Genomic DNA, 144,179 nt, shown 5'->3' with positions numbered 1-144,179 from the left:
AATAATGTATTTTTCAGTATTATTTAACTTCAATCTTAAGAATTTTCTGCAGTCTAGTTTGCGTTATTTTATTCATAAGTCTCATATAAAAACAGTTATTCTTTATATGTCATTAGAAAATTAACCAAAAAGCAGCGACCACAATGTAATTGAGAAACAGTCCTTAGCCGTGAAAAGGTTGAAAGCCATTCGGTTATGACTATTATCTCACATACTCAGCTACTTCGCATACATGGAACATAGCATTCGAAATGAAAAACTCAATATTTACTACGAATTCATTCGTGTAACAAATATCTGTCTTTCTACACCTATGGCTTTTAAAAAAAAAATGTTATTTATCTTACAGTTTATCGTTAAGTAATACATTTTCATTGTACAAAATTGCATTCATTCGAAGAATTCAATTTGTATTTTCCTATGTATAAAACTGAATGTAGAGAAGTTAGATGTTTCCCTCCATGATTTTGTCAAGAGCAGGAGCAAGATTATCCCCTACTTTTCAGCCCCCCGGGAAAAAAGGGGTTCTAAATTTACGACCTGACCGCATATGGGTGTATTTCGCGCAAACTGTTCAATCAGGCCACAGCTGATAGGTGTTGGGTTACTTGCACGTGTTCCTTAAAAAAGGGTGGCTAAGAAACCACTTTTTTAATATGTAGCTCAAAATCCACGGCTAGAAGGCATAATCGTTTGCAAAAGTTAATATTCCATCATTCGACTATGAAATCGTAACTTCGTGACCTACTCCCAGTTCAGGCATAGGAGTCAGCAGAAAATAGGAAAAGTTCCTTTGCATTTCTTAGTCTCGTACCTGAAAATTATTAAAGGCGATTCCCTGAAGGAAAGGTTTCTCCCTTTGCAATCCCATCTCAAAAGGGAGTGGAAGTGGAAATTAATTGTAACTATTTATTAGAATGTAATTATTTTGTATATTAATTTATTTCTATATAATTCTTTATTATGATCAAATAATTAATAGACACATTTTCTAAGTATAAATAAAGAAGTAACTAGGCAGGATTCTGCTACTTAATTTCGAATGACCTTTGCAAGTTAAGAGGAAACGTGGTATATTATTTGCAGTTAGAAATTTTCGTAATGTGTCATTCCGAAGCGTTTAATTTTTTTCATATATTGAATCTGTTACTAGCACTTCCATTAAACCCGAATCCAAAAATCTGGACTAATATTAAGCTTGAAATTGAATTTATTAATGTGAATGATTGTTTACAGTTTAATATAACATGTATTGCGTTGGGTCACTATAAATGGCGTATCACTTTTCAAATTGTTGCCACCAAATAATTTCACCCTGTATTATTTTTAAAGAAATTAAATAAGGAAGAATCTGAATAAGTATATGTATGTTTCTCGCACTGTGACGAAACAATGTTACCTAGAATGTTTGAATGTATGGTTCTCACAATGTTAAAAACGACGGTGCAGTCGCACCAGGAGGCAAGGTATTGAGACGAAAAATTTTTGGATATAGAAGTATGGAACATTCCCAAAATGGCAAAGTTAAAAGCGGATCGATTTTTTTTTTTTTTTTCCTCTTTTTCAGACTAATAATCTGGAGGAGGAAATCATTCGTAAGTATCAATTTCTAACTCCAGAATTTATGCTTTTCTTTCTTAAGGACACAAAAATCAATTATCTAAGTTGACTTTGCCCCACCCACATGTCGAAATGGCGTCCTCGTCCAGGAAACGCAAAGAATTTATGACACCACATTTAGAAACAGAGATTTCCCGTTTCTTAAGGATCTTTGAATGAATTCAAGGTCAGAGAAAAAAGGGCCAAGTTTTATGCCACAGGCTAAGAACACAAAGTTTCATTCTGGTAGCTTAAACATTAAGCGGCAAATATTCCAGTTAATTTTGTTTTTCATTAAAATTTATTGAAATTCATGACTTCTTCTTCACTCATGGAAATGGAAATGGAATGGATGAATAGTTTTACTTGAAATAATAAGTAAATCAATATTTATCCAATTTTTCATATCAAAATTTTTGAAATATTATCACATTGCAGATAAAGTGCAGGTTAAGAATTCTTTAAAATTCCTAAATGAGAAGTAAATCTGAAGGCATAGAACTCCTAAAATATATCTTATTTACTAACATTTTTAAATGCTTGAGGATTTACATGATTTAATTTTAGGAAAGAGAATAGCTGTGGTATTTCTTAGCCTGTAAATTACCCATCTACCAAAAATTCACGCTAATCTGTTAAAGATAATTCTGAAGATATTAAATTTGTTTTGAAAGAAATATTTTAATTTCCCTTCATTTGAAAAAATACAATAAATTACAATTCATTTTAACAACGTGAAACATTTAATCGTAGAATTCAGTAATGCTCAATAATTTGTATATTATTTAAACAGAACTGAATTAAATTACTATATACTAATAAAGCACTCGAGGGATATTTGCCTAAGGGGAAGAACGCCTTCGTGGAGTACTTTCTAATTGTTATTTGAAATGAAAATTTAAAAATTACACTTTTGCTTTTAATTTATTTTAATTTTTATTCTGCTTTTACTTTCCATAACATTCAGAACTTGAAATCATCAGTAATAATATAATAATGATAATAAAAATAACATCATACAATTAAAAGTATATACTACTTCGTAAATTTCGATAAATTAATTACTGAAAATATTAAGCATATCAATGGCAGCGTTGACCTGATAGTTTTAAATTGCATTTCAACATCTGAAAGAACACGAATTACATTGCAATTTTCACTACACAGACGAAAAAAATATTTCAGAAAAGAATTCTCCTCCTTTATTGTAATATTTCAATAATTTCTATAATTAAAAAATTTAGTTAAAACGTTTTAGTAGTAAATGATGCGATTTTCACTCATAAAATCTCTTTTAGCATTATTCTACGCAGTGGTACCAAAATTCATTTTGGTACCACTGCGTAGCTTTTAGAAAAGCTAAATAGGTTCCGTTAATATATGTTCCCATACATTATATGTATTTTTCATATTTTTTTTGTTAATAAATTAATGTTTAAGATAAAAAATTATATGGCTTAATTTATAAGCAATGTAAAAACTGAAAATCTGAGGTCAATAATTTCTGAAACAGAAATAGTTGTTTAAAAGTAAAAAAGATTACAATAATCAAAAATATTAATGCTCCTAAAATATATCGTGATTTTTGCTTTTTGATCCACCTGGGGTTAAAAAAAAAAACTATTTTCATTAAATGGTGTTTTGCACATTTCTCTAAGAAGTGCGCAAAACTTGTTTCATACAACTTTATTTTTACTAATTATGAAGAAACTTTACACTTGTTTCCTAAACAAGTATTTATGTATACTAATTTTAGAATCTATGCAACAGAGTGTAAGTACTCATCTTCACATATACCTTAGTGTCAATAAGCTTAACTACAAATTATTAAACATTTCTGGGAACTTGAAACTTGGAAGGAAATCATCACATTCTGCTTCAGCGGGCATTTGAACTTAGATAAATCCTCATACAATAAGTATTTTGTGTTTAATTTTAAAATTTCCATTTCGTATTGCACAGTCATCTTCAAAGCTCTTTGGATACAGGTCAATAAAATTTGTTTCTACCTGTTTATTATTTCATCCTAACCTTGTGGAAGAATTTCCTAAAATTATTCGAATATCCATAATTTTGACTGTTAAATATTTAATAATTATACATTAACTGAAATACATTTATAGTACAGAGAAAATGCTAAAATATATTGCAGGTCATGTATTATGTATCATTGGAATATGACAATAATAATAGTAGAATTTGATTTAAAAAAAAAAAAAAAAAAAACAGATGTTTCAGCGTTTTAAAAAGGAAATTGGACATCTTTAATGAGTAAAATCTTAGATGAAAGTTTTACTGTGACTCAACTTGGGAAGACATTGGAAATTTATGGTGGAGGCAGGGTCCCTTTCTTTGTTAAACAGTTACATTGAAGTGTGAAATGCTATTTTCAGTATAATTGTAATTGGCTGATGACTCAGAACAGTAAACTGAACTTGCTCTTATTCTAATGACGTTTTTCTAGGAGGTGCAAATTTTAATAAAGAAAGATTTTTGTCTTTACGGTAAATTTTGGTCACCATTGTTATAATTACAGTTATTGAGGGGGAAAAACATTAGAGAAAGCAGAGCGGACTGAGGAAAATTAAAAGGAAACAGGAAAAAACTTTAGCATTCATATTTTTTGTAAAAATCCTGTATTCTAGTAGTCTAGTGTACCAAAACGTTTCTAAAAAGACAGGGGGAAAATCATTACCGTACATATTTTCTCCAAAAATTGTATGTTCAAATAGTTTTTTTATGAAATTATGGTAAATATATTTTATATTTAACAAATGTATCATTTACATTATAAAAGTTCTTATTTATTACTTGTATATTATTGCATAAGTCTTGTTCGTAAGCTGAGTAAATCACAAAGTACTATATATTAGTGTAATATCTTTTTTGTACGTTTATCTATTTTCTTTTTTTTTATATACTCTTATGCCGTGCTGTCGCTGTAGAGCACGCGACGTTGCCGGCTCAATGTCTAAGTATCCCGATGGGGCACAAGACGTTGAACAGTCTGGTCGGGCAGTGAGAAAGCGTCGGAAATGGATCTATTATCTTGTCCAAGTTCCAAGTTCCGCTGGATGCGTCGCTGATTAACTTGCAGGATTTACAAGTTTTGTTCCGGCTGTCTGAGTTAGTTGAAAATTAGTTGTCTGAGCGCTGAAAGTAGGAGAATGCATGAGTGAGACCAAAGTCAGGATAGCAGATGTTGAGAGGGCGTGACTACCTTGTCACGTGAGGTGTGAAGAAGTCGTTAATACGTTGCGAGATTTCAGGTTAAAAATACAGAAGAAAACATTAAATGTACAAATTAGCAGAAATAATTACATAAAAGGGAAATTTTTCTAGTTATCATCAGAGTAACAACATATGGAATAAACCAAATTTCATCACATAATACAGTCTAGCAGTCCTGTAAGTTGAAGTTCTGAGTCCATGATAACGTGATCGGGGTGGGACTATCTTGTCTGTCAGTTTCTTTATATATATAAGAGGCTTAAGTGTGTGTCGCCGATAGTTTATTGTTGCCACTCGGAAAAATGAGCGCGGAAATTCACATTTCTGCAGTTTTTAATTAATACCTCGGCCGATTAAAGTCATACGAAGATGAGAACGATATCGATGGATTCAGAGAATTTTTTTTGAATCCGAGGATAGGCGTCTCCAATTTCAACTTGGCGCCCTTCCGTAGATATTTGAGAAAAAAGAATTTGGCACGTAGCCAAATCCCTCTAATAGGGAAAACCCAAGAAAGAAAGTGGAAAATGTAGGAAGAAAAGTTTTTAATTAATATCTTGGCTAATTAAAGTCCCACGAAGACGCGAATGGTCAAAATGGCGTGCCACGGACCTGCGGAATCTAACGGTGTGCTTCGCTAAGCCCGGGAGCCAACCGTTTCGAAGGAGATAATGTTACTTCACCCCATATATATATATGCGGCTTAAGTGTCCGTTTGTCGCCGAAAGTCTATTAGTTGCTTCCGTAACTGTACTAGTTAATGGGGTTGCCAAGGCACAGGGTTGCAATTGAGACGTAGACAATTTCCTGTAACACTTGCCTTTGCTAGACCATCAATAAGTCTCAGAGCCAAACGCTCAAGCGCGTTGGCATTTTTATATCTGAGCCTGCATTTGGACACGGTCAACTTTATGTTGCCTGTTCAAGAGTTCGTGAAAGAACGGACGTAAAATTAAAAATAATTGATGGTCCTTTGCAAGGCGAGCTTAGAAAATGGAAAGATCTACACAAGAAATGTTGTGTACAAAGAGATCTTTGACATGCCATGCCAATGCCAATGATTATATGTTACGGAATGCCTATGGTTCAAAACCATGTACCTCCACATCAGAAAAATATCTAAGTAGTGAGCAGAAATAGGAAAATTGCATAATTGGTTATCATGATGCACACTAGAAAGAACTACAAAAGCTCGAGAAAGTTTAGGGATTAGAAAAATCAACTTTTGATTTTTTTTGGAAATTTTTATGATTTTAAACTTTTTTTTTTTTTTGTATTTTTTAATTTTATATATAATTTTTTGGTACATATATTTTTTTTTAATTTTGTAACACATAAATACAACACTAAAGCAAAAAGCGGAAAGGAAAGATTTTACAGATTATAGGCTTATTGGCATATGGTACTAATGATAGCGAAGTCAGTAAATGAATAAATATTTTCTGAATATATATTTACAGCAGGGATAAATAGAAAGGGCTAGCTCATTTCTTTGTTCGACTCCTCGCCGACGCGAGCCTAATGAGGAAAATTAACAGGCAGTAATCTGACGTCACTGTGATGCCACCTGTTCTGATTTCCCGCGTTTAAAACTGTAGTTTCATTCAGCTGCGAGACGATTTTCTAGAGGTTACATATCCCAAATTAACTTAATAATATAATAATATAATTAATCATATATATATCTGTTTTCTAATAATGTATATATTTAAAATAATTTATATATATATATATATAATTTTAGTCAGTTTTTATTTTAAATTTTATATTGTAAAGTACCATTTACGTAATATGGCTTTTTGCGCTGTAGTAACTTGCCGTAGCACTTACAGAAGTACGAAAGGATGAGATATTTTATTTCATGGGACCAAAGGATCCAAATGAGGTTTTGCTTTTGACGAAAGAATGGATACACAAATGTCAAAGACAAGATTCTATTAATGCGAAGAGCGGAAAAAACTGCAGCGAACATTTTCTATGCAGTGTTTATGAAGATGATATGAAAAATCGCTTGTTTGGATAGCCACAAAAAGAAACTGTTGAAATGGAATGCTGTGCCGAAAGTAAATTATGATGACAATAATAAATCGAAATTGATGATGACAATAGTAAATCAAATTTTAATGATTTTGAAATAAAACTCACAAATGAAAATATAGATATTCCTGAATGCCCTAAGTTTAAGGATAAACAAGAATGCATTGATAATTTGAAGAACAAAATAATATCCTTAGAAAATTGTATTAAAGTATTGAAAAATAGTGAAAAGAAAAATTTTAGAATGTTTGTTCAGCGACAAAGAAGGTGGACGACATCTAGACAGAAATTGGTATCAGAAATTAAAATCTCAAATAGCGAAATTTTTTTTTTTTGGGGGGGGGGAAGCACAAATCGGAGAATTTGAAAAAATGGCTAAAGCCTATTTTTATAAAGACGCAGATTAATGTATTACTGAAAAAGAAGGAAAAAATCAGGTGGACTAGTGAAGATATTTCACGTTGCATTGTCACAAGAGCTCTGTCATCTTAAGCTATGATTTTTGGAAAGAAAAAAAATTCAGAAAAAAACTGGAATATCTTTTCCTAGTATTAGCAAATTAAAGAAATGGTGCGCTAAATTTTAGTGTAGTCCAAGAATTCAAAGTGATGTTCTTACTCTAAAGAAGGAAAGAGGCAAATATTTGTATTCTGTAGAAAAAATATGCGTTCTCGGTTTCGACGAAATGCATATAGATTGAAAACTGCTATGACTCTAAACTGGACCAAGTTCTCGGTTCTTTTCAAAATGTGCAGTTTGTTTTAATCAGAGGTCTCATTTCGCGCTCTGCCTCAAATTACTGAGAAACCACGTTTTAGATAAAGGATTTGTTTTAGAAGATGGAACTGTTTTAAATTTTGTTATTATTAAAGAGGTTTTAAATAGAGATTGAGAAGAAATCAAATTATGTCACAAACTAAAACCGAATTATTTAATGGTCAAGGAAAACGAGAGACAAAAAGTCGCTCCAGAGAAAACATTATTTTCAAAAAGTACCACAAAAGGTATACTCCACCCCACAGGAAATCAAAAAGCATTTGACTTCTATGAGTTAATTGATAATATCTTCGGTATTATGAATAGTACCAACAAGAATAACAAGTATTTAACAAACTAATTTTGTTAAGTACTTGTTAAAGTTATTCTTATTGTATCCTTTGTAACTAATTATTGATTAGATTTTGTGCTAAATTAGCATTCTAGATAAAATATAATAGTATAAAACATTAAAGTAATTGGCATAAAAAGACTTGCTTCTTTTACTCACACTTTTGAAAAATTAAATAACTGTATTAGGTACTCTGAGTAAAGCTATTTTGTCAAAATTAAGGTAACAATCTTACATACATTTATTTAATTGTAATATAGATATAAGTATAAATTACAAAATTATTTAAAAAATTATTATATTGAATCGGAAGAGAATTATAACAATGTAAAATTTACAATTAGGCAAAAAATCAAACGTAAAGTAGCAGAAATGTTGCCATGTATGTCATATATGTTTAAAACTATGTCAATGTAAAATTGTTTTTTGAGTAAATTTAAATAGCTGCTACTATAGTTATCTTAGAAGCAGTATAGAAATTCTCTCAGTTCACATGCAGATAAAGAAATGATTAGAAATAAACGTTCATTAAATAAAAAATCTGCAAATAAAAATTGAAAAAAACCCACGGAACTTTATGTTAAAAGAGTAGCACATTTTATCTATTATTTTAAAATTGAGTAAGTATTATTAAATTTTTTAATGGTTCAGTCTAAAGTGCATAAAGCAGTAACATTGTCTCTTCCAAATTATAACTATCTTTCACACACAGGTCATTTCAAATGCTGGTTCAAAATCGCTAATTTTCAAGCTGTGAATTGCATCTGCGCACTCAGTGTCATCATGACTACGTCATCACTTCTCACTTTCCGCTTCAGAGGGAAAAGCTGTATGAGCTAGCCCTTCTAAGTCCTGTAGCGAAATAAAGATTAAATTTTCTCGACGAAATATCCAGGGCAGCGGGCATGATGTGATTAAATAGTGAAAGATTGATAAGAATGCAGAGGTGGCCACTTTTCAGCAATTTTGGAGTAGGAGAATGGTAGAGCAATTACATGGCTAAGTACGTCCTTCATGGGCCGGGCGCTGGAAATGAGAACAGAGGGGCGTGTCTACGCCTTTTAGCTGGAGGATAGATGCCGTATTCGAGTCTCATGATGCAGCGAGGTCTTTTCTGCGAGCTGCAAATAGGCCGGTAACTGTTGAAGTGCACGGTTATCAGTCTGTTCAGTTTTGAGGAATAAATTGTGACTAATTTTTTAATAACAACGTCTATGGGTTTAATGTTAAGATCCGAATAAATCACATCAGTACGGACATAATAGCCTGCATTAAGGACTAAACGTAGGGTCTTACTTTGGAAACCTTGAAATTTTTTTATGTGTGTTTTTGCAGCTGTACCCCACCCAGATGGTGCAAGCATACAAAAATATTGGGCGAATGATGGAAGTATAGAGAAGAGCTTTGTTTTTGATTGACAGAGAGCTCTTTCGGCCTAGAAGGGAGTAAAGTTGGGTTCTGACGGTCTTCGATTTATTGAGTGTATAACCAATACGAAGACGCCAGATTAATTTGGAATCAAGTATCACTCCTAGATACTTATATGAATTTGACCAGAGGATATAGTCATCGCAGAACGTCGTCGCAAGTAGGGTACGGGATTTGGGAGCGTGTGAATATCATGGCAGCACATTTAGCGACGTTAATTTTGATTTTCCAAGTTATGAGCCAGTGCTCAAGGCTATGGAGATAACTCTGAATATTGTGAACCAGAACATTCAAATGTTTGTGTTTTGTTAGGATGGCCGTTCATCTACACGGCCATCCTAAGTGTGCTAGGGTAACACAGTGGATGATTTTGGAATGTCGTTGATAAAGATGTTGAATATAGTCGGTCCAAGTAGACTACCTTGAGCTACGTTACTTAGGATTGGCCGGGGAGCCAAAATGATAGAATTAACTCGTACTGAGAAAGAACGATTAGTGAGATACGAGTTAATTATGTGAATAAGTTGAGCCGGAATACTAAGTCGCATGAGCTTGATAATAATACCCGTATGCCAAGTCCTATCAAATGCTTTGGCTATGTCAAGAAAAAGGGCGCCAATAAGCATTTTGCTACGAAAGCCTTCGTGAATGAACTCCACTGTCCTCAGAAGCTGGTGCGTTGTACAGTGTTTTGCTCGGAAACCAAATTGCTCGTCAATAAGAACTTTTTGGCTCCGGAGAAAATCATTCAGGCGTTTAAGTAGCACAAACTCGTAAATCTTTGATAACGAAGATAGGAGGCTAATAGGTCTATAATTTTGAGGATTTGAATGGCACTGGCCAGGTTTCGGAATAGGCACAATAAGTGCTCTCTTCCAGCTTTGAGGAAAATAGCAATGCAGTAACATACAATTTATGAGCATTGCTAAGAAAAATAGATAGCTGGTGGGTAGATTTTTAATCATGCGGTTAGAAATAGAGTCCAATCCAGGCGCTTTCTTAGGATTTAATTTGGCGATATATTCGCTAACTTCGTGCATGGTTGTCTCTCTGACATGAAGAGTTTAGAAATCTTTCAACGTCTAGTTGGAAGGAATTTGCGGTATGAGCAAAAATTCCTTCATTATGTGGTGTAAACACGGAGTATAAAGTGGTGTTTAAAGACTGTCAGTAATTAAAAAGCATACACTCATCGTTGCCAGTTCTAAAAAAATAAATTTTATTTTTCGATTCTCGTCGGTCTCAGACACAGACAGACAAACAGACAAAGTAGACAGATGTTTTGTTTTGCACCCGCTAAGTCTTTCTGCACCGATGGGCGAAAAATCAAGCATAGGTGCGAAGGAAAGGTATATAGAAAGGGGAGCAATTTCGTATTTGAGGAGAGTAAAATGGAACTTCGTACATTTTGTATGAGTTCAAAAGGCCAGAAAGAAAAGATGGGACAAAATAAATTTAAAATAAATGGTCCAAAAATAATAGAGGGAAAAAAAAGGGCCTATAGAAAGAAAAGGAAAAGAATTAGAAAATACCCTAAAATACGATTGTGTCCATGAGTGTAGTTAAGGAGTTCATCTGCAAAAATTCGTGTCTTTAAGAAGCAAACTTTAGCTAAGTTTAAAAAAAAAAATAATAAATGAATGAATGAATTCCTACATGGTAATGTGTATGCCCTTATCTTGAGACCTAACTAGAAAAGACATATATCATCACAGACATGTACACTGCTCAAAAAAAAAAAAAAAAAATGGGACAGTCCTATATCTCCCGATCTACTGGGCCGATTGACAAAATTCAAATTGCGTTCTTCATGTCTCGAAAGCGCGACTTAGGATATATATTAGATTTATATATAGCACTATTCTAACATAGGTATTTTGACACAAAATCGGACTTTTTCTGAAGTAACATACCAATTATTTTACATATTTCGATTCTACGACTCAAATTACGCCTAAATATGAAATTTTGTAAAATTTGGAGCAAAATTTACGGAGAAATTCACAAATTTATGTTGGCACTATTTTGTCAGTTTGCGCCAAGAATAGTTCACTTGGCGAACTTCTTAATATATGGCAACCTAGTTTCCTTTCCCGTGAGAGGAAAAAAAGTCACCATCGTTCCTTTTTTCCAAATAATATTCTTTATATTGTATTTTTAATTATAACTTATTATTTTAAGTAATTTTTTCTTTTTCGAATTTCATTTTAATTGTTTAAGTTGCATGGTTTTTTTTCGAATAACTGTTTTAAAAATTTCTATTTACCTATTCGAACTGCGTAAATAAAGGTGCAGCGTTTATTTTTTTTTTTTCAAATAGTTTTCTTTATATATATTTTTTGTCATAGTTAATATTTTAGGTCATTTTTAAATTTTTATACTTTTATTTTAATTGTTTGCGTTGCATTGTCTCTTCAGATAATTGTTTTAAAATTTTCTATTTATTCCTTCGAACTGAGCATTTTAAATATATTTATTAATATCAATTTTCCAGAATTTGATTTTATTTATTTGAACTGCGTTTTTTTCGGAAGAATACTTTGTAACCCAGACTACGATGCGTTTGAAAACTGCATACTATATTAAAAGAGAAAATACAGTAAAGCACAGTTTTACACGCCTTTCAATGTTCCGTTCAGAAAAAAATATATATAAATAAGAGAGATGTATAACCGATATTTTAACTTAGGATGACTTGCATACACTGCTTTAAACAGTTTTATCATTGTGCCCATTGCTTTACACAATTTTATCCTACATTTGGTTTCTTAAAATGTTATTCATATTTTAGTCAAATATTTTATTTTTGAAATCGCAAGAATCAAATATCATAAGATTGAAAAGTTTTAAATTTAAAAAAATACGAATACTAAATTTTACGAAAAAATTTATTTTTCTTCTCTGTTTCTTGAAGCATTCTGAAAGTATATTGAAAAGTATCCAACTTTTCGAAACATTTTGGGTATTTCTGACAATTATTTTAAATAAAGTTATCGACTTCCATTTCATAAAGGCCCACAAACGGCCGAGCGGTAAAGTTTCTGAACACTGGTAGTTCACTCCGGGGTTCGAACCCCGGTAAACGGGCTGGTTGCATGGACGTTTCCGTGGATTTTCTCATGTGTACCGCGTATGACAGCTGGTTTCTTTTAGAAAGTTCTTCACGAAGTATTTCGTCAGAGCCTTTATCACTCTTTAAAGGCTAAACATTTTGAAGCTGTGAGATGAAAGGAAAGACTGGTTTCATCAAAAGGTTTTGGTTTATTTTATTATGACAAAGCACACTACGGCTATCTGCCTAAGGGGAGGGATGCCTTCCTGGAGGACTTTCTAAGGGAAACTGTCTCGCATACACGTTACACATGGGGAAAACCACGAAAACGCCCATGCAGCCAGCCCGTTCGCGGGATTCGAACCTCGGACCGAACTACCAGTGTTCAGCGACTTTACCGCTCGGCCGCTGTTTCATCAGGAAGGGAAAAAAAACATCTTTAAGTGACATTCACATACATCACTGGATAAACTCCTGAATCTTCAAATAATTCGACTGAGGAAATCATGGGATTCACCATTTATGATACGATATGATGTTCTATAACGTAATTTACACAACCATATAGTTTAAAACCAGTTGCTCTTCACTTTAATCTGCAATGATATCGTTTTGTCTTTTCTGTTAACACAAGCTCAATTGATGGTATTTGCTGGTGTACTCGTCCAAGTGTTTTCTCTTTGAACACCTAAATTCTTTGAAGTATCCTGAAAATATATTAGAAAGCGTCCAACTTTTTGAACATCTTGGTACGTCTGACAGCCAAATTTCCCTGCAAATTTTTGCTTACTTTTCTCCCTAATTTTCTTCTTTCCTTCTACAGTTATTTTCAGTGCTCACACAAGAAAATTAAGATTTTTCGACTGCTAGACTTCCATACATTTTGCATTCTTGTCAATTTTTTAAAATATCAATTATATGAATTGCGTTTCAGCTAAAGACAGCTTTTCATTTTCTAGTCATTTTAGCTATAAATAAAGTTTAAAGCGAAGTCCAAAGGATAAATATTTTAATTAAAAGATTTTTGCTAAATGTCAAAGAAATAAAACAGTCCAGCAGGGTTTATTCTGTACCACAGAGTAACCCGATTCTTATATCGGCTGAAACAATCTAAATCATATTAAAGATCATGTTTTTTTATACAATCTATAACGCGAGAGAAAAATTAGCTTCTTAAAACATACTTTCTAAGAGAATTAATATAAAAATTTATATTTATATATATATTTTTTAAAGTTGGGACTTGAACCAAACTGTCAGACTTTTAAAGCTTATTTTACATGGTGGTTATTATTAAAGTTCCACTTTGAAATGGTCATAAAAGGAAAACTACCGGACCAAATGTTATCAAACTTGGGAATCGTGTAAAGGAGGTTATGAGAATTTATTTTCGGCGGAAAAAAAAAGAGTTCAAAAACTCACCATCAGGGAAAAATGGCGCTGTATACAATATTGTTAAATGAAATAAGACACGAAAACATCTGTTTAAAATGTGTTTAATATTTTCCGAAACGTGTTACAAAGCATGTTCAATGTAGCGTCCAGCATTTTCCGAAAGCAAGTTAAATCATGTTACTGCATTCTCAACAGCAGCTGTTAGCATATCAGGTTTGGTTTATTAGATTACGGCAAAGCACTCGAGGGCTATCTGCCTTAAGGAAGGGATGCCTTCGTGGAGGACATTTTAAGGGAAACTGGCTCGTATACACATTACACATAGCATATCAGGAGGAATATTATCAGTGTATCACATTTTTCATTTCTGCCAAATTGTTTAGATTATCACCATAAACAGTGCTTTTGAGATAACCTCATAGACAAAAGTCACAGAGGTTGAGGTCTGGTGGGAAGAGGGGAAATGTTGGTCTATAAGACGTTCATTCGTGAAATGTTGCCTAAGTAACTATGCGACACTCTTGAGGTGGTGCCCAGCCCTGCATAAAAATCGTTGTATCTAAAATGCCACGTTACTGCAGTTCATGTATCACGAAACATTTTAATATTGGCTCTAAGTGAGCTGCAATCGCAGTGGTCCAGCTGTCGACTGCTCTTCAGGAAAAAAATGGTTCAGTTATAAAACTAGCTGTCATTCAACAGTAAACGGTGTGAAATGACTGTTATGCAATCGAATGCAGTAGGAGAATGCAATGGAACTAGGTACATAACATGAGAGATTTCTTTGGCCCAAATCGATTAAAAGCGTTTTGAATCAGTATCTTCATGTTTTAGTGCCGAATTCAGGCTTAAAAAATTACAAATTAGCGATCTGTAAGAAAACGATTTCCAGATTGTACGCACTTGTGCGAGTGATTTGCGATCTCACATTTTCTAATCGCTAATTCGTGGTTTTCACGGACGAAATTTTCACTTACAGGGATGGCGCACTCGACATTTATCGAATTTAACGTCTTTAAATGGTAATTTGCCTACTTCAAAGTTTCTTAAGGGTATACAACATATTAAACCCGTGTAACAAAAGGTTAAGTTAGATTCCGACCCATATTTCGTTTAACGATATTGCATACAGCGCCATTTCCCCCCTGGTGGTGAGGTTTCGAACTTCCTTTTTTTCGCGGAAAATAAATTCCCATGACCTCCTTTACACGATTTCCAAGTTTGATAACATTTGATCCAGTAGTTTTCCTTTTATGACCGTTTCAATATTATAACCACTCTGTATATTATTAAATTTTAATTTGAAGCTATGCGTTATATGTATACCATGCGTAAAATTTTCGCTTTTATGGAAAAATAAAAAATCGAAGCAAATATACTTAGTATAATGGACCAAAACTGAAAACATTTCCCCTCCCTCCGAAAATAAAATATTGAAATTTCGAACTTGAATTTACTGGGTTATCGAAATATTTAATTTGACTTATCTTCTAAGTCCTAGTTCCGACAACAATTCCGTCAAAAATTCCGAATTACTTAAGCTAAAGTAAAAGATTTAGTATATATTCACTGTATGTTAATAAAGTAATCAGAGTGTAATAAAAATAGATTATAGAATTTACGCTGATGTAACTTTTTGTCTGACTGCACAACATGTAATGGAAAAGAAGGTTTGTAGAGATCTGTTTTTGACATGCCTCTAAAAGTAGATGTCATATTAATTTTGTCTCTTCAATGTCAAAAAACTTTCCTTTGAGAGGCAACTTTAGTTTTTGAGAAAGAAAAAAATCACAAGAAGACAAATTTGAAGAACATGCAGGACGATTGAATATACATACTTATTTTCCGAACACAAGCGGTTCTCCGACTGGTTATTGAATAATGAAAAGATGCATTGTCATGCAATACAAAACATTTGGAATACGTTTTCTGGCTGAATAACGTAAGATTAAAAGTCATCTGCTTAATTCACATCCATTTACAAGTCAACTACTCGGGCAATTGCAGAATCGTTTTGATCCTGAGCTTGTAAGACAAACCTAATGTCACTGGATTTAAACACTTCTTTAATCTTCCGAGAACGTTCCTTCTTTAGCTCATATTCCAAGAATATTAAGTGAATACAATTATTGCCAAAGAAATTGAATATTCATTTGCACTACGGCTTGGTAGTTTACTAACGAGTTAACAAAACTTAAATTCTGCTTTTTGTGTCAAAGAATACAACAATATTTTAAATATTTACAAATAAAATATTAAATTGGAGATTTAATTGGAGCCTCATCAGTTGCCTAGCATTTGAAAAAGAAAAGATTGTTAAATATTAATTGTTTGCTACTCAGTCTAACCCAGGCTGCATGGTTGGTTTTCGTAGTTTTTTAGGTTCTCTTTACAAAGATTCTCTATGAAAGCATCTTAATCAAATAGCTCCCATGTTCTTTCTATGTTCAAATAACCAACTAACATAGTTTAAGCGTGATTTCCAAGTGAAGTTACTAGTAAAATCCGAATACTCATTAAAAATCATGTAGCTAGCCAATCGGGAGTAACATGAAAGATACGGAACCAATAATTGAAATTTTGTTACGGTACGCTGTTTCTTAACTTAGATGGTCATTCCTTAATTAAATAGCCCACCAACGGCCGAGCGGTAAAGACGCTGAACACTGGTAGTTCAGTTCGAGTTTCGAATCCCGCGAACCGGCTGGCCGCATGGGCGGTTTCGTGGTTTTCCCCATGTGTAACGTGTATACGAGCCAGTTTCCCTTAGAAAGTCCTCCACCAAGGCATCCCTCCCTTTAGGCAGATAGCCCTCGTGTGCTTTGCCATAATTAAATAATCCAATCCAAACCTTAATTAAATATAATTGATTTGTAAATTCTACTAGAACTGACGGTAAGAATTGAAGTGGAAATAAGTAATATGGTGTGCAATCTTGATTAATAAAAAATTAAAAATATTTGCATAGAAAAATGTTTGCATTCAGGCAGAAAGTTTTTTGAAATATTTGCAATTACTTTATAAGAAGGATTTATTAATAACCGTAATAATTACTTATTATATTACTGATGATTAGGATTCAGTTCTTGACAATTAATTACATTCTAAATTAGAATTTTAAGGATATAATGAAAATACGCTACGCACAAAAATACATTGTAGGAAAAAAAATGAGTTGATTTTTTATGTTTTAAAACTTCTTAAATTCATTTAGTAAACATCGTATCCTCGTTGTTTATTGAATCCAGAATGTTGGTGTCGTTTATATAATTATTCTTACTTGTCCACAGAATCTGATGACTTATCCAGCCATTAAGTAGCTGCAGATCATTTCTACATAACCATTGAACTTCCATTAATTCAGTCTCTAGAGGGTTGTATGTTCATATCCTGTGTGTTTATATCCTAATCTGACTTTTATAAAAAATGATTATTCTAAATATTATGTTTCTATAAAAATATATTGTGCTTTAAAAATATGGATAATAGTATCAGCGGCTCTTTCAGCCACTTCAAAAGCAACAGTTTGTTTAGAAATAAATTATGCAGTTAATGTCATAAAATTCAAATAAATATCAAACGAAAATTCTCAGTTTTAGACAATTCGATTTAAACGAAGTAAAGTAGCAGACGATAAAACGCCGAAGGTAAAAATTTACTCTTATTTTTTCTAAAAAAGGAAGATAGAGAGAAATTTTAAAAAAATAGTTAAAAATTTGAATAATATCATCTATAATTAAAAAAAATAGCTTTTCATATAGTATTAATAAATATTTATTACGCTTCATTGAGGGAAAAAATGTTATATAATTAATTCTCCGTAAAATCTTACTTGAAATTTTAAGGTTAAAAATAGCTGTGGCAATTCACTGTAACAAAAACCCATAGACCACATTTGGCGTTATTATCGCTCAAAAAAAAGATGCCAAATTTCAAAACTCGAAAATATGTAAATTCGTGTATATCTTAGAAAATTTTGAATAAAAAAAATCTAATTTTTTGCAGATATGCTTAAAAATACACCTACTTTAAGATGATGGTAAAAATTTTATAGGTTATAATTCAAAATTTTTTTCGAAAAATTTATAAAAATTATTTAAAAATAAAAATTTAAAAAATAAAACACAAAAAATGGATAAATTTTATTTGGAATGAACCTAAATTTTGAAATGTGAGAGAAAAAATCAAAAAAGTTTAATAAAAAAAGAGATATTAATAAATATTTGCCAAATTCAATTAACATTGAGGAGCTAAAATTTTGAGAGCTAATATTTTAAAAACTATTCGTACGATTTTTACAAAACTTGGTATTCTGGTATAATTTGAGTCGTAGAATCGAAATATGTAAAAAAATTGGTATGTTATTTCAGAAAAAGTCCGATTTTGTGTCAAAATACCTATGTTAGAATAGTACTATATATAAATCTAATATATATCCTAAGTCGCGCTTTCGAGACATGAAAAACGTAGTTTGAATTTTGTCAATCGGCCCAGTAGATCGGGAGATATAGCACTGTCCCATTTTTTTTTTTTTTTTTTTTTTTTTTTTTTTTTTTTTTTTTTAGCAGTGTACACTGCTCAAATAAAAAAAAAATAAAAAAAAAATGGGACAGTCCTATATCTCCCGATCTACTGGGCCGATTGACAAAATTCAAACTGCGTTCTTCATGTCTCGAAAGCGCGACATAGGATATATATTAGATTTATATATAGCACTATTCTAACATAGGTATTTTGACACAAAATCGGACTTTTTCTGAAATAACATAACAATTTTTTTTACATATTTCGATTCTACGACTCAAATTACGCCTAAATATGAAATTTTGTAAAATTTGGAGCAAAATTTACGGAGAAATTCACAAATTTATGTTGGCACTATTTTGTCAGTTTGCGCCAAGAATAGTTCACTTGGCAATATCACTTCTTAATATATCACTTCTTAATATATGGCAACCTAGTTTCCTTTCCCGTGAGAGGAAAAAAAGTCACCATCGTTCCTTTTTTCCAAATAATATTCTTTATATTGTATTTTTAATTATAACTTATTATTTTAAGTAATTTTTTCTTTTTCGAATTTCATTTTAATTGTTTAAGTTGCATGGTTTTTTTTCGAATAACTGTTTTAAAAATTTCTATTTACCTATTCGAACTGCGTAAATAAAGGTGCAGCGTTTATTTTTTTTTTCAAATAGTTTTCTTTATATATATTTTTTGTCATAGTTATTATTTTAGGTCATTTTTAAATTTTTATACTTTTATTTTAATTGTTTGCGTTGCATTGTCTCTTCAGATAATTGTTTTAAAATTTTCTATTTATTCCTTCGAACTGAGCATTTTAAATATATTTATTAATATCAATTTTCCAGAATTTGATTTTATTTATTTGAACTGCGTTTTTTTCGGAAGAATACTTTGTAACCCAGACTACGATGCGTTTGAAAACTGCATACTATATTAAAAGAGAAAATACAGTAAAGCACAGTTTTACACGCCTTTCAATGTTCCGTTCAGAAAAAAATATATATAAATAAGAGAGATGTATAACCGATATTTTAACTTAGGATGACTTGCATACACTGCTTTAAACAGTTTTATCATTGTGCCCATTGCTTTACACAATTTTATCCTACATTTGGTTTCTTAAAATGTTATTCATATTTTAGTCAAATATTTTATTTTTGAAATCGTAAGAATCAAATATCATAAGATTAAAAAGTTTTAAATTAAAAAAAAATACAAATACTAAATTTTACCCAAAAATTTATTTTTTCTTCAGGCATTCTACTTTATTCTTGCTCTTTTTCTTTAGACATTCCGCAAATATATTAAAAAGCATCCAACTTTTCGAAATATCTTTATATTTCTGACAATCATTTTAAATAAAATTATCGCCATCCATTTCATAAAGGCTCACAAACGGCCGGGCGGTAAAGTCGCTGAATACTGGTAGTTCACTCCGGGGTTCGAATCCCGGTAAACGGGCTGGTTGCATGGGTGTTTTCGTGGATTTTCTCATGTGTACCGTGTATGCCAGCTGGTTTTCCTTCGAAAGTCCTTCACAAAGGCATCCTTCCTTTTAGGCAGATAATCCTGCTTTGACGTAACTTAATAATCCAATTCAATCCATTTCCTCAATATTTGGTCAGAGCCTTTATCAGTCTTTAGAGGCTAAACATTTTGAAGGTATGAGATGAAAGAAAAGACTGGTTTCATCAAGAGGTTTTGGTTTATTTAATTATGACAAAGCTGTAAGGATCTTAAGTTTTACTAACGTTTATTTTATTTTAAATCTTTACTATCACTTCTTATTTTCTACTTCCGGCCAGAATTATAAGCGTTAAAGTGTTTATGCAAAGTTTGTCTGGCGAACGCCAAGTATTTAAGTTGTGGCTTTTTGCCAAGCGAATGAGAGGAAGCAGTGAGTCGAAGCAGGCCGCTTACCTTAGAAGTTTTACGCAGTTGCTGGTTGCCTTCCAGGCCAGAGGTTTTAATCCTCTTGATAAATTTTAAACGTATTGTAGTGTTCACAGTTCTCTGTACTACATACGGCTTCCTGTTAATATAAGGCCAATCTTCCACGTTTATTATTTTAAAGTTAACTTAGAGTTTAGTTCTATTTTTATATTTTTTACGTTAGACCCCAAGTAGCGGGTCTGTGTATTCCGAAGTACGGCAGTTATTGTAAATAGAGAAAAATAAAGGGTTTTGTATACCCTTCTTGTGTATCCTGTTTACTTCCCACAGTTTTGAACATAGCTTTAGTAAGCTCTCTGCTCCGAGTCAGGTCCTTGCATGTTCCCGAAGAAGGTAAGACGGAACATTGAACCTGATAGTGGCGCCCAACGAAGAAGAATAACCATGGCCGAGTTTCAAGAAGAACCTGTGCTGCCTGCAGAAGCGGCTCAGAATCCAGAAATGCCAGCTGCCGCCCTGGAAGGATTTGGTTACATCGTCCAGACCATGCGCGCTTCGATGAAACCAGAAGCAACATTTAATGGAAATTCACCGGTAACCAGTTTTTTGAAAAAATTGGATGACCACTTCATGCTCTACCCCGTGCACGAATTTCAAAAAGTTACCTTAGCTACCAGCGCTTTGAGGGGCCAAGCGCCTAATTGGTTCAAATGTATAGGCAGAAGTCTCTTGGGTCAAGCAGGAAGTCCCCCCTATACTTACGAGAATTTCAAGACTGCCCTACTAAAAGCCTTCCCTGTTGTAAGGGATCGTGCGAAATTAGAAACGGAACTTTTTAGTATATATCAACAAAGAATCGAAAACCTCTCAAGCTTTATTTTAAGAAAAATTCACGTCTTCAAACTCTTGTATGGAAACCGTCTGGATCCTGAGATAATTCAAGTGATTTTGCCGAGGTTACTGCAACAAGTGCAAGACTTTATTGAATTAAGAAATCCGACTACACTGGAAAAGTTATTTGAGCTAGCAATCCAGTTTGAAAGTAGAAGAACAGCGGACGTTGAAAGAAGACGCCAATATCAACAGCGAAACCAACTTGGTGCGCCAAGACTACAGCAAACTCAAGCACACGGCTACGGAAGCAAAGCGAATCAGTGGGCAAGGAAACCCGAGCATTCAAAAACAGCCGGCGAACGTCGACAGTTCAATAGCAATCCAGGAAAAAAGTCTCAAGGCCAGTGGAAAAAGAAGGAAAGCACGGAAAAGAAAAATAATTTAAACTAAAACGGATTTCTGCTGACGAGAGGGTGCGGAAATCCGAAGGCCAAGAAAACCCCTCTTCCTTCAAGTTAAATACAGTAATGGTGAAAAATTTGACTCTTCCGAAGATTGAAGTGTTGGTGAATAATATCCCAGCCACCGCACCCCGAATACAGGCGCGCAGTGTTCCTGTGTGGCAGAAGATTTTTTTAGGAAGTATTTTCGGAAATACCGCATATATAATTCGGATAATACGACAGTGTTAGCGGCGCAAGGAGAAAAATGTAAGTGTATAGGTAAAGTACCGCTGTATGTCCGTATCAAGGACGAACAAGTAAAGGTGATGTTTTTTATAGTAAAGAATCTGCAAGCACATATAATCTTAGGAATAGATTTTCTTTCAGAGGCACAAGCAACGCTGGATTTTAATGAAGCGTCCCTTAAGCTGACAATGAAACCAGTTCGTGCAGAAAAGGCTGAACCGCTGATGTTAATTCTTGACCACCTGCCTAATGACGAGCAAGGAAGAATCCGACAAGTGGTAAGTGAATTTGCTTCGTTATTTAGTGATATTCCAGGATTTACTCAGGTTACTAACCATAGTATTGACACCGGAGATTCAATGCCAGTTCGCCACAAAGCATACCGGTATGATAAGAATAAGGAAAAAATTATAGAATGGCATATCACCGATATGCTACGTAATAAGATCATAACGCCTATCTCAAGTAGTTATGCTAGCCCGGTGGTTTTATGTAAGAAAAATAATGACTATCCTTTGACACATCCAAAAAGGTGGAGATTCGCAATTGATTACCGTAAATTAAACTCCATAACTAAATATCCGGTATATCCGTTACCTATTATTGAGGAGATTCTAAGGAACATAACATCCACCAAATATATGACGACTTTAGACTTGACGACTGGTTATTTTCAAATAGGGGTTAGGCCTGAGGACGTGCAAAGACTGCTTTTATAACCAAGTCTGGCAATTATGCATTTCTGCGTATGCCGTTTGGCCTTTCAGGGGCCCCGGCAACATTTCACCGATGTATGGACATTGTGTTAAGACCTGTTCTTGGAAAGTCCACATTTATCTATTTAGACGATATCATTATTACTAGTGATAATCTCGACCAACATGTACAGGATTTAAGACAGGTGTTTTCTTTATTAAATGAGGCCGGTCTAAAAGTTAATGTCGAAAAGTGCAAATTTGCAGCCCCTGAATTAAAATATTTAGGTTACGAGATATCTCAGAAAGGAATAGAGACAGACGAATCAAAAATAATGGAAGGAACCAGATTTGAATAAAAGCTCCTGTTTAGATGCATTACAGATGAAAAAAATTGTGTGTCCTGGGAGCTGCTATTGTAAAAACAAATTTCTTTCTTTTAAATTTCTAGTTTCTAGCGAAAAATGTTTGTAAAAGATTGGCCTCGCGTTAGATTCTAGAACTAAAAGTTTTCAACAAGGTCGTTTTAGACCTCAGTGTCAAACTAATTAACTCTGGCGGGAAGTATGTAAGGATCTTAAGTTTTACTAACGTTTATTTTATTTTAAATCTTTACTATCACTTTTTATTTTCTATTTCCGGCCAGAATTATAAGCGTTAAAGTGTTTATGCAAAGTTTGTCTGGCGAACGCCAAGTATTTAAGTTGTGGCTTTTTGCCAAGCGAGAGAGAGGAAGCAGTGAGTCGAAGCAGGCCGCTTACCTTAGAAGTTTTACGCAGTTGCTGGTTGCCTTCCAGGCCAGAGGTTTTAATCCTCTTGATAAATTTTAAACGTACTGTAGTGTTCACAGTTCTCTGTACTACATACGGCTTCCTGTTAATATAAGGCCAATCTTCCACGTTTATTATTTTAAAGTTAACTTATAGTTCTATTTTTATATTTTTTACGTTAGACCCCAAGTAGCGGGTCTGTGTATTCCGAAGTACGGAAGTTATTGTAAATAGAGAAAAATAAAGGGTTTTGTATACCCTTCTTGTGTATCCTGTTTACTTCCCACAGTTTTGAACATAGCTTTAGTAAGCTCTCTGTTCCGAGTCAGGTCCTTGCATGTTCCCGAAGAAGGTAAGACGGAACATTGAACCTGATAAAGCAAACTAGGGCTATCTGCCTAAGGGGAGGGATGCTTTCGTGGAGCACTTTCTAAGGAAAACTGGCTCGCATACACGTTACACATGGGGAAAACCACGAAAACGCCCATGCAGCCAGCCCGTTTGCGGGATTTGAACCTCGGGCCGAACTACCAGAGTTCAGCGACTTTACCGCTCGGCCGCTGTTTCATCAGGAGGGAAAAAAAACGCCTTTAGGTGACATTCACATACAATACTGGATAAACTCCTGAATCTTCAAATAATTCGACTGAGAAAATCATGGGATTCTCCATTTATGGTACGATATGATGTTCTATAACGTAATTTAAATTTATACAACCATATAGTCTAAAACCAGTCGCTCTTCACTTTAATCTGCAATGATATCGTTTTTGTCTTTTCTGATAACACAAGCTCAATTGATGGTATTTGCTGGTGTACACGCCCAAGTGTTTTCTCTTTGAACGCCTAAATTCTTTGAAGTAACCTGAAAGTATATTCAAAAGCGTCCAACGTTTTGAAACATCTTGGTATGTCTAAGAGCCAAATTTTCCCTGCAAATTTTTGCTTGTTTTTCTCCCTAATTTTCTTCTTTCCTTCTACAGTTATTTTAAGTGCTCACACAAGAAAATTAAGATTTTTCGATTGCTAGATTTTCATAAATTTTGCATTCTTGTCAATTTTTTAAAATATCAATTGCATCAACTGTGTTTCAGCTGAAGACAGCTTTTCATTTTCTAGACATTTTAACTATAAACAAAGTATAGAGCAAAGTCCAAAGGATAAATATTTTAATTAAAAGATTTTTTGCTAAATGACAAAGAAATAAAACAGTCCAGCAGTGTTTATTCTTCACCACCGAGTGACCCGATTCTTATATCTGCTGAAACAATCTAAATCATATTAAAGATCATGTTTTTTTATACAATCTATAACGCGAGGGAAAAATTAGCTTCTTAAAACATTTTTTCTAAGAAGATTAATATAAAAGATTATATTTATATATATATATATATTTTTTTTTAAGCTGGGACTTGAACCAAACTGTCAGACTTTTAAAGTTTAATTTACATAGTGGTTATAATTAAAGTTCCAATTTGAAATGGTCATAAAAGGAAAACTACCGGACCAAATGTTATCAAACTTGGAAATCGTGTAAAGGAGGTTATAGGAATTTATTTTCCGCGGAAAAAAAAAGAGTTCAAAAACTCACCACCAAGGGGAAAATGGCGCTGTATACAATATTGTTAAATGAAATAAAACACGAAAACATCTGTTTAAAATGCGTTTAATATTTTCCTAAGCGTGTTACAAAGCAGGTTCAATGTAGCGTCCAGCATTTTCCGAAAGTAAGTCAAATCCTGTTACTGCATTCTCAACAGCAGCTCTTAGCATATCAGGAGGAATGTTACGGACATGTCAGTGTATCACATTTTTTATTTCTGCCAAATTGTTTAGATTATCACCATAAACAGTGCTTTTGAGATAACCCCATAGCCAAGAGTCACAGAGGTTGAGGTCTGGTGGGAAGAGGGGAAGTGTTGGCTTATAAGACTTTCATTCGTGAAATGTTGCCTAAGTAACTGTGCGACACACGTGAGGTGGGGCCCAGCCCTGCATAAAAATCGTAGTATCTAAAATGCCACGTTACTGCAATTCATGTATCACGAAACATTTTAACATTGACTCTAAGTGAGCTGCAATCACAGTAGTCCAGCTGTCGACTGCTCTTCAGAGAAAAATGGTTCAGTTATAATACTAGCTGTCATTCAACACTAAACGGTGTGGAATGACTGCTATGCAATCGAATGCAGTAGGAAAATGCAATGGAACTAGATAGATAACATGAGAGATTTCTTTGGCACAAATCGATTAAAAGCGTTTTGAATCAGTATCTTCATGTTTTAGTGCCGAATTCAGACTTCAAAAATTACTAATTAGCGATCTGTAAGAAAGCGATTTCCAGATTGTACACACTTGTGCGAGTGATTTGCGATCTCACATTTTCTAATCGCTAATTCGTGGTTTTCAAGAATGAATTTCTCACTTACACGGATGGCGCACTCGACTTTTATCGAATTTAACGCCTTTAAATGGTAATTTGCCTACTTCAAAGTTTCTTAAGGGTATACAACATATTAAACCCGTGTAACAAAAGGTTAAGTTAGGTTCCGACCCATATTTCGTTTAACAATATTGCATACAGCGCCATTTTTCCCTGGTGGTGAGGTTTCCAACTTTCTTTTTTTCGCGGAAAATAAATTCCTATGACATCCTTTACACGGTTACAAAGTTTGATAACATTTGATCCAGTAGTTTTCCTTTTATGACCGTTTCAAAGTGAAATTTTAATTATAACCACCCTGTATATTATTAAATTTTAATTTGAAGCTATGCGTTATATGTATACCATGCGTAAGATTTTTCGCTTTTATGGAAAAAATAAAGAATCGAAGCAAATATACTTAGGATATTAGACCAAAACTGAAAAAATTTCCCCTCCCTCCGAAAATAAAATATTGAAACTTCGACCATGAATTTATTGAATTATCGAAATATTCAATTTGACTTATCTTCCAAGTCCTAGTTCCGACAACAATTCCGTCAAAAATTCCGAATTACTGAAGCTGAAAGGTTTAGTATATATTCACTGTATGTTAACCCATCAACGAGCCCGCCTCTCGGAACGAAATGCTTTGAAAACGGCCGCGTTGTCAGACAACAAACCCCTCCAAAAAAATAGCTTTCGTTTTCTGAAATCTCTCTAAGATGGCCCAGCCTAAGGCAGTATGTTTGCTTCCCCTTAGTGTGATGGATAAGCCATAAAATTGCCTCCCCGGTATTGAATGGCTTGCGTTTCGTTTCGTCTCCCTCCTCTTTCTGTGTACTAGTAGCCTGTAGACTTGTTTCTTTTAACATGTGACGGCCGAATTTTCCGAAATCTTTTTAGAATTTTAGCTTCCAAGCTTGTAAATTTTCAATTATTCGACATGTTTTATTGGGCAGTATTTTAAGAAAGATCATTATTTATTTTGTTACACAATTTTTTACTATTTACTAATCTATTTTATTTAGTTTTAGTAGGCCAATTTATTTTTGGAAATTAAATTTTAATCCATTCTTTTACCGACTGTTTTCATCACATTATAAGTTCATATATATTTACGATGAGAGTACAATATTTATCAGGAATTTTTGGAAAATTTGGCATACGTATTTATATTTTAGCGTTGAATTTTTTCCACAAATTGTTCGTTAACAGTCGAGCTCATCCTCGTAAACGCTTGATCTTTTCAGCATGGAAATGGCAAGCAATAATCTTCCTAATATTTTTCGGTATTTTATAGCAATTTATAGAATTTTGGCGGTTTTCTACAAATATTTTGGGTACGTTTAGCTATTATACAGTTGCTACTAATGTGGAATTTAAAGCCAAAAATGTATTCCTTCGTTGATTTGAGAGATCGCATTTCGAATTTAAACGGAAGTTTAAATGAATTTGATACAATCTTAGAACAGACTAGAAGAATTATTTCTCTGTGTTGTATGGATTTTTCTCACTTTTCTGCATTTAATAGATTAAATGCATAAAGCAGATACGCACAAGTAGAATTTAAATAAATTTATTTAAATAAATTTCTATTTTCATTGAAAATTTGTCATTATTAGCACCTCCCGCAGTTTTATGCAATCATAGGATTTTCCGAATTCTATTAGGTCGTTAACATAATTTCAAGGCCGAATAGAAAAGTGATAATATGGAAAGACTATGTCTTAAGTACCAATAGCCAAGTATTTGTAATTAAGTTAAAAATAAATATTGAATACCAGCCGCTTTTTTATTTATTTTTAGTCATATAACAAAAGATAAACAAGAATACTATTACATCTAAGAATTATTTAGTAAATTATTTTGCTAATGTTATATGAATGATGAAACACGGTAAAAATGTTTTAATGATTGAATTCACCGTTAAAAATCAAACAAACCCGAAAATTCCTTTTTCCCAAAACTTCGTAAAATGTTTTGATTAAATATGATTTGAATAAGTTTTCCAATTCTGTTTTGAGTGATATAAATGAGGATATAAATATTATTAAATTAGGATATAAATATTAGGATATAAATTATTATTAGTAATAATTTTTGTATTATAACTTAGCAGAATATTGTTTACCGTTAAAAATTATATCTAAAAGAATTAAATTTTGTAAAAGAATAAAAAATATAATTAACTGTTCCATTTTGTCCTCTATACATCTATTTATATAAAAAAGGAATCTGGCTAGGGAATTTACGACTTGTATATGAACTAAAAATTGGTATATTGACAAAACTTGTCAGAGCATAAAAAGCGTATATTCTGTGATATTAGTGTATTAATCATACTTCTGTATCCGTAAATGCAGTTTATAATTACCAGCATAAGTATCATAATGGATTTTATTAAAACGACGAAAACTGAATGCATTATCAAATACGGCTCTTTATCCCGTTAAGTATTGCTTGGGTCGTAACCAACACGAGTTTTATTTTTGAAATATTATTCCAAATAGAACAGGAAGCGTTAAACTATATGCATTTTAAACAGTTTTACTTTTTTATATGCATACAAATGTTAAGTAGCTTTAAATTGTACTTCACTTCTGAAACTTCTGCGGTATTATTTTTAGAACAGATCAAGGACTTTAAAGAACAAGTACATTTTAGTAATATGCAACTTTAATGATATAGTTCAAATGTTATTGAACAACTGTACGATTTGTAACTGGCACTGGAAGAAGCAAAATTTATCTGCAACTTTCCCTTTCTTCTCAAATTCGTCTGATTAGCAAGGATTGAATAGATAATTGTAAACGTCTTTGCTAAAAGTAATAATAATCGGGAAGAATCCTTTCTACCCCTGCCTCCTGGGAAAAGAAAACAACTTGGAAGGGAACCTGACCTCCGCATTACACAAAAATTTTATACCTTAGGGAGTATATCTTTTATAGTTGATTTTGAGAATGCTTGAATTTTGATTGAAAAGGAATTGAAGTCAAGATTTCTACTACTTTACCCCGTTCAGTGCTTTCTCTTTTACTAAGGAATTAACATCATAGGAGGGCTGTTTTTGCCCAAATGTTCGGCTTTTGTGGGAACGGTTAGGGGAAACCGGAAAAGCAAGAAATAATTTTTCATTCATGAATTGACATCTTCAAGAAGCATTGACTCTCAGTGAGTAAAAGACAAACATCTGGAAAGATGTATTTAAGCATAAAATGGTTTTCGAATCCAAATAACATTAATTTAGAGAAATTTTTGTGGATGCAATATATAATATTGAGATAAACGTATAAAAGTAAGTAAAAGAGGGCGATGTAGAGTGATTTCACTGTTCGACTATTCGATACACTATTCGACTATGTTAGAGAAAGGTCTCAAACATAGTACTGTCGGCTCTGTGTTTAGATTTGCTAAATTTACTAAAGCACACGATATCTATCTACCAAGATAGAGATATTCTACTTCCGACGAGCTTTCTAAGAAACACGTACACGCATTTAGTTTACATGTTGAGAAAAATCATAAAAATTCCATGCAGTTGATCTATTTCGTCGCTGAAAATAGAAGCCAAGAAGAATCGATAGTGTTCTCTGGCTTCAGGCACCTAGATTTTTCACTTTGAATTTGGAACTAGAAATATAATTACAAATGTCTCTACTAGGGGAGATCAAAATTCATTATTTTTTCATACATCTAAAATCTGGTTAAATACGTTTTCTCGTTTATAAATTACAGATGGTTTTTCAATAATTCCTGATATTTAAAAAAAAACTTTTGATGTATTTGTTTCCTGTAACAGGTCTAAATAATCATTCATTACAGCCACACTAATTTTAACGATCTGAAAATTAACAAATGAGTTGAACTCTTTCATAATTATAATAAAAAACTTAATTTGGGTTTAAGATTACCTCAGAAGTGAATTTTTTTTTATTTCTTAATTTAGATGCCTTAAAATCCAACAGTTATTTTCCCTATTAAAATACGGCCATATTAGTGGCCGGTAAATACTGGTAGTTCGACTTAGATTTACACCCTGACGAACGAATACGATGGCTGAATGGTATTTTCCCATGTTTTTTCCTATGTATAACATGAATATGAGACTTTTCTCGTTAAAAAGTCCTCTACGAAGGCATCTCTTTCCTTAAAAGCAGATAGTCCTCGTGTGTTTTGCTGTATTCTAGTAATCCTAACCTTCAAACTACAGCACCTGTCACACTAAATCAAGATAAACGGTTTCTAAACAAGATTTTTAATCGGTCTGCGGGCCCCAGTGGCCAAGCGCTAAAACCGCTGAGTACTGGTAATCCTACATAAGTTCAAATCCTAGTGAACACGCTTGTTCGGTGAAGGTTTTCTACGTTCAATGTGAAGGAAACCTAGTTTTCCTTAGAAAGTCCTCCCTGATAGTTTCCGTCCTCTTGCGCAGATGCCAATTCCATTAAATTTTCTGCATTAAGCAGAATTGTAATTCTTTCTTTTTAAAGAAATCTCAGGGGAAATAATCGTAAATATCAGATTCAGTGCGATTATGAATTATTATTTTAAAGTAGTTAACATTTTGAGTGGGAAAAGCATTTTTAATACGCTCATAAACAACCCCTCCTCTAAATTGGCATCAAACTGTGTCGATTTCTACAACAATCTATATAAGTACGTTTCCAAAAAATTCTGCTAAAATATTAAAAGTTGTATTTGTAGAGCATTTATTAGTTAGATTTGTGACTACCTACTCAACTTTTGGTTTTCATAACCCATAAGGTATTTTCTCCCGCCTTCTTAGCATACCTTCGTGGTGTAAGAGTCAGCTCGCACGGCGTGTATTCGAGAGGTTGGTGTTTCGAGTCCCGGCGAAGGCATTGCTCCTATTTCACATGTCCTGCTTCGAAATAACCTAATGTTTCTATAGTGGCACCCAAACCAAAAAAGGTGGTGGATGATGATTCTCCGCCGCAAGGATTTGGCGATTCGGTCCCCTAATCACCAGTCGCCCTTTAAAAATTGGGAGTATATACGGTATTTTCTCCCGTCCTTTTAGCATGCCTTCGTGGTCTCAGTACGCTCGGCGCACATTCGAGAAGTCCGTGGTTCGCGTTCCGGGTAAGGCATTGCTCATTTTTCATGTCTCTTGCTGTTAAAAAAAATGTAATGTCTCTACAAACCTTCCATTCATCAGAATAGTAATAAAGTTATGAAGCATAGGGGTTAGGGGGGAAAAAGGAATTTTAAAGAAAAGATTATTTCTACAAAATGACTCAAAATTTCTTGAGACAGCATAAGTAGTTATATAACTCAAATAATTAAATATTTGACCTCTTAATTTTATAAGTATTTCTGTATAGAAATAAAACATAATTTAATAATATCTTTAATGAGTATTATAGATAGTGGAGCACATCGAGTAAGCTTCACAATATTTTCAAAAGCAGCCACTTTGACAAATGAACAGAGCTGTCGGGAATCGCTTATGAATGTCACTTACACGTTTCATAATGCCAAGAATGTTATAAAAATAACGGTTATGCTATATCAACAACTTACCGATCTTTCCAAAGTGCTTAAAAATAGAGCTGTTCCAAAAATTGTATTCAGTTCATTCATGGTGTTTAATCAAAAGCTCATCGTCGATTTTTGAACTACTTATCGATAAGCTATTGAATTCAAATTTTGTACACACACCGTTTACGGATGATAATAATTCGATTTAGAGTTTTTAAAATTTAATGTCGAAGAAATTTTTTGCGCATATTTCCATTTAAGAATAAACTAAAAATCTCAAAATTTTTAAGTTTGCATCATTTTACAGAGCGTAAAATAGCTTCTGAAATAAAATTTGCATGAAATTCGTAACCTAATTTCTGATTTTGGGGCGAATTTTGTTTTATATTTATATATCTTTCCGATTATTTGAGGTAAAAGGATACTTGGAAGTAAAAGACTGAACCAATAGTAATAATAATAATAATAATTTATCGCATAGATTAATGGTAATAAGAGATTACTTAATAGCTTCTTTGCTAAATTCCTGTACAGTTTTATAAGAAGAATCATAGGTTCTTAAATTACGAAATCAAATAATTGAATCGCATTGTCAGATGCATAATATTTATAAATTCACGTTTTTGTTATTTGTGATATAAATTTGTAGATAAATTTCTTAAAGAGAATTATTTAATCTCGTATTCCCATTAAATTACACGATACATTATTTTTAAAACAAAGGGCGTTAGCCGAGAAGGTCTATTAACTTCATTTTTTCATTTTCCGCTGAAAACTATGTCAGTTCACTTTTCAAACTGTTGCTACCACATATTACAGCCCTGTATTATATTTAAAGAAATTAAATAATGGTTTTGTGTTTATTAGATTACGGCAAAGCACTCGAGGCTATCTACCTTGAAATTAAATAATGAATAATCTGCATAAATATATGTATGTTTCTCGCTTTGTGATAAAGCAACGGTACCTAGACCCATCCAATTTTGAATAACGTACATTTCCACCCGAATATGGGCATCTCGAAGCCGAGATTTGGAATTTGTTTTATTATATGTTTCATATTTCGTAAAACTTCAATGAATTTTTAATTAAGAAACTCAACGATTTTAAAGCGAGCAAAGGCAACACTGTATGAAAATAATAATATAAAAAATTATCTTCAACGGGAGAGACTGTGTTTCGGAAATTCTAAAGATATGCTCATTTAAAATTTATTTTGCGGTATTGCTGTTTAACTGAAGTTTTATGGTTTAAGTGCGAAGAACATGATATTTAAAAATAAAGGTAACCCACAAACCGTTAAAAAAACGCCCTTTGGGCCTAATGTAAAATCTGAAAGATTTGCATTTTCAGATTTTTATGTTTGCATTTATTACTTTTATTTTTCTCGTTTTAATTCATTAATGCTCTTATAGGTAAACGTTCATTTTGTAAAAAATTCTATTTTTTATTCAATAACTGCTCTAAAACGGAAATTCTTAAATCCCTGTATATGCATCCACCTTGTAAAGGCCCGTCCACACGAGTGCCCTCGAAACGTAGCTGACGAACGCGCTTTTACGTTACTAGCGTAAAAGCGTCCAAACGAGCACGCTTGCGAAGAGTGCGTTTAACCAATAGAATGATTTTGCGCAAAAATCACGTGATGCTGTAATATAGCGTCAACAGAGCTGTATCTTATTACTTCGCTGTTCTTCTGTATGTTTGCGGCAAGTTGTCCGAATCAGACGATTTTTTTTATACCTGAAACTTGCAATTATTAAACAGAGGCAAAACCGAGCGACCTGTTCAAAGAGATTTTTTTTTTTTTTACTGCCTTGTTTGCGAAAGGAATATCCGGAATTATTAAATTCCTACTATTAGCTCACACTCTCCCTATATCCTGTTGAAATTTTCAGTACATAAAATGCTTTTTATTCATCCACTCAAGTTCAAATACAATTTTGTAAACTTGTAGTGAATGACACTTGATGTTAATACAGCTTTTTCACATATTAAAATTTTTTAAATTTTTAATTTAAAAAAATTCTGTTTGTATTTTTATTTATTTATTTATTTATTTTTGTATTTTTAAAGTTTTTCTTTGTGGACCTAAGTAGGAATTGACTTTTTTTTTTTTTTTTTTTTTGGTATATTACTTGTTTTTTAATTACTTCAGGATGAGTATCGACCAGTTTGACAGACTTGCAGATTCTATATTGTACGAAAATTAGGATTTATAAAATTGGTTTGGAATACAGTATATAAAGAGAATTAAATTACTTAATTCTCTTTATATAAAGAGAATTAAGTACACCATCCACCATATAATAAAACCAACTTCATATTTTTTTTAACTCTCCCTCCCTTGGCCTTTTAATTTTCTTTTTATTTATTTTTGAATTTAGAATGAGGTTCAAACTTTGGACAGTTTATGAGAAATTATGTGCATGATAAAATATGCAATAAAGTAAAAATAAAGAGAGAATTTATAGATGATATATGATAAAGAGATGCAGATATATTATTACATAAGGATTTATATTTACACTGCACATTTTTAAACTAAATTAAAAACAATAATAATAATGAATAAAATAAGAAATGAAAACAATAATAATAGGTAAAATAAGAATATAATGATTCATGATTAAATATAAGAAATACGTTTCAAAATGAGAAAAGGTAACTGAATTACATACCGTCTACGGGTGAGGTTTGAACTCGCCACCTTTCCAATCCTCCGCCACCAAAGCAGCGCGCTGACCACTCAGCTATCTGTGATAACAGTGCATGTGAAAAATAATGTAAGAAGTAGAAGTCGCTGCAAAGGTCATTTAATTAAACTTCAATAAATGATTGCTGTGTGACACAAGTTGTAACTTTCCAAAATTTCGTAATTGTATTTTATTGAATACTCTTTCACAGTCAACTGCTTTATTTTAGAAGTTGTTATATTGCTGAAGTTAGTTTTTGGTGTATTTAATATTGGGATATTTATAGAGCTTTTTATTACACATGATATAGCCAATCTTTATAATAATTAAGGAGAATTTTGTAAGGCAGAAACTTTGATTTCGTAAAACTTTAATTTATTTAGGTTCCTGTTACTTACGGTGTTATAAATAGGTGAAGCATATGGATATACTGGTCGGATCATTGCTTTATAAATATACAGTTTTTCCCTTTAATGAGAATTTTAAATGTATACCAATATGTACGGTTTGAGAAATCTGAAGATGGCATGAACAATGCTAATTATTTTATTGCTGTATACAGTTATGATATTTCTAAGCAAAAATACGTCAGAACCATACTCTGTGTGGTTCTGACGCCATATCCATCCATCCATGTTGCTATGGCCGGTGTGCAGCTAGTGAATGCCGCTTTACCGGCTCCTGATGAGTGTTGGCACCTGAAATCAGTCGTTTTAACAGTTAGGTGGTGGTAACTAAAGGTCAAGAGAAAAGGGGGTGACCCTGCGTCACAGAATGAGAACCAGACTTATTGGAGAACGCGGTGGTGGGAAAGCATTATCTATTCCTGATAATTTCTTAATAATGAATAAGATTGAGGAGAAATACATAATATAAAAATTTGAAAAAAAAAATCAATAAAGTAGTGAATAAACATAAATACTTGCGTAAAGTAATTCTAGGATAAATAAAGATAAAACATGCATAAGGTATAGAGTTCCTGAAAATAAAGAAAATAAAGTATAATACATATGTACAACATAATTAAAGGTAATACATGGCAAATAATAAACTATAAAAAGGCTGGAGTATATGCAAAATCTGGATTAATATAAAGGGAAACAAATACAAAATTATATACAGATATGTACAGAAATGTCAAGTCGGGAAATTTTGGTTGTACTGATGGGCCGCCCAGGGCCTCAGGTCTCTATCTTCAGGTAAGGGAGCGTAGTTAAAAACTTGAAAGTGATTCATAAAAGGACAATTGAGAGCCTTATTGAAAAATTTATCATTCGTCTTCAAAATGAAATCTTGAATGAAGTCAATCTTTAAGTCCTTATGCAGGGTGGCATTTGAGACATAGAAATGCGCATTCGTGATAAGTCTTAGGAACTTGTTTTGTATTATTTGAAGTTGTTTAATATCCTTATCTTTGATGGCAGCCCAGGCAGGCGACGCATAACAAAGGGTGGGCCTGATGATTGCTGTATATATATGCTTTTTACTTTTGAGATTAAGCTCGGAGTACTTTCCCAGCAGAGGCATGAGGTTTTTCATGTTGCCGTAGGCCTTGCCTTTAATAATTTTGATGGGGTCAGTCCAGGTAAGTCGATGATTAATGGTGATTCCAAGATATTTAGCTTTATTGACAATGGGTATATTTTTATCAAAGAGTTTAAGATCATTAGTGATGATTTGATCTGAGGCCATATTGAAACGGGTAAGCAAGAAGGTTTTCTGATTATGACACGTGATAAGAACTCGGTCGGCTATTGGCTATACGCGCGCGTCGTGGGCGAAAATGCTGAACAGGAGCGTACTCAGTTTTACGTCTTCTGCGTCACGCGAATTTACGCCGGCGTCAAAAAAGTTACGTCAACTACGTCGGGAGCGTCCTCGTGTGGACGGGCCTTAACTGGTAATAAATTTGTTTCTTTAGAGTCAGTGTAAGACCTTTATCCCAAAACATCAAGAAGATTTCTCCCCACGCTAATGACCAAGGAGGTACTTCCTACCTCTATGCTAATGACAGCCATTACCCATTGTCGTCAGAATTGCATGGACCCTTGTCCCCTTAGGCATTGGGGGTTGGAAGACATACAAAAATACGGGCTAGTCCTTTTTAGCGTGTTTTTTTGATAATACAAAAACACGGGACTGTCCGTTTTCGAGGGTACATTTAAACTAACAATAATCCGTAACGAACCGTTAAAAGACCTGCATAAAAGAACGAGAAAATCCGGGCCAAACCGTTAATGGGTTAATAAAGTAATAAGAGTGTAACAAAAAATAGATTATAGAATTTACGCTGATGCAACTATTTGTCTGAATGCACAACATGTAATGGAAGAAAAGGCTTGTAGAGATCTGTTTTTGACATGCCTCTAAAAGTAGATGTCATACTCCTTTTGTCTCTTCAATGTCAAAAAACTTTCCTTTGAGAGGCCTTTAGTTTTGGGGGAGGAAAAAATCATAAAAAGACAAATTTGAAGAACATACAGGACAATTGAGTACACATACTTATTTTCGGAGCACAAGCGGTTCTCCGACTGGTTATTGAATAATGAAAAGATGCATTGTCATGCAATACAAAACATTTGGAATACGTTTTCTGACTGAAAACGTAAGATTAAAAGTCATCTGCTTAATTCACAGCCATTTACAAGTCAACTACTCGGGCAATTGCAGAATCGTTTTGATCCTAAGCTTGTAAGACAAACGTAATATCACTGGCTTTAAACACTTCTTTAATCTTCCGAGAACGTTCCTTCTTTAGCTCATATTCCAAGAATATTAAGTGAATACAATTATTGCAAAAGAAATTGAATATTCATTTGCACTACGGCTTGGTAGTTTACTAACAAGTTAACAAAACTTAAATTCTGCTTTTTGTGTCAAAGAATACAACAATATTTTAAATATTTACAAATAAAATATTAAATTGGAGATTTAATTGGAGCCTCACCAGTTGCCTAGCATTTGAAGATTGTTAAATACTAATTGTTTGTTGCGAAGTCTAACCCAGGCTTGCATGGTTGGTTTTCGTAGTTTTCTAGGTTCTCTTTACAAAGGTTCTCTATGAAAGCATCTTAATCAAATAGCTCCTATGTTCTTTCTATGTTCAAATAACCAACTAACCTAGTTTAAGCGCGATTTCCAAGGGAAGTTACTAGCAAAACCCGAATACTCATTAAAAATCATGTAGCTTGCCAATCGGGAGTAACATGAGAGATACGGCGCCAATAATTGAATTGCTGTTACGGTACGCGTATCTCCAAACCCTACCCCACTTTTCGAATTTTTGACGTCATGGACAAATCGACTAGTTTCGCCTGGATGGTAATTCTTGAGCATGCGCTGAAGGGCGAGAAGTAACATAAACAGAACTTGTGAACTGTATGAAGTATATTGTCTGAAAGTGCATTCGTTTATGTAATGGCATAATTTTACTGTTTCTGTAATAAGAAAACTTCATTCAGATAAAATTTATTTTAATATTATTATTATCTGGTTATAGGATTATACGATATGCTGAATACTCTAGGTACTATCGTAATCTTCGCATAATCTTTCACATTGGAGTTTGCCTTATCATTGTAAAATATATTGTATTATAAAGATTAAATCAATCCAAATTACTGTTAGAGATGTGAATGTTCTAACTGAATTTTATTTTTACAACTCATTATTTATTTCCGCTTGAAAACACATTCATATTTGACAACTAATTATCTCCGCAGAAAATTTTTTGATTGTTTAAAAACTATATTTGTCAATAATGCAATAAAAACTCACTAATCTAGTGCTTCATAGATCAATATGACAACGAATTCAAAATGTTTTAAAAACAGTTCTTTAATCTTTAGTTTGTAGTAGATACAACTAATGTCACAGAGAAAAAAATATTTCAATAAAAAAGTTCTCCATGTTGATTCAGTAGAAAAATTATTTCTATTTCAGTGAGAAAACCACTTTCAATGCTTATATAACAGAAAGATGTAACATAAGCATTTTAGAAGTTTTATGTAAAAAACGTAATAATTTACTTTCATTCCTTTTAAATCGGCATATTCGTTTTCAGTAGATAGCTAAAATTTTTGGCAAGTTAGAGACTTAACTTGAACACACAGTATTCTGTCACTTAAAATATCAATTAATTGTTCTTTTTCATTTAGAGATACATTGGAATTGCAAATACCAAAGGCAAAATGGGTCACAGATCCAACCTAATTCCTTATTTGGAAATTTTTCAAAAAATTTTCTGTCAGTTTTATCATATGTTGTTTTAAACAGGAAATCTGTATTATTTTCTTTAGTAAATTCTGAAGAACATGTTTCTGTCGTTTTTGTTCAATTCTCCTTGCCAAAGTATTAGCTTAACCCTTGATTTTGCCTTTTCTATATTTTCGCCTTTGAGTAAGTGGTGTGATTGCATTCTAATTGACTTAATTACCATGAATAGTCTTAGGGCATAAAATTTAACTATCTTGTAAAAATTCTATGTAATTGTATGCCAGTATTGAAAGAAACAATCAATCTGATAAGAAGTGGCTGCGACATGTTTTGAAAATGAGGCGAAAAGGTTGCTAGCGAAGATATTCCATTTGGCATCAGTTGTACCATTGTTGGCGACTTTATCGTTTGCGCTTGCAAAACGGAAAAGTACCGTTTCTAAATGTGTTTTTAATTTTGCAGGTTTCATGCTTTCCATATGCCAAGTTTTTACTGCATTTAACACACAATGGCTATTCATTTTCCATTAATAATGCAACATGTAAAACAGTATAAAATAAACTCTTCTTGATATTTACTCAATTTTTTTTAGAAGCAGAAAGAGAACCAGTGGATTCATTTTTGTTTGCATTTTCATTAATAGTTTTTCTCTAAGTTTATTTGATGTTGGTACATCCATCCCGTTTCTCTTGTGAACATTGAGTATCTATTTTGGGCCATTTAACCATCAGGAACAAAATTGCAACTAAAACTAAATTGTTTTTATTATCCTTAGACACTACTGAATTTTCCAATACTTAGGAAATGTTAAGTGCTTACTTGACAACAAATTTGATTAGAAGTAAGAAACATAGTTTATAAATGATGCATATTACAATTACAAATTGCATGCAAGACACTACTAAGATAGTAAAAAAAAAAACTACATCTTAGCTGCGCTTATGCAATTGCTTTGAAATTTGATTCGAGCTGTTTGGAAATCATCAAGCATAACACACAAATCAAGTGGAAAGCAATAAAATCAAAATTAAAATATGGAAATGTTAAAAAACATCAAAAATTCTCTTCAAATTCTGTATATCTTTTATTGTCAAATAAATTTCTTTGAATTTGGTGACCCCCACAAATTTGTTCATGACTCCCAGGTTTAAATTTTGTAAAAAAAAAAAAAAAAAAACAATACAAATTATCAATTGCATTTTGAAAAGAAAAAAAAAAAAACATTGGCTGTCCAATGTGAAAAGTGAATTATGATTTAATATGTTATGTCCATAGCTTATGTATTTTGATTATCTAATTAAATACAGAATGATCAGTTCCTTCAAACAACTTCTGCTGGAATAACTGCTAGAAAATCTATCCGATTTCAGATGAACAGAAAGCAAGTGTTGTATTCTTATTCAACAATTAAAGTACTCTTGCATAATACTTACAAGGAACAAGTTAGGTTATTTAACTAAAGTGCAATCAATTTGATTCCTTATTTGCATGAATGACATATCACACAATGCTGTGTAGGCTGGTGACCTAGAGATGATGACTCAAAATGCACCTCTGCATTCAGGCATACACTCCTTACAAGAATATTACCATGCACTGGAGTCCTAGCTTCAGCAGGTACATTTTGTTGTGCTATGCAATCTCTGTGGGTCCTAAATTCTAAAAACTTTTTCACTTTTTTTTTTAATTTCAAAAATTTTGCTACTTGATATTTCTGTGAATTCCAAAATTTTGCACACCTGCCATAACCACACTAGCTGTGGCCTCAGTTATCCAATGTTCTAGCAAGATCAAATATTGTAACGTTATTTTAGACCAGACTTTCTTAAACTGTAGATCGCAACCCCCATCTACAGCAGGGGGTCGCAAAAATTTTTAGTAGTTTTGTTATTTCTTAAACTCAATATAATAATTTTCAATTACCCAATATGTTTACACAATGTATCTGAAAATAGATAAAGATAAGACAATACAGACAAAGAGAAAGGCAAAAATGTTTCAATGCATTCTTTTTATAATATAAATGTTCATTTTACTTGCTTTGCACATGACGCTGTCATTTCATCTGTTACTTAATTAAAATTTTAACATTGTCTTAAAATGAGAAATTAAAGATAATGACCTAAAACTGCAATACTATCTTACAGTACAAATGAAAAAATTGACAGTTTCACTTGCGCGTTTCGGATTTTTGCAATGCTTATGGGGTCCCACAAAATTTTCGTAAATATTTTGGGGTCATGAAAAAAATCTGTGATAAAAAAGGGTCACGACTAAAAAAAAGTTTTAAGAAGCCCTGTTTTAGACCAGTTTCCTGACGGCAACCCATTTTTGGCCTGTTTTGTTTCTCAGCCGAATAATGTTTCTGTGGGAATTTTTCTATATTTTTACTGTTTCAGCTGAATGGAAAAACACGCTAAAATGTTTGAAATGACTATAAGGGGAAGAGGATCAAATACCTCACATTATTATCATCTCTATTTATCTCCTGTTTCGGTTGAGTTGAATTATGTTTTTTGATAGAATTTTTCCATATTCCATATTTCAGTTAACAAAAAATCAACTTTTAAAATATTGAGGAAAAGCATGTACTAAAATGTTTCAAAATGAAAATGTGAGATAAATAAATATATGAATTAGTTTTTTCTAGGAGTTCTTAGAGATATATATGTATAAAGAAATTTAGAACCAACTTTTCACAAAGACTAAAAAACTGAAGTTCAAATGATCTTCATAAAATCCTATCTAAATGTAGAATAAGAATACTTTAAAATGTAAAAATTAATACGTTGACTGCCGAGCGCAGTTTACGTGATTTGCCCATGATGCCAACTTGAAATTTTTATTATGCGATATATATTATGTTGAAATATTAGCTACAGAACATAATGTTATATATAATCGTGCTTAATGCATTTTTCATGCTGGGGGTCACCGGCGACCCCCAAACATATGTAGACCATTTTTGTGATTTATAATTTAAATTTTTACGATTTATTATTCTTCAAACCATTATAGTAACAATGGTACTATTTAAAAATTTATCAGTATCAATATTTATTCTAAGTTTGTATTTTACTATTGGTCGCATTGCCGGTGGCACCTGGGGCGCTGTAGCCAAATCGAGTGCTGGTCACCGGTGATCCCCACAGCAGTCAACGTGTTAAAATAAACCATCACAAGAAAAACAAAAAAGAAGTATAAAAGAACAAGAAAGGTGAGGAATCCAAACAACTTTAACATAATATCGTCAAGAGGAGGTATGTCGAATTTAATTACATTTCCCCTTTTAAAACAAAATCCTTGCTTCTCTGTATCCAGAATCAGCTGATGAACCATTTCAATATATTTTTTATCTTAATAGTTCACCAAAAAATTCTAGTCCTCCTCAAAGCGAAGGAAAATCATTGAAAATATCTTCCGATTTAAAAATATTTTTCTAATCTAAAAAAAAGGAAAGAAAGAAAGAAAGTAAACATGCCCTTAAAAATGTAGAAAAAATTAAAGTCCTGCAGTGGAAAATCTTTGAAAGTTCAAAATAATCTTAACACAAAACTTTACTAGAACCTCTTATCAAACAGCAGTAGCAAAGGAAAATAAGGGGGGGGGAGAAAGTAAAATCATTAAAATATCTTTTAAAAAGATTTTACTAGTCTAAAAAGAATATTTGATATTCTACATTTACAGGATTTTATCAAGTTAATTTGAATTTCAATTTTTATTCTTTCTGAAAAATTGGTTCTAAATTTCTTTATTTGTATATTTACTGATCAATTTTTAGCAGCATAATGCAAGGAAATTTTTGGAAGGATTATAAATTTTCCTTTAAAAAATATTTGTATATACATAGTCCAAACACATCTGTATACAGTGGAATACGTTTAACGTGAAAACGCTTAAGGCGAAATATTGGTTAACACGAAATAATGCAACGGTCCCGACAAACTACTATGTATTTTCATGCATTTTGTTTCTCTTACAACAAAAATTGTTTAACATGAAAAGGTATCCTTTCTGGAAATGAACAAAATACAGAAAACACTGGCATCGCAGGGGAGATTTAAGCGGAGTGTGAAATGAAAGAGAGGTGGTTTCACATTTCCTTAGAAAAGAGGTTAATTTGGCTTTGAAATACCCTCGAAATAGCCTGTGATACAAGCCAGTTTTGTTTATCTATGCTACTTTTGCCTTCCACCTCTACAAACATCTCATCTCTCATCAGTTAGCTTTGGAATTTGGTGACGAATACATAGTAGTGTGAGTAAAAATTAGTGAGTTTTGTGCATATGATGCATTGCATGGAATTCAGCGATTCTAAGGATGAATGAAAATTATTTTCGTTACACACGATTCTCAAAAGTATTGTTCTTTGGCGCCAAAAGAAATGGAGAAGTAGGATATTGAAACTGAGCTGACACTTAATGAAATGTTTGAGAAAGTTTCTGTATTAATGAACTGTCTTACTGTCTATCGGAAGAATTCGTTGCAGTAGTTTACGATAATGTGTGTACAGCCCCAATTATGGCAGACAAAGTTATTTTAGAGTTTGTTCAAAGGTAAAAAAATATCATTGATGCAGATTCTGATGACGAAAATAAATGAATAATGCAGTTCCTGTTCCCACATCATCTTAAATGAGGAACATCATAAAAAGTATGGACAATTATATAGACGCACATTCCAATGGTGAAATGAATAGCAAAATGTTCGACATTGAACAATTTGATGCTAAAAAAGACAATGCAAAGAAAAATATCAGATTATTTTCCCAAAACTCAATAAATGTTTTGTTTTTCAAAAAACTTGAAAATTTTGTATTAAATTCCATTAAGTTCTTGTGGATATTTTTGTTTCATTGATTTTTATTAAAAATATGCATATATACATATCTATGTAAATAATATGTACTCTAATAAACTTAATTTTGTTGAATATATGGTTTTTTTTTTTTTTTTTTTTCAATATTCTTTAACACGAAAAAATATTTCAGTCCCCTCTGTTTTGTGTTAAATGATTTTTACTGTATATCTATTGCACATAAATCCCTTTCTTACATAAAATATAAATGTACATATAAAATAACTAAATAAATTGTAAAGGAAGTTTAATTAGCAACAATGAAATCTTAAAAATGTAGTATGAAATTTATAATGGCAAACATTAAAATAGATGAAAGTAAATAAAATTTAAATTATAGAATTTACTTTATAAAATTAATAACAAGTGGTTAAAAATATGTATTCTAATTGCTTAAAGCATGGAAGATATTTTGCAGAGATTGTTGGATATAAAATTACAACTTCAAATTTTCAAATTACTATTGTTCATATTTAAAGTCTCAATTTGCAGTCTTAACAACCATTGTAAAAATAACCCGTTATCATATTCCAAAGATCAGCAGCATACATTTTTTTCAAAATCGTGCATAATATTAAATATTGGCTTTTGATAGTCAAGTTGATACAAATAAGATGAACTGTTTTTATGATTTTAGACTAGTAGTTTATTCTTCCATTCACTTATTACAGTATTTCATTTTTTATATGCTCGACTATCCAAAATTTCAAGAGCTTTCCGAATATTTTTTAGTTGAATTTTTACTGTACACACATTTCAGTATTTATATCGTCAAAATTGCACAGACACACACTTGAACTTTCTTTTTCGTTCATGAAAATCAAAGTTCATTACACAAACATGCAATCACACTGCACAAGCATGTATGGAAATTCTTAACACATTTAGTAATCCTGATAATTGATTACACATTTAGTAAATAAAACAAAATATTTTAATGTATAACAAATGAATAAAGTTATAAAACAGAGCATAATACTACAGTTACGAAGATACTTAATGTTATAAAAGTTAGGTAATTTTAGTTTTTCACCAAAGCAATGAAATATTTTGATAATTATGAAGCTCCTTGTATATCTTTATAAATGAACTTTATTGCTGTTTTAAGCAATTAAACAACTGTCCAAGTTATTTTAATACTTTTGAAATATATACACTAAAAGAAACATTAAAATTTATTAATCTATTTGTCAACCTTGATTTTGGTATAGTCTGCAGAATGCTTCGTAGTTTTTAAGCATACAGAGGCACTGCAATTCTTTCTTATTCCTTGATCTAAAGTTTTCTGCAAGTTTTTTTTTTTTTTTTTTTTTTTTTTTAATTTATTTATTTATTAAAATATTTGGGTTGGCACACATACAAATTTTGTATAGTGACTTCAGATGTGGATAAGTTTTGCGAACACTCGTTTGTTTTACTGGCTTCGCTGAATTTTGCGATGAATGCATCACATTTATTGCCGAGTCTTCCAAATTTTTCATACTGTTAACGCATCAGCAGTGAATTATTCTCCTCTTTCCTCAAGTACACTACGGCGATAAACAACTATTCACTAAAGATTTTGCTTAAATTTCCACTCATAATAATTTAAATTGCGAAAATCTCACAATTAGTACCCAAACTCACTAATCAACACCACAATTCTTTCGAAAACGCGCCGTAGTAGTCAAAAGTGGGGTACGCCGTCTTGCCAGGTGAAACTAGTCGATATTTCCGTGACGTCAAAAATTCGAAAAGTGGGGTAGGGTTTGGAAATACGCTTACGGTACGCTGTTTCTAAACTTAGCCATTTAAGTTAATTAAATTCCTTAATTAAATAGCCTACCAGCGGCCGAGCGGTAAAGACGCTGATCATTGGTAGTTCGGTCTGAGGTTCGAATCTCGCGAACGGGCTGGCCGCATCGGCGTTTTCGTGGTTTTCCCCATCTAAAACCTGTATACGAGCCAGTTTACCTTAGAAAGTCCTCCACGAAGGCTTCCCTCCCTTTAGGCAGATAGCCCTCGTGTGCTTTGCCATAATTAAATAATCAAATCCAATCCTTAATCAAATATAATTGATTTGTAACTTCTACTGGAACTGACGGTAAGAATTAAAGTGCAAATAAATAATATCGTGTGCAATCTTGATTAATATAAAATTTAAAATATTTGCATAGAAAAATATTTGCATTCAGACAGAAAGTTTTTTGAAATATTTGCAATTACTTTATAAGAAGGATTTATTAATAACCGTAATAATTACTAATTATATTACTGATGATTAGGATTCAGTTCTTGACAATTACATTCTAAATTAGAATTTTAAAGATATAATGAAAATACGCTACGCACAAAAATACATTTTAGGATAAAAATGAGTTGGCTTTTTATGTTTTAAAATTTCTTAAATTCATTTAATAAACATCGTATCCTCGTTGTTAATTGAATCCTGAATGTTGGGTGGCGTTTATAGAATTATTCTTACTTGTCCACAGAATCTGCTGACTTATCCAGCGATTAAGTAGCTGCAGATCATTTCTACATAACCATTGAACTTCCATTAATTCAGTCTCTAGAGGGCCGTATGTTTATATCATAATTTGACTTTTATAAAAATGATTATTCTAAATATTATGTTTCTATAAAAATATACTGTGCTTTAAAAATGTGGATGATAGTATCAGCCGCTCTTTCAGCCACTTCAAAAGCAACAGTTTGTTTAGAAATAAATTATGCAGTTAATGTCATAAAATTCAAATAAATATCAAACGAAAATTCTCAGTTTTAGACAATTCGATTTAAACGAAGTAAAGTAGCAGACGATAAAACGCCGAAGGTAAAAATTTACTCTTATTTTTTCTAAAAAAGGAAGATAGAGAGAAATTTTAAAAAAATAGTTAAAAATTTGAATAATATCATCTATAATTAAAAAAAATAGCTTTTCATATAGTATTAATAAATATTTATTACGCTTCATTGAGGGAAAAAATGTTATATAATTAATTCTCCGTAAAATCTTACTTGAAATTTTAAGGTTAAAAATAGCTGTGGCAATTCACTGTAACAAAAACCCATAGACCACATTTGGCGTTATTATCGCTCAAAAAAAAGATGCCAAATTTCAAAACTCGAAAATATGTAAATTCGTGTATATCTTAGAAAATTTTGAATAAAAAAAGTCTAATTTTTTGCAGATATGCTTAAAAATACACCTACTTTAAGATGATGGTAAAAATTTTATAGGTTATAATTCAAAATTTTTTTCGAAAAATTTATAAAAATTATTTAAAAATAAAAATTTAAAAAATAAAACACAAAAAATGGATAAATTTTATTTGGAATGAACCTAAATTTTGAAATGTGAGAGAAAAAATCAAAAAAGTTTAATAAAAAAAGAGATATTAATAAATATTTGCCAAATTCAATTAACATTGAGGAGCTAAAATTTTGAGAGCTAATATTTTAAAAACTACTCGTACGATTTTTACAAAACTTGGTATTCTGGCATAATTTGAGACGTAGAATCGAATTATGGAAAAAAATTGGTATGTTATTTCAGAAAAAGTCCGATTTTGTGTCAAAATACCTACTTTAGAATAGTGCTATATATAAATCTAATATATATCCTAAGTCGCGCTTTCGAGACATGAAAAACGCAATTTGAATTTTGTCAATCGGCCCAGTAGAACGGGAGATATAGCACTGTCCCATTTTTTTAGCAGTGTACATAATATTTTAATTAAGTGTTAAATATTACCGTTCCCAAAAAATTCATGTATATTTCATAAAAACAGTAATTGACAAAATCATAAATCCATACACAGTGTGAGAGCATTTCAGCAAAAATAAATTATACAGTTTATTTTTCTTAAATATTAGTTAAATATAAAATTAATTTATTAATTTAACCGTTGTAATTTATTATAATACAAGTTTAACAAATTCCGTCACACTGTATTTTTATTTGCTCATAATTCTAAGTTTGAGACCTGAAAAAAAAAATAAGTCGGGGATCTTAGTTACAAAAATCACAATCTATACTCATCGATGGTCAAGAGATACCCATTTTTCCCTCTCAAGAAATTTCTAAGCACGAAAAGAGGGGGGGGGCTCCGAAGAGTGTGAGTTGCTGATAAGAACGAACTACTGATAAGAAACGCAGTGGCTAATCGCACCGACGGTGCGAATAGCCAAGAAGCTATTCACACCACCTACGTGCGCGCATGCGCAGAATCAGCCCAGGTACCAGCATTTTACGCCGATTTCCGTAAGGTAGGCGGTAGCGAGAGCGAAGATTGTTAACCTAGCAATAGAAAGGGTTGTTAATTGTTCACCAGCAAGAGAATAATTTGCAAGTAATAATTATCGGTTACAAAGACGAAGTCAATCTATATACATGATAATATTCAGCAAATAATTAGATAAAATAGGGATTTAATGATGGTTCTATTTGCAAGAGAGGATGTGTAATTAGTTAAAAAATCTTTAATGTATTGACGAAAAGGCTGCAGAAATTATTTAAATTCTTTTATTTAACAGAGAAATTTTTATGCAAACTTAGACCCTAGTCTTATAGCATTGGACTGTCAGAATTATTATTCAATAAGAAAACTTAGTGATAATTACAATATTCTTATATATTTATCACTTTTTCAGTATCCACTCATGTTTATAGGTTAAAATGCCATATTCAAAATCAAAGTTATTTATGAAATAAAACCTTATAAAATCTCATAAATCATTTGTGTGTGCAAATTTTTAAATCTAAAACTCTTACATTAAATTATTTCTGTGTTTTAAATTACATATCATTATTTATTTCAATTTAATTTATTAATGTCTTTGTACTAATATTTCAAAGTTCTTTGAAGTACCTTTTAGTGTCCTGAAAATGCCAAGTACTTCTATAAAAAAAATAAGCAGGTATACAGAATTGTATGATTCATGTATTAGTTGATTTAATCGCTTTTAAGTCATTTCATGTCTAAATTTTCTACACAGAAAATCTCTGTCTAATTTTTATTATCTTTTCTCGGACGAAATTTTCAAAGAAGAATGAATTAAAGTCTTGAAGGCGCAAAACATATCTTTGAAGCTAAATGTATTCTAAGAAGTACAAAAAATGTAAACAAGATCCCCCCTCCCACTAATCAGTCATTTAAACTATTCCAACCGTTCAGGAAAACGATAAACATTACGAACATAAAAATCTACTCTTTTTTATATATACTTTAATAAAAAGAAATGTTTCTTCTTTTTATAAGAAAAGGAACCCATTTTCCTTTCTAAACTTTTGAAAGTCGCCAACGCTTAAAAAATGGTAAACTACGCCAAGGTAGTTACCCGCCTTTAAAAAAAAGTTTCTGGCAGTTCGCGTCAAGGAGGTTAGAATAGAGGAGGGAAGGTTAAACTTAAACAGTGAAGCGTGGCGGCCATCTTCCTGTTATCACAGTGACTTGTGCAAGGAAGTCTGTCATTGCAACATTTTTTTCTTTTCTTTTTGAAGCATGTCAGCTTGTGATGCATATGGATGCACAAATAGATTCTCGAAAAACATTCCGGGCATTACTTTTCACACGTAAGTATTGATTTTCTTTTTTTATGTAATATGGCAACTATGTTACAAAATATCACAATGTCATGTTTTCTTTCCAGATGTGAAAAAAAGGAGTTAAATAATCACAACATGTTATGTAATATAACTACAATAAAAATGTTAAATATATTTTAATGTTTCTGTTTATAGCTGGTATCTTCGTTCTTTAAGATACAACGATATATGGTAGGATTTAAGTTGTATAATTTGAATGTTTTAGGTAATTCCTTTTATAACTTTCATGAAAAGTAAGAAATCAATTGTTACTATTTTTATTAATTGTAAAGGTGTTAAGTAAAGCAATGCTTTTCTTTATATATTAATTATTATTCATTTTTTTAAGTTAAGATAAACTCTTCTGTTGTTAAAAATTTCTTGCATAACCTTACAAATTTCTGGGCAGTATAGTGATAAATTTAAGTAAAATATTTATTGAACATGTGGAAAGATGTATCCAGAAACTTGTATAGGTATATTTCTGTAATTCAGCTTAATTAAAGGCAGTTTCTTTGAGATTAATAAATATGAAATGCGCATAAACTGAAATCATTGAATTCACATAAATCTGTTTTATTTTATTAAGTTGTGAAAAGGATCTTCTATTTAAAATTTTCATTTAAAAAAAAATGCAACGAATGGCCTTAGGGCATAAAATTGAACTAGCTGGTAAAAATTATATGTAGTTGTTTGCTAGTATTGAAGGAAACAATCAATCTGATAAGAAATGGCTGCGACTTGTTTTGAAAATTGAGGCGTAAAAGGTTACCAGCAAGTATATTAAGTTTGGCATCGGTTGTACCATTTTTGGCAAATTTATTGCCTGCGCCGGCAAAATGAAAAAGTACCTTAAATTTTGTATGTATGTAAGGTTTAGTAAATAACCTGAAGTTAAAAAAATACTTGGTTGCATGTTTCTAGAAATGATTAACATATATATATAATGAATATTTTATTATACTTATCTACTGTTTTATGAAGAAGAAAGTGCTGTAAATTAATAAAAGGAATTTGCTTGTAATTTTGTATGTAAACTTCTCAATTTTCTTTAAAACATCATTTTTTCACTTAATTGCCAAGGATAGAATTGAATATAACTTATTTTTTATAAACATCTTTAGATACCTTTGTAATCTGTTAGGAACAGCTGTACTGTGGTATTGTGATGATTTTAATAAAAATTGGCAAAACCTTTTCACTGCTGAATTTTTTTATTCAATATCAGACAAAGACATTTTCCCATTATGCGTAGAAATTTTCTGATCAGGAAAGCATTACAAATAAGTTAGAATAGAATTTAGAATTTAAATAAGCTCGTAATTTTTTTTAACTTGGAGATGCACTGAGCTGAGCAACCATGTAAATCCATCGTCCCTTAATGAACTGTCACTTTTGACATGTATTATGCAAATCTATTTGTTGTTTGTTTTTATCTCTATTTGTTCAGCATTTTAGATTTCCTGATTCCATGAAGTTATTTCCTTTACCGTAGCTTAATCAAAATTAACACTTTTCTCAGGTTTCCACAAAAACAGTCTTCCCTTCCCCTAAAATATTTCTAAAAATTGATAAAAGGATAAAAGTCACAATGTGTTTTCTAATTGAAATTAAGAATTATTTAAATTTTTTAACTATGCCAATAAGTGCTTGAAAAAAAGGAAATACTATTTGCATCAAGTATCAGTCTCCTGAAATTAGCTATTACAACTGCTATAGCCAATAAATAATATGTGAATTTCTGTTTTAATGTATTACTAATAAAATCTGAAGTATTTAAGCATAGTAAAATAAAATAACTTTCTTTCCTATAGCTTAAACTTTGTATATGTTGTTGTTGTATTTAATTACGGCAAAGCACACTAGGGCTATCTGCTTAAGGGGAGGGATGCCTTCGTGGAGGACTTTCTAAGGGAAACTGACTCGTATACACGTTACACATGGGGAAAACCACGAAAACACCCATGCAGCCCGTTCGCGGGATTCGAACCTCGGACCGAACTACCAGTGTTCAGCGACTTTACCGCTCGGCCGCTGGTGGGCCTCTTTGTATATGAAATGATTCTTTAATAAATTATGATAATATTGTGAAAAAATCAGAAATATCACTTTTTAAAGGAAAAATTGGAAAGCACACCCAACAGGTTGCTAATGAAACCTAAGCAAATCCGTGAAATATGCAGAAACATCATTTTTTAAAGGCTTTAATGTTAAGCGCATGCATTTAGATTTCGAACTATTTCTTAATAATTTGCTGCACATAGTAAATTATGGATATCATCTTTCTTACTTTAAAAAAAAATTCAACAATAGCGAGGCATTTCATTATAAATTTAACATATTTTTACTGGAAAATACATGCACGGAACAGCTTAGAAACACGTACATGTCATTGACGTAATGCAATGTTTTGAAGTCACAAACATGGACGCTGCTTGTTCGGCGTAGGTTTCATTCCCCGATAGTGGAGGAAACGGCGAACCCTCCCTCCTTCTATTCTAACCTCCTTGGTTCGCGTACCTGGAATCCGTTACGCATCTGACAATTCAATGCGCATGCGTGGTTAATGGTGGTGCCAATAGCTTAAAGGCCCGTCCACACGAGGACGCTCCCGACGTAGTTGACGTAACTTTTTTGACGCCGGCGTAAATTCGCAGGACGCAGAAGACGTAAAACTGAGTACGCTCCTGTTCAGCTTTTTCGCCCGCGACGCGCGCGTATAGCCAATAGCCGACCGAGTTCTTATCACGTGTCATAATCAGAAAACCTTCTTGCTTACCCGTTTCAATATGGCGTCAGAGCCACTCAGAGATGAGTTTTTGCTTAGAAATATAACTGTATACAGCAATAAAATAATTAGCATTGTTCACGCCATCTTCAGATTTCTCAAACCGTACATATTAGTATACATTTAAAATTCTCATTAAAGTGAAAAACTGTATATTTATAAAGCAATGATCCAACCAGTATATCCATATGCTTCACCTATTTATAACACCGTAATTAATAAGAACCTAAATAAATTACAGTTAGTACGAAATCAAAGTTTTTGCCTTGCAAAATTCGCCTTAATTATTATAAATATTGGCTATATCATGTGTAATAAAAAGCTCTATAAATATCCCAATATTAAATATACCAAAAAGTAACTTCAGCAATATAACAACTTCTAAAATAAAGCAGTTGACTGTGAAAGAGTATTCAATAAAATACTATTACGAAATTTTGGAGGAAAGTTACAACTTGTGTCATACAGCAATTATTTATTGAAGTTTAATTAAATTACCTTTGCAGCGACTTCTACTTGTTACATTATTTTTCATAAACATTGCTATGACAGATAGCTGAGTGGTCAGCGCGCTGCTTTCGTGGCGGAGGAATGGAAAGGTGGCGAGTTCAATCCTCACCCGTAGACGGTATATAATTCAGTTAGCTTTTCTCATTTTGAAACGTGTTTCTTATATTTAATCGTGAATCATTATATTCTTATTTTACCTATTATTATTGTTTTCATTTCTTGTTTTATTCATTATTATTATTATTGTTTTTAATTTAGTTTAAAAATGTGCAGTGCAAATAGTTAGAATCCTTATGTAGTAATATATCTGCATCTCTCTATCATATATCATCTATAAATTCTCTCTTTATTTTTACTTTATTGCATATTTTATCATGCACAAAATTTCTCATAAACTGTCCAAAGTTTGAACCTCATTCTAAATTAAAAAATAAATAAAAAGAAAAACAAAAGACCAAGGGAGAGCGAGTTAAAAAAATATGAAGTTGGTTTTATTATATGGTGGATCGTGTATATAAAGAGAATTAAGTAATTTAATTCTCTTTATATACTGTATTCCAAACCAATTTTATAAATCCTAATTTTCATACGATATAGAATCTGCAAGTCTGCCAAACTGGTCGATACTCATGCCTGAAGGAATTAAAAAACAAGTAATATACCCCCCTCAAAAACAAAAACAAAAAAAAAACAAAAACAAATTAAGTCAATTCCTACTTAGGTCCACAAAGAAAAGTTTAAAAATACAAAAATAAATAAATAAATAAATAAATAAAAATACAAACAGAATTTTTTTAATTAAAAATTTAAAAAAAATTAATATGTGAAAAAGCTGTATTAACATCAAGTGTCATTCAGTACAAGTTTAAAAAATTGTATTTGAACTTGAGTGGATGAATAAAAAGCATTTTATGTACTGAAAATTTGAACAAGATGTAGGGAGAGTGTGAGCTAATAGTAGGAATTTAATAATTCCGGATATTCCTTTCGCAAACAAGGCAGTAAAAAAAAAAAAAAAAAAAAAAAAAAAAACTCTTTGAACAGGTCGCTCTAAATAAATCTTTCGGACTCATTCTTGCCATTTTTTGCGGTTTTGCCTCTGCTTAATAATTGTACATAATAGTAAAGTTTCAGCTATAAAAAAAAATCATCTGATTCGGGCAACTTGCCGCAAACATACAGAAGAACAGCGAAGTAATAAGATACGGCTCTGTTGACGCTATATTACAGCGTCACGTGATTTTTGCGCAAAATAATTCTATTGGTTAAACGCACTCTTCGCAAGCGTACTCGTTTGGACGCTTTTACGCTGGTAACGTAAAAGCGCGTTAGTCAGCTACGTTTCGAGCGTACTCGTGTGGACGGGCCTTAAGCGGCTAATCGCACCACTGGTGCGAATAGCATCGGCGTCGCGAATCGGTGCGAATAGAATCGGAATAGCATGTGGCGTCTCTATGGAATAGTTACGAAGAAAAGAACCACATGACCTGCTACTATTAACAACTATTGTATAATGCTAGAATCTTATGAAAATAATAAATAAAGAAATTTAATGGCATTCTAGTGATAGAGAAACAGATATTGTATAGAGAACAGAATGTTACTTATCTGAATATTCCGTTTCAGGGCATCTTTTGGATTTCTCGTGTTGATAGTGAACAGTTAACAAAACACCTGAAGTTTCGAAGAAGCCAAGTTTCCTTTTTCAATTTGATAAATGAGACATTGCATAGGAAAGGTGCATTAAACTTTTTTAGAGAGTTGAAAACATTTACTGAAACTTTTATTTAAAAAATTTCGGAGCTATGTTTACACACTGCATCCAGCTTTCAGTTCAGTCATAAAATTTGTAAACAGTTACCTCTCGTCGGTCTCCCAAGAGCGGAGCATGCGTCGTTCGCGACAGTTACAATTTTCATCTCATGTAATAAACGTCAGAAATGTTTTATATGTATTTTTTCAAAATAAAAGTATTGAGGGAGGGATTAAAACTAATAAATTCTTCTCCCATATTTCTCATTTGTTTTGCACGTGAATGCAGTCGGTCGTCAACTAAACTTTTATCTGGGCTTTTAATTCAAAGTTCCTGTTGAACGAAGAACGCGTGTATATAGTAAACAAAAGTGTTGTTTCGTAATATTTAAGTGGATTTATCTGTAAAGTGTGCTGGAAACATATTTTTAAACTATATGGTTTAACTTAAGTCACTTATGATTTAAAATGATGACATACTTAATTTATATATATTTTTCTTTATCTCTTTTGATTCCTGTAATCAGCGGTCAAAAAGATCATCCCTACGATGGAGCCGAAAGTGAGCTGACGATCACAGTAAATCCAGGCGCAGTGGAATGCTTTTTTCAGAAAGCAAAATCTGGCAGTTTGGTAGAAATAGAATATCAGGTGCGTTTTTCTTATAACTTTAAGTTTGCAGTATGACAATGATGTAACCGTGCGCTCGGAACAGTGGTTCTTGAAAAATTTGTCACCACATGAATGCATTAATTCCTCCCCGGCAAACTGAGAGGTTCTAATTTAGGCGATATATCAGTATTTCACGATAATGTAGTTGACAGTCGATATGATGGTTAAAATGCGGTTTAGCCCACTGCTTGGTGATTGTTTTTCAATGGGCAATAAATGCGCCAACATGGCTAACCCAATGTTTTGAAGCTGTGTTGTTACTATGTTGCCACTAAATGTTATCGCCCTGTGTTATATTTAAAGAAATTAAATTTTGAAAAATCTGCAAAAATGTTTCTCGCATTGTGATAAAACAACGGTACCTAGAGCCATCAAATTTTGAATAACATACATTTCCAACCTAATATGGGTATCTGGAAGCCCAAACTTGGAATTATTTTTATTATCTGATTGATATTTTGTAAAACTTAACGAATTTTTCATTAGCAAACTCAAAGATTTCAAAGCGAGCAATGGCAACACAGTACGGGAAAAAAAAAACATTTTTACGTGCAGAGTGCAAAACTGTGTATCGGAAATTCTAAAGATATGCTCATTTTAAAATTATATTGCGGTTGAACTGAATTTTATGGTTTAAGTGTAAAGAACATTATATTTGATAAAGAAAGGTAACACACAAAACGTTAAAAAAAAAGGCCCTTTGGGCGCAATGTAAAATCTGAAAGCTTTGTATGGTTCGTTTTAAAGTTGCTTATTTTTAATATTTTGTATTTCTTTTTGGCTCAATCCTAGAAGATTGGAAAAGCTGACGTTTTGCTATTCTCTGATTTTTTTTAATGAAAATAGATTGATATGTACATGGGCAAAGCCAATGCAGTGCGCAATGCCGAATTTGTGCGTGATGCCGAGCATGTGCAATTCTGAGATGTTTTTTTAAAGTGAAAATAGATCGATTTGCACATGGGCAAAGCCAATGTGGTGCGCAATGCCGAGGATGTGCGCGATTCTGAGTTTGTGCAATTCTGGGATGTTTTTTAAGTGAAAATAGATCGATGTGCACATGGGCAAAGCCAATGTAGTCGCAATGCCGAGGTTGTGCGTGATGCCGAGTTTGTGTAATTCTGGGATGTTTTTTTAAGTGAAAATAGATCGATGTGCACATGGGCAAAGCCAATGTGGTGCGCAATGCCGAGTTTGTGCAATTCTGGGATGTTTTTTAAAGTGAAAATACATTGTTGTGCACATGGGCAAAGCCAGTGTAGTGCGCAATGCAGAGGTTGTGCACGATGCCAAGTTTGTGCAATTCTGGGATGTTTTTTTAAGTGAAAATAGATGTGCACATGGGCAAAGCCAATGTGGTGCGCAATGCCGAAGTTGTGCGTGATGCCGAGTTTGTGCAATTCTGGGATGTTTTTTTAAGTGAAAATAGATTGATGTGCACATGGGCAAAGCCAATATAGTGCGCGGTGCCGAAGTTGTGTGCGATGCCGAGTTTGTGCAATTCTGGGTTGTTTTTTTAAGTGAAAATAGATTGATGTGCACATGGGCAAAGCCAATATAGTGAGCGGTGCCGAGTTTGTGTAATTCTGGGATGTTTTTTTTAAGTGAAAATAGATCGATGTGCACATGGGGAGAGTCAATGTGGTGCACGATGCTGAGTTTGTGCAATTCTGGGATTTTTTAAAGTGAAAATAGATCGTTGTGCACATGGGCAAAGCCAATGTAGTGCACAATGCCGAAGTTGTGCGTGATGCAGAGTTTGTGCAATTCTGGGATGTTTTTTTAAATGAAAATAGTTTAATGTGTACATGGGCAAAGCCAATGTGGTGCGCAATGCCGAGTTTGTGCAATTCTGGGATGTTTTTTAAGTGAAAATAGATCGATGTGCACATGGGCAAAGCCATTGTGTTGCGCGATGCCAAGTTTGTGCAATTCTGGGATTTTTTTTAAGTGAAAATAGATCGATGTGCACATGGGCAAAGCCAATGTAGTGTGCAATGCCAAGTTTGTGCAATTCTGGGATGTTTTTTTAAGGGAAAATAGATCGATGTGTACATGGGAAAAGCCAATGTAGCGCGCAATGCCGAGTTTGTGCAATTCCCTAATGTTTTCTAAGTAAAAATAGATCGACTTGCACATGGACAAAGCCAAGGCAGTGCGCAGTGCCAAGTTTGTGTAATTATCTGAATTTTTTAATCTTATTTAATTGACTTCAAATTGTATAGCAGCTTTTCTATTCACTGTTTCTGGTATGCATAGTGACTGATATCTCTTTAAGAAAATATGTATGCACGCAAATAAATTTTAACAAATGAATCCTTCGCATGAATCATGCATTTTGCGAGAAATAAACTTCCATGTTTGAATGAAAATGTAAATTTCTACGAGGTTTAAACCTCTCGCATTTGTTGTGAATTATTCATAGCGTTTAAGCGAAACTAATGGTATTTTGTGTTTTAAACTTAAATTTCAGTTTTTATTTTGTCTTTTAATTTCATTATATTTGTTGTCTTTTTTTAATTTCCTATTGTTGACAATATTACTTATCGTAGCTTTAGATATCGAAAAGCCATGGCTTTCACAGCGTTTTTTAATAACTAGATACAAATAAATTTCTTCGGAGAAGGCACAAATGTCCGAAGACAAATTGTCAAGTAGCAGACGATAATTTATGCTTTCAAAAATATATACTTGCAGTTAAAAAGAATTTCCAAGCAGACGATTTCTTTTGGAATTTTTACTTCGTAATTTGAGCAGTTAATTCAGTTGCCGTTTGAATGTTCTTATTTGGTAGTTATCAATCGAGTGGTTTTATCTGTGTGTTTTTAACATTTTTCTGCATATATTTCATTAAATAACAGTCACTATGGATTTATCTGTGATGCTGAGAGAGGTGAGTGATTGTACATGTAAATTTATTACTTTATTGGAAGTGCAAGGGAAACGTGCCGTCATTGAATAGTGTATGAAAGTTGGTTTGATTGCTACTTTTTTTGTTTGTTCGAAATGTGGTAAAAATATGCGTTTTTGTGAGAGAAAGGGAAGTATAGATGGATTTGAATGGCGATGTAGAAAGCAAGGAAAAGTGAATGCGCATGATGTTTGTAGGAGTATAAGGAAAGGTTCATGGTTTAGTCATAGCCATTTGAGTATGTGTGATATTTTGAGAATTACGAGGTGTTGGTTTTTGAAAATGGGAAATGAATTTGTGACTCAAGAAGTGAAAGTGCATGAACATGCTGTTGTTGATTGGTTTATGTTTTGCAGAGAAGTGTGTATGACGACTGTGATAAATGATAGTGTTCCAATTGGTGGTGAAGGAGTAATAGTTGAAGTGGATGAGAGCAAATTCGGGAAAATGAAGTATGGAAGAGGAAAGCCTGTGGACGGTCATTGGGTAATTGGTTGGATAGAGAGAGAAACGAACAGATGTCTTTTTAGAGAGTTTGAGAATAGATCAAAGGAGAGTTTGGAGAGAGTGATAGTTGAATGGGTGTTGCCGGGATCAACTGTGGTTTCAGACTGCTGGAAGGCATATGGTGGACTAAAAAATTTAGGTTATGGCCATCTGACTGTCAACCACAGTCTGTACTTCCGTGATCCCGAGTCGGGTGCGCACACTAATTCCATAGAAGGTACCTGGTCTGGAATCAAACGTGATTTACGTCGAAATACAAACCACGTAGATGGCGAATTTGATTCATATTTAGCGGAATATATGTGGCGAAAATGGCACAACCACTCACTAAGTGATGAACATTATCGTGCCTTTTTAGCGGCAATCATAAAGATTTATCTGCCGGAAAGAGCCGATAAAACTGGGTAAATTTTCTTAAAGATGGGGTTTAGGAAGGTTCCCGCCCCCCGACATAAATGAAAAAAAAAAAAAAAAAAAAAAACCCTCAAAAAGACTTTTTATTTTCCTGAAAAGGGTAAGTGAAAATATTTTTTCTTTTTAAAATTGCTTTTTTCTAATATTTTCTTATTTTCTTTCACTGTGAGAAATTAGATTTTTTAAATTTATTAATGTGTAGAATTCTAATACGAGAGTATAGAACGTGGTTTAGGAACTTAAAAAACAGGGAAATGAAAGCTGTGTATGATGTTGATATTCAATCATAAATATTTTTCTTTTTTTATTAATGTAAAGCTTAAAAATGTTTAGAAAATAATGAAGATTGTTTACTTACTAGTATGTAAGAGATAGTGTCGTTATGTAGCAATAAGGTAATTTTGTAAAGATGATAAGTTAAAATGTTCCGCAATATGAAATTAAAATTAAAAAAAATCTGTTTTTATTTGTATAAATACTAAATCTTAAAAATATTCAACCTGTATGAGAGACTGTGACGTTGTTTACAGTTTTAATAATTGTTACAATTCACTTACCGTATTATAGTAGTTTGAAATACAAAAAATTTAGTATACTTATTTCTACATCATTAGAGAATACGTTGTGACGTCACAATCTTAGTCCCACCCATTTATGAACGTCACATAGCTCCGCCTTCGCAACTTTGTTTATGCAACGTATTCTGATATTTTACTGGCGATTTTCAAAAAATCGCCGCTACTGAAAATCACCAAGCAGGGGCCTAAAGCACATTTTCACCGATATGATGCAAACTAAAAAAATTATGGGCCATGGAAAAATTACCTGGTAAAATCCTAGTATACGGTGCAGCCTTGGCACGATTTTGAAAATTATCGCCAACACCGAAAATGATCCAAAAAATGTCTCTCTCTCTCTATATGTATATACTATACACTATATACTATGTGTGTATATACATATTATATACACCATATACATAGTATCTTAGTATATACTATGTATAACTATATATATTCTTTGAATTGACCCATTTACTACTCATCGTATATGTCCCGTTTTTACTGCTCATCATAAAGTCGCCAAAAGTAGCCAAATCTTGTGTGCACCGGATACTAGGATTAAACTAATTACTCTTTTACTTCTCATCATATATATCGCGGGGCCCACCAACGGCCGAGCGGGAAAGTCGCTGAACATTGGTAGTTCGGTCCAAAGTTCGAATCACGTGAAGTGGCTGTCTGCATGGGCATTTTTGTGTTTTTCCCTATGTGTAGCGTGTATACACAGGGCCGTTCCTAGCAGGGTTGCAGTGGGAAAAGTACGCGGCGGCTGGACTCTCGCGATACCATGGCTGAATATTTTAAATTCATTACCTTTGTCATATGCAAGTCCTTTTTACACAGTTTGTCACATGTAAGTACTTAATGAGTATGGAATAAAAATTTTATTAATCATTGAGCATTTTTTTTTTAAATTTGGGAGCGGCAAGTACACGGGGAGCCAATGACCTAGGGACGGCCCTGTGTATATGAGCCAATTTACCTTAGCAAGTCTTTCATGAAGGCATCCTTACCCTTAGGCAGGTAGCCCTCAAGGCTTTGCCTTAATCATATAAACCTAACCAAACCATAAATGTGGCGTTTACTGCTCATCATAATGTCACCAAATCCCGTGTGTACTAGGATTAAACCAATAATTTTCCTAAATTTCATATTGGCTTCTAATATATTATTAAAATTTATAGAAAAATGATCTAATGTTAAAACATTCTCTTGTCTCTAAAAGACAGCATTTTGGTAGTGTAACTTTGATTATGGTAACTTGGCGATTTTTTGGCGACCAATGCCATTTTGTTTTCACAAAGTAAAGGCATGTTTTTTTTTTTTTTTTTTTTTTTTTAAAGCTTAACCTTTTTTTCCAACAATCTGCTAGACGAATTACGCTTATGCTAGAACTTTAATGGAACAAAAGTGCTTAATCATGACGAAGATTAGGTGCGAATTTGGGAGAAAGTTCAAAATCACAAACTGCTTGCCCTGTTTTTAAGAATTGCCCATACACGGTAATTATGTACACATCGACCTATTTTCACTTAGAAAAACACCCGAGAATTGCACGAAAATGGCACAGCGCACACTCTTGACTTTATACATGTACACTGCTAAAGTCCTAGCTAGTAACCTTTATCGCCTTACCAAAATGTCGCCAAACTACCTGTTATCATATTCCAAAGATTAGCCACTTTTTGTCCTTGAGACTTTGCAGCTAACAGTTCTTGTTTTAGAAAGCAAAAAGCTGATTTATTGTTGCACTCTATAATTGCATCTAAAAGTAAAAATATCAGCTAAAGTGCATAATCGCCCACTTATTTAATTGGCGTTTGTTTGATGCTTTTTACAAGAGTAAGAAGAATTGGATGTTTGTCAATTTTCTTTGACTTTTTAAGTGAAAATAGGTCAATGTGTGCATGAATAAAGTCAAACGAGTGCACAATGCCATTTTTGCGCAATTCTGGGATTTTTTTTTTAAGTGAAAATAGGTCGATGTTTACATGGATACCAAATATGTGCAGTTCTTAAAAACACGCCAAGCAGTGGGTGATTCTGCACTTTCCCAAAGTATCTAGTGTAGGATAACTTGAAGGAAGCACTTCCGCAAAGACCCCATCAATTGTACACACTGTCAACAATGGCGATAATATTTCAAGCCTGGTAATCTAATGGATTTGCTTGTTCGGAAGTAGCAACCATTTTTTTTTTGGCACTATTTTTGATTCCTTACATTGCTGCTAATAATTTTACATGTTGTAGCATTACTGTTACATTCATTGTTTGCCTCTGCAGATGTAATTTATTCTTCATTTATTCACTGTCATTTTATCTGTCCATTTTATCTGTTAATCATTCCATAAATTTTGTTAATCCGCCAACTGGTGCACATACCCAGTCTACAGAATTGAATAAGAGGCCTCTGAAAGTAAAATCGCCTTCCCCCCCAAAATGAAGTCTTTTCGAGCTTTAGCTAAATTTAACTTACATATGCTTAGTAACATGCTGTGCAATAAATATCATGTCGAAAATTTTAAATTTGACTTGCATATGCTTTATGTCATGTTTTATTTCATCGCTAAAGTTATTAATGGGTAAAGTGCAGAATCGCCCACTTATTTGTTTGGGCGCTTTTTACAAGAGTAAGAAGAATTGGATTTTGATCATTTTTCTTTAACTTTTTAAGTGATAATAGGTCGGTGTGTACATGGATAAAGATCAAGGAAGTGTACAATGTCATTTTTGTGCAACTCTGGGATGTTTTTTTAAGTGAAAATAGGTCGATGTGCACATGGATACCGAATATGTGCAGTTCTTAAAAACGCGCCAAGCAGTGGGTTATTCTGCACTTTCCCCTTATTAATATTGTTGAGCTTGGCAATAAAAAAGGAATATCGTGAAAAGGCTCTTTGCAAAAGAACACTCAGTTTGAATTATTTGGTAATAAATATAAATGTTCTATTAATGAGACAGTAGCCAAAATGAGTACAAGCTTGCCAGTGATGGCAACTTTACATTGTGAACAGTGGCAAACATTATAGGTTATAAATATGACTTTTGAACCAGGTTTGATTTTTGTGTTAGATTTAGATGCAGAAAATGAGATGGATATTATGATTTGGCAAATGATGAAGAGTCTACTGTTAAATTCTTTTAGCAAAAGTCAAAAAAATTTGTTAAGATAACTGTTCAATAAAGTAATGGTTTAATTTTAGTTTTAATGCAGTACCAAAATGACAATACTGCCAGTGATCATGCAGTGAGAAAATAAGCGTGCAAATCCAAAATTGATTTGCTGATACATCTATTTCTAGCAAGGGAAAAAGATAATTTCTGACTGATTGGTAGTGCAGTTTTGCTGCTATTGTTGTGGCTAATCTCACTTGTCTGACTTGATCAGAACAAGTCCATGAATTTTATCACTCTAGGATTGTGTCTGTCATTTACATAAGAATTGAGTTGACATTATGACTTTGCCCAGTTCTGTCCCAAATTTTTAAAGGATAGTGTTACAGAAGGTGGATCGGGTAGAGTAGACTTTAAGGTACCCCTTGTATTATGGCGAAGTTGTTGTTTGATTTATCGCCAAGTTGTTTCATTTATGGTAGCCTGAGTAGTTGAATGTTATGGAAACCGTATTGTGATGTAATCGGGTGCATGATTCTGGGAAATTTTGAATCATGGGATGTTTTGTAAGTGTTTTTGTGGTGTGTGTTAAAACCGTTTAGATGGATTTGAATGGGTTTGTAGGAAGAAAGGCTCAGATGGTCACTATGTGAAGCGTTCGATCATAAACAGTACCTGGTTTGAAAAAAGTCATTTGAGTATGATTGATATTTTGATTTTTACGTGGCTCTGGGTGTACGAAGCGAACTCGAAAATCATGGTTAGTGAATATTTGCTTTTGGTATTTGCTTAGATGTATAACATGTTTTTCCTTTTTTTATGTTATTTTATTGAGATTATGTATTTTTTGTTTGCCTATATTGTAGACTTTGGTGCTCCTTTGACATTTTGGCTAATCTTTGGAATATGGTAACAGGTAGTTTGGCGACATTTTGGTAAGGCGATAAAGGTTACTAGCTAGGACTTTAGCAGTGTACATGGATAAAGTCAAGAGTGTGCGCAATGCCATTTTTGTGCAATTCTGTGATGTTTTTTCAAGTGAAAATAGGTTGACGTGTACATGGATACCGTGTATGTGCAATTCTTAAAAACGCAGCAATCAGTTTGAGATTCTGCACTTTCTTCCAATTTTGCACCTAATCTTCGTCATGATTAAGCAGTTTTGTTCCATAAAAGTTCTAGTAGCATAAGCATAATTCAGCTAACGGATTGTTGGAAAAAAATGTTAAGTTAAGAAAAAAAAAAAAAAAAAAAAACATGCCTTTACTTTGTGAAAACAAAATGGTGTCCAAACAAAAACTAGCAGGTTGCTGTAGCAGGGTTGGTCGCCAAATTTTCGCTAAAAAATTGCCAAGTTACCATAATGCAAAGATTAACCGACTTTTTAAGTGAAAATATATCGATGTGTACATGGACAAAGTAAAGGGAGTGCGCAATGCAAGTTTCTGCAATTCTGGGATTTTTTTTAAAGTGAAAATAGGTCGTCGTGTACATGGGTAAAGTTAAAAGAGTGGGCAATGCTATTTTTGTGCAATTCAGGCATTTTGTTTTAAGTGAAAAAAAGTCGACGTGTACATGGATAAAGTCAAAGGAGTGCACAATGCCATTTTTGTGGAATTCGGGAAGGGGGGGTTTGAAGTGAAAATAAATCGATGTGTACATGGATACCGAGTTTGTGCAATTGTTTGTCTTGTTATTTTGGCTTTGTGTAGTGGCGATTTTGCGCAAAAATCGCCGCTTCGCAAGCCAAAATAATGAGTCAAAGAATTGCACAAAATTGGTATCCATGTACTGCCAAAAATCGCCAAGTTTCGCCAAGGGGTACCCTAAAGTGTACTTTTACCGATGGATCTGTTATCTCCCATCTCTTGTTCCATACCACTAAGAGGACTACCGTAAACCATCTGTGTACTATAAATCCTTTCCTGTTTGTTTACGTTTACCACCGCAAATTTTGCACCCTCAAAGTTTGTTCCTCAGAACCTTTGCTTGCTGAAGAGCTCAATTATTTGAGGTAATTTGCCATTAACAGAGCATTTTCTCCCCATGATCATTGATAAAAGCCTTTGAAAATTTTTTAGCAACGATCAAAGAAGACATTCCGCTATTAGAAATAATATTAATAGCATTGTCATGCTTCCATTTCATCCTTCTGTCAGTTATAAAATTGTACAAATTCTCTAGGAGTCTAGTTTTCAAATCATTTTCTCACCTTTCTTTAATAAAATTGATGATTCGATTCAATTTGTGAAGTGGATTTATTTGAAGCTTTTTACATTCGTGAAGATTTATCTTGTTTAGTTAATGACTTTAAGTCCGATTTAGTCCTTCCTAACTTTTAAAAAATATATCAACTTAATTTTTCGATTTCATTACTATTTCTGCCAGCAAATGATGCTACCTTCTTGTTCACTTTACTGCTGTATGTTATAAATATGACATTGTGCCTTCTGCGTTCCAGTCTTGCAGATTTCTTTGCTCCTGATAAAGAGAGACATGTACCTATTTGCCGTCGAAATTGATTGAGATATTGACTAAATCTGGAACAAACACAAGGGTGCTGTTTTCCTAATTTTATGCACTAAGAGGACTTTCAACTCACCATATATGTTTTGAATGTTTTCATATTACAGACATTCATGTCGTCTTCAGGATAGGAATCTTGCCTATCAGTACCACAATCTAACCACTATACTACACTATACCACTATATCAGAATTACTAGCCTCTATACCAGACATGGCCAACCTGCGACTCTTTGACACTATAACTGTGGCTCTTGAGCTACATAGCCATCTTTTGACATCTGAAATGTGACTTTTTTTAATAAATATAGTTTAATGTTTTAATACAAATGGAATTTGAAATAGAAATCATGCAGTGCTACATTTCTTTATTAATTTCTAATTTAATTTCTAATAATATGTATGTAAAAATTTGAGAGATTTCAAATTGTCCACTGCTGGATTATCGTCAGAGCAACAAATACATAAAATTGCAGTAGTAGCCAAATGAAAAGTTGTACAATGATCCACTGCTTGATCATTACAAATTTCGGGCAATAATGTGAAATTTTGCTCCCGTAAACGTTTATTTTTTAAAGCCTGATCTTTTATTTTCCTAAATATTCTCTGCTTACAAACTCCATTTGAAACTGAATTTGAGATTTATTTTCTGTAAGCAGGTTAGGTAATCCAATGAAAGCTGTACTTATAACTACTATTAGGCTAATAATAATTTATTTTAAACTTTATTCTGAGTTTTACTTAGAAATTCAACACAAGACAGTAAATTATTTGACCGCCTTTATGGGTCCAAAACTTAGAATGTGAGGGATCCATACACTTATTTGGTAAGAGCTTAGGAACTAAACTATTGTGCAGATGTCTGACATGTTGCAAAAGACCTCTACATCAAGTACCTCTGCATGTCCATTATCCTTTTCGCGACGGCGCACCTTTGTTTAGGACACTCGTGCGGAATGGAAGGGAATCGAAGGCAGTCACCATACAGGACAGAGGTTTTGCATCACTAAGCCTAATTTTATAAAAAAAGATCAAGAAAACAAAGTTTTGCTTCTAGCATCGTAATTTTTTGTATTCTTTTAGATTATTACTTGAGCTCCTATATATGTTAAAATTAGCACTTAATAACGTTTTTTTATTTTATATGAAAATATACTTAAAAAATTGCTTGTCTTGTAAAATAATTTTCGGAAGCGCTATTCAAATTATTCCAAAGTTTTAATTGATAAAATCCATCAATAAAGTTTTAAATTAATAAAACAACACAATAAAAACTTTACATTAAGAAGTAACAAAATTTAAAATGAAGACTGTGGTAAATCTCGAAGTACGGAGAAGTATCACTTTCTAATTCTTAGAAAAAGTGTCACTTTCTAAGTCTTTAGAAAATTAATCATCACTCTTATCTGCGTTAATAAATGGTTCATTGACCATACTAGGGTATTCTTCCTCTGATAAATAGCGCCTTTCCGGTATAATAGACTGGAGGTGAGGCTTTCCGAAATAAAAAGAGCAGAAACGGAAATATATCTGAAGGGCAAAGCAAAATGTAACAATACTCCACATACTAACCCTAAAAGTCCGTATATAGTAAAGGAAAAAATAGAATAAAAAAAGGAATTGGATATAAATCAGACACGCAAATGTTTTTCATTAGCACACAGAGATTTAAAGAGCTCACCTCTGTTTACGTTTTCCCTCCCGCCTCACCCTTGCAAGAGCTGATGAGTAAAATACCAAAGTCAAGCAGAATATATCAAACGCAAGGTCAGGAACTTAAAACTGTGTTCATTTCAAAAGTAATGGACATAGGATGCCATCTAGTGGCTTTCAGAAAAATGTTATAGCTTAAAATGCGCATCCGCATCACCCGTCCTCTGAATGCAATCTTTAGCGATGCGTGGATGGGACGCCTGGCTGTAAGAGACGTTCTTAGGGAATGCGTATATGGGATGCCCGTCCTGAAAGGGTTAAAATATGAAGAGTTATTCATTCATGTTATATCTGCATTTGTGAAATAAACTCATTGTGGAAGTGACAAGTACGATTTCCTTTCGTAACATTATTTTTGATTTGCCATATATTTGAAGAACAGCTCAAAATTAAACAGCTAGGTTGAAGAGTTTCTGGTAGACAGATAGAACATGTGCTCGCCGAAGCATTTATGTAGCCCGGCATGAACTATCAGATTTATTAGCAATAGGTTATGTTTGTCCAAAATTATTTTAACCATTCAACAGGCGGTTTCGAGAATTTTCAATGATGAGCATGAACTTTATCTATCGCCAAAATTATCGTGATGATTTGAGAGTGCATAATATGTTGTATTGTGCATTAGCATGTAAGGCATATTAAGTACGTTTCCTCTATTTAGCGCAGTTTATCGAAGAACCATAAAGTGAAAATAACTACAAAATCTTTATTTAACAAGTATGATAATTCTGGTTAACTTAAGTAGAACACCAATTAAAGTAACAATCTTCACAGACATTAAAAATTGAAGTATTGAAAAGAATAACTTACATATAATCACCTTTTTTTTTTTTTTTTTTTTCTTTCTTTCTATGTGAATTCTTTTATACTGGGCATCAGTAAAAGTTTGTTATTTCAAAGTTTTGGAAAAAAAAAAAAAAAAAAATTAACGATTTCTTAGGTTAGAATCCAAAGATTTGAATCTTATCTTATTTGTGTGAGGAAACAAAATTGCTTTTTAAGTGAAAACCTAAACAAGTTAATAACTTATTTTTAAATAAATATTTTTTCTTGAATAACAATTTTTCTGCAGTGCACGTTGACTTTTATCATTTAAATTACCCTTTCTAAAAGACTGCTCCTGAGTTTAAAAAAAAAAAAAAAAAAATCTTTTGGTAAAAGTGTATTTGTTTAGAATTGACTTTAAGGTACTAAAAAAAAAAAAAAATCTTTAGGTAAAAGTATATTTGTTTAGAATTGACTTTAAGGTACCTCTTGTATTATCGCAAAATTATAGTTTCATTTATCGCCCCAAGTTGTTGTTTCGTTTATCGCCAAGTTGTATCATTTATGGTAACCTGATTAGTTGAATGTTATGGAAACCCTATTATGATGTAATCATTTGCATTATTCCAGGAAATTTTGAATCATTGGATATTTTGCAAGGGGTTTTGTGGTGTGTGTTGCTTAGGAAGTAGATTGCTTCTTTCATTGTTTAGACAGTACAATGGCTGAATGTAGTAAGATTAATTTGGAGTTTTTGTACGATTTGGAATGAAAGGGGAAAAGTGCATTAATTGACTGGTGTGTAAATGAATGTTTAGTAGCCATAGTCCGGAACTAAGTAGCATATTTTTTACTCTTATTTTTGTGAATTTATGTGGCGACGCCGATATACGGATTGTAGTTCAGATAATTTTAGGAAGTTTTTGGATGCTGTTAAGGAATTTTGTCTGCCACAGACTGAAGGCGAACTAATTTTTAAATAAGGTAAGTAGGTATTTGCCTCTGTGTAGTGCTAAAATACATAACAGGTTTTTCATTTTTTGTGTTATTTTATTGTTTGGTTTAAAGTTTAGTTTATTGAGATTGTGTATTTTTTGTTTGCCTTTATTGTAGAATTGGGTGCTCCTTTGACTTTTTAAGTGAAAATATATCAATGTGTACATGGACAAACTCAACGGAGTGCGTAAAGCATAGTTTGGCCAATTCTCTGATTTTTTTTCAAGTGAAAAATAGGTCGTTGTGTACATGGATAAAGTCAATGGAGTTTGCAATACAATTTTTGTGCAATTCTGGAATTTTTTTAAAGTAAAAATAGGTCGATATGTACATGGATGCCGAGTTTTGTGTAATTCTTTGTCTTGTTATTTTGTCTTTGAGTAGTGGCGATTTAGCCTAGTTTGTGCATTTCTCTGATGTTTTTTTTTAAGTGAAAATAGTTTGATGTGTATATACATAAAGTCAAGGGAGTGCAATGTCATATTTGTGCAATTCGGGGACTTTTTTTTTTTTTTTTTTTTTTTAAAGTGAAAATAGGTCGATGTGTTCATGGATACTGAGTTTGTGCAATTCTTTGACTTGTTATTTTGGCTTGCGTTGCGGCAACTTTTGCACCAAAAATTGCCACTACGCAGGCCAAAGTAACAAGTCAAAGAATTGCATGAACTCGGTATCCAAAAATCGGCAAGTTTCGCCAAAGGCTACCCTAAAATATATTTTTTTTGACTCGCATAACGCTGATTTTTACGCCAAAAATCGCCACTACATAAAGTCAAAATAACAAGATGAACAATTGCACAAAATTGGTATCCATGTACACATCGACCTACTTTCAATTAAAAAAAAAATCCCCAAATTGCAGAAAAATGGCATTGCGCAGTACCTTGACTTTATCCATGTGCATGTCGACCTATTTTTCACTTAAAAGAAATTCAAGAATTGCACAAACTTGCGTATTCCCTTTACTTTGCCCATGTGCACATCGATATATTTTCACTTAAAAAATCAAAGGAGCACCCAATTCAACAATACAGGCAAACAAAAAATACATAATCTCAATAAACTACATTTTACACTAAACAATAAAATAACATAAAAGAAGGGAAAACATGTTATACATTTAAGTGCTACAAAAAGCAAATATCCACTTACCCTATTTAGAAGTTCCTTCGTCTTTAGTCTGTGGCACACAAAATTCCTTAACAGCATCCAGAAACTTCCTAAAATTATCTGAACTCGAATCCGTATATTTGCGTCGCCACATCTGAACCTTTCTTTCTACAAACCCATTCAAATCCATCTAAACGGTTTATACGTGTGACTAGGCGCATATCCTTCCTACATACAAGACATTTGTAATGGCTACTAAGTAAAACTTCATTTACACACCAGTGAATTAACGCTCTTTTTCCCTTTCATTCCAAATCATACAGAAACTTCAAATTGATCATACTACATTCAGCCATTCTACCGTCTAAACAATAAAACCAACACATACCACAAAAGCAGTTACAAAACATCCCATGATTCAAAATTTCCCATATTCATGCACCCATTTATGTCACAATAGGGTTTCCATAACATTCAACTACTTAGGCTACTATAAATAAAACAAAACTTGGCGATAAATGAAACAACAGCTTCACCATAATACAAGGGGTATCTTAAAGTCTACTCTAACCAGTCTTTTAAATAATGATTTTTAATTTACTCAGATAACATTTTTTATGTAATTGTAGACCAATGAATATGCTTCTGATTCCTTTTACTTGTTCTAAAATAAAACGACAGTAATTATAAACGGAGAAGAATAAAGGAAATCAGAAGAAAATATTTGGTTTCTCTGCCTGAAGAAAAAATGCTCAGTTGCTCAGTACAAGCGTTACAAATTTTTATTTCCTTGGGACTTAACTTTTCTAAACACAAAATAGTAAATATAAGATGTATTTATTCATATTTCTATTGCTATTATTATTTCAGGCCAGTGCTTATGTGATGCTTCCTGCCTCATTAATGGAGAAGTGCCAAAATATGTTTATTGGGACTTATTTAAAATTTTCACATTGTTCTACATCTTAAAATTAGAAATTAAAGTTAATGACCTAAAACTGCAATAGTTGGTGGGTCCCACAAAATTTTCGTAAATATAATAGAGGTTTTGGGGTCAGGTAAAAATTTTAGTGGTAAAAAGGGGTCGCGAGTGAAAAGAGTTTAAGAAGCCCTGGTCTAACTCCTTAGCAAGATCTTGAGTGGTTGCATACTGATCTTCTTCAACAAGTTCTTCCAGGCGAGCCTCATCAACATCCGTAGGTTGGCCAGAGCGCTCTGCTTCTTGAATGTCATAGTTCTTGTTTTTGAATTTTCAATACCAAACCTTCACAGTATCATATGATACAACATTAGTACTTAAAAATCTATGCATGATTTGATGACATTATGTAACTGACTTTTTGCAACAGAACTCTAAGTAAATGATGGTTCTAATCTGGTAGCATGATAGTTCCATTTCAGACACATAATGCTTAATAATAATGATATTTTTTTTACAAATTTGACAACAATAATTTTTCACAAATTTCACAACACAGTGTTTTAAAGCAAGTCTCTTTCTTTCAAATCCCCAAAACCGTTTGACAAAATATGATTACACACGCCAATGCAAACTGTTTGCACAGAAGATATTTGCAGCGGCGAGAAATTTTTTGTTAAATCCTGATAAACGCAAACAGCAAACTTATCTATGTGTACGAAATAATACTTTAAGTGGGTTTTGTACATATTTATGATAATTGTTTATGCAAATTTTTCTTGATTACTCATAGTATTTTTCTGTTTCAGGTTATTGATGCAAATTTTGGAGATGTTGAAATTCACCAAGAATTAGATATAAACTTTCAGTTATTCTCTCCACATGGGAGAGAATTAATCTCAGATTATAAACAATCTGATGCTACACATAGGTAATGTTACTTTATTTTGAATTCACTAACAAGTGTTCAGCATTTATCTAAAAACTTAAAAGTGTTCTTAATATTTATGTTTGATAAAAAAAATTACATGCTTAATTTAAACATAGCCAATGTGTTTTGAGTAAATCACATTTCATGATGATATATACCACAAAAGATTAGTTGTAATCAGTTAATATTATTGTGAAAACATGTATAATAACAGATATTTCAGAATTTTGGTAAGCTTCTTCTGGTTTTGCAGTCCCAAGGGTGACAGAAAATTTTAGAGTTGGCACTGTACTTCTCCCTCAGTACAGAGCACGAGATTACAAATGCCATGGAATTTGTTAACGGTGATCATGCATAAACCGAGTTTGAATGATATAATGTTTTCCGAAAGAATGGGATTTTTGGAACACTGCTGTTTGGGGCATTCAAAAGAAACAGAGTACTTATTGTGCTGCATTGGTTAAGAACAAACAATGCAGGAGAAGATGTTGAGGAGCTAGGTCAGTGTAGATTGGTAGGTGTTTCCTCATTTTTGTAGTAGAAGTATGCTATTTGTTCATGAACTTATTCAAAGAACCATTTCATGCACTGAGCAAGTTAAATGCGGAGTAAAAAAAAAAAAAAAGAAATGTAGATATTTTAGAGTTGATTCATAAAGAGCTGTTGTTTGAAGTGTGCCAGGAAAGTTTGATTCCCATTTTAGGGAAGAAAAGAATGCTTATCCTTCTACCTTAAAAGTGACTTCTACCTTAAAAATGATCCTCAGTTTTTATCATATCCCAACTTTTTGAAAAACTTTTTATTGTAAAATTTTATTGATAGTTCTAGGTAGAGAAGACGTTTTAGGGAATCTCCAAACTACAGTTGAAAAAAATCAGTGCAGTTAGTTCAGGGTTTGATTGAGAAAATGTTTCTGATTCCTCTGCTTGTGTGGTAACTTTTCACTCCATTCTCGCTAACCATCTTTGATTGACACCTAGTTCCTATGTTTTTTTTTTTTATCAGGGTTGTTATAAGTAAGTGATGATTGATGATTTAAAAAAAGGTTCTGATTCAGTTGAGTGAATGAACAGTTCTGATCTGATTCCATAAAAGAGTAATTTTGTCCATCTCTAGTGTGTCATTTGTATAATTTTTAGAACAAACATTTTATTGCAATCTTAAGATGTGATAAGTGAATGCGTCATCATAAGTCAATTGAAGAGATCTAAAATTGCTAAACAAAATAGGACAAGTTCCCTCATCACCTTGTCAAGCACAATTTTTGTGGAATTTTTTCCCCTGAAATTTTGTTTAGCTAGGTTATATAATTGTGTTCTATAATCCTTCATTCTTTCTGATCGATTCTATATGAAACACAGCATCAAATGAAACTTGTTCTCTGTGAGTCTTAGAAAGTTGTCAATAGGGCAATTTTCTGCTTGCTGTTAAAACTAGTTTGGGAAGAATATATTTCTAGGAAACGTTATTCATTATATTTCACATTCTTGAGTGTTATATAAGCTTTAATGGTATCATTACAGATAAAAATAATATATGAGCAAAGTAATAAATTTGCAGGGAACATAGAATGGTGTAAAAGCTGCAAATTATGTAACAGTTTTATATTAAATGCATATTGACATCATTTGTTTAAGTATTTGCCTAAATGTTTGATAATGTATGGAGAAATTGGTGCTTATAAAATGATAACAAAAAGCAATTATCTGGTACTCTATTAGTTGTTCTGTGTATTTTCTTGCTGTAAGTGGTGTTTGAACCAGTGTTTCGAGAAGTATGTAGGAAATATTTGTATAAATTTTTATCCTCTGGGGAAAAATGGCGTTATTCAGATGACAATGGAAAACAATTATCTGATGTTCTGATAGTTTTTTCATGAAAGTTCTTGACATAAGTGTAGTTTGAATCAGTTTTCAGAGAAGTACGTTGGCCAAGTTAAAAGGATTAGAATTACTTCAGTTCATTGCATTTGATCATGTACTTATGGTATGACAGATGTCATGTAAAGTAGGCAGTTGTCTCTGAAAGCAGTTGATTGGCTGACTTTTTTGTAACAAGAAAGTTTTTTTTTAAACAAAACTAAATTTAAAATTTTATTTACTAAGTATTTATCAGGTCATGCATAAACAGTAACAATAATGACACAATTGGAAAAAATTAATATTTATATTTACTTTCTGTTTGTAACCTAAAGATTAGTAACTGCAAGAAATTTCTGATAGTTACACTTTGTAATTCAAATGTATTGACAGCTAAAGATTAAAATTTTCAAACTGGCATTTATTTCAAATAATTCTAATATGTTGTATAGTTGAACCCTAAATAACAAACTTAAACTGAAAATAAACAAATTATGAAAACTTTCCAAGTGGAACAAAACTTCAGAACAAATAATGATAAAATATTTTTTTTCTTTTATTTATCTGTATGTAAATAATTATAAACTTTATTTCCTATTACAACTTTTAGCTACAGCACCTCATCATGTTTTGATTTTGGTAAATCTTGGACAGAATTAATGAAAACAATCTTCATCATGAGTTGTAGATGCTCATAGGTCATCCTGGTTTCTTTTTTTTTTTATTTAGACTTATTAATTTTCAAGTGCAAAGAAACTGCTCACAAACAAATATATTCCCAAACAAAACTATTGCAAAAATTCGTAATTGAAGGTATTTATCTTTTGACATGAAATTTAGGACTGTCGTAATGCGTGGGCCTGGTGAGCACTTTCTTGAGGGCCCCAATCTATTTACATGTCATTTCTTTGAGTTCTTGTCATAGGGACCATACCACACTGGTTTGCCCAGGAACTTATAATGTTGTTCGGAGGGTTGTGCATGTGTTCCCAAAGTTAATCAAATCTATATCTTCAAATCTTTGAAGAAGATTTATATCACAATATTCTTACGTTATTTTCTTCCTTCTGACACCAGTTGTGACATTATTTTCTTCCTTCACGTTCGTACGGGGTTCATAGATTTGGAGTGAATAACGACAACACTTGATGAAGTATCGAAACACACTTTATTTGCCAGTATTGTCAGGACAGCTCCAAAACACATTTTACAGTCATCGATGAACTACTATAAACACGCTGACACGATCAGCGACACAGCTTTCAGATTATCAAGCTATCACTGTGAAAGTAACGAAGTCGCCTCACGAGTGCTACCAGAATTAAAAAACAGTCGGAAGCGCCATTGAAATGAAAAAGGAATTTGAAATATGTATATATTCAAAATAAAGTAACTAAAAATATACATACAGACATACATACATAGAACAAGGTAAAAGAAAAATATTAATGTTATGAACTGTCAGTTATGCAGAGTTGCCAACTCTCCTGATTTAGGCGGGAGACTCCCGATTTTCGACCGCTCTCCCGCCAACCCGATTTACAATATATTTCTCCCGACTTTTTCTTATTCTTAATATTTCTCACGATTTTTATGGAACTTGGCTTAATACTTCGTTTTATGAACAAAAAAAAAGTGATTTTGGACGTCTGAAAGCAACTGAATTTTCTCTAGATTATATCTAAAATGAAACCTTGCGAATCAGATGAGAATTTCTGCTTTGTGATTGACAGCATACGTATCCAGCAACGTTGTTCTCCAGTTATCCAATGGGCATCGAGCTCCACTGCGTGTCATCTGACATATATTAGCCAATGAGCACAAAGCAAGCTCAAGGCCGTTGGCCGTTCTTTGGATGTTCTTTCGCTATTTCGTTCATCTTGTCCTGAGTTGTGTGAGTACACGTGCCTTTAGGAAATAGTTTTAGAAATTATCATCTTTTGATATGTCTGCGAGAAAGGTGAAATACTCGTGCACGTTTCAAAAATCGTACACAGTTGACTTTCCTTCCATTATTTCTTCAAGGAAATGTAATAAATTTGCGATGTGTACCATCTGTCGTTACGATTTTTCGATTTCGCTTGGTGGAAGGGCAGATGTTCTCAAACATGTGCGTACACAAAAACACAAGGACAACATGAGTTGTTTTGAAAAAACGAAAAATTAAATTTTTCTTCGGAAACAAAAGACCAAAAAGTGATTAATGCAGAATGTCTGTTCTCTGCCTCTTTACTGGAGCACAACCTGCCACTGAATGCATCGGATCACGCTGCAGCTTTATTTAGAAAAATGTTTCCCGATAGTGAAATCGCTAAGAAATACTCAAGTGCAAGGACCAAAACAGGTGCAATTGTTAAAAAAATGGGTTTGAAAAATAAATCTTCAGTTATTGATTGCATTAAAACAGCTCCGTTCTGCCTCTCTACGGATGGAAGCAATAATACCAATTCAAACTGTATCCAATTGTTGTTTCTTTTTTTAATCCAGAGTCTTCAGAAATTGAGTGCAGTTTACTTTCTGACCCCACTTTAGAAGGACATTCGACAGGCTTTAATATAGCACAGCTAATTATTAAAACTTTAAAATAAAATGCAGTCCCTCTGGATAATTGCTTAGCGCTTGGTGCCGATAATGCACCAGTAATGGTAGGCTTGAAGACTGGTGTTGCAGGCATCTTAAGAAAGGCAAATTCAGATTTGCAGATTATGAGGTGCACCTGTCACCTCTTAAATTTAGCAGCTGAAAAAGGGGCAGCTTCTTTACCATTAAATGTGGATGAACACATTGTTGATATTTATTATTATCTTGAAAGGAGTTCTAAAAGAAAGGAAAAATTGAAACAGTTCCAACAGCTGCATAATACTGAAATGAGAAAAATTTTGATTTTTTGTAATTTCTGCATCATTCAGCAATTCAACTGGCAGTTCTCAAAATAATACTGCAAAATATAAGCGTAAAGCTGATACAAGTTTCTCTCAAAATTTAAAAAAAAAATTGCTCAACACACGAAACATTTTCCGATTACTGTAAGTTTATCTTGTGAAGAACGAATATTTATGGTTTTTTCTTCGGACCTTAACAAAGCTTTTTGCTTTTTTTTTTTTTACAATTCATTTTGCCATCATTCGATGTTCTGAACACAATTCTACAAAGCAGAATTCCATTAATTCATGTTTTGCAATCAATGATTTATGATCTGTTTAAAGACATTTTATCAAAGTTTGTAAAACCAGTCTGTGTTTTGTCTTGTAATTCTATATATGATGTGATTTATGGTGAAACAGAAAATCAGAAGGAAGATGAAGATTTGGTAATAGGAGCTGCAACTACAAAAGTAGTGGAAGAACTTTCAGAAGAAGACAAAAATAAGTTTTATCTTCATGTTAGAAGTTACTTCTGTCGAGTATGTGATTACACACTACATAAATTTCCAGTCAACGATGAAGTGATTTTGCATGCTAAAGTTGCTGATGTTTCTGCTCTAGCAAATGCATCTTTTTTTGATATAAGGTACTTTTTGAACAGATTTCCTGTGTTACTTCGTTTAGTCATGAAAGATGATGATATTGATGTTGCTACTGATATACTGCAGTCGCAATTTTGCAGTTTACAATTAGAAAACTCGGATGAAGTTATAAAATCAGCTAGGATTGACACCCAGTGGAGGTTAATTGGAAAATTGAAAGGTGCTGATGGAATTTTAAAATATAGTGAACGCTCTAGAATTATGTTGGCCATCTTGACAGTTCCCCATAGTAATGCGGAGTGTGAGAGGATTTTCAGTGTTGTTGCGAAAACGAGGACTAAATTTAGACCTAATATTAGTGATGACACATTAGAAAAACTTTTATTAGCGAAAGCAGGCCTACATGACAATTGCTATGAACAAAATTATGAAGTTTCTTTCTTAACGAGAGCAAAATCTGCCACTGTCCATAACATTTGTATGAAAACTGATTAAAGTGCCTTTTTTTTTTTTTTTTTTTTTTTTTTTAAATGATGAAAGTAATAAAAATGTTTTTTTATGTCTAAGGTATTTTTGTTTTGCTTGCATTTAAGACTTAGTAACTATTTAAAGTTAATTCATTATTAAAAACTATATTTTTATCATTTAAAAAGTCTTTTTAACATTGTGAAATATCTCCTGATTTCTTAAAAAAATCTCCCGATTTTTGAGTGTCATAGGTTGGCAAGTATGGTTATGAAAAAAAATTATACTTAAATGAAGTGTTAGGTATTAAACCAAAACATTCGTAGCTCTACAGGAGACAGCTTCACTGCAAAGCACCAGAGTACAGCTCCCGACTTTGCTTGGTTGTTCTCGGAACTCCACGTACTCTTGAGACTCTCCAGGCTACAACTCGAGATGCACTCGACGACGCACAAAGCATGGCTCCCGACTCTTCGGTTCAGTCATTCCTGGAGCTCAACGCGCTCTCTCGACGATGCACTAACCGCGATACCCTACAAGACTCTTTCGGTGAACTCGACGACCCACTCGGCACTCACTGGCCGGCTGTCAGCGCAATCAACTCCGAAGGGATTGACTCGCTAGATGAGACACCAACTCGATACTAACTCTCTTGCACTCTATGCGAGGCACACACACTGACTGACTGCGGACCAGCAGGGTTTGTATAGCTTTCGGCTTGTGTTCGAGAACATTTGAGGCTAAACCAGTAAGAATTCGTTCCAGAAGGTTCGCCATCCGTCCATGGCATATCTCCAATTTTGTCGCCAAATGGACGATTTATCGCCAAATGTGGAAACCCTGCCTCCTCTTGCCATTTTATGACAACCCTAAAACTGCTTTGCGGGGAAGCCATCTTCTGTAAATTTCGTAACAATATAAAATAATTAGCTCCATTTATAGATTTTCTAGTGTGTTACTCAGGGTTGCCACTCTACCGGGAAAAGTCAGGGAATTCGGAAATTGACCAAAAAATTCTGTTAAAAGTCAGGGAATTTAAGTGTTTTAGTCAAAATCTGGAAAAGTCAGGGAATTTCATACAACGATCCCGCCAAAAACGGCGAGTTTTGCGCCGATATCGGAAGAGATCACTTTTTTGGCGAATTGTGTATCACGTGAGCAAAGAATGTCTATGTATGCAATACATATTCTTTGCGCGTGAGTGTCATTGGGGCAGCTGGCATAGAGCCAATTTTCGCAGCTCCAATTTGATTGTCTTTTAGAAAGGCAAAACAAGTTTCCCGCAACTTGAGAATCGCATGTGCAGTGCATGAACTAAAGAAAATACCTGTTCTTGTATAAAACAAAATGGGTTTAATCCTTATGGTACCATGAAGGTTAGAATAAAAAAATATGTATTGTAAAGAAGGAAAACCTCTCTGCAACAGACGTGGCTCCGTTCCATCATAGAGGGAAACAGCTGTGCATGTGCGATATATCTGTCGCCAAAGTTCGAAACCGGTGTCGAAGTTCGAAGGTCACGTTATCAAGAGTTCATAAAATGAATATCGTTTAAAATTTCTTTAAAGGAAAAGAAAATATTTTTTGGCGCAAGTAAATTAATTCATGGATTAGTTATTTTGAGGGGGAAAAAAAAAACTACGAAAATCCGTTTTTAAAATTATTGCGAAAAATCCAAGAAAAAACGTTCATTGATAAAACGTTTCTTCTTGGATTTTTCTCAATAATCTAGAAATGGATTTTCAAAGTTTTCTTTTTTGTCAAAGAACGTTTCTTCTTAACATGTGTTTCTCAATTTCCTGTACACATCGCGGAGAGGAAAATTCTGGCTGCCAGGTTCCGTCGCCAAATCCCTTGGCAAATTTTCCCTCCGCTTTCTAGCGGCGTAATAGCATTTATGTGTATGGAACCTTTTCTTCTTTATATAGATGTTCTTTGGTTAAAATAATCTCCATGTTTGGTACAGCGGGATTTATCGACATAGTGATGAGCAGTGAACGGGTCATTTTGTTCTTGGCGACAGTTTTCAAAATCATGGGAAGGCCGTACTGTATACTAGGATTTTACCGCAAAATCTTTTTTTGTTTCTTTTCTTTTTAATAAATACCTTATCATTTTGCAGTAAAATAAAAAAATAGCAATCAGTCATCTAGGCTAACTATATTCGCTAAAATATCATTGATTATTCTAATTCAATTTTTAAGTAATTATCTTTATTTTTATGTTATTCATATCATTTAATGTTGCTTCTTCCCTCTAAATTTATTTATCATTAGTAAATAATGTTTCCAAATTTCAGGAAATTTTCTCTGGCATAATCCTGAAATTAATTCTAGCAGTATGATGACATCATGAAATTTAATGCACATATTTTTCCCTTATGTATGCTGCAAAATAAATATAAAATACCTCAATTTAGTAAAAAAATATCATTAAATAGATTTCTTTCTTTCGTTTAGCTGCAGAATGTCTGCAAAAAAAGCCTTATTTTATTCCAGATTGGGCAGATTCTAATCTCAATCTTCAGTGGAGAAAAAAACTCCTATTATAATTATATTTGTGTTTTCAAGTGTTAAGGTGCCTTTTAAGAAGACACCTCACACAAATTAAATTTACCTAAAATCTAACCTAACTTTTAGCATTGCGTTGTGATTTATAAGAACCGGATTAGCATAAGTCATCTCATAAGTCATGGATTTAGACTCGCATTATTTTTGAGCCAAACTATGCAATTATGATCAGTCATGATGAAGAATGTAGTATAATAAAATACTCTACCGGAGAAAAGGAATGCGCTGTTATAATATTCACTGTAAAGTAACTGCAATGTCATTTAGATTTTCTCTGGTAGAGTACTTTTTTCAGTTTCTTTAAACTTCTTACTGAGGTATAATACTGGATGTTGATTGTCTTGTTCATCTTTTTGAGCTAAAATCACACCCGTATCAGAGGTTAAAGTGTCAGTTTACAAAATAAATAACTAAAGAAAATACCTGTTCTTGTATAAAACAAAATGGGTTTAATCCTTACGGTACCATGAAGGTTAGAATAAAAAAATATGTATTGTAAAGAAGGAAAACCTCTCTGCAACAGACGTGGCTCCGTTCCATCATAGAGGGAAACAGCTGTGCATGTGCGATATATCTGTCGCCAAAGTTCGAAACCGGTGTCGAAGTTCGAAGGTCACGTTATCAAGAGTTCATAAAATGAATATCGTTTAAAATTTCTTTAAAGGAAAAGAAAATATTTTTTGGCGCAAGTAAATTAATTCATGGATTAGTTATTTTGAGGGGGAAAAAAAAAACTACGAAAATCCGTTTTTAAAATTATTGCGAAAAATCCAAGAAAAAACGTTCATTGATAAAACGTTTCTTCTTGGATTTTTCTCAATAATCTAGAAATGGATTTTCAAAGTTTTCTTTTTTGTCAAAGAACGTTTCTTCTTAACATGTGTTTCTCAATTTCCTGTACACATCGCGGAGAGGAAAATTCTGGCTGCCAGGTTCCGTCGCCAAATCCCTTGGCAAATTTTCCCTCCGCTTTCTAGCGGCGTAATAGCATTTATGTGTATGGAACCTTTTCTTCTTTATATAGATGTTCTTTGGTTAAAATAATCTCCATGTTTGGTACAGCGGGATTTATCGACATAGTGATGAGCAGTGAACGGGTCATTTTGTTCTTGGCGACAGTTTTCAAAATCATGGGAAGGCCGTACTGTATACTAGGATTTTACCGCAAAATCTTTTTTTGTTTCTTTTCTTTTTAATAAATACCTTATCATTTTGCAGTAAAATAAAAAAATAGTAATCAGTCATCTAGGCTAACTATATTCGCTAAAATATCATTAAAATCAGGTGCATGTAGTATAGGCCTTTGAGACAGTTTTTCCTTTAGCTCTTCAAATGCTTTTGTGCACTCTTCTGTCCAAATTATTTTCCCTTTCTTTAAGTTTCCTTTCAAAGTTTTGGTTCAAGGTGCTGCTATATATGAGAACATGGGAATGTAATGATCATAATATCCCACTAATCCTAAAAATGCTCTGACTTGACTTTTTGTGTATGGCATGGAAAATCAAGAATAGCTTTTACTTTTCTTCACTTGCCATTCTGATACCACAACCTACAATATATCCTAGATATTTTACTCTGTCTTGAGCAAATTTACATTTTATAGATTTAATGGTTAAACCAGCGTCCTTTATTTTTGCCAAAACAGCTTTCAGATGACTTAGATATTCTTCCCAGGTGTTCGTAAAGACTACCATATCATCTAAATATGGAACGGCAAAGTGTTCGCAACCATGAAGGATTTCAGCCATCATTTTGCTAAATGAAAATGCTGCATTTTTAAGTCCAAAAGGCATTTGTAGAGGTCTAAATGTGCCAAAATTTGTAACAAAAGTGGCTAATCTTTGGGCATTAGGTGTTAACGGTATTTGCCAGTATCCCTTTGTTAAATACAAAAAGAATTTTATATTATATATTTTGTGCCTGCTGCAGTTTCCACTAGTTGTTCGATATTAGGCAAGGGGAAGAATTGTGTTCAAGTCAACTTATTCAGTTTTCTTTAGTCGATACAAGGTCTAGGATCTCTTCCTGCTACTTCCACTAAAATCATAGGAGAAGTGTAATTCGAATCTCCTATTTCAATTATTTTATAAAACATTTTTTTAATTTCTGTTTTTAATATATCTATTTGTTTAGGAGAAATTCTGTATGGTTTACAGTGGATTGGTGTTTCTTCTGCCAACTGAATATCATGTGTTATTAAATGTCTTTTTTCCGGCTTATTAGAAAAGATTTTTGAAAATTTCAACAGCAGATGATGCAATTCTTGAATTTGTTGTTCATTTAGCTTATTCAAGGAACTGTTTTCTTTAATTTTCTCAAAATCGAACAATGTGGGTTCAGAATCAGTTGTTGGGAAATTTTCCTCCATATCATCACTTTCATATACATCTTCTGTAATCATAAGGTTAACCGATTCTGCTCGCTTATGAAAGGGTTTCAATATATTAACATGGTAGACTTGATTATGGTCTTTTTTCCCTTCGAAACTCGCAACGTAATTATTGTCGGATAATTTCTTCTCAATCTTTCCAGGACCTTTCCATTGAACTGCTAGTCTATTTGATTTACTCGTTGATACAACTAATACTAAATCTTCTTTAGAAAATTCTCTTTTGATAGCTTTACGATCATACCACACTTTTCTTTTAGTTTGCATTTGCAGCATTTTACCTGTTGCCAGCTCTTTGCATCTTTTTAACCGATTTATCAATTTGGAAACTTATTCAATAACATTATTTCCTTTGTCTTCAGAATTCATCCATTGTTCATATAATAATGTTACTGGTGTTCTAAGGTTTCAACCTTATGCTAATTCTGAAGGTGTAAATCCCATATTCTCATGCGTTATTGTTCTTAAAGAAAATAGAGCTGCAGGAGTTTGTTTCTCTCACTCAGGGCCTGCTTCAATACATGAGACCTTTAAAATCTGTTTAACCGTTTGGTGAAATATATCAACTGGGTTGCTTTGCTGATGGTGTATAGAACTTCTAGTTACTTTTATTCCAAATTTGTCTACAAATTGAATGGTTAGATTGCTTATGAAGGAAGTACCTTGATCAGTTTGTATTTCTTTCGGGAAACCCAGTGTGCTAAATATTTGTATCATGGCTTCAATTGCTGATGTTGTGCCAATATTAGGTTTGGTTTGGTTTGGTTTGGTTTGTGTAATTATGGCAAAGCCTCGAGGGCTATCTGCCTAAGGGGAGGGATGCCTTCGTAGAGGACTTTCTAAGGGAAACTGGCTCGTATAGACGTTACACATGGGGAAAACCAAGAAAACGCCCATGCAGCCAGCCCGTTCGCAGGATTCAAACCTCGGACTGAACTACCAGTGTTCAGAGACTTTACTGCTCGGCCACTGGTGGGCCTCCAATATTAGGAACAGGTACATCATCCGGATATTTTGAAGCTAAAGAAATAGCTGTAATTAAATATCTGTTGCCATTTGGTGCTATCGGTAACAGGCTGCATGTGTCGAAGTTAATTTTTGAAAATACTTCTGCAATAATTGGTACTAAAGTCAAAGGTGCTTTGGCTTTATCATTAGATTTTCCCGCTCTTTGACATGGATTGCAAGTTTTAACATATTCTTCTATTTTTTTTATAGCAATTAGGCCAGTGAAAGTATCTTGTTAATGTATCTTTAGTTTTGACAATGCCTAACTGTCCAGATGTGCTATTATGACATAATGATTCTATTTGATCCCTATGTTTTTCAGGAATAACAATTAATTACTTTCCATTTTTTATCTATTTTCCTTTTTACCAACAACCAGTTTTCTTTTTTTCTTTTACTTTGAAATCATTCGTCTTGCTGGAATTTTCATTTTTAGTTTCACTAAGCAGTAAAGCTAGATCTCTGCTTTGATGTTGAGATTCAGTTAATTCCTGACAATTAACATTAATTACTTTTATAATTTCCTTGTCTTCCTCGTTAGCTTGCAGTAAAATATCTTTGTCAGTCTCAATTAAATGTTAGTTCTTCCATATTCTCTATTTCGGTGTTTCTACTTCGATCTTCTTCATGAGATCTTTTTACTTGAGATCATGTCAAAACTGCATTTATCCTTTCTAAATTTAAGAATGTTTATTTTTGAACAATTGGGTTGTTTTGTTACCCAATACATGTCTGCCAGGATCATTTGTAACAACAGCTGCCTTTGTCTTTATATGACCAAGTTCACAATTAATTTCAACTTCAGCTAACGGTAGACACACTAAATGGTCTTTAAAAGATATTGTACTCAAACATGTTATCCAGTCATTTTTGTGTTATGTATGTATTTTCAAGAAATAACATCTGCTGTGGCTCCTGTGCCATGAAGAACAGGCATTTCATACCCATTAACTAAACCGTTAATTGTATATGTCTCTAAAAAATCATCATGGGAAGATATGCAATTTACCTTTTAATTTGGTTTTAAGCAAGGGCATTGAGGCTTAAAATGTTCGTATGACCTGTACTCGAAACAACATGGTCAATATCTTTTGTCATATAAATTTTCAGTACTATTCCGTTTTGCGGACCGTAAAAAAATTGCAACAAAAATGTATGCGCAAAAGCGCCAAATCTAGCAAATGTGCCTATTTAACAGCGCGCCAAATCTAGCGTACGCGCTGATTTCAGATTGCGTAAGTTTATATAAGTTTATATAGTTCTATATTTCTTAAGATGCCATTGAAATACTAGTTTAATTTTTAAATCTTTTTTGATATCCTATGGATTTATCAACTTGGGAATTGCCCATGACGAAAAGTCTGCAATAGAATTTTGAGTAAAGTGCAGAATCATCCACTGCTTGACGCGTTTTTAAGAATTGTGCATGCTCGGTATCCATGTACACATCGACCTAATTTCACTTAAAAAAAAAAATCCCGAATTACACAAAAAGGGCACTGCGCACACCCTTGACTTTATCTATGTACACATCGACCTGTTCTCACTTAAAAAGTAAAAGAACATTGACAAAAATCCAATTGTTTTTATCCTTGTAAAAAGCGGCAAACAAATAAGTGGGCGATTCTGCACTTTACCGAGAATTTTTTCAAAGAAAAGGCATCATTCATTATAGAAAATTATGTTTGAACAACCAACGAGATGAAATTATGCTTTAGCAATAACTCGGTGGTGAAATAGCGATGCAGGCATCCATTCAGTTATGTTTAGCAATTTTTATATAAATTATAAAAATGATCTGAAATAGTTATTTACTCTTATGCTTCCATTAAGTCATGTTTAGCCTTTTTTATATAAATTATAATAATAAAAAAGTATTATACGAAATGAACATTTCATCTAAACTAAAACATCAATCTTAGATAATTATTTATTATTATACTTCCTTTCTTGCATTAGGGTTGCCACAATTATTTTTGGCAGCACTGGCATCAACAATAGTCTGGCGATTTTTTACGGCCCTCAAAACCGAATAGTACTATATTTTCTTGGTTCTTGTTTTGGAACCAATTACTTTGTAGGACATCTTCTATTTGTCAGTGATCTTTCTCGTATTTTGAATCATCCCATTTATCAGAATGCTTAAAATGAAGCGGATGCTCTATTTTTTTCACAAAATTTTAATAATGAGGTTTAAATGTTCCTTTGTTAATTCTCTCAGTTAGTTTGCCAGGAAATTTCGGTTTTATTGTTTTTCTCACGTCTTCAAAATCTTCAATTTTCTTAACCATCTCAGGTGAAATGATGGTAGTCCATTCATCCTTAAAATGTTCATCGAAATCAGGAGAAGTACGCTTTCTAATTTGATCAACCAGCATGAAATCAGGAGAAGTAGGCTTTTTGATCTTTTAGCTGTTCAAAAGTTTTAATTTTTAATTCGTTAAGCCATCCTTTTAAATAATTCTTTAATTCATAATCAAAATCATACCAAGTACTTTCAGTAGATTTTTGGTGTTTATTAAATAGTTGTCAAAATTTTCCACACTTAAGTTAAATCATTGTAACAGTAAAGTTTTTATCATATTCATACTTTTTTGCATCGTTTTCAGTTTCTCTAGCAATAAGTTAAACAATATCAGGAAGCAGCAATGAAATAAGTTGAGTCACTTGATTTTCAGCAGGTATATTCATAATTTTAGGTTGACGCTCAAACAACACCAGAAATAAACTTATTTCATCTTCTTTAGGATTAAGACGTGGCATGACATCGGGAATTCTGATTTTTAAAGGTTTCTCAGGTAATTGCGTAGTTTCTACCGGCTGTGTTCTTGTAGCCATAGCTTCCAATTGAAGTTTCTGTAGCTCTAATTTGTTCTTCTGTTTCATGTTCTTCTTTTCTTTCTCTTTCTTCTGTTTCATGTTCTTCTTTTCATTCTCTTTCTCCTCTTTTGTTTTCTTTTTTCCTTTCTTCTCTTTTGCATTCTTCTTTTCTTTCTCCTCTAATTGCAGCCAATAGTTCTTGAGTAAATTCCTCATCATAACCGGGACTTTTAGTAATAAATTTATGCAACAAAGCAAGTCTTAATTTAGGTCCCACGGTTAAACCTAACTCGTCTGCCAGTACTTCTAAATCTTGTTTCCTACTCCTAGCTAAGAATGACATGTTGAACAAGTTACCTTTAATAGGCTTTTCTTTAAAATTGAATCTTTAAAATCATACTTGTATTAAAAATATATAACTTTTGGCGAGACTTGTCAAATATGAAATTCACTCTAGGAGAGAATTATTTAAACAACTTTGCAGCTTGGAACAAAATAAAATAATACTACACCAGGTTGACGTTTTAACACACTATTCACAAGCCTTGTTGGCGATAACTACATAAACACCTTTGCCAGTTAGGCAATACAATGGAATTTTACCCATGTGAGTTTGACGATTTTACTATCTCCATGCTTGGTTGGTGATTACAAAAACAATTAGCAGTTTGGCAATATAATTTAGTTAATCTTATCTTCGGAGATCAGCAATATTCTGTTCTGACAATTCTTTGCTCGAACATTAAGTTATGGAAACATGGATGATAACCTTTGAATGATCTGCTTCAAAAACTGTCTTTAAAACAAAATAAATAAATAAAAATTGAAATAAAAAAGCTCGGCACTAGCAAACTTGTTCTCAAAATTTCAGCAACTTTCTGGAATTAGGAGACTAGCACCTGTGAAATTGATAATTGCACTCCTAAATTTCCAGTATCTCGGTGGAACCACCAAAAAAGACTGTAACATATTTTGCAGTTTTGATTGAAATAATCAATAAGCTTCTTAGTAAAACATAAAGTTTTATTCCCTATTCAAAAGGATAGGTAATTTAACTACAGTTTTATTCATTACAGCTTCACACTCCTTACTACAGTACAAAATTCAAGATCCGGACTCCTCGGGAGTTCAGGAATTCCGGATTTGGGATTTTTCCAGGTATTAGATCATCAGTTTAAATCTAGTAAGATGGCAGGTAGAAATTATAAAATTAAAAATATGAAATCGTGATTTATGAATTAATGAAGCATTTATTATCTAAAGGGTATCAAACTTTATAAAAAAAAAAGCTTAATATTTGTTTGTTTACTTTATTAAACATTACTCTCAATGGAGGATGTTTAAGTTGCGTCGTTTTTTGTGCTAATACCATCTCTTTAATTCTACAGACAAGCATAATTTCTTGTTCAGTTACAAAGTTCCACTGTTCAAGTCCTGTAATTGCTATGTCAAGCATTCTGACTAAGTTGTCAATAGAAATGTTTTCTTTCATAAATAACCTCTCTGTCACTTTCTTCACTATTGGTAGCAGTATTATCTGGATCTATAACCATACTACAGATTTATTTGCTATATAATTATTTGTTAAGTAATAAAATATAATGTAATTTCTTAAATAATAAAATATAATATACTTATTTGTTAAATAAAGAAATATTACAGTGATAAAATAATTAACTTTCAGATATGAGCCATGAAAAATGATACTGTGCCATTATGAAGTCTCTGCAATTGATTCTTTATGATCTTCAGTTTTCTAAATTTGTATTAAACAGGTCAAATATTGAAAATTAGAAATTCCATGCAATTTAGATGTCTAGAAATTACTCTTTTATGCAATAAATAACTAGCACATAATAAATAAATGCAGAAAAATGTCATCATTTAATGGGAAATCTTCATGTATTTCTAGTTTTCTGAATTTGTTACATATGTCTAAATATTGAAAATTAGCTTTCCATGCAATTCTGATGTTAAAAAATTACTGCATTTTATATAATAAATAATTAACATATAACAAATAAATACAGCAAGGCTTCATCTTTAAATAGGAAACCTGCATGTATATCTTGAAGTTATTGCATACTGTATAATTTGACAGATGAAGAATTTATCCATCATATGATTTTAAAGGTGTGAATTGAAATATCTGTAGTTCATCAAATTCTTTTAAAATTTTTATGAAGTGGTAGTTAAAATTTCTTTTGAAAAAGTGAAAATACTATGTTATGTTTTATGTAATGTATTTAAATTTGAATAATACATTAAAATAGTGTTTTTAATTTAGGTATGATGTGAAGGAAGATGGTGATTTCAAATTTTGTTTTGATAATCGACACAGCCATTTTTCAAAGAAAACAATATATTTTGAAGTGTATGTTGATTCTGATTCTGAGGATTACACTGACCGGTGGAATGATTATGATTTTTCACCAGAATTGCTTTATAATGACACAGTGGATCAAATAAAAGTAAGCCTAGTTTGTATATAATGAATGATATATTTTTATGTTAACAACAGTGTGTCTTTATATTATTTGATTACTTTTTATTTTATACAGTCAAAAGTCATTAATTCGGACACCCATAATCCGGAATGATCTATAATCCAGACCTATAATCCAGAAAGCTAAAAACTTTCTGCGCATGCGTCGTGTTCACGCATGCGCGTAAGACCTTTACGGCTGCGAATATGCTTGTGCGCGTTTAATGTATAACGGAAGGTATAAGCTAAGCTAAAATTATCTAATTATCTATTTCAGTTAATGTTGCAGATTGCGTTGTTCCTTAATCTTCGAATTGGATCCGGCTTATTATTTTTTGCAGACTGTTAGAGCAGTTTTATAAAAGTAAGCTTGAACTTTCGATTATGTCAAATAGAATTTCTGATATATATTTACTAATATGTAAAGGATCTATAAAGCAAAAGTATATTTTGAAGTTCATTAAACAAAAAGTGGAATTGCTGCAAAAAATGGATAAAGACATATCCTTTGTTTATCTAAACTTTAACATTTGTTTATCTTTAATGCGGCGGTGGGCACACAATGAATTGAAAGTTGATCGGTCAGCACTATCCTTATCTTCAGGGCAGATGTTTTTATTTTATTTGGCTTATAATTCCTTACTAAATGTAGTATTTCATCTCGATGTACTCCGTCTTTGATATGATTTAAATCAAATTCCTTGTCATTATAATTTGCTTCCGATAGTGAAGAAAGTGACAGAGGTTATTGAAAACGAAAATATTTTGATTGACAAATTAGTCGGTAGACACAGCAATTATAGGACTTGAACAGCGGAACTTTGTAACTGAACAAGAAATTATGTCTGTTTATAGAATTAAAGAGAATGTATTATCACGTAAAAAACGAAGCAACTTAAACAACTTACATTGAAAGAAATGTTTAATAAAATAAACAAATAAATATTAAGCTTTTTTTTGTAAATTTTGATACCCTTTAGATCATAATTGTTCTTTATTTCATAAATTACGGTTTCATATTTTTAATTTTATAATTTCTGCATGCCATCTTACCAGATTTAAACTGATGATCTATAATCCGGAAAAATCGATAATCCGGAATCGCCGAAGTCCCGACGAGTCCAGATTAACGACTTTTGACTGTAATTTGAAAAATTATCATTTGTGTTACAACCAAAGTGGGTATCGATTAAGAAATTAATATATTGAGTAAAATTGTTAAATGTAAGATAAATGGACTATGACGAAAATTATTGTGTCACATTATGATACATAATATTGACACATTATGATACACTAGACTGTACTTTAACTCTGAAGGAAAAGCAATCCTTTATTGGATTCCATGACACGCCCAAGGTTTTCGTTTCAGTTAGATCGGAGAAATTGTATTCTTCCCGGTTTAGAGAAAGTTCCGAATGATTCGCGCACCATTTATGCAACTGCATGCCTGCTCTTTGCAAAATTGATATAAGCTGCTGTTGTAACTCCTTAGCCTCTTTTAACGTCAAAGCTCCGCATAACACATCATCCATATAGAAATTTTCACGTAACACAGGTGCTGCCAAAGGAAAATTATTCTCTTAGTCTAATGAAAGCTGTTTTAGTGTCCTCATTGCTAAGAAGGGAGCACTGACCGTACCATACGTAACAGTTACCAGCTCATAGGTCTTTGGAGGCTCATTAGCACTATTACTTCATAGGATTCTTTGAAGGCTGGTTGACTTTCATCTATCAAAATCATCCTATACATTTTTTTCATATCAGCCGTTAAGGCATATACGGGAATTCGAAATCCAATCATTATCAAAAATAAATCTTTTTGTATAACTCCACTGTTATACTAGAGAGAGTTGAATGAAATACCGTTAGTTGTTAAACTTGAACAGTTAAACACAACTCTTAATTTAGTACTAGTTTTTTCTGGTTTATATATTCCATGATGTGTTGCATAATATGCCCCTTCAGGCTCTTTCTCTTCTTTAACTTCCTTCGTATGTCCTAGTTGAATGTACTCATGAATGAAGTCGTGACATAGAGAGAGATAATTTGGATCTCTCGACAAGCGAGTCCACAGTGACCTGAGTTTTTTAAGAGCAATGTCCCTAGACTGACCTAAATACGAAGGATCATCTTTAAGGGGCATTTTTACTACGTATCTACCTTCCTCATTTCTCCAGTGCATTCGCACAAAATGTTCCTCACATCTAGAATTTTCTTTACTTTTCCTTAATTCTAAATCTACATTTTCAATTTCCCAAAACCCTTTTAAAGTTTTATTTAAATCTTCTTTGCGTATCAATCCGCAATGCATCTTAGACTCATTTCCCTGATCTACACTCCTACTGGTGATATAGCCAAACACTGTATTTTGTAAAAGCATTTTTGAATTTTGTGCATAAATCTGTCCCGGTCTCAATAATTCATAAAATATCTCTGCACCTAACAATATATCAATGTTCCCTGGAATATTAAAACTGTAATCAGCTAATGGTACTAAGTCTGAAACCTCAATATTTACATTAAGTACCTGATGTGGTATAAGATCTGTAATTTTTTTTACTACAAGCAAATTTATCTCTTTCTCAAAATTCCTATTTTTATTTGCGATTGTTGTCGTAACGCAACCCTTCACTACCATTGGCGAACCATTTAAACACAAGATTAATGTATATATTTTTTCGCTTTTTAATCCTAAGCGCTTCATACATTGTTCACTTAATAAACATGTCTGAGAGCCTGAGTCCAATATACATCTCACCTCTTCCCACTGCGAACAGTTATTTTTAATTAATGCTCAAACTGTACTCAGTAGAACATTCTTTGCGGTAGCTTTCACAAAACTAGAGGCTACGACAGATTTATTCACGTTTGACTCATGCGTGGGGGGAAAACTGCACCTTCACCAATTTAATTTTTGGTCTGTGGTTCAAGGGCATTCGATGAAGTCTTGCAATCGTGCTTATTTTTATTTTGTCTTCAAAAATGAATTAATTTATTATGTGGTTTGCCACGGAAGCAATCTCTCGTTGAGCAATTTCTTGCACTACATTCAGGGGACAAACATTTGAAACATGCCTTTTTCATTTTAACAACTTCTACTCTTTCAGAAACCGAAAGTTTTTTAAATTGCAGACAAAAGTTTAAACTGTGGACTTCATTATTTTTACACAAATTACATTTAACACCTTTTTTTTTTTTCCCGATAAAAACACATTCGAGACCTTTTTTTGAAAACGCGAGTTCTGAAACTTTTGCTGTTTGTGACCTTCATGCCGTTTAATTTTGTTTCCGTTAGAAGGTTTCTTAAATACATTATATTCACTTTTACCTTTACCCTTTGAAGTTAAATAAATGTTGCACTCTCGTCCTAGCTGTTGTGGGTTAAAATACGATTCTCCTTGTTTAATTGCAATATGTGTCATCAATTCGCGATCAAGTAAACTGAATATTTTATCTGATACAATTAATTCACATAATGATTTAAAATCACTTACTTGACGTAGCTGACAATAATACTGAAATGTAGTACTTAATCTTGAAGCAAATTGTACATAACCCTCTGAATGTAATTTTTGCGGTCTTTGAAAGCTGTTTAAACACTCTTATGGCGTTGGTTGAAATTCCTTCAGCACTATTGTCTTAAGCTTATCATAACTGCGCAAGTCTTCCTCAGTCAAATAAAACATTAAATTATTCGCTCTCTCACCCAGAATATTTAAAAGAATTTCTAATTTTTGCTCATCGGGTTTTAATTTTAAACGCTTTCTCAAGGGACTGGAAAAAAAGATTAAGTGTCTCTACTCTCGTAGGCACTGGGATACACAACGTTTTAATACTTTTAATTAAAGTTTCTATACTGTCCTTTGACGTTTCTACTGTCAAACATGACATATTCTGTAACAACTCCTTTCGCATATTCGCGATTTCAAGTTCTTTCTCCAATTGCGCTAGTTTGATTTTCTCTAACTCTAGCTTTGTTTCGTTTTCGAGTTTGTGTAACGCAATTTTTGACTCGGCTTCGGCTTTATGTTTTTTCTCTTCCTCAAGTGCATAATCTAAATCTACTACGCTTTTAACTAACTCAGGATCGGTTTTGAAAACCTTACTATTATCTATCAAATTTTTTAAATCAACAATTTTCGTGTCTTCCGCAAAGGTTAGACCTAACTCTGCAGCGACCAGCTTTAACTCGTCTTTCCTTAATTTAGCAATTAAAGACATCCTTTAACTATAAGTAAAGCTAAATAAGGTAATTGCTCTTACCTCAAATCACTGGGATCGCTCATTCGCTAAATGGACTCGATGGAAATCACCGTCATTCAGACGCACTTCATAATCCAACAATTTTTCACATCATCCACAGGCCTCTGGCTTCTTCATGACGGACCATGTTAAGGATACTCTTACACAAAATAATCACATTTACTCTTTTACAGCTATAACTGTGTATTCATAACTTCGTTCGCATATCATTCACATAGCGGTTCTCCGCCATTCTCTTCATCTCCTCTCTGCCGCTCCCCGCTCGAGGGCGCTGCTGCTACTAGAGCATGTGCAAACATATATATATATATCAGTTTTGAATAATAAAATTGCTAGATTAATGACATACATAAAATGGATACATAATCAATCTATCAAATATTGGATTTGTACCGCAACTTAAACAAGTTTTTTCTTGTCTGGATAAATATTAAAAAATCTTCTTAGATAGCAGAATGGTTTTAACTTTCAAATTTGCCATTTTAGGTAAACACTTCTAATTTAATAAAAAAAAATTCTCTTTATTAAATCTAAAAATTGAATTTCTTAAGTGGTTCTAAATTCACACTTATATTATTGCAATACATGCCATATTAAGCTTTCCATTTTTAGTCATTGAAGTTATTTTAAGGTTATTTAACTTTCTTACAAATTCCATATTTTAATACTAGAAACGTTTAAATATTTATTCTTTTCTCCAGTTACTCTACCTGATGTACTTTGGCATACATTTAATTTCTAATACACATTTTAAATTAATAAATTGATAATTCTGAGCATCTGCAGAATTTTCATAATTAACAAAAAAAAAAAAAAAAAAAAAAAAAATTTGAACTCACTTATATTAATATCTTTTGATTTTCAGTTCCCTTTTAATCCATTCCTTTTTTCACATATTGTTGTACTATATTCAAGTTTTCATGTATGTAGAATTTATATATTTTATATTGTATTTATGCCAATTTATATTTAAATGATAATTTTTACAAATTCTTGCACCATAACTCTAGTTAACAGAAGATGTTTTTAACACCGTGGTAAAGCTTAAACTTCAGCATGCAGCTTATTTTCTAACATAGTTTCAGACTGAATTATTTGTAAAATTAATTATTTGTTAACAAAGATGGTCACTAAATCACGCTAATAATATTTGTAACTGTTGTAATTTATAATGCAACGAGTTCATGTGATTTATAATATAATTCATTTATAATTTTTTCAGCAGTATTGAATTTAATAGTAGATACTGATAATGTTATACATTTAGATAACAATGATTTAGATTGCCATTGCCTTCTTCACTGATGCTTTTATGCTACATTCCTAATATTTCATAATGGCATACAGATAAGTTTAACTCATTCACCAAACATGTAAATCTCTAATTTAGCCCACTTTTGTTCTTATCTGTGCTGTATCTTCTATTTTCCTTAATATATTGTTCAGCCTAATTTCAAAAGGTCTTACGATCAAGCGGAAAAGTCACTAAACATTAGTAGTTCGTCCCAAGTTTCTAATCCCAGAAATCTGCCAGCTCTTTCTTTTTTTGTACTTATTTACTGCATAAAAATGTATCTTAAAAATTTCAGTTCATGAAGTTAAAATACTTTTTTAATTTGTTCTTTAAAAATATTGAAAAAATTTTCACCTTGGCATATCGTTTTACAAATCCCTGTAATAAGAAAAAATAAGGAAGGAAGTTAACTCGTTTTCAGTGATTGATTCCTCGGTGCAAATTATATGTAACTTTTTCCAAAAGCATAGAGTTTATATGGATATCAATAAATTAAGGATTATTTCTCCATCTAATTTTCTTAACATGTTTATTCCAGAATTTTCTTTTCACACAGTAGTGCTTAATTTTATGAGTTTTCTATAATCATTCAATTTCTTTAGCCATGGCAACTTTGCTTACCTTCTGACAAGTAGTTATATTTTTAACCACTGTATTTTAATTCCTGTTGACTATCAGTACATTATTCACTTGTTTCACAAGTGCAAATATTTTTTTTATACACAAATCTTCGTAAAATAGCAATTTATCTAATTCTTTTCTTTTAGATAAATTTTAGAAAAAACTTCTTAGCATAATAATTTAAATTTATTTACAATTTATATGTCAGTGTTCCAAAAACACAGTAATGTTGTTATAATAGATTTCATGCTAAGCTTTTTTTAAATTTAACTATTGATTTCTGCAAACATTTATGTGATTACTTTAATTAACAAAAAATATTTATAGTACACTTTAACACACTTTAATAATCTTTTGCACGGCAGTGAACTCTATTAAATTTTCCAGTCTAGATCAGACATCTTGACTATTATTGATGTAATTTATAAAAAATATAATTGGTATGCTTTATAATTATTTAATTTATGATATTATTATAATAAATGTTTGTAATGCTAATATGTATGTTTACCAATACCTTTTATTTTCTTTGTTAGCTCTTGCATTTATTACTGTTATTCAAGTTATTAGCCTACTTTTGTTAGATATTTTTTACTTGTTCTTGTGATATGTAATTCTGTTTCTTTATTTTTATTTTCCTCTTGGCTACAATTGGCTCCAAAAAGTTAAATTGTAACCCTGTAGGCAACAAGGGGAAGAAATTTTGATTCGTGCAGTTAAACTATAGCAGGACTCGAGGGGGGGGATTTTCATTCGCACAGTTGGAGTACACCCCAGTTTAGTAAGTAGCTCTAGGATATTTGTGAATGCATTACTGTTCAGTAAAACTGCAGTATCACGGACGGTCTGTCAGAGATTCAGCAGACACATTGTTTACCACATGAAATACAAATGAATACACTTCATATGTCTGTTGAAAGTAGTCCTAACAATTATAAAAAAGGAGTAGAAGCATAATCCCTATCAGTACATAAGCAAAAATGCATATAAATATGGTTAAGCACAAACAAGACATAAAACTGTTGATGAACTTTGAAAGAGAAAGAATTAATGGGTTGAAAGAAGATAGTTTCTCAGACTGTGAGCTCATTTAATAGTGTTGAGTGAAATACCAGGATACACATTTTTGTAATAATTTTGCAAAGATTTATGTATAAACAAACCGTAGAATTTTACTTTCTAATATGTTCAGTCTGATAGTCCTTTTGTTGAACTATCATATTACATCTTGATTTCCAAGATAAAAGTAACTAAAGTAACTAGTAAGTATTCTTAAAACATCAAGGTTGATTTTATTCCACTCCGGCCTTCACAATCTTCCAAAGTCCATCCAATGTTTTGGGATGTCATTTATAAAGAGCTTGTTTTAGAAATTCATATGCACAGTAATCCATAGGAGACACATCAGGGGACTTGAGTGGGATGGAAGTAAAGGGAATAGCTTCAATTCCATTTTCATTTCTCATTTTTTCAAGAAATAGAGCAGTAGATTTAGAGGTATGGCTTGGAGCCTTGTCCTTATAGAACTTAACACAGTGAAGATTATTTGGATAAAGAGATGGAATATCTTCTTTAAAAATATGTATTATGTAAAACATATTTCTGATATGTAAAACATATTTCTGATAGTAATCCAAATTAATTTTCGTATTTTTTTCTACTTTCCTTATTTTAAGTTTTCCATTATAAGATAATCCAGTAATAACCATACAACCTTTAGAAAAACTCGTTTTCTCTGAACCAATGTATTATGTCTTTTTCTCCTCTTTTTCTGTAGTAAATCAATTTTTTCTATTGCAATCAGATAAGTATATCCAAGCCACATCAATGTAACTATATATTTTCATTTTTCATCTGCTAAATAATTTTCATACTGCAATCTGAACATAGCGTTACACTAAGAAACATGTTTCGGCATTAGCTGATGAACATTATGCTTTATTATTATTATTATTATTATTATTATTACCTTTAAATCAGATTTTATAATTATGTTCACAGTTCCCACAGTGATATTTAAAGATTTTGCAATAGCTCTTTGGGGAGCCAGATTTTCCTTTAAAACATGAGACACAACTTTAGATTTAATAAGAGCTGCATGTGAATTTGTTGGGTATGCATTTTTTGCCTTTTTCCCAGTCAGATATAAACTTTGATGTTTCTTTCTTTTCATATTAATTATGTCACTTATTTTACGTGTGGAAATATTAAAACCATGCTTTTCACTTCTTTTTTTTAAGAATTGAATAACAGTATTTCTCTTTGGACAGTGCAAAAATATAGCCTTCGATCCATTGTTTATTTTTCAGTGACATTTTAAAGAAAAGAATATTTGAATGCTACAAACGGTAATTAAACCTTCTTTCAATATGATGCCAGTCACATTTGTATTTTAAAATTAATATTTAAATTCATGGAGAAAACAAAATCATTACAAAAATGTGTAAACGCTCTCTGTAGAATGTATACATAATGATAGTGGATGAAAGGACTTTGTTGCATCAATGAGAGGGATCTAGAGCACATAAGCTATATTTAAATAGGAAGACACACGCTTGGCATATATGATAGTGATGGATTATATTGTAGTACAACATGAAAGAGTGTGACATATCAGGCAATGTCTGCTAGCACTGTTTGCTGGTAGTTGCTGCAGCAAAGATTCATAGTTAGATGTCTATTATTGTTATTTCTTTTGATGCTGTTCTAGATATTTTAGCAACTCCAGTAGTGCAAACAGCAAATAACCTTGGAATGCTGAGTAGGTACAGATCATCTCTTCTAAGTGTGTTAGTACAGTTTTTGGATCTGTAAAAGTTGGTTCTTTTTCATTGCTATAAGGGAGAGCAACATCTGGAAAGTTGCATTGCAAAGCATCATGGTGACATGAGTGTCATGATTGGAGATTTTCATTTTGTTCGCACTCTCACCTTCTACAAGCAGGAATCCTATTAATAGGTAGTTATGCCAGTGAGATCTTAGAACCAGAAGTTTTATTCTCCTATAAAACTGCTTGGTCTTAATTTTTAAAAGGACAATGCTAATATGCATACTGGATGCAGCATTCAATGTTGTATCAAGTATCAGCTTTTCTTTGACTTACACTGTTGCTCAGCTCTGATCACGATCTTTGTTGTAACTCATATCCTTGTGTGATCCATCATGATCTTGGTTGTAACTAATATTGTTGTGTAATTTCACTGAACAGCAGTGTATGTTCTGAGTAATTGAAGTTGAATGATTAAAAATAGCATTAATTTCAGGTTCAGATGTAATGTCTGAACAATTAATTAAAATATTCATTGCTGTAATAAAATTGCCATTTTAATAAAAAGAATGAAAATATGTATTTATAATTGCATATTCTTATCACTGGTTTTAATTTCAAGTATAAAGATTCATTGCATTTGAAACAAATTTCATTTGAGCTTTCATTTGACAGCACCTGTTTTGCTGATTATATCAAACTAAAAGTATTTAGTTATTATTTGGGGAAAAAACTGATTGTTTTAAATTTCTTTCAGATATCGATAGCAAAAGTAAAAGAAGATTTGAGTAAAATTAAGCATCATCAAGATCAATTAAAAGCCATAGAATCACGGGACCGCAATCTTCAGGAGCACAATTTCACCAGAGTGAATCAGTTTTCAATGTTAATAATAGTTGTGATGATTGTTGTTGGAACTGTTCAAGTTTTCATGGTCAGAAGTCTCTTCGAAGAAAAAAGCAAGCTTCATAAAATTTTCAAACTTTTGTCCTGATGAATTAGATTTGCAGTCAATAGTTTAAAAGTTTTTTTTAAATAGGTTTGTGCTTTTTCTCTTCCTTGAATACTATTGTAAATTTGTTTAAAATTTCTTTGACCTTCTATGGTATATCAATCAGTAACAATGGCTGAATATCTCCTATTGCTGGCCAGTAACTGTTATAATTAATGAAACTGTAAGATAATGAATATTTATGTTTGCCATATATATATTTAATATGGATTGAAACTAGAAGAATGGGTACTTACGAATTAACGCAACCTCCTTTGCACAGCTTTTTGTGGATGAAAAGGTAAAAGTTACTTATCAAATAGAAGTTGGTGGTTTTCATACCCCCTTTTTTTTTTAAAGTCCAAAGGGGCTTTGTCCCTGAAGGACTATTGTTTTCGTTTTGCGATTTTGCGTCGGACTCATAAACATCGGTTCACTTTTCAAACTGTTGCCACAAAATGTTAGAGTCCTGCATTATATTTGAAGAAATTAAATAATGAAAAATCTGCATAAATGATTGTCTATTTCTCGCATTGTGATAAAACAATGGTACATAGAGCCATCGAATTTTGAATAACGAAATCCTACTGCGAATATGGGCATCTGAAATCCCAAATTTGGAATTTGTTTTATTATAGATTTTATATTTTGTAAAACTTTAACGAATTTTTGATTTACAAACTCAATGCTCTAAAAGCGAGAAATGGCAATGTTATATAGAAAAAAAAATACTTTTATCTCCAGCTCGCGAGACTGTGTATATCGGAAATTCTAAAGATATGCTTAATTTAACATTATTTTGCGATATTGCTCTTGAACTGAATTTTATGGTTTAAGTGCAAAGAACATGATATTTAATAAATAAAGGTAACACTCAAAACGTTAAAAAAACGCCCCTTTGGACGTAATTTAAAATCTGAAACATTTCAGTTTTTTTTTTTTTTTTTTTTTAAGAAAGACTTTCAAACTATTGATATTTATCTTAAGTTTATAAACATTATCAACAAATGAAAAGAAAACAATACTTTAATAATATAAAATACACGTTTGAATTATTAAATAAGGATTATGTGATACATTAACAAAAACAAAACACTTATGTTCTTCAAATCTTTCTGTAATTTTTGTAATCTTCTCCCAAATAATTAATTTCTGTAATCTTCTCCCAAAGTGCACAACAATCTATTTTCACTGAGAAAAACATCAGAGATTTATAAAGACTCAGCTTCATGCAAACAGCGGCTATCTAAGAAACACATTTCCTCATTTTTTCATTTAAAAAAATTAAACCAAAGTTGTGTATGCCTGTAAAAACTTTAATGTTGTTTCTTCTGTTGCTAGCAAATTCCACAAGCTCATATTTAAAACTTAAAAAAAAAAAATGTTTTAAAAAGCACACTTTTTAAGAAGATCTAATTTGGCTATGTTAATTTTTCTACAGAATACTTACAATTTTGTAGTAATATTATGCTATTTTTCTAACAAGGTTATATTATTATTTTTATAGCTATATTACAGTTATGATAATAGAGAAAAATTACTGTATTATATTTTCATGTTCTAGTTAACATGTGACTGCAATTTTATTTTGCTGTGCATTACTTTAGTCATTCTAATTTAATTTAATAAATTAATTTATCAGAAAGCATAAAAATTTGATAATGGAACTATTTTAATATATATTTGTTAATGAATAAAATAGTTGATTGGTTTGTTTGATTATAAATAATCTAGTGCTAATAATTAGAGAATGTAATATTAATAATTTTTAGTCTTTTTCTAAGATTAAAGCAAGCAAATGAATTCATTTTTGAAGGAACATCCTTATATGAAGGAATTTGTTTGTGCTGTAAATAGCTTAGCATCCATTAAATAAATATTCTGATGAGAATAAGTGTTTTCAGTTCTTACTACTGCCATATTTTATGTAATTGTGTTGATATTTTTCATTCTGATATCTCCTACACAGAAATTTGTGATGGACATTTATTCAATTCACATCTCATAAGTTTTGTACATGTGCTTCAAAATTTTTCATGTATTTATGTAGTATCTTTATACTACTGAAGTATAATTGTGTCTTCAATATAGGAATCTGCATAAGAACTTCATGCTATCTTACATCTTTTACATTTAAGACAATAATACATCTTTTACATTTAAGACAATAGCAAGCATAAATCATTATTTATGCATGACAGCAGGAATTACTGTATCATTCAGTTAAAGATAGGCATTTTCCACTTTTCCTGTGATTAAGCGTTTGATAGAAATGTATATATGAGTGCACATATTTTCATGCAATTTGTAGAAATGATTATGTATTTAATATTTATGTACTACTTCTTTTCTTCAAATTTCTTTTAAAAATTAATTATGGTTATAATTATAACATAAATAAATCATATCACCTTGCCTGTATATATGAAATAATTTTTAAAAAATGTACTTATATTATTATATTTCAGAGTGTTTCTTAGATACAAGTGGTAAGAAATTTATTGAGGCATAAAAGAAAATTTTAAAGAGTTATTGTAGTGAAACATATTGAAAGTAGTGGTTAAAAGTATGAAAATTGTTTAAATATTATATTAATTTCAAATTAAAAATTTAATTTTTATTTTTGTAAAATTTTAAAATTTAGGTTTTTCAAATGTGTTTCAAAACCTGAGTTTTTGCCTCAAGTTTCCTAAATTAAATATTATCTTTTGATATTAGAACTGTTACTTAAGAAAAAGAAATTCTTTTTGAAATTGTTATTATTATTATTATTTGAATATTTTTGGTTACTACTTTTAAAATACTGAAAAAATCTTTTGTTATAAATTGGCAGTTCAGTAAGGCTGAAAATTTAATAATTCAGTTATTTATAATATATGCAGATTTACATAAAATTCAGCCTTCATAAGATTATAGTTACATGAACCAGGAGTTTGAGAGAAAAGTTTTACATATTTTGGAAAAATTAATTTGTGCTTATTTTAGTTTAAAATAAATATCTTTATATTTGCATATGCTTAAATAAAAAGCTGTAAAAGTCATCATATTTTTGTAGAAATTTGTGTGTGAGCACATTTTTTCAGGCCGCTGTTTTGTCTGTATTTTTTACATTTTAGCTTTATGAGAAGGAGGTTTTAAATATTCTTGGCTTGTATAATGTTTTGTACATGTAAATGAACATTTTCATTCACAAATAGCTATGATATTTTATTCAATGATCTGAATCATATGCTTTCGAACAATTATTTTTTGTCATTGATGAATTAAAAATTTGATGTTCATTTTTTAATACAGTACAAAGTCTTTAATCCGGACTCGTCGGGACTTCGACGATTCCAGACTAGGGTTTTTTCTGGATTATAGATCATCAATTTAAATCTGGTAAGATGGCATGCAGAAATTATAAAATTAAAAATATGAAAACGTCATTTATGAAATAAAGAGCAATTATGATCTAAAGGATATCAAAATTTACAAAAAAAAAGTTTATTTGTTTACTTTATTAAACATTTCTTTCAATGTAAGGTGTTTAAATTGCTTCGCTTTTGGGCTAATACTTTCTATTTAATTTTATAAACAGACATAATTTCTTGTTCATTTCCACTGTTCAAGTCCTGTAATTGCTGTGTCGAGAATACCGACTAACTTGTGAATTGAAATTTTTTCGTTTTCAATAACATCTCTGTCACTTTCTTCACTATCAGAAGCGGTACATCGAAACATGCTTTTCCTTCGTAGATCCTTTGACAGCTCCAGAATCGGAAACTGTTTGTGACATAATCGAAAGTTCAAGCTTACTTTTTATAAAATTGCTCTAACAGCCTGCAAAAAATAATAAGCCGGATCCAATAAGAAGATTAAGGAACAACGCAATCTGCAACATTAACTGAAATAGATTATTAGATAATTTTGGCCTAGCTTATACTGTCGATTATACATTAAACGCGCATGCGTAAACACATATGCATATGCATAAAGGTATTATGCACATGTGTAAATGCATTATGCGTTTACATATGCGCAGAAAGTTTGTAGCTTTGAGGTCCGAATTATAGACCATTCCGGATTATGGACGTCCAGATTAAATACTTTGTACTGTAGTTACTTTCACCTTGCATTAGTTTTATTTGTCCCATTTATTATTATATTAAATTGAGCATTATATATACATTTACTCTGCAGAAACTTTGGCTTCCTAAAATATTTCATATGAGCATATTATGCTGTTCATATGTAAGTATGTTCTTGTGCCAAAAAAAGTGCCTTATGTATCGTCAAATCTCTTAGTGTTGGTTTTATTTTAGTGTGAAAATAAAATGTCTGATCAAAAAGTTCTGCTACTTTGTTTTAAGAAAAAGAAAATATTTACAAAATGTTTGTAACTTTTGTCCTGTATAGTGTAGTTGAATTCACTTAAAGGACTGTAAAAGATACAAATAGTTTCCCCCATCTCATTTTGTTAATAATTTCTTTTAAAATGCATTTGAAGAACTGGAAATATATAAATAATTAAAACTTTTTTTTCCTTGTCTTTGTCTCAGTTAACTGTACTCTTTCCATTTTAGAAATTTTTTAAATAGGTTTCTGAAACAAAGGCTTAAATGGGCCTTGCATTCTTTTAATAATTAAATTGATTCATTTCAAAAGATTAGAAAAGAGTCATTTTATAGTATTGATTGTTATTCTTATTAATTTATAATTCATGATGATTGATGTATTTCCTAAGTAATTAAGTAATTGCTAAAGCAGTTGTGATATTTGTAATTTCAATGTAGAGACTGAAGCAATTTTTTTAATGCTAGACTATCTTGTGAAAAAATGAAATTTGACTATGGATTGCAGATTATATGGTAGTCAGATTAATTTTTCATTAAATCATTAATTTTTTTAAATGTTAAGTAAAAATAAATTTTTAAATTAAAAATTAGAGAAAAGTCCAAGCAATATCAAACAAATGTAATACTTTTTAGTACTTTGTATAGTTTGAATAGTAAAATTTTATAAATCTTTTGGTTGAAAATTATTTAATTTTTAACTGATGATTTTTGATATGTCAGAAAACTTCATAAGATGTTCTCCTATAATTTGCAATGCTCATGGGATGGACGATATAAGCGTTTAATAATATAACCTTATGAATAAAAAATCATGTTTTCATATATATCATAAGTATCTAGTTGCATTCAAACATTTTATTTAAGAAAAAACTTTTGGAAAATGAACAAAATGCAATAGAAATGAATGTTAAATGCATTACAATATTTTGAAGAAATAATATAGTGTTATTCAGAAATTCCCAAACTCTTTCTGTAAGTGCTATTTATTGTAAGAGTGGAGAATATATTTGAATGCTTCTATTCAGTGCAAAAATATTTTGAAGCCACAAGTGGAATATAGTGAATGTGGGATGGTAAGGACAACCAATAATTACACTATGTGTCTCATATAAGAACTGAGATTTGCTCTGTTAGAGGTATGTTAGAAAGAAGGTAAAATATTTGTTAGAAGCTAAATATTTTTCAAGTAACATTATAAACAGTCATGTAGTATAAAACTTTGAACAAAGTGATGAGAAGTATATGTGTGGATTTGTGTGTTCAAGAACATAAAGGTTATATCTAGCATTTTCTGTAAAAACGATACTCTTTTTGAAATCTTTAATTATCCTATGGGTTAATAATGTATACTTAACAAAATAAATCGACGATAAGCTAAAAATGTGATATTTTCCAAAGGGAGGGGGGTTGTTGAGTAGCTTTTAAATCACATTGTATATGCATTTGTATATCAACTTTCACTTTCTATATTTATTATTTGTTTTATACTTTTAACATTAGAATCATCTTAAGCTTATATAACTGCAGTTCTTTAATAGTGACACATTAATTTGACAGATTCTCATTCCACTATATTTTCATTTTTATTTATGTTGGTAATCAAATACAAAATAGCAGTTCATTGTAGAAAAGATATCTGCAAGATTAATTAAAAAAATAGATGACAACTGAAGTACCATAAGTTATCTTAAATAATGAAATGCCCATTTTTAGTAACTAAATGAAGCGTATAAAAATATACCCTAAACTACTGTAATAAAATATAACCTGTAAACTAAATATGCTTAATTTAAGGAAACTGCACAATAAATATTTTTATTAAAACTATTTATTTTTTAAATATTTAGCTCATTACTCATAACAATAAAAGTACTAATATCATATCTCTGACTAATTTTACTGCCTGTAGAAAGACAGATTAAGAAGTGAAAGACCCACTTTTTTTATGCATACTGTCATTGCAGTTTTCATTAAATTGTTTTGAGAAAACATTTTATGATAAAAATGTGATGTTAAGAATTGAAGTTAAGGGTCAATAAGGGAATTGTAATTTCACTAGAGTCTGCTTATCATATCACATGCTTATCATAAAAGCAGATCTTAATAGCACAAATAATTTCAAATGTGAATGTCATATCATTTCAGTTGTATATTTTAACTGTGTGACATAACATATTAGTGAATCCTTAAATCTTAAATTTCATAATCTTGTTAAATCTGAATAAAATTAGCTGTTCATATTTTCCTTTTCTTTCTTGTGCTTAGAAAAACAGTAGCATAAAAAAATTTGTAGAATGGGCTGAGATTTTATACTAGTGTTTTAAATTTTTTATTGTACCTTGATTTTAAAACTGTTATATATGAAGTGCAGTATCTTGATCAGACATCATAAAATGTGCTTTAAATTGTCTAGTCTTATCATTTGGTGTTTAGTAATGTGAAGTTGATTCAATTTCAATATTGTTTTTGGTCACTTGCTACTTTTAATTTATTTATGTAATATTTATCATTAGCCAGAAAACGATTTCTGGATTAGCCAGAAAACGACAAAATAAATGTTTTTAGGAGATTTTTAATGCTTATTTCAGTAAATTTGTTCTTATATGTATTTAAATCCATACAGATTTTTTAAATTGAAGATTAAGGTGTATGTTTCTCAGTAGTGCTAGTGCAATTATTCATTTGTAAGCAGATTGTATGAAATTTGTTCTTTAATGATCAGCATATATTTAGTATTTTCAAGGTGACTGTTATGCAGAATTTTGGCTTCTAGTCAAAATTATTATTGTAAGGTTCATTTTTATAAATTTGTTCAGGAAATAATATTTTTCGTACTGTCTGTTCCTTTTGTATTTTTTGAGATGACATTCAGTTTGTGCTTTACTGTGCATAAATTGCTTTTTTACACATGTCTTTTTTTTCCCAAATGAAAGTGTAATTGTGAAATAAAAAGTAGTCATGTATTTGATTCGTATAATAAATGGACAAAACTTAAAAATCTCTTATAAAACTTTTATTGACAAAATAAAATCAATAGTTCATGAACAAACATACAAATAATTACCATGCCTGTGGTTTTGCGAAGTTTATGAAGACACATTTCCTTTGATAAACTGTTAAATTAAGCAGTTTGAATAACTTTCATCTCATACAAGGAAATATATCAAATACTATCTGCTAATGAAAGAATTTGAAAGACTTTTTACAGTATACTTTATTTATGACTTGAAAATGTTGCTCATCTTGTATTTTACTAGTTTCTCTCACCAGCTGTTTAAAATGAAAGTTAAAGAAAATTCATGTTTAGAACTTTGATAAGTGCATAAAAATATACTGTTGCTATGTTTAAACTCTTGTATTTCTTTTTAAGCATCTGCAGAAACTATGGTTTATAGAATGGTCAGTTGCTATTCGGGAAATGCTCTTATTTCTATAATTATCTTTTATTTTAACTAAAATTTGCCTTTTTTGAGCCTCTGAACACTAATTTTTTTTCATACTTATTATTGTTGCTGTAAATTACATTATTCAATGGTCTTAAAATGACCTATACCAGGAATTCCCAACTTTTTTTCTTTTATCTACCCCCTTACATTTTTCTACGTAATAATACAACAATCAATGTACAACATGATCATATTACAAATAATTGCACATAAATGACTTAAAGATAACAATTAGTTTATGAAAATAAACAAAAGTTTTGGAAAAAAAAATATTTATTAGATTTGCGTTTATTTTTTGTGTTATTACTTTTAATTTTGCAAATATAAACATGTTTTCAGAACCCAAATCCCCGATTCAAATTGCCGAAAATTTCGGTTTTAATTAATGTGATGGCAGTGATTGATGTATTAATGCAATTTTCACAATATTTGGCATAAATTAAAGTTTTTAAATAACTTCTTCAAAAATATCAACATGTTTCTCGTTTTCCTTTCCAGTTTTGTGTTCTTTGCCTTTTTGTGTGTGTTTATGTGTTCTTCCATTTTACTTTCTTATATTGCACTTATTGCATAAAAAGTTAAATATTTTTGAAAATTGATTTTTATATTTTTGATTTTAAAATATATTAAATAATTTTTAGTGTGTTTTCCCTCGCATGTATATTTTAAATGATTTCTTACCTCACTATATTATACAGCTTTATATCAGTAAACAAATAATTATCAATTTTATTGATAACTATTTTTTGGTAATTGATCAGATTTTAACTATGCCAGTGATGCAAATTTGGCTTTTGACTCTCTTTCAAATTTCATCGACCCCTAAGGGGTCACATGACTTATGAAATTATTATATTATTCATTAATTACATAAAAATGGTACCTTTCCCCCTTTTTTTTAAGGATTAAGGTATCAAATCAGAATTGGTCTTCCAAATAAAATTTACTGTTTTGAATGCTTTTGGTTAAGTTATCCAATGAAAATGTTCCTTTTGCAAAGTTTTGTGAGTGTTTAGAATTTTGGCTAAACTCCAGCATCTATCTCAACATAGACTTATTTTATCATCTTATGTTTTACAAGTTAAGACTGTCACTGTTCATCTACATCCACCTTAGTCAAGGGGAACTTATATCTATATAATTTTGCCTAAATTTAAGCATTTTTTTCAACATGGACTAATTATGTTGTTATATTATTCGCAAGTTAAGACTGTCACTGCTCATTTTTCTCCATCTTAGTAAAGTAGCATTACTATCTATAAGAATTTTGCCTAAAATAAGCTTTTCTTTCAATATGGACCAGTCATATTATGATATGATTCACAAATTAATACATTCGCTGCTCAATCATTCAGTTATTTTAGCTAGGCAGAACTATTATTTAGACTTAAATCTTATTTAGTAATAAATTATAATTATCTTATTATTAATCTTATCTAATTATTTAGACTTAATTAATCCTCTCTGCATTCAGTATGTAGTATTATATTGAATAGTGTGTAAATAGACTCACTGTTTATAAACCAGTTTTCCTTAAAAAGTCCTCCACAAATTCAGCCCTTCTTTGGCAGGTAGCCCCCCCCCCTTTTTTTTTTTTTTTTAAAGTTTAGGTTTCACTGGAATTTTAATTAATTTGCACGGATATAAATAACTTTTTATGTGTTATTTTTCCCTTTGTACCATATCTTGTCTCTATGATAAACAAGTTTTTTTTTTCCGACACTTCTTATGTCTCGTTATTATGTTTATTCTTCACCATTTGCTGTTACTCAAAAACTCAATTTTTTTTAAACTATTGCTCTTAAAAAATTGCTGTTCACTGAATAAGTTTGTTTTGTTATATTAAAGTTTTATAATTTCTTTTCTTTTATCATAAAGAACAATCTGCCATTAAAAACCACTGTAATAATCATATTATCACTTTTCTCCTTTCCTTTAATAAAATTTCTCAGATTCTCTATTAACTCAATTTCAAAATTATTTTTTTTTTAGTCCAATAATACACTTTATGATTCTTAAAGATTCTATCCCAGTACAATGCTTAAATACGTTAGAATATGAAAAACTTTTTTACTTCTGGCTGCATGTGCATTTTCATGATTTTACTTATGTATAACATGAATATGAGTCGGTTTTACGCAGGAGATATGTCCCTCAGGCAAATAGTACTCATGTGCTTTGCCAGTTAAACGAATATATTTCCTGTTAGTCTTTCTAATTATTCCTGATTCTTTCCATTTATAGATTTAAAGATCTGAAATGTACATATTTAATATTTTTTAAATTACAGTGGATTCTCGATTAAGTAGAGTAGTACTGAAAACATCTACGCTTAACACAAAGTTAACAGTTAAAAAAGAGAGAGAAATAATCCGTATCATAATTAACAGGAAAGTACTATTAAAAATTTAACTGTGTTTTCAAACTGTTTTATTAGGCGAAAAGCTACTTTGGTTCCAAATGGGATATTAGTCTCGAAATAGCGTTTTGCGTCGAAACTTTTAAATGCGTTCTGTCACTTTTTAGATTGTTGCCACCAGATATTATCTCCATATATTATATTTGAAGAAATTAAATAATGAAGAATCTACATCAATGTATGTATATTTCTCGCCTTGTGAAAAACAATGGTATCTAGAGCTATAAAATTTTTAATAGTCCTCAACCCGAACATGGACACCCTGAAAGCCCAAATTTTGAACTTATTTTATTGTCTATTTCATATTTTGTAAAACTTTAACGGAATTTTGTTTAACAAGCTCAACAATTTCAAAGCAAGCAGTGGCAACATTGTACGGAGGGATTATCTCCAGTTTCCGAGACTGTCTATAAAAAATTCTAAAGATATGCTGTTTTTAAATATTTTGTGAATTTGCTGTTGAATCGAATTTTGTGTGGCAGAAGTGCCAAGAATGTGATATTTAATAAATAAACACACAGAACTTTAATAATAAAAAGACAAAAAAAAAAGTTTTGTAAAAACATCTTAGAACATTGATGTGATGAACTGAGAAAAAACAGAAAAATGTATGCTAGCACTTAAAGCTGCATCGAAAATTCTAAACGTATACATACATCTATGCTGCTTATAAACGTTTTATAATTTTGCTGTTGAATTGTATATGGCATAAGTGCGTAAAACTAAAAAGGCATAAAAGGGGGTAGTTTAGAGTGTGATTGTAACTGCAGAACTCAGCAAGAGCATTGAAAAAATTTAATAAGTCCATTTGGGCAACCATTAAAATTGAAACCTTTCAGTTTTTTTTTTTTTTTTTTTCCCCAATAAGTTCATTTGGTTGTTTAAATTAAATCATAATTCAAAACAAGAAGACCACACTTTAAAACAGAAAGATTATTTAAGTGACTTTAAAACTTATTTAAGTGAGAGGCAGTGGATAACAGAAGTTTAATTAATTTGTTTTTAAAGTTTAACATTGTATTATTAACACATAATTCAACAATGTATGTTCCAGACAATGTACTATTGTGGATAGGAAATCCTGAAGACTGTGATATCCTGTGCTATCACAAAAAAAAAAAAAAAAAAAAAAAAAAAAAAAAAAAAAAAAAAAAGGCCCTTTGGGCATAATATAAAATCTGAAAGTTTTCAGTTTTTGTTTTAAAAAAAAAGACGGGGTCCAGTTTATCGGAAATTCTGTTTAATATTATCTCATTACTTAAAAATAATAATAGAGCTAAACTAGGCATTAGAGAAAAATCAATTAATTAATGCTTTCAAAATACTGTGTTTATAAAGCTTTACTGAATTTTGAGTTTTACAAACGATTTGAAAAAGTGTATATAATATATAAATATAAATGCTGCTCCTAATACTTTATACTCTCAATCCTCAGTTATAATTGTGTTTCTATTCAGTTCGCAATAAAACTCCAGAATCTGAATCGGCTGAAAATTACCGTATTTTTCGCCGTATAAGACGCACCCAATTTTAAAGGAGGCAAATCTAGAAAAAAAAAAAGATTATGAACCAAATTCTGTAGTAAAATATTTTATATCAACTGTATAAAGTTAACAGCAGTTTAAGAAAAATTTTATGTCAACCATGTAACATATTAAGAGCTATCTTTACTCTCATATTATCAGTTATTCTTCTTCCTCGCATCAATAACAAACTTATGAAAAGACAGAATCTTTGATTCGTATTCCTTTGGCATTTTTTGTGCAATTCTGGTTTTGGTGCGCATAGAAAGGCCAGATCTCTTCATAAATCTATAGCACCACGATGGTGATCCGGTGAAATCCTGAATGCCTTTCTCCACAGCAATGAGTTTGGCCTCATAGATTATCATTTTTGTTGAGACAGAAAGTCCATTTTGCCGGTGACGTGTGATCCACTCCTTTACTTCTACCTCTAACTCTGGCCACTTTGCAGTTGGTCCACGCAAGGTGTGCTTGCTTTTATCCAACTTTTGGAGCTGATCCTCCTGTTTCCTCCACTCTCTTATCATTTTCTCAGTTGGAGGTGGCTAACTGACCAACTATTGATTTTGAATAAAGTTAATTTTTCTTTTCTATCACAGGTGTTCAAATACTTATTGGTAGTCAGTGTATAAAAAATCAGGGTTGGCCAAACTTCATGCCAATAAGAGCCGCACGTTTGAATTAAGGAATGTTCGAGAGCCGCATCTAGATTTTCTAAAAGCCCACAAGTGCATATTTACATCATTATATAAGTAGTGGAGGAGGTTTAAAATAGAAAGAAATCCCTGATGACTTTGTAAAATGAGTCTAAACTAATTAATTACTTCTTTTTTGGACACTGAATAGTTTTAGTTTACAATATTTCATATATATATTTTATATGCATGAGCCGCACAAATTGCCTGTGAGAGCCGTATCAGGCTCACGAGCCGCACTTTGGCCATCCCTGTAATAAATAATCTAATCTGATTACTATTTTTAAACACTTGGAAGGGGTATTGTTTTCAATTCGCGGATTAGGGTTCTTGGCAAATAGAAAGTATTTCTAGTTGAGAAAAATACACTCTTTTGCAAAAAAATCGAATCACTAAGAAGAACTTGACTAAGAAAGATCGTGACGAAATGTGGTATGCAAAAACATCTTCATGCAAATGATCAAAGTTTCAAGGCAAATGAACAGGAATTGCGTTCATAGCGCGCAGTTTGCAAAGTATAAAACCAGTAACAAAGGCGGAAAATTTATCTTCCCCCCCCCATTGTAATTCCGTATAGAAGCAACTAAAGATGCCGAAGACCTTACAGGCAACTAAACGACTTTGAACGTGGTCGCATTGTAAATTTGCGTGAAGCTGGGTGGTCATACCGAGCAATAGGCCGCCGCCTGTAGCGTACAGACACTGCTGTGCAAAGATGTTGGCAGCAATGGTTGCTACAAGGAAACTGCCGACGAAATGAAGGCTCTGGAAGGCCAAGGAGCACAAATGCGAGGCAAGATAGGATGATTGTTCGCCAGGCCCGAACCACCCCACCGGTATCATTGTCGACTATTCAGCGCCCTACAGCCACGTCTATACCTCCCTTGGTACCGTCCAACATCTCACGGCGCTTGGTCTGAGGTGGGGTTACGCTCACAGAGGCCTTTAAGACGTTTGCCTTTGACCTCATAACATCGGCGGAGTCGTCTGGAGTGGTGTCGCAGCCGATCAGCATGACTGCCATCAGACTGGTATTGTATAGTGTTCAGCGACGAATCCCGCTTCACTCTTGAAGCAGATGACCACCGTGTTCATGTCTGGAGAGGAAGGGGACAGCGGTCCCAATCAGCCTTTGTTTTACAAAGGCATACAGCCATAACCCCTGGTGGGATGGTGTGGAGCGCTATTCCTTATGACAGCAGGTCATCTTTAGTCATCCTCCGTACATCTTCAACAGCTCAACGGTATGTTGATACCATCCTGCTGCCGGTTGCATTACCCTTCATGCCACGTCATCCTAGGGCCGTTTTACAACAAGATAATGCCAGGCCACATACCGCTCGTATATCTCTAGACTGTTTCCATGCGGTTGATACTTTTCCTAGGTCACCAGATTCGGGCAGCACAAAATATCGCAGACCTGGAGCGGCAACTGATGAATGCCTGGCAAAATGTGTCGCGGGATGACATTAGGAACCTCTGCCACTCCTTGCCTCGACGAATTCAAGCATGCATTGCCGCCAACGGCGGTTCGACCAAGTCCTAATTTGAGCACTCAATGGGTGATTGTGGGTGATTGTGAGCCGCGAACAGGTAACTATGAACTTGATTTTTTTAATCATCTTATTATTTGTGTATGAGCTATACACATATTCAATTTCATCAAAAACAACCACTTCCTTCATGGTGCTTCGACTTTTTTGCAAAAGAGTGTGTTTATTGTAAGCCTCGTGAGCTTGTGACCCAGGGAAATAGATGCACAGATCCATCTAAAATTATGAGGTCTTTTCTTTTTAAATAAGTGCATAAATATCCATGTGGATGTTAATTTTCGGCAAAACAGTATTTCATAGCGAAATAATAATAAAAAATAAATAAATAAAAAAAATCCCTACCATTTGACTTTACCATTTTGAATAACTCAGTTTAAATTTAAGGTTTTATTTTCTAAACCTTTATATCAAGAAAACTACTTATAAAAGTAGTAACTTACCATAAATTCTCGCTTAAAACTGTTTAAACTGTCAAACTGAATATTGCGTACAGAGAGCTTAAAATTTCTTTTATTGATCTAACATTTTTATGGGAAAAAATTATAAATTGTTTTAAAACTTTTATTTTCGAGGTGATAAATTGTAATCTAACATTACAGACTGTATTTTTTAGACTATTTCGTTCTGACATTTTGCGTTTAAAACTTTAACTGTCGGTTCACTTTTCAAATTGTCGCCACCAAATATTATCGCCCTGTGTTATATTTAAAGAAATTAAATAATGAAGAATATGCACAAATGTATGTATGTTTCTCGCATTGTAATAAAACAACGGTACCTACAGCCATCAAATTTTGAATAACATAATCTTCCAAATATTATCGCCCTGTGTTATATTTAAAGAAATTAAATAATGAAGAATATGCACGAATGTATGTATGTTTCTCGCATTGTAATAAAACAACGGTACCTACAGCCATCAATTTTTCAAATCGTTGTATTTCCCATCACTTAGTTACATTATTCGGACAAGAATTTGAAGAAAAAGTTTAACATTTTATTCGTCTGGAGTCCAATTTTATCATCATTACCATTAAACACGAACGTGAGTAGCAATCCGGAAAAATCTACAAATGGTGTTAATTAATTTACACTGTGATATAAATATTATTCAAAATTTGAAGAGACAAATTTGATTAATTTTTATTCGTACTTCTCAAAAGATAAATATCTTCATTTACGCATTTTTGGAATGAGAATAATCACTTGCAGTTTGGGTTTGAGACCACTGATCTATATCATTTTGAAAACTGCTAGTCCTTAGAGCTTTTGTCCATCCCAAAACATAGAACTTTGAACGATTGGTTTGGTTTGGTTTATTTATTTATGGCAAAGCACACTAGGGCTATCTGCCTAAGGGGAGGGATGCCTTTTTGGAGGACCTTTCTAAGGGAAACTGGCCCGTATACACGTTACACATGGGGAAAACCACGAAAACGCCCTGCAGCCAGCCTGTTCGCGGGATTCGAACCTCAGACCGAACAACCAATGTTCATCGACTTTACCGCTCAGCCGCTGGTGGGCGAACTTTGAATGAAATTCCCAAATTATAACAGTGTTATAATTTATTATATGTTTATTATAGTGCCTATCAGTGTGCCAAACTGGACTATTGATTACAATGTATATACTTCTTAAAAAGTTTCAATCTTTATCTCTTTTTTTTTAATCTTTTAAATTATAACAGTCTATTACTTATCAATGTAAAATCTGAACTATTTAAAAGTAATAAATACCCTTCTTAATAATTTAAATAAATATAATTCCTGAATTATTTTTAAATAATTGTGTTTAATTATTGTAATACATATACTTAATAATGCTTATAAACCACCATCATTACACTATTAATGGGTATAATAATAGACGTTTATAGTTACTACAGTATACCCATTTGCTTTTATAAATAAAGCTTGTAGTTTTAAATAAATAGCTAGAAGTGGTATAATTTGACGCAGTAACAGTAAATAAAAAAAGTAATCAGTACTTTTTGGCCGAGAAAATTTAAAATGGATAGACTAGCAGTAATATATTCAAGTTAAAAATCACTAAATAGGCTTCTTAATAATAGTAAATATAAAAAATAAATAAATAAATAAATGATCTAAAAATAAGTACTTGTATATACTATGGATTTACTTAATAATTTTATAAATATTTTACAATTCTCAAATTTAATAAAAGACGTTTCTAGAATTAGGTATCAGTAGCGCAGCTACAATCCAATCACTTGCTTTCATAAATAAAAGTAAATATAAAAATGAAGAATACATTTTTCTCAGAAGAATTAAAATAGATGGACTACCAAGAGCATATTCAAGTCAAATTCACTAAATACACAAAAGGTTTGTTCAAAAATCACGTTGTGAAATGTTCTATGAGAGAGAAATTCTTAATTTTTGATTTTGTTCATTGTATTTCATATCACAGTATGTCTTAATTTTAGTTTTGTTCGTAATTAGTTTAATAGTATTAAAAGAAATGCTTGAATGGTGAAATAAACTACAAAATTTGTTCGCACTTAATTGATCTGTGATGTTTCCGATATCTTATTTCATATGTACAAAACGGCATGATGTGATAATTATATGGAGGTATTCAGAAGTTTGTCCTATGAATATACGTAATTAAAAAATATGTTAAATCTATGACAGGTATTAATGAAGTTACTTTTACTTTGTGCGTCTTCCAAAATTAAAATCTGAGTTTAATTACTTTGAATTAAGTACTTGATTTTATTAAATGTAGCCGAATGTATGAAATTATCCCATAGAAGAAGATCCACTTGTTCTTTTCTCGAAATGAAATGAGTCATTTTTTTTTAATCCATGGTAAGTAAAGATAGAATTTTTTCAATTATTAATTCTTCGGAGATTGAAGAATCAAGACATTCTATCAATTTTAAATGTTAAACAGTTTTGACATAAAGAAATTATTAGATAATATCCAGGGTATCACCAAGTAAATTGGTTCATTCAAAGATAAAGGAACGAACCAACGTTCTCAGAAGTTATTTCGATGTCATAGCTATAGCCGAAATATTATAACCATCTTTTCACCAAATCCATGTATCTTATACAAATAACAAGCGAATAAAGACGTTGTCAGCTAGGAAAATCAGTTAATTATTTGCAAAAACAACTCAAAGATGAAATGAAATAGTAATGCGGAAAGAAATTTTTTTGTAACTAGAACAGCAAACATTCGTATGGTTGACTATTCGAAAGCCGAGGTAGGTAGGTGCGTTGGGAAGGAAAAATGATATCATCGTTGATGGCTTAAGAAAGACGTAGAAAAATTTCACTTGACATAACATGGTTTCAAGTCAACAAGAATATCACCATAGCGAGAGCTAATATCCAGTGCATCCCGCTTCATTTTTCCACTAATATCAGCTTAACACCGGAAACAATACTCTGAGAATCTGACCATGCAATAGAAGCAATCTTCTTTTGGGAGATTCCAATAGTGTAAATTCTTTGCATATTCTCATGCCTTGGATCATCACTAGTATTTCCAGTTCATTGTGGTTCATTGCAGATGATTGCAAAACGTTTCTGTTATTAGCAATTAGTGGACAAAGACTGAACTAGTACAGGCAGTCTGAACTTTGGTTACCTTCCATAGTGACGAATAAATGGTGGCGGTATAATACTATAGGAACTGTGCCTTATAATGACCAGAACAAACCACTTTTGATGAGGTAATTTTAAATTGTGATCTTTATGATGGGATGATACTCCCTGGACCAGTTTTTCATCCAATGTGAAAAATAAATAAATAAATAAATGATGATTGTACGAATCTTGTAATGTACTTCAGAGATCTTAATAAAATGTTCCATTTGTTCTCCCGTTATCAACTTTTCTTTGTTGAAATGTATACAATATCGTGGAATCTCAATAAAGTCTTGTTTGGTCCTTTTATTCCTTTAAAAAAACTACACTTTCTGGCAGTATATTATATTGGTGAAACAGCTTTAACGAACAGTTATTAATGCATTTGGTCATACTATTTCTACTCATTAATTTGCATTACGTACTCAAGAAAGAATTTCTAATACTGATTTCACAAATTTTAAAATATTAACATCCAAAAGTGGAATTGTTTTTACTTTCAGCTGCTGCTGCGAATCTAGTTTAATTTAATTCCAAAAGTGAATTACATATCATTAAAAAAGGTGAACCATTTTAAAATATGTACAATTTAATAACTTTCTTTGATTTACTTCGACGGCAACAAGAATTAAAATTGTCATATATTGTATTTCATAAGATTATCAAATACTGTAATTTATGTGTTAAAAATATTTATTCAAGATTTATGCTAAAAATTGCATATAATACCGAACATTATGCGTGATTTTAAAAGGAATTCCAATTAATGAATATCATGAATGTGTAAATTAATGCTGTTATTATAATTTTCAGAATCGTCTGCATTTTTCAATTAATTTCTGAATGAAATTTAATTCGCTTACACGACGATAATGAGCTGGACTTTTCCTGTGCTTGTTGTACGCCATTCGTTTCTTAAAGGTATGCATACATATCTCACATCTAAAAATGCTTTTCCCCCTCAATGCTACAGTTTCTTGCATTGTTTGATTTCTAGCCATGAAAGTTTCATATTCTACGTGATTTTTAACCTTCGCGTGATAATCAAGATTCCTACCGTGTTTTTTGCTCTTGAAATGATCCAGCATTGGCTCCAGCTCTGTGGTTTTCACGTCGCATATTTCGCAGTAAAAGCTCAGGAGCTCTTGTTTTTGTAAGGCGGAGACAAGATGTTCTTTTTCCATCAGTTCTTGCATTTCAGGATTCTCAGACGAAGGACTCCTCAAAAATGCTTCTCTGTGCTCCTTTGTCTGTAGGTGACCGGTGAAGGAAATGACATCGCGAAAATGTAGACCGCACAGAAAACATTCGAATGATCGGGAATGGGTAGCCATTTCCTGTTCCATCTCGAATCTAATAAAATATATATATAGTTTCTGTAAGTAAAATTTATTATTGAAAATACAAATATGATATACATAAAAAGCAATTTTAATATACATATACGGGAGGTTGTAAATTAAATAGTGGCAACTTAACCTTGAAACTCGCAGAAGGGCGGGCAAGGATATATATCCTATTTGTGCATGCCTATGGGAGCGGTGAGATGACGCTGTTGTCGATGTGTAGAGTGCAAAAAAAGTCGATCTGCTTAGAAGGGTAGTTGTGTGGCGTTAAAGTAAGGAGTTTCGTTTCCATCGCTCTAAAGCATGTTTTCAAAAGGCGATCAGCGGTCGTGGCTTAAAATCGAGGTTGCCTGCGGCAAAAATGCAACAGAATGCTATCGAGGATTAGTGGAAACCTGTAGCACAAATGCTTTACCGTATAGGACAGCAGCACGACGGGTTAAAGCATTTCGTTCGGGTCGGAATGAGACTGCGGATTTGCAACGCACAGGTCGGCCCTCCATTCCTCAAGAGCAGATTGACATCCTGAGCAGTCTCCTTACCATAGACCGCCGATGGACTTTCCGAGAATTATCCTTAGAGGTTGGTCTGAGTCATCAAACGGTGTGGCGCATAATGAAGAACAACTCTCTCAACATGAGGAAAATTGCTTCCCGCTGGGTTCCAAATCGACAAACCTAAGTACAGAAATGTCACCGGTATGCACTGGCTGGCACCCACTTGGAGAGATACCGCAATGAAGGAGACTCATTTCTGCAGCGTATTGTCGCCATTGATGAGACATGGGCACGAGCCTATGAGCCTGAATTAAAGCGTCAATCAAATGAATGGCGTCACCAAGGTTCGCCATGTCCACAGAAATTTCGACAGGAACAGTCGGGTGAAGGTTATGCTGATTATGGCATACGACTGGGACGGTGTGATTCTTACACATGCTGTACCTGAAGGACAAACTGTCAACGCAAATTACTATTGCCGACTTCTACAGCACCATCTGCGTCCGGCGATGCGGCGCAAACGTCCAATTTTATTGCACAACAATCTCCCTATCGTATTGCATGACAACGCTCGTTACCATGTCGCAAACAATGTCACTCTCCTTTTGCGACGGTGGCAGTGGGAAATCCTGGAACACCCTACCTACTCACCCGACATGAGTCCTTATGACTTCGATCTGTTTCCGATGTTGAAGGAACCCCTCCGATGTCAATGATTTCATGACGTTTCATCTGTACTCCACGCAGTAGGGCCCTCGGTCGCTCACATCAACATCTTGCTATTGGTCTACAACGGCTTCCCGACATTTGACAAAAAGTTATAAGTTTTGCTGGTGATTACATAGAAAGAATGTAATGCAATTGTAGTTGTAAGTTCATTAAAAATTGATTTATACCTATGTTGCCATATTACGTAATTTACAGCCCTCGTATATATACATATATAATATATATATATAATTTATTTACTAAAGAAATATTTTCGAACTAAGTGAATTTAAAATCATACAACATTATATATATATATATATATATATATGTGTGTGTGTGTGTGTGTGTGTGTGTGTGTGTAAAATATAAAAAATACGATGGCTTTGCTCTACGCGAACAGGCAACCTCTAATTAACTTTTCGTAACTTCAGGATCTTTCCCGTAGACCAGTACTTTCGAGAACATTCTGGCATGTTATTTAATCGCTGCTATAAATGAAGAGATGCGCCATTTTTCGTCAGATTGCTTTTCTCCGCCTGTCGCTGTAATACCCTACGCTGCCGCTCTTCCGGTCTGTCTTTCTTTCTTTGAATAGTATGACGCAGTAAATTTAAAATTAATCGTATCAGTCTAAATTACTATCGCATATGTAATCTTGAAGACTCTAAAGGAATAATGACCTACCACTTTAAATGAATAAAGACATGGAGTTTTAAAAAATGAAATCTTTCAGTGTCATCATTTCTGCTGTAAGCCACTGAGCCGCATGTTCGGATTTTGATGCCAAGCTTCATCATTTCCAATGCCGATCTACTGCAAATATCACACAATCACACATATGACGGTACGCTGCACTGATGACGCGAACCCATGCGGTAACTATTGCGTATTATTTACTGTATACATGATTATAATACTTTTAGTATAAATCTATGAGGAGCTGTATTAACAATACATAACAACACTGAAGGCATCGAAATAATTTTTTAGGTTATTGTTCTCATTAAATGAGAATCTTGTCAGCGGCAAGAGTCTCTCTAGTCGAGAATTTAGGAGCATTCTGAGTTCCTGCCTTGTTTAAAACAGTTTGCAGTCTGAATTAGTTACTCCGTCTTAATTTTTCGGTCATATTCTACCTCCTCTGAAGTTTGCCGAAAACAAAAATAAAAAGATTTATACAAAATAATAACTTTCTAACTCTGCACACTCAATTTAGTAAACAAAGCAGTATTTAACGTGTTTTCTCAACGACTATGGAATAGGCAGAGATCCCGCTGAATTTACAGAGTCATTTCCTCGTAACTTTGAAAGAAAAATTATTCTTTATTCAGTTAAATAACCAACAGGTAAAACTTGCGGATACAACACATAAAATATAGTATTTGCAAGCAAAAACTTATTTTTATTCGTTTCCAAATATAGTTACATATCGTGGTCATTAATGTACATCGCATTTGATTATAGGACACCGTCACTTTGAAAATACTGTAGAACCTTGATTATTTGAGGTAACCGCATTGGATAATCGAAAACTCGTTTAGAAAGAGCTAAATTTTAAATCATGCCAATTTTTCTTTTGATAATGTTTCCTGAAACTGCTTATTTGAAGTTGTAAAAATAATGCAGAAGTACTACCATTAACATTTAAATTCTTTTATTAACAAGTAAAAGTCCTTTCCTTCAATTAATCAAATAAGCCATGCAATTTTGTTTTGGTTTGATTTGCTTTGTTTTGTTCATGACGAAAATATTTTTAAAAAGACTGGAATAAACAAACTGCATTAGATTTTACACAAATTGTGAATTTTTATCAGACTTAAAGTTTTATGAGACACTGATGTTATTTTTAGAACAATCTGTTATCTTTGTGAGGATTTAGCTATTTATTTTTGACTAATAGTTAATTTTGAGTTAAAGTAATTTTCTTGTCGCTCTACTTTTCACATTTGCTTTTCATACCAGAATGTAAATGAGATAGCGCGCGTTTATTCAGATTAAGAGAGAAAAAAGTGCTTTTTAAGCGAAGGTTTTTGCAACTTGATTTTAGAGCGTGTTCTGTCTATTTGAAGCCACGTTATTACCGTAACTAAATAGCGATCTGATTGTGTGGTGTTGAGTGCTTCTAGCCATTCAGCTTAACTCGCCGGTTTCCTACAGATCAGAGCCTTCCTGCGCGTTACTTTATCCTGTGAACGGTTAGGCTAATCTAACTACATTTGATTTTAGTTCAATACTACTTGTTGAAGTTAAGACAGAAGTGTTGGCTTGAGTAAACTCAAGTTGGGTCATTGTTACTTCTTTGTGTTCAAATAAAAGGGCTGTTTACACCCTTCTTCTGACTTTGTCTGTTTACAAGTTAAGACAAGGGTATTCCTGTATATTCTTTCTAGAGTTCACGAGTTTATACACCAAAGAAGTAAGTATCTATACCCTTTTTTGTTATTGTCCTGTAACTCTATCAGCCGCCGCACAATCAAACTATTGTTTTATTTTTTTGTCAAGAAAAGATCCATAAAAGAAGCATCAGGATGTTGCTCTACATATTAAAGAAAGCTTCAGCACAGTTAATTCTGACCCTTTCTGTTTTCATTTTACTGTCGTCCTTAATATTACTCTCATCACTGCAATTTTTATTGCTTTTCAAATCTACGACACGAGTGATTTTTTTCATCACTTAGAATTCGAAAACTTGATTCGTAGTTTTCTGTATTTATCAATTCTGAAATGGAATCATGAGTGTTTTGAAACATGTCTATAAATTTACTTTGTCATTTGATATTTGACTGTAGCATTGTTTTCCTCTTCATAGCATAAAAAATATATCTTTTATCCTAATGATAGCCGTTAAATATAGCCTTTAAATGACCCATCACCCTTTAGAAAACCACAAGATTAATCACTAATAAGAGAATTCCTAAATTGCTATAAATATTACTGATTCACGAATGTTGCTTTTCCCTTTCTAATGTTTTCCAGATTTCAATTCTTATTTCAAAATGCAAGAGACAAACAGAACAGTACCAATTTCTTATTTTCTTTTTTACGAAGATTAAACTAGCTTATCTATGATTAATTGGGAGTTTCATAAAATTAAGACAAATTCTCATAAAGGGGGTTATGACATCATGTTAATCCATTGTTGACGTTTTCGCTGAGCTTACGTTGAGCTTTCGAGACATGAAACACGCAACTTAAACTTCGTCAATCGGCCCAGCAGAACGGGAGATATAGAACTGTCCCTTTGTTTGGGGGGAGGGGAAGTGCTGAATGTACCTATTATTGATTAATTTACATCTCCACAACTAGCAGATATTTGCAGAGCAAGTTGTGCCATTTTCTGTTAATGTTCAATTTAATAAAGAGGTTGTTTAAACCTTCTCAAGTCTCTATTGTATTCATTCTGACATAGTGATAACTCGCTCGTTGTCTAGTAGGGTTGTAGGACTTACATTCAAGTATCATCTGACAGTACAACCTGATGATTTCGATGAGTCATATCCTGGCCTAAAAGAACCAAGGATTAGGCGTCATACCAGCAGAGTAGCATTGCTACAACTTTCGCTTATAGTATCATTTATCTGGAAAATTCATTTTTAGCAGAGAATACGGGTGGTATCATTTTACGTACAATGCTGCACAGCAACAGTTTTTGCGCCCTAAGGTAGTCTATTGTATTATCCTTTTGTTTCTTGAGAAGTTCCTTAAAATGCATTGGGATTTTCTCTAAACCTGTCATCAATTCAATCCTGACTTTAGTTTGGTTACACTAAAAATGACTTAAAATGGTTACAGACGAAAACATCAGAGAACAAACATCGGGGACGAAAACGGCGCAGAGAAAACAACGTCAGGCGAATACGTCGTCATACGCAACATCGTGAGAGAAAAGAAAGCAAAGAGAAAGCATCGCAGATCTGAAACATCGTTGTGCAAACATGTCATCGAAAATAAAGCAGTTCAAAAACTTCGCAGTTTAAAAATCGTCTTGGTAAAAAATAAAGCAAGAAATCATGGTATAACGATAACCTCGCAGACATACGTTTTTCAAGCTTTAAGTGTTGTAAATGCATATTCGCATAATGATCTGTGAGAGCAAGGAGGAAAGGGGAATATTTTTACTTTTATATTTCATATTTTTGCTGAAAAAGTAAGAAGAAAATTTAAGCATTGAAAAACTGAAAATGAATAGAGAATTAATTATTAACACTACTTATAACAGTTAGCAAAATTTTAAACTTACAAAATTAACTAATTAAATTTATTAATTAATTAATCTCTTTTATAAAGTTTCATTGATAATTTTGCCGGAAAAATATAATCTAAAAAATATTAGAAAAAAAAAAGCTGTGTAACTGCCTGAGGTCACTTCTATTAAAATTCTTAAATTATTTATCAGATTGTAAAATTATTTTTTTCCCCTTAATTTATCTGATAGTCTTTTAAATGAAAATTAAATTTTGTTTTGTTTCAGTTTATTGATTTGCTTAAAGTGTCATTAAAGTTTTCATGCACAGCGTGCAATGAATCGTTTGCATGCCGATTTGAAAGTTACGACGAAACATGTGAGATGCAAAATATTTCAGAAGAAGACTTAAATTCTGTTGACTGCTTTAAGAAGCATTAATTTTCTACACATCTACAGTTTTTCAGTGCTCGGGTTTTCTTACTTTTCAGCAAAAATTTATTAGGTAATTAAGAAATATGAAATGCTAAAAAAATATTTCCATTCCTTCTTAAGCTCCCAAATCATTATGCGAATATGCATTTACATCTTTTAAGCTAGAAAATGCATGTCTGCTACGTTATCGTCATTCGATGATTTGTCGATGCTTTATTTTTTACCACGATATTTTCGATGCCGATGTTTTTAAACTGCGAAGATTTTTGAACCGCTTTAATTTCGACGACGATTGTTTTGTACCAGGGCGTTTTAGAACTACGATGTCATCTCCTTTCTTTCTTTTTTTTTTTTTTTTTTTTTTTTTTTTTTTTTTTTTTTTTTTTACTAGTAGCTCGGTCCGAGGTTCGAATCCCACCAACGGGCTGGCTGCATGGGCGTTTTCGTGGTTTTCCCCATGTGTGACGTATATACGAGCCAGTTTCCTTTAGAAAGTCCTCCACGAAAGCATCTCTCCCCTTTGGCAGATAGCTCTCGAAGCTTTGCCATAATCACACTTACACTCACCTTGCTTTCTTTTCTCCCAGGATGTTTTGCCTTGCGTTGTTTTCTCCGCGATGTTTTCGGCGAACACTTTAACAAAATAACTAAAGTCGTTATACTTAGGAATTTGCGATCATCAGCAACTAAAATCAGTAAAATGTAACAATTTTGGCGTCTTTGCACCCAATTCCTGTTATGGAGCTGTTAACTTATTGATTTACACCATGAAGCTGTTAGCATATTCATTCCGAGTTACTCCGGGTAAAGGCATAGTTTATTTTCAGACACTTCTTTCGCTTGCGCACCTTGCAATGTAGAGACATTAGGTATTTTTTTTGGGAAGCAGGAGAATTGAAAAATTAGCAACCGCCTTCGCCGGGAATCGAATCACGGCTGGGTACCGGCCCAGCTTGCAGAACCACTACACCACGAAGGACACTAGGAAAACGGGAGAAATACTCCCCTTTTTAAAAGACGACTGGGGTTTTTAGGGGACCCAGTCGCCAAATCCTGGGTGTGGACAATCCTCATCCAACACCATTTTAGTTCGGGCACTACTGTAGAGACATTAGGTTAATCGGAAAAGCCGGAGAGTAATAAAATTGCAATTAGGTGTATAGTTTTAGAATTGCATTTACTTAATGTTAGCAAATACAGTGGAAGTTCTTAGATCGACATTTCCCTTGAAGACTGTAAAGGAATATAGCGAATATCACCTACACTCATATTCTCTAAAGTTTCTTTCTCGAAATGCGAACCTTCGTAGAAGACCAAAATCATCTGGGCATTTATTCACATAAATGCTTGTCTTGAAGAAATTTCTTTGCATTAGTTGTAGTTAACAATTAAACATATCAAAAATTTCTTTTAGCTAGAAATAGTATATATTTACAAAGAGGCATTAGGTATTTTTGGAAGCAGGCAAGAGGAAAAATTAGCAACGCCTTCACCGGGAATCGAGTCACGGAGCTCTGGAATACGCGCCTGGCGTGCAGATTACCACACCATGAAGGTATGCCCAAACTCAAATTGCATGCAAGCCGTACGCCCAAAGGGACTTTTTTTCATTTACAAATATATACACGTTTCGAGAGCACCTGGGCTAACACCCCGTTGAACTAAAATTTTTTAAAAACAGCATATCCTAAGGAATCATAAGAAATTCTGAAAGACAGTCTCATGCGCTGGAGATAAAAATATATTATTCTGTACAGTGTGTTGCCACTGCTCCCTTTGAAATCGTTGAGTTTCTTAATAAAAAATTCGTTAACTTTAAAAATGTAAAATAAATAACAAAACAGTTTCGAAATTCAAGATTCGGGCTTTCAGGTGTCCATATTCAAAATTTGATGGCTCTGGGTATCGTTGTTTTTTCACATCGCGAGAAACATACATACATTCTTGCAGACTCTTCACTATTTAATTTCCTTAATTATGATACAGGGCTCTAGTATTTGGTGGCAACAATTTGAAAGGTGAACAGCCGTTTATAATGATTCGACACGAAACGCCGTTTCGAGACTAATAGCTTTTCTCGGCTAACAATAATAATAATCAAAGGAAAAAAAATAATTTAAATTTATTTTACACCTGCAGGCTGGAGTTTAATACCTGTAATATATTTTGATTAGTTACACTTTGTAATTCAAGTATATTAACAGCTTAATTTGAATTCTTAGACTGACATTAATTACTAAAGTGTCTAATTCATTCTTTAAAGAGCTTACTTTAATTTAAGTTAAGAAGAAACAAATTATGAAAACTTTTCTAAATTTTCACAGACTTACCAAGTGGAACAAGACTTGAATAACAACATTCTCTAGTTTAATAAATTTTTCTTCTACGGCTAAATCATAATACCTATGTTTGCATGTAAGTAGGAAATTTGTTTTTACAATGTCCATGCACTGAAATAATTACTTGAAATTATCTTTCACAGGGCCCACCAGCGGCCGAGCGGTAACGTCGCTGAACACTGGTAATTCGGTGTGAGGTTCGAATCCCGCGAACGGCCTGGCTGCATGGGTGTTTTCGTGGTTTTCCTCATGTGTAACGTCTATGCGAGCCAGTTTCCATTATAAAGTCCTCCACGAAGGCATCCCTCCCTTAAGGCAGATAGCCCTCGAGTGCTTTGCCGTAATCTAATAAACCAACCAAACCATCTTCATCACGGACTGTAGATGCTCGTCTATCAGTCGGGTTATTTTTTTTTACTAATTTTTAACCGTGAGAAAAAGCTGTTCACAAGTAAATGTACTCCCAAATAAAGCGGTTATTCTTACTACAAAAATTCGTAACTTCCTGGCAAGTATGAATAAAAGTTAATAAAATATAAAATCTGTATCTTCAAATTTTTTAATCATATTATAAACTAATGAGCTCCATTTATAGACTTTCTAATGCATTTTTTCATATTTGTTTTTAATGGCAATGAAAATAATGTAAACTTGGACTTCAAATAACTAAAGTCTTGAAATCTTTGCAACACGTATTTGTAACAAACATGAAATTCAAATGTCTTTGTGGGCGGCATAAAATTGCTTCGGGGGCAACCAGTTTGAGATTACTGCGACCGAAACACATATGTTCAATGCGAAAGGTTAAATTATTCTTCTCTGACAGACACATCCTTTGATGACAGAAAAATGACAGAAATGCGATTAGAAGGAGTTTTAGTTTTTCCTATTACCCTTCCTTCCAAACTCTTCCAGCACCCCAGGTGATACTTCCCTGGGATTTACTGTAGTTTATTTGATTTTGTGATTTGCCAGATTTGCGAATGCTATATTGGAGGGGAGGGGGAATTAGTATTCTCCCGCCCACCCAAGCCGTAGTTTTCAAACAGGATTCTAAGGACTTCTTTGGATCCCTGAAGAAGAAATTGAGCTAGAGTCTTAAAACAGCAATTACGAATAATATCATATTTTTTTTCTATTCTTAAATTTCAGTTTAATTAAAAATAAATAAATAAATAACTTCGAGTTTGAAGAAATAAAATAAAACGAAAAAAAAAAAAAAATGCTAAAATATATCAAATACTTTTTTAAGTAACTGACTGCGATTTGTTAACAGTAATAGTAAATTTGTTCAAATATTAATAGGTAAAAATTTATTATTTTAGAATAATTAGCAGTTCGGAAGAAGGGCGATTATAATCGATAATAGCTAGTATCGATTTTTAGAATGTATCCGGATTTTAGAAATGTTTGTGTGTGTGTGGGGGGGGGGAGAAGTGCATGTTAGTTTAGAAGAAATGTCGCGCTAAATTCTTATTTTAAAAAAAAAAAAAAAAAAAAAAAAAAAAAAAAAAACTTGAATTGTCAAGTAACTGTGAAGTTTTTACGAATTTGTTTCGTTTGTTTCCTCTGTCACAATAGCGTATTTTTCTTTTTCTTATTTTTAGAAAATTAGCTCGTGAGAAATATATTACATAGCTTCTGATAAATGCAATAAAATTTGTTATATTTACAATTTAAATCTTCAGTTCTCGCTGATCGCTGATAGCTCGCTCCGGAAGTTTAAATCCTGGTGAACGGGCACGAGCGTTTTCCCCACGTGTGATGTGTATACGAGCCAGTTTTCCATAGAAAGTCCTCCACGAAGACATCCTTCTGCTTCCCACTCCTTAGCCCAGCAGTGCTTTGCCGTAACAAAATAAACCAAACCAAATCTTTTTAATTATGTTCTTTTCAATTCTAGTTTTATTTTAATCCAGTTTTTTAGTAGCACTATTAGCATTACACCTTTGTAAACCCAGAGTACTATTTTTTTCCTCTTTTAGCGTACTATTACAAGAAAAAAGTTACATAACACATAATGTTTCTTTATACTCGACCAAAAGGCTGCGAACTTGCGTATTGGCATCATCCTTAATCTTAAATGGCATTATTTTCCTGATCGTAAATACGAATAAAGAGAATTCGAATTTCTAGCTTTTAATTATTTAGTTCTGCAGGTAATAATTTTAATAATATTTTTAACTTATTAAAAAAAGGTCGATAATTTACATTTTTCTTAAAATTATAAATTTCGATATGTAGCTTTGCCTACCATTAATCCGAATAATTTATTTTCAGTTAATTGTATTAATTTGTATTAATTGCATTGTTTTCAGGCATTAATCCTAATTCTGAGAACTTTTCCCAAGAGAATGCAGCAAAACTTAGATTAAAAGTTCCCAGGACGTCTGCAAATAAACGAATTTAAAGACCTTCAAAATTGTTTTAACCTTAAAATGAAAAATATACTGACCTTTGTTTCGATGATTTCCTCATCCGAAGTACTCTCAAGCCGAAATGCAGTAACATCGCATTTTGCGTTACTTTTTAAACCTCTTCCGGAACCAAATAAAAGCGTAAGTTTCGGTTTTCTGTATCTCCATGACATTTTACTTTATTCGACATGCAATTTCTTGGGTGACGTCATCCTGTCTGTCGTCTTGCGGTTTCAGCATGCGTGTTTGGATTATTGGATATTTCTGTTTCGCGCTTTTATCGCGCTAATTTTTTTGATGGTTTTAGAAGCTAAAAAATAATCAGTGTTTCCTCCCTTAGGAAATTAAAGCATTGCTAGTTCCCCCCCCCCCCCAATGTATTTGCGGCACAATTTTGATTATATTCTAACAACATCGAGCAATATTTTTAATTCAGAATTAAATTCTGTTATTTTTCATATAATTATTTGTTGAATTCAGCATGGTACACTTCACTAAGGAACAGCAAGTGGTCTAAAACGTTTACCTAATTTAATCAACTTATGAAACTGCAAAACAAGTCGTACAGACATTTTCCCGTATGTGCTTAATTTTAAACGCTTCAGTATGGTCAACTTTTGATTAAGGTAAACCGGATAAATCGGGCACTATTTAAAAAAAAAAAAATCATAAATCATTAGTGTAAGCCAAAACTGCCTACGGAAAGATTGCCTAATTCGAAAGCATATATTGAGAATGCTTGCTTATTTTCTTATAAGCATTTGAAGGGCAAAAAGTAGAACAAATTTAATGTGGAGTGAGTGAAGTCAGTTTGACTGGTATATAATGCAGGTTTAAAGTATGAAGTCCTTTAAAGATTTAAGGGTAATAATTTAAAAATAAATAAATAAAAACTCTTCCATGTTAGGAAAGAGAGAATGAAAAGGCAGGATTTTTTATTTTCTTATCACGAATACCTGCTGGAGGACTGGAAAAGCCTGAAACGGCCCGATTACTGTTGCCACCTTCAGAAAAACGGAACTGGGAAAGGCTGAAATGGGACATTCCGGAATTTATTACATAATATCTGAACTTACTTTTCCGAAAATATCGTCTGCTTGTACACAGAATTTCTGAATTTTTTCTAATCGTTTCCTTTGATAGGATGTGCATTATTTTAGTTGCGGTATTAACACAGCTTTGCTTCACTGATCATCTGCTAGAATGGATTCAAAATCTGAGCAAATCTGTATAAATAAAGAAGTGTCCGTGCGTTTGCCTTTCATACAAATCTACAGTTTTATTCCGATCCTTATAAAATTGACACACTTGACATTCAAAGCAAGAGGAAGGTCACTGTTTACGTAAGATTAAAACGATTATTAACTTACGTAAAATCCACCCCTCCCTGTCCGCACTCTCAGGACCATTCTTTGGGGGGGGGGTCAAGCACCTGCGTGCAGGTTTTTTGTGCGCCTCTATATAAATTTAAATATATAACTACCGCCCAACCGGGATGGTGGTTAGTAAATCTGACTGCCGTACTGAAAGGACCGGGTTCGAATCCCGGAGAAGGTATAGATGTTCGTAAATGTACAAGGTCTGTGAGGCATGGGGGCACTCTAAATATACGGCGAGCCAAAAGTCCTGTTGAGAGATTAATGGCAGGGAAAGAGAAGTGAAAGACTCTTGGACCTGTCCTCCCGGAGTGCTCTTCCTCAACGTTGAGAGCGGAACTGTGCTAAAGTCAGTTGAGGTGTCCCTATATAGTCTGTACTCATGCCAACGACAGGCCCAATTGACTCTTTGCCACAATGAATGTTGTGGGCTTGTGCTGCCATCATCAGGTAAATGAGATTGGTAGCAGCAAGGAATATATAATTTAATAATTTATTTTGGCCTTTGGAACAAAAATCACTGGATGATGTATTCTTCCTTGAACAGGTAACTTCTACTTTACAGAATACCAGTAGTAACCGCCCGTACTCGGGTGACGGAAGTGACGACACAGAAAAGAGGCGTGGTCTCCGCCATCTCGGATTTCCTCGGAAGTGACGACACCAGCGCCATCTTGTATCACGTGATGGAATGACGTAATCATGTTAAGTTTCGTTTTTATGGTGTGGCAACGACTTTTCAAAGTTTTTTTTGTGGCAACAACCCTACTTTTTCAAAGTTTTATTTTTTATGGCAACGACAATATTCTTTTTATGCTTGTGGCAACGATCGCTTAAACCACATGACGTCAACTTTATTACTTTCCTTATTTACCAATTATTTTTCTTCATTATTTTAGTTATTTAATCATAATATTCATTATTTAATTATGAATCATTCCTTTTAATTATTTTAATCCGTCATTATTTTTAATAGATTCCATTATATTTCAATCCATTTTTAATGAATTTAATATCAATTTCCCTGAATTTTAAAAATAACTCCACGAGCGGGATTCGAACTGAGATGAAAGACCTGAACTTTACCACACGGCTACCCGGTCGTCTTATCAGACTTTTTATTTGAAACCCGCTTTGTCCCTTTGACTTATTTGCACCATTGATGTCATAAGGCTGAAAGTCTGCACATGCGCTTTGACAGGAAAACCGCGTCACACATTTGTTTTTACACGACAGCTAGGATTTCTTTTGGCTTCTTAATCCTTACTTTATTCATTGCTGTTTTAAATGTAAGATTTTCCCACAGTTTAATTTTTTTATTATTAAGATATTTTTAATTGTTTTCATTTTTCATCTCATTCTTACTATTTTTTAAGTTATTAGTTAATTTATTAATTTTTGATTTAATATGTTTTTCCTTTCCCAAACATATCTTTTATTTTTAACTTTCGCAAACTGGCGTTTATTTCTAAAAAAGTTAATTTACATTTGCTTTTTACTTTTTTACTTTACAAAAGTTTTTTTTCCCAAATTTATTCCTTTTTGTATTTTTACAATTATTTTTTATATATATATATATTTAACTTTCTTTTTGGATTTTACAAAAGTAATATTTATTTTTACAAATTTAATTTTTCCTTTCCGCTTTTTATTTTTAAAAAAGGTGTTACTATATTTTTATTTTATTTTATTTTATTTTATTTTATTTTATTTTATTTTATTTATTTATTTTTTTTTTTTTGTTTACACAAATACAGTTTTTTGTTTTTTCCCATATGCATTTTACTTCCAAAAGTAAATTTCTTTTTTTTTTTTTCCTTTCCTTTAAAATTTTTTTTTTTTACATTTTTATTTTACCCTTAACTTTTTTCTCTTGTTTTAAATACAATATAATGTAACATTTCCATTTCTCCAAAAGTAAACTTACCTACATTTCGCTGTCTTTGAAATTTTAAGCTGGAATTTACATGCATATAACTTCACTAGATAATATTTTCTGTAACTTTAAACCAATATGCACAATGTCCATTCTATGTAGCTTAACTGGAATACTACATTCCTTACTTTTTTATTACTGAGATGGAGATACTCAGAACGTTTTCTTTTAATGTATTATACTAACTATTAATGACTGTATTAACTTTTTGGCCAACTATGCAAAACTTGGCTGATTTTCTTTTCCACGTCTTGCTTTTATTCAAAGGATTCACCAAACTATGTCTGCCAATGTAATTTTTACACTTTCCATTTACACATTTACCCTTATATTTAACTTCTGAAACATATTCATGCTGTATTTCTGACTCCTTTTCCCCATAATAAATACAGACATACACATGTTTCTTTATTGTAAGACCAACTGACTTTAAACAAATCTTATAGGAAGCAATAAATTTTGATGCTATGAAGCCCACTCAAACCAATGCATGGAGCATTTCTACCCAGTTAAGTTTAGATACGTACCAATAGTACTTCATTTCTTGTTATTTTACTCTACAGACATTTATACATATATGTTCAGAACACCCCCTTTTATTCACTAAGATTCATTTATACTACTAACACAAATTTTGCTAACTCTTTGAAATATTTTACAAAAATATCTTGTATTTTCTTGCACACATCATACTTAAATCACCAAACATACACTGAACCTTGGTTTTTCTTTCATGTGAAAACGTCACTCGGATTCTTAATATGATTCCATCATTTACCGCAGAACTTTATAAACACTACTCTATTTGAACTTATCACAGCCTTACTCTCTTAAGAAGGTACAGAAGATTGAATTATATTTTAATTACAGAGAAGAATATCCACATTGTAACGTATTATTTTAAATCTGAATTATAGTCCCATTTTGTGAAGGAGAACTTAAAGTCTATAATACACATGGAATTAATATTCAGCCATGGAAATGAAACTTTATCGCCTTTTTCCCAACTTGGAATATAAAAATTTGTTAACTTCGAATATTTTTAACGTACTCATTGTAACTTAACTGAAAAATACCCTATATTTCACATTGTTAATAATTTATTTAGCACTGAACTCTTACAGCCTTTTGAGAACGAAATTGAATTTATCATACCTGAAAAATGACTCATACATAGTTATGATATATTACACGAAATATTGAGTAGAGTTCCAAATAATGATCTAACATAGTAATGAACATAAAAGACCTAACACAAATAATTTTAAGATAGAAATTTCAAACTCACATTGCTTAATAAAGAACTTTTACAGATTTTCTGACATTTCACTTCTCATAGATAGTAAATAAAATTACACACAAATAATTATACAAAATAGGTAATAGTGACAGTCCATATAATGGTCTACTATAGTAACCAACTTTAAAAATTTTAACGCATTTTTAATATGTCATAAGAAAGACCACACTTTTTTGAAAAGCATTATTTTAATTAAACGTTGGAACCACACAGTACTGCGCACATGTATAACATTTTTATTTATCATGAGCATGACACATAATAAGTAAATAAAATTTTTACGAAGTACGAAACACATTTCTCTTTTAACTGAACTGTACTCTTAAGAAAAATGCAGTATGGAATGCTTAGAACACTCAGTGCCACAGTTCGTCATTTCCCCACGCATTGACCAAAATATACTTGTACTTTAAAATCAGTTAAACAAATTCAAATGTTAGTATTCAAACAGGAATACTTCACAAATAAGATAAAAGAGAGGTACACAATGAACGTGAGTGATAAATACAGAAAAGCATGTAAGGACCGAGAAAAAGATGTATTCGTGGATAACTTTTTAAGATAAACTTGCTCTATTTTTGCACATGGGTTAAATTTTGCATTTCAGATTAAGAAAACATTCAAGATATTTCCTGTATAACTAGGGATTTTATTCACACTTGTTAGTAATGTAATTTATTAGAACAGTCGCAGACATATAGGAAAAGTATGATATTTCCAAGGAAAACAAGTTTCCCAAGTCAGACTTTAACAGTGATATTTAAAATGGAATAAGAAAATCCCATATTTCCAACAAAATTAGTATCTGAGTATGCAAAAACATGAACAAGAAACGAATATTTTTTCTGAAAATGTTCCGAATGGGATAAGTCAGGACTAGTTTCATGAATAGAACATGAAAAATAATGATGAATTTTTAATTTTATTTTGCCTCTAGTACATTTACTTATGCTAAAATCTTTCATTCGGTTGACTGTACATTTAGGCACAAGTTGATAAATCAGAGTGATTTTGTGTTTTAAAGCTGCAAATTCAGAAATACTACAACTCAAAAGCAAAATGATTAAAACGACAAGAGAATATACTGTAAGCAAGCAAACGTGATAAATGACTTTTTTTCGCTGATTTCCATGAATTCATAGATCGGTAGCAAAATTTTAATGCACTGTATATGAACTATTTTTTCAAATATATTACGATTACTGTTTTCCATTTACATAGACGTTAAGGAAACATTTGATGTTAATTTACCTTTATTCATGAGATTTATCTACATACGTATATATACTTAATTTTTGCATTTTGTTTACAATTATAATACCGAAAGAACATAAGAAAATATTTTTCTTGAAAATGTCCATATTTTTTTCCGAAACGTTATTTCTTTCATAGCTTTGAAGTAACCTATTAAACACATAGTTATCTTGTATTGCCCTGACAGCCGCTGGTCTTGCGAATGTCTGAGGAAAGTCACAAAGCTACAGAATTTAAGTAATATTTTTTATCAGTACGGAGAACTTCTTACGGCGTTTTTGATGAAAATTGACCGAATTTAGTAGTTCATTACTAACCTAGGAGCGTTTAACGATTTTTATTCGAAAAAAACACACTCAGAAATTGTTATCAAGATTTTCCATACACATATATTTTTTCTACTTTTCATTTCCAATGTAATTTGATTCATTGCCAGATAGTTAAATGTTTATTTTTTTCGCATATGAATGCATTTCGTATCTCACATACGCTCATTGCATATGATTTAACAAAATTACAAACGAGTTAGAAGTTTAGTGAATATTTCATGAAATACTGTACATTTCATTTCGGAAAGTTTACATGAGTATCTTCATTTTGAATCCTTTAATGTTTCTTTTCCTGCATCCTAACTAAATTTGGAGTAAAAAATTTTTAGTTTGGACGAAAGTTGTTTACGGATGGCTGTGATGTGTTCGTGTTTTCATAAACCGTTTTTTGTGAAGTACCTTATCGTGAATGAATTTTTCAATGATTTGCAGTGGCCGTATTTAAATGTTACGGCCACTGCAAATCATTGAATTTTCAAATATTTTCTTATTTATCTTTTACAAGTCCTTGTAAAGATTTGGGAACAAATTTTTATTAAATAGTTATATTGTATGATTTAATAACTTTTTACACGTTTGGAAGATTTAACTTCAACAACACTACCACACTGAATTAGAAATTAAGAAAAGGAATGGAATTTTTTCATCTTAGTATACTACAGGAATAGATTAATTTTCTCTAGCACCGATGTATTCGAATGTAATAAATAATGGAGACTTTAACACAGATCATACAGACTTCGAATATTTTCTCTAAGTCACCAAAAATTGCATTCACATAGATTTTTCTCATAAAGTCTATTTCTTTCTTAAAAGAAGTTTATATACTAATTTCATTAGAAACATATCTAAGAAAATATCTCACATTCATAAGAAAATCAGCGCTTGTTATTTTACCAAATTTGTACTTTCTGACTTCATCCTACTGAAATGAAAACATTCATAACTTATTGCGAAGAAAAATGTTATACTTTTTGATTAATTTTCATAACCACAGTATTATCTTTGAAAATTTTTTTCCTAGTCCACTGCTAATATATTGCTAATTTTCGTACGTGACAAAAAAAACTCAGTTTAGAAACGTTTTTACTTAAAACCTTGTATTGCATTGCTGAACCGAAACAATGTTTTCATTTTTATTACATATCATGCGAATATTTTTTAAAAAAAGCATATTTTTTCCTTCTGTTAGCACAATTTTAACCAACATTTTACTATTACAGAGACTTCTTTAGTAAAATCTCAAGTGTTAAATTGAACGTTTCATTACTAATTTTGAAGATTCTGGATATATCCTACTTAAAAGTTCATAACCGATTAGCAAAATAATTTATATATACTTCGTTGTGCTCTTGGTTAATTTTTAAATCGTTGTCCAACTATAACACTTAATTTCTAGTGAAGTATCGAAATGATTATTTACTTTCCGGTTTTTATGAAAAAACTGCCTTATAACTAATTTTGTTTAATTACCGTCCAGATTTTGCAGAATACTTGATCTTCATTATATCTCTTTTTATTAAATTTACACTTTATATGCTATGCAATTCCAAAAACATGCTTCGAATAGGATGAATATTTACACATTCTACTGAATTGCTTAGATCTGAAAAATTTCTTTTACTTCCAGATTTTTACCTTATGTATACATAACCTGCATGTATTTCATTCGTCTTCCTACTACCGATAGGAAAAATCACAGTTACGTGAGAGATTTGGAATACTGAAGTTCATATGTATGTTGAATACTGGAAACAAATCCGGCATTCTGTCATAATTGAGTAATACTCTGAATAATAAAATTTTAAGAAAACATCTGTTTCATTCACGTGAATAAAATAAATACATTTTCCAAAACCACATCCAGGAAATCTATCACAAGTATCAACATAAACGATCTACAAATATATTTTTAAGTATTTAAATAACTCATAAGTTGAAGATAAACCAAAAAAGTATCGAGAATTCATTGGCATATGTTCAAAGAGATAAAGCAGCAAAGATAAAATAGTTTCCAATAGCAAAGAGAAAACAGACTACCTAGAGCACACTCTCAAAACGTTTGCGAAAAAAAAAAAGATGACATGACAAAGACATAAATTTTATGGTACATGACATTATTTAAAAATTTTCGTTCGAAATTTTCGTTCTGGTATAGGAAAATACACATTAAGTAATTAAATGTGGGTATTCGTGTAAATGTTTGTAAAAACACAAATATATAAATTTTTAGGAAAATTTTGCATCTTTTCTATTTTAGTAATGATACTGGTAAGTTAGGAAAATTTTCTGTACTGAACATATTGTCTACGAAATTCTTTGGAAAAAGCGGAAAGTAAATAATCATTTCGATATTTCACTAGAAATCAAGTGCTATAGTTGAACAACGATTTAAACATTAACCAAGAGCGCAATAAAGTACATATATAAATTATTTTGCTAATCGGTTATGAACTTTTAAGTAGGATATATCCAGAATCTTCAAAATTAGTAATGAAACGTTCAATTTAACACTTGAGATTTTACTAAAGAAGTCTCTGTAATAGTAAAATGTTGGTTAAAATTGTGCTAACAGAAGGAAAAAATATGCTTTTTTTAAAATATTCGCATGATATGTAATAAAAATGAAAACATTGTTTTGGTTCAGCAATGCAATACAAGGTTTTAAGTAAAAAAGTTTCTAAACTGAGTTTTTTTGTCACGTACGAAAATTAGCAATATATTAGCAGTGGACTAGGAAAAAAATTTTCAAAGATAATACTGTGGTTATGAAAATTAATCAAAAAGTATAACATTTTTCTTCGCAATAAGTTATGAATGTTTTCGTTTTAGTAGGATGAAGTCATAAAGTACAAATTTGGTAAAGAAACAAGCACTTATTTTTTCATGAATGTAAGATATTTTCTTAGATATGTTTCTAATGAAATTAGTATATAAACTTCTTTTAAGAAAGAAATAGACTTTATGAGAAAAATCTATGTGAATGCAATTTTTGGTGACTTAGAGAAAATATTCGAAGTCTGTATGATCTGTGTTAAAGTCTCCATTATCTACTACATTCGAATACATCAGTGCTAGAGAAAATTAATCTATTCTTGTAGTATACTAAGATAAAAAAATTCCATTTCTTTTCTTAATTTCTGATTCAGTGTGGTAGTGTTGAAGTTAAATCTTCCAAACGTGTAAAAAGTTAATTAATCATACAATGTAACTATTTAATAAAAATTTGTTCCCAAATCTTTAAAAGGACTTGTAAAAGATAAATAAGAAAATATTTGAAAATTCAATGATTTGCCACTGGCCGTAATATTCAAAGTGTTCAAAAGGTTATCAATAAGGTACTTCACAAAAAACGGTTTATGAAAACACGAACACATCACAGCCATCCGTAAACAACTTTCGTCCAAACTAAAAATTTTTTACTCCAAATTTAGTTAGGATGCAGGAAAAGAAACATTAAAGGATTCAAAATGAAGATACTCATGTAAACTTTCCGAAATGAAATGTACAGTATTTCATGAAATATTCACTAAACTTCTAACTCGTTTGTAATTTTGTTAAATCATATGCAATGAGCGTATGTGAGATACGAAATGCATTCATATGCGAAAAAAATAAACATTTAACTATCTGGCAATGAATCAAATTACATTGGAAATGAAAAGTAGAAAAAATATATGTGTATGGAAAATCTTGATAACAATTTCTGAGTGTGTTTTTTTCGAATAAAAATCGTTAAACGCTCCTAGGTTAGTAATGAACTACTAAATTCGGTCAATTTTCATCAAAAACGCCGTAAGAAGTTCTCCGTACTGATAAAAAATATTACTTAAATTCTGTAGCTTTGTGACTTTCCTCAGACATTCGCAAGACCAGTGGCTGTCAGGGCAATACAAGATAACTATGTGTTTAATAGGTTACTTCAAAGCTATGAAAGAAATAACGTTTCGGAAAAAAATATGGACATTTTCAAGAAAAATATTTTCTTATGTTCTTTCGCTATTATAATTGTAAACAAAATGCAAAAATTAAGTATATATACGTATGTAGATAAATCTCATGAATAAAGGTAAATTAACATCAAATGTTTCCTTAACGTCTATGTAAATGGAAAACAGTGATCGTAATATATTTGAAAAAATAGTTCATATACAGTGCATTAAAATTTTGCTACCGATCTATGAAGTCATGGAAATCAGCGAAAAAAGTCATTTATCACGTTTGCTTGCTTACAGTATATTCTCTTGTCGTTTTAATCATTTTGCTTTTGAGTTGTAGTATTTCTGAATTTGCAGCTTTAAAACACAAAATCACTCTGATTTATCAACTTGTGCCTAAATGTACAGTCAACCGAATGAAAGATTTTAGCATAAGTAAATGTACTAGAGGCAAAATAAAATTAAAAATTCATCATTATTTTTCATGTTCTATTCATGAAACTAGTCCTGACTTATCCCATTCGGAACATTTTCAGAAAAAATATTCGTTTCTTGTTCATGTTTTTGCATACTCAGATACTAATTTTGTTGGAAATATGGGATTTTCTTATTCCATTTTAAATATCACTGTTAAAGTCTGACTTGGGAAACTTGTTTTCCTTGGAAATATCATACTTTTCCTATATGTCTGCGACTGTTCTAATAAATTACATTACTAACAAGTGTGAATAAAATCCCTAGTTATACAGGAAATATCTTGAATGTTTTCTTAATCTGAAATGCAAAATTTAACCCATGTGCAAAAATAGAGCAAGTTTATCTTAAAAAGTTATCCACGAATACATCTTTTTCTCGGTCCTTACATGCTTTTCTGTATTTATCACTCACGTTCATTGTGTACCTCTCTTTTATCTTATTTGTGAAGTATTCCTGTTTGAATACTAACATTTGAATTTGTTTAACTGATTTTAAAGTACAAGTATATTTTGGTCAATGCGTGGGGAAATGACGAACTGTGGCACTGAGTGTTCTAAGCATTCCATACTGCATTTTTCTTAAGAGTACAGTTCAGTTAAAAGAGAAATGTGTTTCGTACTTCGTAAAAATTTTATTTACTTATTATGTGTCATGCTCATGATAAATAAAAATGTTATACATGTCCGCAGGACTGTGTGGTTCCAACGTTTAATTAAAATAATGCTTTTCAAAAAAGTATGGTCTTTCTTATGACATATTAAAAATGCGTTAAAATTTTTAAAGTTGGTTACTATAGTAGACCATTATATGGATTGTCACTATTACCTATTTTGTATAATTATTTGTGTGTAATTTTATTTACTATCTATGAGAAGTGAAATGTCAGAAAATCTGTAAAAGTTCTTTATTAAGCAATGTGAGTTTGAAATTTCTATCTTAAAATTATTTGTGTTAGGTCTTTTATGTTCATTACTATGTTAGATCATTATTTGGAACTCTACTCAATATTTCGTGTAATATATCATAACTATGTATGAGTCATTTTTCAGGTATGATAAATTCAATTTCGTTCTCAAAAGGCTGTAAGAGTTCAGTGCTAAATAAATTATTAACAATGTGAAATATAGGGTATTTTTCAGTTAAGTTACAATGAGTACGTTAAAAATATTCGAAGTTAACAAATTTTTATATTCCAAGTTGGGAAAAAGGCGATAAAGTTTCATTTCCATGGCTGAATATTAATTCCATGTGTATTATAGACTTTAAGTTCTCCTTCACAAAATGGGACTATAATTCAGATTTAAAATAATACGTTACAATGTGGATATTCTTCTCTGTAATTAAAATATAATTCAATCTTCTGTACCTTCTTAAGAGAGTAAGGCTGTGATAAGTTCAAATAGAGTAGTGTTTATAAAGTTCTGCGGTAAATGATGGAATCATATTAAGAATCCGAGTGACGTTTTCACATGAAAGAAAAACCAAGGTTCAGTGTATGTTTGGTGATTTAAGTATGATGTGTGCAAGAAAATACAAGATATTTTTGTAAAATATTTCAAAGAGTTAGCAAAATTTGTGTTAGTAGTATAAATGAATCTTAGTGAATAAAAGGGGGTGTTCTGAACATATATGTATAAATGTCTGTAGAGTAAAATAACAAGAAATGAAGTACTATTGGTACGTATCTAAACTTAACTGGGTAGAAATGCTCCATGCATTGGTTTGAGTGGGCTTCATAGCATCAAAATTTATTGCTTCCTATAAGATTTGTTTAAAGTCAGTTGGTCTTACAATAAAGAAACATGTGTATGTCTGTATTTATTATGGGGAAAAGGAGTCAGAAATACAGCATGAATATGTTTCAGAAGTTAAATATAAGGGTAAATGTGTAAATGGAAAGTGTAAAAATTACATTGGCAGACATAGTTTGGTGAATCCTTTGAATAAAAGCAAGACGTGGAAAAGAAAATCAGCCAAGTTTTGCATAGTTGGCCAAAAAGTTAATACAGTCATTAATAGTTAATACAATACATTAGAAGAAAAAGTTCTGAGTATCTCCAACTTAGTAATACAAAAGTAAGAAATGTAGTATTCCAGTTAAGCTATATAGAATGAACATTGTGTATATTGGTTTAAAGTTACAGAAAATATTATCTAGTGAAGTTATATGCATATAAATTCCAGCTTAAAATTTCAAAGACAGCGAAATGTAGGTAAGTTTACTTTTGGAGAAATGGAAATGTAACATCATATTGTATTTAAAACAAGAGAAAAAAGTTAAGGGTAAAATAAAAATGTAAAAAAAAAAATTTTTTAAAGGAAAGGAAAAAAAAAAAAGAAATTTACTTTTGGAAGTAAAATGCATATGGGAAGAAACAAAAAACTGTATTTGTGTAAACAAAAAAATAAAAATGAAAAAAAAAATAAATAAAAAAATAAAAATATTACTTTTGTAAAAAAATAAAATTAAAAATATAGTAACACCTTTTTTAAAAATAAAAAGCGGAAAGGAAAAATTAAATTTGTAAAAATAAATATTACTTTTGTAAAACCAAAAAAAGTTTAAACAAAAAATTAAAATAAATTAAAGTCAAAATACGAAAAGGAATAAATTTTGGAAAAAAAACTTTTGCAAAACCAAAAAGTGAAAAGGAAAAATTCAAAAAGTTATGTTTGGGAAAGGAAAAACATATTAAATCAAAAATTAATAAATTAACTAATAACATAAAAAATAGTAAGAATGAGATGAAAAATGAAAGCAATTAAAAATATCTTAATAATAAAAAATTAAACTGTGGGAAAATCTTACATTTAAAACAGCAATGAATAAAGTAAGGATTAAGAAGCCAAAAGAAATCCTAGCCGTCGTGTAAAAACAAATGTGTGACGCGGTTTTCCTGTCAAAGCGCATGTGCAGACTTTCAGCCTTATGACAACAATGGTGCAAATAAGTCAAAGGGTCAAAGAGGGTTTCAAATAAAAAGTCTGATAAGACGACCGGGTAGCCGTGTGGTAACGTTCAGGTCTTTCATCTCAGTTCGAATCCCGCTCGTGGAGTTATTTTTAAAATTCAGGGAAATTGATATTAAATTCATTAAAAATGGATTGAAATATAATGGAATCTATTAAAAATAATGACGGATTAAAATAATTAAAAAGAATGATTCATAATTAAATAATGAATATTAAGATTAAATAACTAAAATAATAAAGGAAAATAATTGGTAAATAAGGAAAGTAATAAAGTTGACGTCATGTGGTTTAAGCGATCGTTGCCACAAGCATAAAAAGAATATTGTCGTTGCCATAAAAAGTAAAACTTTGAAAAAAAGTAGGGTTGTTGCCACAAAAAAACTTTGAAAAGATCGTTGCCACACCATAAAAATGAAACTCAACCATGGACCCAAGGTTTCTAAAATAGTACTTTACTGATTTTGCATGGACCTTATAAGAAATAGACTAACCCAAACGGATTTTCTCCCTCGTCTGAGGCGTTGCCGGCTGTCACCTTGATCACATCCGGAGGAGTAGGGACGACTTGCAGAAATTTAACATTGGTTGCCTATTGCAGCGTGTATAATTGTCAAGAAAAAGCTGGTTGTAGCGCCTCATTTCACAAATTAGAATTTCTACATATTTTTATTTTTGAAATTGAGATTGATTTTTAAAAATTTAGCATATTTATCAAGCATAATTAACGTTCCAAATCATTATAAAGCTATTGCATGCTTTCAGAGCTGGATATTTTTTTAGCTTTTCCTACGCTGTAAGGAAATTTGTAACTACTTCTTTTAGAAAATAATATTTTAAATCTGAACTAATAGAAAATTTCAAACAAGCAATTTTCTCCTGCAATTTTTATGCTTTTTATTGGTGTAAATAAGTAAAAAATACTAAAATATTTAAAAACGAATTTTCGAAAGTTTTGTTTAAAATTCTAAATTGTGCTGCTTTTTTAAAATTATAGATGAGTATTATAGTATAATTTCTATAAAGGCATTTTATTTCAATTATATTTCATAATACATCATAGTGATAAACACTTCTGACTCCTTAAAAATTTTTATACATTTAATTCTAATATTAAAATTGTATTTAACCGTAATAATTAATTTTGCTCGTATTTTATAATGATTATTTTTTTAAATTTATTTTTAGTTCTGCGTAAGATTTTTTTTATTTACTGTTAATTTTATTTATTAGCTCAAAGCAGCGGTAGCCTAGAAAGGCTGTTAGTTTCGAGCGGCATTTTGCGCTGTTTTACTATAAATGTCCGTGCCTCCTTGCAAATTGTTGTTACCAAATATTATCGCTCTGTATTATATGTAAAGAAATTAAATAATGAAGAATCTGCATGAATACATGTATGTTTCTCGCACTGTAACAAAAACGACAGTATCTAGAGCCATCAAATTTTGAATGATATAATCTTCCACCCGAACATGGGCATCTGGACGGCCGAATTTCGAATTTGTTTTAATCTATTTTATATTTTGTAAAACTTTAACGAATTTATGATTAACAAACTCAACGAGTTCAGAGCGAGCACTGTACGGAAAATAACAGTTTTATCTCCAGTGCGGAAATTCTAAAGATATGCTGTTTTCAAATGTATGAGGTTTACGGGCGAAGACCATGATATTCAATAAATATAGGTAACACACAAAATTTGAAATAAAGGTTCTTTTTGGGCGTAATATAAAATCTGAGTGCTTCTACATTTTATTTTATCTCTTTTCTTTCCCTTCATTACACTCAGAAAATTTTATGCTCCGAAATTTATGAATTATTAAAATAACTAATCCACTTTAATGTTAATAATTTAATGATCATATAAACAAATAAATATGATCGTTTCGTAATGTTATTATAGTTTGGAAAATCACTGCCTGAAAATGTTCATTAAATTTTTTAAAAAAATTATCAGATCTTGTCTAATTTTACCTTATTTATTTCAAAGCATCACGTACTATCAATCTTATTTAATTTTACTTTATTTTTACGCAAAATTAAGTTCATAAATTTTGGGCTTAGAATTTTTACCGTTTTACCAAAGTAAAGATGTTTGTACATGAATTACGCGTGAAAAAAATGCGCGAAATGCAGTAAAAAGTGCTGTAATGAGATATATTAAATCCTATTTGGAAAAAACTGTGGCTTTCATAATCTCATCACTATACAACGTATCACATTTAATTATTAAAAAAGAGTTATGTGATACAAACGCCATAGGTTTCAGTGTTAAACTAAACCAGATAAAATCGAAATAAGTTCGGGTGTGTGTAAAGAAAAGTTTCATATTTTGCCTCTCGAAAGCCACTTTGCTAGGTTTGCTACTTGACATAAAGAGTTCCTATCTTTGGCCTTGCATTATACTTGCTGATGGTTGAATTTATGCCGCGGGAGTTCTGAGCCAACTTTGCGTTAAATTGCTGTGTGTAACCTGTCTTTGGGTATTAGTTATTTAGATTTGGCTTTACATTTAACTTTGAGTTTCTTGCCATAAATGCTGGCGGATCTGTAAGCATCAAGGGTACCTTCTCTTTATATTACTTAGTTTTAAATAAAGGCTCTTTTGCACATATTCCAAGTTTCTGTTATACCTTTAGACTTAGTGACAACTCGGTTAACTTCTATGTAGAGTTAAACACTTTGTATATTAGCAAAGAAAGTCAAGCTCTACAGCAGTGTTTCCCAACGAGGGGCCTACGCCCCACAAGGGAGCAATGCGACTGTTAAGGGGGGCAATTCGAAAATGGACTCGTCCAGAGTTTAAGGGAACAAAGGACGTTCAAATTTCTAAATATGCTATAAAATGTCAAAATTTTTCGAAATTCATTTTTTATTCCCCAAAATAAAGAAAAATGTAAGTGATGTATACGTAAAAGAGTTTTTAAATTGCGGTGCATTTTAAATACAGTAAGACCCCGCTTAACGCTGTTTCGTTTAGCGCTGTTTCGGTTTAGCGCTCTTTTATTTCAACCTCGGGATTCCCCGAAATTGCTCGCAGCATGAACTACGGGGATTCCTCGAAATTGTGCGCAGCGGTAGGTTTCCAAATAACATATCCGAAACTTTGTAGTTATGTTTCTTGTTTGGTGCGGTGAGGTGCTGTACGGAAGCATTTTTATCATTTGAAACATTTGTTGACATTATTGTAAGTATAAATTTACATAATACTATAACGATTAATACAGTGACAAATATTATGATCTTTAGTTTTTATCATGGGTGATAATAAAAAACAAGAAAAGAAAGCAACCAGAAAAAGCATTTCACTGGAAACTAAAATGCAAGTGATTAGAAGATTAGATTCTGGTAAGCGTCAATCTCAAATTAGT

At 32.0% G+C, this 144,179-nt stretch overlaps 2 protein-coding genes across 2 annotated transcripts; one reads left to right on the top strand and one right to left on the bottom strand.

The window, feature by feature from the left end:
- The first annotated feature begins 53,756 nt into the window (after positions 1-53,756).
- Positions 53,757-105,045, top strand: LOC118187331 (transmembrane emp24 domain-containing protein 5-like). Its single transcript, XM_085819260.1, has 4 exons — positions 53,757-54,220; positions 70,588-70,709; positions 87,574-87,757; positions 97,477-105,045. The coding sequence occupies exons 1-4, from the start codon at positions 54,038-54,040 to the stop codon at positions 97,711-97,713; spliced, it is 726 nt and encodes a 241-aa protein (XP_085675386.1). The 5' UTR covers positions 53,757-54,037; the 3' UTR covers positions 97,714-105,045.
- A 4,174-nt stretch (positions 105,046-109,219) lies between these two features.
- On the bottom strand, positions 109,220-127,338 carry LOC146999198 (uncharacterized). Its single transcript, XM_085819270.1, has 3 exons — positions 127,267-127,338; positions 116,358-116,653; positions 109,220-109,457 (listed from the first exon to the last, which is right to left on the bottom strand). The coding sequence occupies exons 1-3, from the start codon at positions 127,320-127,322 to the stop codon at positions 109,366-109,368; spliced, it is 444 nt and encodes a 147-aa protein (XP_085675396.1). The 5' UTR covers positions 127,323-127,338; the 3' UTR covers positions 109,220-109,365.
- Between the last annotated feature and the right edge of the window lie 16,841 nt (positions 127,339-144,179).

This window comes from Stegodyphus dumicola, chromosome 1 (genome assembly GCF_044657685.1).
Source record: "Stegodyphus dumicola isolate Sdum_Otavi_A_Nest chromosome 1, ASM4465768v1".
NCBI lineage: Eukaryota > Metazoa > Arthropoda > Arachnida > Araneae > Eresidae > Stegodyphus > Stegodyphus dumicola.
The sequence above is the reverse complement of the archived record's forward strand: the minus strand, read 5'-3'. Positions and strand labels throughout refer to the sequence as shown.

Coding starts and splice junctions, on each gene's coding strand:
- LOC118187331 (XM_085819260.1), top strand. CDS start 54,038: ATGATGACATACTTAATTTATATATATTTTTCTTTATCTCTTTTGATT. Junction 54,221..70,587: donor TGGTAGAAATAGAATATCAG/GTGCGTTTTTCT, acceptor TTTCTGTTTCAG/GTTATTGATGCAAATTTTGG. Junction 70,710..87,573: donor CAATCTGATGCTACACATAG/GTAATGTTACTT, acceptor TTTTTAATTTAG/GTATGATGTGAAGGAAGATG.
- LOC146999198 (XM_085819270.1), bottom strand. CDS start 127,322: ATGTTACTGCATTTCGGCTTGAGAGTACTTCGGATGAGGAAATCATCG. Junction 116,654..127,266: donor AGGAAATCATCGAAACAAAG/GTCAGTATATTT, acceptor ATATTTTATTAG/ATTCGAGATGGAACAGGAAA. Junction 109,458..116,357: donor TTTCAAGAGCAAAAAACACG/GTAGGAATCTTG, acceptor TTTTTTTTCTAG/ATTTGCCTCCTTTAAAATTG.